At 47.0% G+C, this 132,838-nt stretch overlaps 3 protein-coding genes, 1 long non-coding RNA gene and 2 pseudogenes across 7 annotated transcripts in view; 4 read left to right on the top strand and 2 right to left on the bottom strand.

Moving 5' to 3' along the window:
- Window positions 1–33,976, bottom strand: part of NOL10 (nucleolar protein 10) — a 74,036-nt gene extending 40,060 nt beyond the window's left edge. The window contains exons 1-13 of the mRNA XM_039887853.1: window positions 33,809–33,976; window positions 31,859–31,904; window positions 29,853–29,951; window positions 26,794–26,871; window positions 25,571–25,608; window positions 24,569–24,705; window positions 23,805–23,870; window positions 22,451–22,511; window positions 19,486–19,571; window positions 17,110–17,188; window positions 15,745–15,894; window positions 13,193–13,259; window positions 6,051–6,103 (exon numbers count right to left, since the gene is read on the bottom strand). Of these exons, the coding sequence (XP_039743787.1) occupies window positions 6,051–6,103; window positions 13,193–13,259; window positions 15,745–15,894; window positions 17,110–17,188; window positions 19,486–19,571; window positions 22,451–22,511; window positions 23,805–23,870; window positions 24,569–24,705; window positions 25,571–25,608; window positions 26,794–26,871; window positions 29,853–29,951; window positions 31,859–31,904; window positions 33,809–33,874 (1,026 nt within the window). The 5' untranslated portion in view covers window positions 33,875–33,976. The remainder of the gene's footprint in view (window positions 1–6,050; window positions 6,104–13,192; window positions 13,260–15,744; window positions 15,895–17,109; window positions 17,189–19,485; window positions 19,572–22,450; window positions 22,512–23,804; window positions 23,871–24,568; window positions 24,706–25,570; window positions 25,609–26,793; window positions 26,872–29,852; window positions 29,952–31,858; window positions 31,905–33,808) is intronic.
- Window positions 9,613–9,735, top strand: LOC120622164 (uncharacterized; annotated as a pseudogene).
- A 19,101-nt stretch (window positions 33,977–53,077) lies between the features above and the next one.
- Window positions 53,078–94,839, top strand: ATP6V1C2 (ATPase H+ transporting V1 subunit C2). Of its 4 annotated transcripts, XM_039887851.1 has the most exons (13): window positions 54,322–54,915; window positions 56,668–56,735; window positions 73,942–74,027; window positions 77,779–77,873; window positions 81,417–81,508; window positions 83,739–83,837; window positions 84,419–84,487; window positions 86,426–86,518; window positions 86,598–86,691; window positions 89,079–89,216; window positions 90,053–90,150; window positions 93,389–93,521; window positions 93,804–94,839. In XM_039887851.1, the coding sequence occupies exons 1-13, from the start codon at window positions 54,787–54,789 to the stop codon at window positions 93,891–93,893; spliced, it is 1,284 nt and encodes a 427-aa protein (XP_039743785.1). In that variant the 5' UTR covers window positions 54,322–54,786; the 3' UTR covers window positions 93,894–94,839. The 4 variants fall into 4 exon arrangements, with proteins under 4 accessions (XP_039743784.1, XP_039743783.1, XP_039743785.1 ...); XM_039887850.1 differs by lacking the exons at window positions 93,389–93,521; window positions 93,804–94,839 and adding an exon at window positions 53,078–53,100 and having other exon boundaries at window positions 54,761–54,915; window positions 90,053–90,154; XM_039887849.1 differs by lacking the exons at window positions 93,389–93,521; window positions 93,804–94,839 and adding an exon at window positions 53,506–53,571 and having other exon boundaries at window positions 54,761–54,915; window positions 90,053–90,154.
- On the top strand, window positions 82,514–82,643 carry LOC120622632 (uncharacterized; annotated as a pseudogene).
- PDIA6 (protein disulfide isomerase family A member 6) lies at window positions 94,014–111,065 on the bottom strand. Its single transcript, XM_039887848.1, has 13 exons — window positions 110,924–111,065; window positions 106,956–107,097; window positions 103,948–104,005; window positions 103,401–103,527; window positions 102,503–102,609; window positions 101,181–101,311; window positions 100,567–100,681; window positions 99,918–100,058; window positions 99,059–99,143; window positions 98,868–98,940; window positions 97,798–97,956; window positions 95,626–95,722; window positions 94,014–95,010 (listed from the first exon to the last, which is right to left on the bottom strand). The coding sequence occupies exons 1-13, from the start codon at window positions 110,940–110,942 to the stop codon at window positions 94,942–94,944; spliced, it is 1,323 nt and encodes a 440-aa protein (XP_039743782.1). The 5' UTR covers window positions 110,943–111,065; the 3' UTR covers window positions 94,014–94,941.
- Window positions 111,066–131,902: 20,837 nt separating this feature from the next.
- Window positions 131,903–132,838, top strand: part of LOC120622122 (uncharacterized) — a 4,029-nt gene continuing 3,093 nt past the window's right edge. Inside the window, exon 1 of the long non-coding RNA XR_005658429.1 lies at window positions 131,903–132,194. This is a non-coding gene — a long non-coding RNA (uncharacterized LOC120622122). The remainder of the gene's footprint in view (window positions 132,195–132,838) is intronic.

Genomic DNA, 132,838 nt, shown 5'->3' with positions numbered 1-132,838 from the left:
CAGACAGACAGACAGAGAGAGACAGAGAGGGGCTCCTACACCTCAAATGTGGCCCGGGACACATGCCCACCATAGGTGGCGACATAATTGAAACTGCCCTCTCTCTCCGTCCACCCCTTCAACCCTCAACATCTTGAAGGACTTTTATTTAAATTGATGTAAGCTAAATGAACTTAATTATAAGGTTTCACTGTAAATCTAACCAGAAGTGACTACAGTATTCCTAAATGCAAAGAAAGTATACCAAAAATATTAGAAAGTCTGACTAGTAAGACTATAGTTGGTTTTTCATCTTTTTCTGATATTTAAATATTAAAAAAACTATATATTATTTCTATAGTTCCACACAAAAACCAAGTTTTTTATGATCTCCAAAGGTCATAACATTAATTAATATTAATTATTGATTAAGTGGGAATATTAATTAAGTGGGAAAAAGCAAGATATAAAACCACATAAACAATGCTTCTGATTAAAACGATGGAAAAATACAACAAAATGTTAATATGTTTACCTCTGGGTGATAGAAAGGTGATTGAGTTTTCTCTTACTCGTCTTTATTTGCCATTTTCTACAAAAGGTGTGCTTTGATGATAAAGTGGGGGGTTATGGACTTCGCTTTTAAAAATCAGATTTCTTATTTTAGCAACTAGATTTCATCGCGGCTTTCTGTTTCAATAGTTAACAGCAAAACCAGCGGTATTCAACAATTCCCACCCTATTCTGATCTGTAGCAGACTACACCACCCCGTATTGCATTTCTGAAGTCATTTTCCTGGCTCACACTTATGATTTTGTCACAACCTTTTCAGTGTATCTTTATTTTGCTCAGTAACACAACTCTTCTAAAGGCTACAAAAAGGTCTAAGCCCATGTAATGCTAAATACTCTGCCGCCAGACCCCTTGAATTTAGCTCATTGCGAGAAAGTGTAACAGCAATTATCAGATGAACATCTATCACGGACCAGGCACCACAATGACTGACTGAAAGAATCCATCGATTGCACATGACTGCCTGACAGCATCATTCCTCTTCTGTAGTTCAAGAAAGTAAGACTCTGGGAGGGTAAATAACTCATTCAAGGTCAAGAGATTTGTAAGTGGCAAAGCTGGTATTCAAACTCAGGTCAGACTAATTCCAAAATCTAAGCTCTTTCCACTGTGCAATGAGGAATGAAGAAATGCCTTCTAGATCTAGCTCTGCCACCGACTTGGCGTTCGACCTTGAACAAATAACTTGATTCCTCAGCTATAAATTAAGGGGTTGGACTACAAAGCCTCAAATTTCCCTTACTGCTATAATGTTTCAAAAGCTTCCACTGTTCCTTACAGCATGTTGAAAAACTCTTTAGTGTGAAAACATTTTAGCAACTCCTTGTTCAGTTTATGTTCCGTTTGGTAAATTCTTTGAATGCTGGCAGATTCCCCAGGGGACTGTTTTCTTTGCATCTGGCACTAGCACCCTAAACCAGGAGAATGTGTTGCTACTGGCACCATAAAATAGGAATTTCTAACAAAATTACTTCTGTCATTATGTCTAACAGCTCTCTGCTTAAATGAGCACTTTAGATGAACGTGTGATCATCACTTTTAGCATTCTACACAGACACTAATATATTCAAGGCCATTTCAGCATATACTAGTGGGCCAAAGAGCTCTCATATCTGGGAATTCACTGAATGTCAAATTAGTAGCCATAAATGAGTCTTCAGTGTTGGCTTTGAATTGAGAGCGCTGAACCCTGACTTCTAGACCACCACGGAACATGTTTGCTTTGAACTGAAACGGATCAACTGGACCAATCGTGGTCCAGATTCAAACCCAAATCTTAGGAGGGACCATAAACAGCACTTCTAGAAACTCCAGCTTAAAAGCACAGGTACACACAGGAATTAAAAAAATGGTATTGTTTCCAACCTTTAAAACAGGCGGTCCGTCCTATCCTAGATGTTAACTTTAGGACAAATTTCAAAAATGGCCCAACAAAAGCTAAATGTCCATACTTTCACATTCTCCTTTTACATTTTTCCAGGAAAGAGTTTAGCCTGTTAACAGGATCATCATTAAATCTTTTGGATGTGGCATTACTTTTAGAAATCTGCCAGCACTCTCAAACACAATGATTGCATCACGCCAAGATTATCTGATCTGACTGATTAGAATGTACTAGCAGAGCAAAGGAACTGATTCTTATCTTACTGCCTAAAAATTATATTCTGGCACATATCTTATAAAGCAGGCAAGCGATCAACTACCCGGTGAGTGGTTTCAGGAGCTTGCTGATACGCTGGGGCTTGGAACTCAGCACGCTCCCAGCGGAAACGCCAGGAACCACGCCGGCAGGGTTTGGGGCTGGGTGCCCACAGAGACTTGTCGTCCCTCTGGAGTCCACATAGTTGCCAATGGTGTTAATTATAAAGGACCGACTTAAGGTTAAATTACATGTCGGGCAAACCAAACTTGAGAAACAATTTCTGGCATTAGTTTCAGGAGCTGCAGTTGAATTAGGCCCTGGAATTCAAAAAGCAAACAAACAAACAAAATGGGATTCTGGTCTCTGGTCACTGAGAAAATGTGAAAAAGGCTGGAGAAAATCTACTTGGTCATAAAAGCCTACTTAGCTATGTGGATGTGTAAGTGGCAGAAAGCACGTAAATCAGGAATTGCATTTAATCTATAAAGAGTTCAAGTACTTAAGAAAGATGCTATCAGAAAGGCAAAAAATCAACAAGCTATAGGAACATTAGGTTGTCTTCATTTTTAGCATGGACCCAAAGGAGGGAAAAGAATTTTCATACTTGATTTATAAGCCATCAATACAAGTCACAGTCCAAATCGCCTATGTTTGCATGAATCACACATTAAACACATACTTTTCTGATTCTGCAGGCCTCAGATAAATCTTTGTACTAAATGTCAGCTTGGTAAGTTTGATCAAATCTTATGAAAAATGGCAGGCTTTCAGACCCCTGGGCCCCCTTTGCTTTGAAGGAGTGTTACACAGAGCAGGATCTCAGTAAAGACAGTGACACTATAAGACCTCACCCAGCACAAGGCAGCAGGGGACAAGGGGACAAGGTAGGTCAGGAAGGAACACTCAAGAATGAGTTCCAGTACAATGCTCAGCTGAGCAAGAGTAACTTAGGCTCTAACTGTCCCCACACGCAGTCACCTGGGAGTTGTGTCTGTGGATTTTTTTTAGTTTTCTGTTACATCTGAGTTAGAAAGTTGAAATGAAAGTCTTATAAGCTAAGCTAACGTTTGTCACGAAGGCAGTTTCCCATCATCTGGCTGGCACCCAGCCCCGCTCACATGTGCTAATTAAAGTCCCCATTACTTGAGAAACAGACCCAGAGAGTGGCAGGTGAATAATGAGTTTCCTACAGTTGTAAGATTCTATAAGAGAGATAACTAAAAATGTTTTAAGTCATTTTAATGCCTTAGAAGTAATATTTCTGTGGTTAACTGAAGAAATCAGGATACAAATTTGTATATAAAACATGACTTTGCCCATGAAACATCATAAGCATAATTGAAAGACAATACAACTAAATATTAACGGTGCTTAATATCAAGGGGAAAATGGGGGGGTCTTTATCCTCTTTTATTTTGTTAACACTTGGAAGAAATAGGAATATGCAGACGCTGTTTGCATAATCAAAAAAGCTGTGTGCTTGTTTCTTTAAAAGGTCACTGTACGACGCAGAACGTGATACCGAAGGGAAATTTTCTAACACTCCCCTCTCTCTCCCTGCACTCAGGAACTGACCTCCTCGCCGACACGCTTACCCAAGCAGAAGCTGGCTGTCATTTTTGGTTTTCTCCTCTTCCTCACTCCCCATATCTAATCGATGACCTGGCCTGTTTCACAACCTTAACAAACCCTCCAGCTCTATCCCCATCGCCACCAACGCAGCACAAGCCAGTAAGACGGCCTCGCGGCAAAAGTGTCCAGGACGGCCCCTGCCGCCTCCATGCCAAGGGGCTCTTCGGCCTGCAGGTCCTCATCCACTGACCAGACTCCCAAGGCGGCCCTCCACACTCTATCCCTAGACTGCTTTCACCTTCCCACTGGGAGCTGTGACACACTGTGACACAGGAAAGTGCTACAATTCAAGACATCAGCATCTCACGGGCAGATGCTGAAGATGAAAACACAGTAAGCACTGTGACGAGGAAGATGACAGGAGTCCTCTCCCAGGACGAGAAGTAAAGGCTGGGGGGCAGGCTGATTCATTCCGCCTCTCCTGACAACGTTCCCTGGCAGGGCTGGCACTGGAAGACGACCGTGTGATGCCGGATGCGGGAAGGCATTTCTCGTGATTCTGGACGAGTCTCCATCAATGAACACCGCCGAGACGTGCCATTTGGCCATTTGAGAATAACTCTCTGAAGTTACTGCCTGCCAGATCAGACTTCCCTCAAATCATCCCAGAACCCCAAAGCCTCCACCTACTAACGCGGGCGGCCTGGTCCAGGTATCACAGGTACCATCATCTCTCCAGGAGACAGCTCCAGCCTGTTCTCGTTGCTTCCAGATTAGATCCTATCGAATGCATTCTCCTTGTGGCAGAACCAAAGTAATCCTTCCAAAATGTAAATCCGATCACATCATTCCATCGCTTAAAACTTTTCCGGGATGGCTCGGCCTGTGTCCCCGCACCTGGCTCCTTAGCTCTGCACCTGGCTGTTGCCTCCTCAGCCTCAGCTCTCACCCCAACGCCTCTCGTTCTCACGCTCGGCCATGAGGATTCCTTTCTCCCCAATCTCTGCACACACTGTTCCCTCTACGGCCAAGTCCTTCTCCCGTTCTGCGCCCACCTCTTCGTCCACTACATAGAATCATTTTCCAGGTCCCTCCTTAGACATCAATCCCCCTGGAAGGTTCCTCTGAGCAAGCACCCTCCACACTTCCCTGCAGCCCCCAGCCCCATCCAGGGTAAAGGGTCTCGCCTCTGGAGGACCCCTTCTTACTCTGTCATTCTGCCATCGCACTCAACTGAAACTGCCTAGTTTCTTGTTTTACTCCCTAACGACGAACTCCTTGAGAAAAGGGGCGGTGTCCTATACGCCCTTATACTGCCAGCATGTAGCACTGTGCCTGGCACAGAGTTGATGCCATCAATAAACATCTATTGGACAAATGAAGACAAGGAAAGATGGATAAACTGAAAGGCAGACGAAAGCAGTATCTGTGAGGTCCAGGGAAAAGGAACAAATGACAACTTAGGAAAATGGAAAAGCTGCTCTGTGAATGGCCTTCATTCTACTTTAACCAACAGAAATATCTCGAAGTGCTTTGAACGACACATCAGTTTCCTGAAACCACGGAATGTCAACATCAACCAGAATACTATTTTTGACGGGTGAGAATACACACGATTGAGCTATTATTAAAAAAACCATCACAAATATAAAGAATCTTCGTAACCGGAGGCTGAAGTGTAGAGAGCTCATCACTCCAAAGTTCTGATCTTCAACACCCCTCACCCCTCACTCTCTTCCCCCCAAATCTCAGAAACAGGAGAGTCCACTGCCCATAAAGCAGCCTGCTGCCAGCTCCGTACTGTGTGCTTTTCTGTGGAGAGGACCCTGTTTCCTGAGGTTTCTTTCCTGCTGTAAACCAGCAGGTAAAGGTGGGGAAGCGTCTGGTATGTGTAAAGGGAGAATTCTTTAAGAAACAACAGCAACATAGACAGAACTGTAAAATGCACGCCAGCATTGCTCACGTCGATCAAAGACAGTTTGTTTTATACATAACTTATTTTTAAAAGAAACAAACTCCAGTGAAATGAAAAAAACAAATGTAAATTAGAGGAATAAAGGATAATTTCTAATGTCTATTTTAATGTGACATTAAGGAGTCTCCCATAAAGGAATGGTCAGGCATCGTTTTACTGGCTCCAGGAATCAAAGTGAACCTACGAGTCGGTCCACTCTGTGTCATTTACACAGCCACATGCAGACCCAACATCTCTCAACAGATCCAGTTTAAAAATAAATGATCTTTGCTTGTCCTGTTTCCATCGGAACCGCCTGTATTACTTACCGGAATATAATAGATGCCCATCTTGGGGGTCTCACCGGCAGTCAGAAGCATTCCTAAAGGTAGACACAACAAAAAGGTAAACACATGGGAAAAGAACAGGCCTCTTTCCTATTTGTCTTCGACTTTGAAATGCCTGAGGCGCTCAGAGCACAGTGTGCGGCAGTGGCCACCTGGATGTCAGGCCACGCGCTTCCGTCCCTCGCTCGTCCAGATGGAGCACCTTAAGTTTCAGAGAGATCACCTGGATCGGCTCAGCGAATAAACAGTTTCCACCATAAAGTGCTCAGGTCTACAGACAGTTTGCCATCATTTTTAAGGGGGAAAATATTAAGCTTCAGACACATAGACAAAATGTAGTTTCGATGCACTATTTATATGTATAATAATGAAGAGGATGATGACGATGAAATTAAGAAGAAAGGCTTTTTTTCTGCCAATGATCAAAGAACCGAGGTAAAGCAGTTCCTAATGTCTGAATCACAGCTTCACACCTGAATGGAAAACAAACGACTTCCGGGAAATGCTATGCGGAGCTACACCAGCCAAGACCTACATGGAATCTAACATGTTACTTCATGTTACTGTGCTGAAATAACTCACTCATAGACTCAACCAACAGAGTGGTTAATAATTTAGTCTTCTCGGGTCAGCATTTTAAGAAATCAAAAATTGAAGTGAGGGACAACTTTCTGGCATTCAATGAAGATTTCCTAGTAACCCCAGTAGCAACTGTAACCCGTGAATCGCTTACTCTTTGGTATAGAAGCAAAGTATTCGGGGGTCTCAGTTTGGTTCTGTTCTCTGCCACATTTGCAACCTCCTCCTCCCCCAGAGTCTCCTGAAGCAGCTCCAATCCTCACAGCCCCCTTCCAGAGTGATGCGGTTAAAATAAAACTGAAATCAGCCACTATGTGGGGGAGTCCTGTATAATTTACTAAGCACTTTCACATGTATTGTCTTGGCGAACATGTAACAACTCTCTGAAATGAGAACTATCATCACCCCTATTTTACAGATCAAAAAAACAAAGCTCAGAGGGACTGAGGTCGCATCATAAGCTAGAGAATTTTAGAGCTAAAGTTCAAACTCAGCAGTTCTTGTTTTTAAAGTTTTACAAATCGACCAAACTATATTCAATTTAAAGATCTATTTGTAAAATACAATAGAGGAATGCACGGGGTGGGGCGGGGGGACACTGGGATTATCAGACCACAATCGTCATGAAATACACCAACTGTCAAGGACAATGATTTGATTGTTTTAAAAAGTATTTTTTATTGCTTTTGTTAATGCAAAAGCTTGTAAAAGGATATTTCTGTTGTTATAGACATGAAATGCTGAGACAGACGAGGTCAACAAATGAGCAGAAAGCAGGCTGTGTCAGCAGAACCACGTCTCACACAGGACTCCAAAGTGGGAGCCAGGCACAGACCACACACATGCACCACGAAAACATCCAAAAGCACATCGTGAAGTCGAGAAAAGCAAGAATCGGAGACATTCCCATAGCCTGCAGCCCCTGTGGTTTTTCACCCGGGTGCCTTTTCTGGCCCTGGACACAAAGGTTCCCTGAGGTCGTGATGGGAGGACACGTGTGCTTCCCAAGTCTCACAAGCAGCACCGCCAACGCTTCTAGACCTGTGAGACACCATTAAAGGCGACGTTCTGACGACTGAAGAGACGTGTTACAACCACAAGGCTCCTGCTGAAGACGCCCCTTCCCTGGCTTTGAGGGCTCATCCCTGGACACCGACCACTCAGCAGTGAACATCCCCGAGGAAAGAGCCACGTCTGCCCAACACACCACACAAGGGCTCCGCTCTGATTACGTGACAGAATTCAGACGGGACGCAATGGGCTGCTTTTGACAACGGGGCAGGCTCTCGCCTGGCCATATACGGACAACGATACAAGCTGACTCACGAGCCAGCTGAAGTGGCAAGGTCAGGACTGAACCCAATCGTCAACGAGGAAAACGAGCCACCGCAGAGCCCGAGGAGTCCTGGACGTTCCTGACAGGGAGAGGCAGAACACGCCAACCACTGAGACGACGAGGTGGCTCCGCAGAAGTCCCCACTTCGTCGGCAGAACAGGGGAGTGAAGCACTGTGCCAGGCACCTGATGGCCACAGGTACGGGAGGAGCCTCAGGAAGGCAGACGGTCTGCCAAGGTCGCTACCCGGCTCCTAAGTGGAGCTGATGTTCTACTGACTCCAAAGCCCAAGGACTCTACAACTCCGGTGACTAAGATAAAGCGAAGACTTCCGGCATGATCAGATAACCATTAAAAAGCGCAAATGTAAACTCCATGTAGCAACTTGAAAAATGTTTTTAATACAATGTCAAACCAAAAGGCAAAAAACAATATACATATACTGTGAGGACAATTTAAAACATATGAACACACTCGATTAGTCCCAGAAGTTCTCCAATGAAAAGAGTATGTGAAATTACGTATGGCTTTTCCTTTACATTTTCCTCTGTATTGACGTTTACTATGGTTTCAACAATAAAAATATGAATTTTAAAAAACAAGGAAGGACATCAGCACCTAGACTCAAAAAAACACACCTCCGGCATGAAACCGGGTAGGGCACGCGATGTACTGTGCAGAGGACAGTGCAGGGAGACTTTGACAGAACAGCGCTCCCCCTGCCCCCCGAAACCTGCACTTGTCTACACTTATCCCAGGTGCTAAGGGCCTCCCTGAAGCCCACAGTTCGAAATCAGAATCAGTGCTCCGAGCCCGCACTACTGCGGGTGGCCCCGGGGCCGGTCTGAAGACGGACCAGCTGGCAGGTAAGTGCAGAGATTGAAAGGGAGGATTTAGTAACCGGTATTAGCAATTCGACACCGCAGTGAGATGTGTGGTCCTTTGTCTAGTAGTTCATTTTTATTATATTTCATAAAAGCATCATATTAATCTGCAATGGGTTGGAAATTTAAAAACAAATAAAAACCAAAACCCTGGTCTTTCACCAGATACACTCAAGAAATGCTGCACTAGAACACATGGCTTCAGTCGCCACCCTGAAAGCTGGGCACAGACTACCTGTGAGCCCTGACCGTGGGGGCGTGGAGGGGAGGAGGGGGAGGCAGGGACGCTTCTTCCTATGTGTTCAACTCTGACATAACTATGGAGCATGCGGTTTTACCACATGGGGCATCAAGGATGCATGCATATGACCTGAACAGCTCTGTTCTCTGTGCGGAGAGGGTGACACAGAATAAAAGGCCACTCACTTCCCGCGACACGATGCAGGCAGCCTCCATGCCTCTTCGGCATGTGAGGAAATGGAAGTTGGGTAATCTGCATAATGACGAAGCCTGAATTAGGTCTTTCTGAGTCAGAATCTTCTCAGTGGTTCCGGAACCAGTGACCCTGATTCCACAGAGCTGGGGCGGGGCATGGCCTTACGTGAGCTCAGCGAGCATGTGTGATGCTGATGCCACCCAAGTCCCAGAGCAGCGCGGCCTCTCGAGCGCCCGGACCCATGGACGCTGCCTGATGCAGAGCCAGCTGAATGGGCAACACGAGCGGGAGCTAAGAGGAGCCAGGAGGCGTCTACAGCCAGGCCACCCTGACACGTCCGATCCCATCTGATCTCGGAAGCTAAGCTAAGCAGGGTCGGGCCTGGTTAGTACTTGGATGGGAGACCACCTAGGAAGACCAGGTGCTGTAGGCGGTGGGGCCTGGGGGAGCCAGGAGGGCGGAAGCGCTTCCCGACATTCTGAGCAATCTTAGTGTTAGGAAAGCGCTACAAAACAGTAATCGTGATGCGACTTTAATCACTTCAGAGTGAGTAAGTGAGATGGTAAAGGAGGAGGAACGTTTTAGCTTTTCTAAAACATGATTACGCTCATGAAGATTAAGCACGACACATAAAGAGCAGCATTAAAGGGGGAGGGAGTGGTAAAGCACAGGGAAGACAGGAAGCAGTGGAGTCAACCACGCTCAGATCCGAACCCCAAGAAGCAGTTGGGGTGCTTGTCTTACTGTGCTTGCTAAATAAATTATTTGGCTAGTTTTCCATGTGGTTAATCTCTTGTAAGGCCTCTGGTCCAAAATGGCACTCTTCACATTTTTACCTCTCAGAAAAGTGTACTTCACAATGAAGAGACTTGGCGGTCACCCCAACACAGCGACCACACCCACCCTCCCTGGCACTGGGCCGACCTGAGGGGACGGGCGGAGACGGAGGACCCAGCAGCCCCGTGCATTGCTCTTGTCCGAAACTCTGAACCCACAGCGCACCAAGCCATTAGACCTACCTTCCACTTCAGAGAAAATGTAAGGGCTGGAGGAACAAGGGAAATGACATTTTAGACCACAAAAAACGATCACCCAAATCCAGGATGAGGGACAGTCCATGAGACTACTGACCTGATCTTGGAAAAGTCAGTGTCATGGAGAAGTTAAAATAAAAAAGACGAAGGGACTAATCTGGATCGAAAGAAACTAAAGATGCAGAACTAAATGTAATACAAACTGTACTAAATCTCAGTTTTTAAAAATGGGCTAAAAAAGGCATTTGAGACACAACTAGGGAAATCTGAAATGGACTGGGAATAGGAGAGAATTCGGGAATGACTTCTTCTGGCGAGGTGGGCTGGGCTGAGTCCGACGACCAGAACGGCAGCGTCGGCTCTGACGGGGGCAGAGCCCCACGCAGTGGAGGCGAAAGGGCGCCAGGCCCGTCGCTGCCTCCTGCTGCCCGGCAGCCTCAGCCCCCTAAACCGCTACAGTCCCCCTCGTCCAGAGCAGCGCCCGCCCATGAACGGTCATGTCAGCCACGTGTGTGATTTAAAGTCTTCTAGTAGCCACATTAAAAACAGGTAAAATTAATTTGAACATATTTTATTAACCCAGCTAGTCCAAAATATTTTCATTTCAATATAGAATCAGTATAAAAATATTAATGATCTATGTTACATTGTGAAATCTGGTGTGTATTTTATACTTAGAGCAAGTCTCAATTCAGAGGAATCACACTGCGAGTTCTCGATGGCCACACGTGGCTGGTGCCACCCAACGGGACAGCACAGGTGAAGAACTTCTTTCTCTTGTCCCTCTCTGCCGCCCCTCAAACCCTCCCTCAAACCAGCTACATCCATGCATCTCCTCTGCGCCAACTTCAATCCCACCTGGTCTACTCATCTTCAGACTCAGCCCAGACTCCACGTTAGACCACTAAGTACTGATGAGCATCCTCATCTGCAATTTATTCCTGACCTCATCAGAATCTGACTCACCCCCACTATTACAACGAAATCCTCTCAGCCATCAGAGATGACAGGCTAATCACAAAGATGCAGAGTTTCTCATGTTTCCTGGGAGAGCACTGGTTAGCTAGATGGAGCATGGGCTCCGGAACCAGGAACGGCTGGTTCTCACGAGGCTCTGCCACACGTCGACTAGGGGACCAACCCTGGCCAAATTACCCCACTTTCCTCACCTCCTAAGATGCAGGAAAGAAATACGGATGGACAGAAAGAAGAGGGGGAAAAAAGTGTGCACCACTAGACAGTCACAAAAAGATTACATGGTAAGTGAAAGTCGTCCCATCTGTTGCTCAGGCTGGCAGCACAGGAGCACTTAATAAATCTTAGCTCTTTCCTTCCCGCATCAACGGCGCTGATACTCGGTGCTCGCTGAGCGATGCCCGCGGAATCGCTCCTTCTTAGCTTCTACTCTGCTTCAGACACTCTGGTTGTTTTACTGCCATTCTGTTCCTCAGCTGGCTCTTCCTCCTCCTCATTCTTCCTCTCGGTGGCCTCAGGTCCTGCTCTCTCCTCTTTGCACACGTTCCCCATCTCACTCGCTCCCGCTTCTTCCGGGATAACCTCTATTTATAAGTTAACAACCTGGATCTACAGACCTGCTCATCTCGGGAGCGCACTTTCTACCGTGCACTGGACGCGGTTCCCAGAGCGAGGCCGTGGCTGGGGCAGCCTCACGACCACTGGGGACGCTCGTTACAATACCCATTTCTGGGCCCCCCTCTGCACGCTCCGAGTCAGCACTCCTGAAATGGGGCCAAGGAATCTGTACCTTTAAAAAGTTCCCCAGGTGATACTGACGAGCGGCCAGGTTTGAGACTCTCTGCTGGACACAGCCACTGTCTCATTCTCTCCTAATAGAACATTCTTTCTCTCCCAAATCTGCTCTCTCTCTCGTGACCCCAATCTCAGCTCACAATATTACTTCCTACTTGTTTTAGTGTAAAACAGACTTACCTCTAACGCGACGGACAGACTGCCTTCTAAAAGCAGTCTGAACAGGTCCAGACTACACAGAGCCTGACCGGAAGGCAGGTCGTTCCCGGTCCTCCACCACCTGTCCACCTCCCACTTCCCACCTCGTTCCTCCCAGGCCACCATGGCTCCCCACAGGCCCCAGACAAGCCCCACGCAGCATATTCTACCTTTGCTCTTACACTGCTCCTCGCCTGGATCACCTCATCTACCAATCAAATGTCACTCGTCACTGCATACTCAGTACACACAGAAATCTTCTCCACGAGCTCCTCTGGCTACTGTGGCTGCAAGCTCTCTACCACGCTGTCAATGTGCCGTCTGTATACACACAGCGGAACTTGCCTTGCTGGGCCTGTATCCCTCCGCCCAAATTATCTGTGCATGTCAGTCCTTAGAGATCAGCACTGCTTGAGAGCGGGAATTGTTCTCATTTTCTCTCCTACTCCAAAATTTTCCACAGATTTGCCTTACAGGTAAAATCTTAAAATCTACCATGTAATCTGCTGAACCATATAACACAGAATACACCAACAGCCATGGCTTCACGAGCCTGTGGACCATCGGGCAACCCTGGCCTTCTCCGAAGCCCTGGCCTCGAGTTCCACACACCGTTACTAAACACACAGAAGAGCTAACGAGCACATGAACACGGCATCTCACCTGACGCCTGACTATATGCTGTTACTTGTTTCTACAAAGAGCTCGGCTGGCTGAGGACTGTCACCGAGGGGGCCACTTTCTGAATCATCCATGCACTTCCTGCTCTTGATTCTCCAAGTAAATACAATATCCTGTCCAAGCCAAACCCTGTCCTAAGAAATAAAATGAGTTTAAAACCCAGTAAAGCATCGTCTCACTGCATGACCGTGGCTACGAACTGCATACCTGAGTTGGGATAGAGGCAGACGTCATTAATGTCATGTTCTGGCTCCAAGGAAGTAAAGATTTTCCCCTAAAAGAGTAAACAAAAAGGAATTATTAAAATAAAGGAAGACAGCTTTTGGCAATGCCACATAAAGAAAATATACTGGAGACATAACCACATACTGGTATGGTATGTAAAGAAATAAAATCGCTGAATTGACATCAGAGATTTTAAGTTTAAAAAATCTTAGAGAACTCATTTTATCAATTTATCAAATACTCTCACTTTAGAGACAAAGAAACTGAGGCCAAGAGAGGAGAGCTGACTTAACCAAGAAAATAAACACAAAGTTTTAAAGATAATATCTACACGGCAGGACAGGGTAAAATTTAAAATAAAGTTGTACGTCAACTTAAAAAATATTTCTCTAATCTGAAAAACATACCCCAGTTAAACTTGCACTCAAAGCAAGTAAAAGAGAGATGGCTGACGTGGTAAAATGATGACGATCCCTGCCATACTTCTATCTCAAGGTTTTGAGGGGGATCAAATAAGAAAATGGGTATAAAGTAACTTACAAAGCGAAATCTCATTCATACATCAAGTGTTAGCGATGTCGTTAACCCTAAAACATGTTTATTTTACGTGTGAGGGGAAGTGTACTCCTTTTTAGAAAACCGAGAAGAAAAGCGAGAGAGAAGATGGAAATGGAAAACGGTGACGAGAAAGATAAACAAGGGAAGAAGTGAGGCGAAACCAAGAAACGTGGGTGTGGGTCCCGAAGGCGGACGCAGTCGCGACGCGGCGGACGCAGTCGCGACGCTGCCGACGTCAAACTACGCAGCAGCTGCAGGAGGACTGCTTCGAGAACTGGCGACGAAACGCCTACCAGCTCCCGCATGCAGGAGCTAGGGGCTCACGGTCAGGGACGCCCGTGGCGGTGGCGGGCGGAGGGGGGAGGTAACAGTTAAAGTACAGGAAGGATGGTTATATGTTCGGTGGAAAACGGCAGCCCAGTTCTAATTCAAGACAGTGACATTCACACAGCTACCTCCCTTTCTTCTCAAATTCCCACTGAAAGCGGAAGGAAAGAGGGAAGAAAAAAGGAAGGGGACAAAGGGAACTACAATTGCATGGAATGAAAAGGAAAAGGTGCCACGGTGAGCGGAAAGCCACATTATGGAAAATCGTGCAGCAGTTAAACGGCCTGGGAGGTCACAACCAAACCAACGACCGCCGAGACCCTGAGGTAGGATGCGAGTCAGGTCAAGGACAACTTCTACTTTACCTGTATTTTGTGAATTTTTAAAAATGAAATGCATTTGTAGTATTAAAAATAAATACTGCTTTAAAGCAAATTAGTTTGGGTTCTCAGAAAAGAAGCAGAGAAAATTCCAGCCTAAGACACCATGAATCGTCCTGAGAAAACCCTCCCGAGTCAAGGCCAACACACGCAAGCGGCGTGGTCAGTTCCCTGGTGACCGGCCATCAGGGCAATTCTTCCAAAATGGAGACAAGCCGGAAGCCCCTTCTCCTCGTCCCTGGCAGAAACGGTCGCAGGAGCCACGCAGAGCTGGGGCCGGAGGTGCAGGACACACCTGACGACCGCGCTCCACAACCGATCCGGAGGGAACGAGAGTCAGCCGAGTGAGCTCAATACTTTGGGAGTGAACGAAATGAAAATTAAAAACAAAAGCGATGGTCAGAGCAGCCAGGGACTGACAAGCGGCTGAACCGTGACGGGGCTGCTGGCAGAGCCTCTGGCCTGAGCACAGGCAGCTCTCCGGAGTGAGACCGTCACCTGCCCTCTCGCCACCAACGCCGAGGCCACTGGACTCAGAGCCCTGTTCATCTCAAAATGAAGAGAAAAAAAAGCGACACTTTTTGTCTGAAGGTGCTAACTTCGCAATTAATTAAACGCTAAGAGCTCTTTAAAGCAATTGCTAAACTGAATGATTTTCTTCCCATTTAGTTGCTAAATGTTTTACTTCTCCAAAATACTTAGGTTTTAAAGCGAAAAGCAGAAGACAGATTAAACCAGCTATACAGAATTTTGTTACTTTCTAAATCATACCTGGAGCTGAGAGAACATCAAATATTCTTAAGAAAATAGTTTTTAATAAAAACACTATAAAAAATTATTGTCAAGGTGTCATTTCTAAAATCGAAGGTGGGGAAACGGTGTGAAATGGAGGTGTGTGGTGACGCTGACGTGGAGAGATGACTGGTGGTCGCTCCGAACTTTTCGAAGGCAGCGGGAGCGCCTCGAGATCTCGGGGGTTTCTTATGGATCAGGTTTTTCAAATAATGATTTACTCTCGACCTAACTGTCCAGGTAAAGACACATGCCGGTTCCAGCAAAGCAGGAACACTTCTAAACACGAAGTAAGCAATCTTGACGACTCTATGTAAACATGGATATTATCTATCCCGAAGAAACTGACTTCCAACTAAGCTCCCCAGTGAAGACTTAATCTCTTTCTCAAGAACTCATATTATTCAAAAAAGGCAAGAGAAAGGGAACGTTAGGAAAATATGCAAACAAACAATTTCAACAAAAGAAAATACGTACTGAGTTCTTATTCCACATTTTGATAATTCGTGAGTCCGCAGACAAAATCAAATCTAATGAATCCTGGAAATGAACTGACTTAATGGGCAGCCCATATTGGTGATCCTTTACTAGCAATGGTTTATCAGATCGAAGATCATATAATAAAACCTAAAAGAAAAAAACAAATTATTTCTGTGTAAATAAACAAAATATTTTACATTAAACAGCAACTTTTAGAACTTAGAGAAGTGGCTGCCACTTGTTTCATTACCTTTTTATGAACACAATGAACATCCTTACCCAGGTACGAAGATTCTAAAGTCAGCCAACAAAACTGCTCTAGAAATACCTGTAAATTACCTTAGGGGGCATGGTTTTATGAATTCACCCCTGAGAATAATGTTTAAGCACTTCGGATAAAAACTACTGAGCCAATCTAAAAAAGGAACAGAAAGTCTGTAACAACGTGTGTCATTTGTTTACTCAACAAATATATATACTGAGGGCCTGCCATGTACCAGGTGCTGTCACAGCAAGAGACAGAAACAAGAATGAAAGGCACAGAGACGATGGTTCTGGCAGATTCGAGGCAGACGGTAGCAGCAAAGCTAGGACTGCGGGCGGGTGGGGGTGGGAGGGTGGGTTAGCCCTGTTATTAGAGGCAAGGAACCTGGGGAAGCCAGAGCGTTGTTCCAGGTGACAGATCCTCCCTAGACCATGGTGACAGAGGCGGTGACTCTACCAGGAGCAGGGTCTCAGACCTGTTCCAGGGGAGAGCAAATTTACAAGCGTGTAGGCTCTGCCTTGAAGGAAAGAGAAAAGATGGACTTCGGCCTCTGAGGCTATTCCATTCACTCTCCTCAGGCCAGCATTTGTGGGGGCTGCGGCCCTGGCTGCGACCGCCCGAGATTTGGGTAATGGTGCTAAGGGAAACAGGTGCCCGGGGCAGACAGGTTTTAAGAATAATCATTAAACATATTTCTTGTCTATGGGAATTCTCAAAGCCTTCAATACATATTCAGATGCACTGTGACTTTCCCACAGCAAGAATCTGGCAGAATTCCAAGCTTCTGTGACCACAGAATTCTCTTCCACACACTCCAGAAAATGATGCTCTACACCAGTCGAGAGGACGCAGGACTTGTGCCCACAGCAGCTCTCCTCGGGAGCGTCCTGGACCAGCCACCCAGGCCAGATCAGGGTTCTTCCAGGTGCTGAGAGCGCACAGCCCTCCGAAGTACTCGCCCCACTCTGGCCCAAACGACGATGCCTCAGTGTCTGCTCCCACGGTAAATACGTGGGTGAGTTTCCCACGACACACACACACTGAAATGCTAACTTAAGTGTGAAGCTTCTGACCTAAACATATTTAATATACATTACCTGCCCTGTGGATGTTCCAACTGCCATGGTCAAGGCACCGTTAAATTTCAACGCAGAGATTGTTGGTAAGCTGTTTATCCTGTAAGGCAAGATACTCGTCTTCCGTATACATATGGCCAACCCTTCCAAATAACAAATTCATTAAGCTCCACTTCAATTCTAAAGGAGAAACTCGTATTTCTAGCCTTCTGCTTAAAAGGCAACTGTAGCCACACTTCCTTGATCAAAATAAAAAGTTTTATATATAATCTACCTTTAAAAATCTGTAAATAAACTTCTTCAAAAACTGCAAGAAATAATCTCAAAGTAGCTACAAACACCAAAAAAAAAGCTTTTGAAAATATAAAACCAATGAAAAAGAATCAGTATGACAATATCTTTTAATTAAGGCAGGATAAGTTATTTATAGAAACATTCCCTTTTCTGCTTAAAAGGAAACAATATTTTACATTCAGGCATGGGCAGACCCATTCCCCTTTTTAAACTCAGCTATGTCAAGGTAAAGTAAAAGACACGGGTCGAAATGGGGACCCCGGAATCTCCAAAAGTAACAAAGAATGATGAATGGTTATGGCCATGCATCTGGAATCTGCTTCTCATTTGGCAACCAAGACTCTCAGCACAGAAAGCAGCGATCTGTGGTGGAAAGGGTGCTAGACAGCAAGTCGGCAGCCGACGGATGGTCCTGATTTCAAAACTTACTATGTGTCCTCCGACCAGGTCCTAGAGCCCGGGCCATCGACTGCTAGCATCTTTGTGTCTCTTACACTACCTCAGGCCTCAGCCTGCAACTACGATGAAGCATCAGTGTAAAACCCCAAGGCCCTCATGCACATCACCTGCAGTCATTTACTCTTCAAAATGAACTCCCTAATCGATTTTCAGTGCAGTGATATGTTATTTTTCTTCGCTTATTCAAACTCTTTTGTTTCTTAATAAAATTTTTTTCATTTTCTTCATAGGTACTTAAGTTAATTCTCAGTATTTTACAATTTTTGTTATAAATAAGAACTGTTTCCATTGTATCTTTCCAATTGGATATTGCTGATAAATATCAAAGCCACTGATTTTGTACATTTACCTTGTAACGAACTTACTTAACTCTCATATTAGTTCCTATAGTTTTCCAATTGATTCTATTGGGTTTCTCGGGCAGATAATCATGTCATCCGCAAAAATGAGAGCCTGTCCTCCTCTTTCCAATATTTAGTTATTTCTTTCTCTTACTGTATTTGGCTCTGCCTTCCAGAACTCCACTCTGTCAAATAACAGGTGACACCTTATAATGTTTGTGTGGGAAAAAATTAAGCTAAACATAAAAAAATAAAATCACCTGAAACTAAATCAGCAAGAGAAACTACTTTTAACATTTTGGTACACATCCAGATTTCTTTCTCTATGACTATATGTACATCTTATTTTTTTTTAATGAAAATATGATAAAACTCTATTGCATGACTTGCTTTTCCACTTAACAGTATATCCAGAATAACTTTCCTTAGAAATAAGTATGCTTTTGCAACACAACTCTTAATGGCTATGTATGCCATTGGTCGGTATTTCCTCATCTGTAAAATAAATACAATAACAGTACGTACATCAAAGGCTGTTGTTCTGAACATTAAATAAGCTAATTTATGTAAAAAACTCAGAACACTACCTCGCAAATAGAAAATACTATCTGTTAGCTATTATTTCTACCAAACTGTATTTAATCAATATCCTCAGGCTCTTTCTGATTACAGCAAGTAACCCCAGGCCGGGGGTCTGACCAGGAGCGTGGGAGTTTGCATGCACATTAATACACACATAGAAAAACGCCTGAGAACATATGTACCAAAGCGGGCAATAGTAACCACTCTAGTGAGCGGGAAGGGCAGGAGGCTTATACCTCTTACCAATTCAGGCTTCCAGAGGTTTTCATCCCCCAAATGTGCACTACTTTTCTAACTGTTTTAAATGTAAGAAGTGGCAAACAGGAATAAGAAAATACCGAGACACTTGCATCCCTCCACCTGAGAATTCAAGCATCTCTTTTTGCTCGTTAACTGCAGTGGTGGACGCTTGGTTCCATCACTAGAGCCTACAAAACTGGAAATATAAATTCCTACAGTGTATGTGTTTTAATAAAATTCCACAGCAACTAAATAAGCACAGTATTCTTTGTAGTACTTTAGAAAGGAATCCCATCTAGCTTACGTACCTAGTGAGCTTCTACAGGAAAGGATTTTTACACAAAACAATCACAGAAACTACAACCTCAGATGTAAGTCTAAAGAATTTTATCTTGAAGCAACTGATTTTAATTTAAAATGGAAACATCTGTTTATATCAGAAGCTGATGAATATTTAAAGTGCAAATTAACTTCTACTTACTCTGAATCTGCTGTGACACTGCTTAATGCACAGTCTAAAAGGCCAACTCTACTTCGAGTTCGTGGGTCCCAGCACTCCACTCGACCCTAAATGAACAAAAAACAGTAATTTTAAATAATGGCTGTTACTAGAAAATTTTTAGACAAACACCAAAAAAAAAAAAAAAGCCTGATTAACACTGGATGAGATCTTCTAGGGAATAAGAATTTAACATTTTACAGTATACTCTTTTAAATTAAGTGTTTCCACTATGAGATGAGTTTCTTTTATAATAAAAAAAAAAAAAAAAAAGAAGAAAAAACGGTTTAGGAAAAAAGTCCAAAATGTGAAGGGTGACTCTTGACTGGACCCTGGTTTGGTTGGTGGGGTGGAGGGGAAACGAGTTGTGACAGACATTTTGGTATAACCAGAAAAATCTAAATAGTTAAATATTACTGTATCGGTGTTAAATATTTAATATATGAAACTGTTTCAATGTTAAATTTCTTAAAGATAACAGTATGATTTAATAGGGGAAGTCCGTGTTTCTAAGAAAAACAGAAGTATTTAAGGCTAAAGTGTCATGTCTGCAACTTAGTTTCAAATGGTTCAAAAAACATGCTATATACACACATTTTTTAAAAAAAAGAAAGCAAATATACAAAATGTATATAAGTGATCAGTGAACTAAGTTTTAAACTTTTCAGAAGGTGTAAATTTTTAAAAAATAAAAATCTGAAGGAAAATAAAACAAAAAAATGAAAAAAAACCCTGCAAACAATGGAGCAATGGCATAATCCATTTAACAGAACACTACACAGTCATTCAAAAGAATGACGTAGATACACATGTACTAGGCATATGTCCACAATCCGTTACATAAAAAAGCAGTTTATTAAAAAATGGGATGATCTCATTGTCTTTTAAAAAAATGTCTGTGCAAAGAAAACCTCTGCGAGAACACAGAACAAATTGCTAGCAGTGTTTACCTAAGGAAAAGGTTTGGAGTGGGGCGGAAGAGAACTACACTTCTCACTTTTTACCTTCTGTATTGTTTGATTTTGCAATGATAAAAAACCATAAACACACAAAGATTTTAAAAAACTTTACTATATTAACCAACTCAAAAGCAAGACCTCAAATATACTTGGAAGGCTAGATCTCACTAATCACTTCCTATTATTACAAATGTGTCTGTCACAAAGATAAATAAAAGAGATTTCTCATAGATCATATAGATGGTCAAACATTCCATGTCTTCTCAAAATGAGTTAATAGATCTTACGGACATAAAAAAGAAAAGTCACATTTAAAAATTTAAAAATGGGCATGCAGATAAATTCCAGAATAAATACAAAATGGTTTCACTAACCATATTGATTTTCTGTGACCAAAAAGGAATATCGCTATTGCTAAAGCCTACCCTCTAACATACTTCAAAACACACAAAAAGCGAGTCCTAAGTCTCTGATTTTAACATTATGCTAACTGCCACAGAAGAAATCAAAATCCGATGTATCATCCAAATTGATATAAAACTGAATTTTTAAAGTCTGGCCTGCCTATGGATATCAAATTTCAGACCTCCCAACAACCCAGGCATTTCAGCAGGGCCCGCCTTGAGGCTGGGCAGGGGTCTGAACCCCTCAGTCCTCAGGGCTGGCCTTGGAATAGCTGCTAGAACAGCCTGCTCTAAGACACAGCTGCCCTTCCAGAGCGCATCTCTGGGCACCCAGCCTAGGTTGCTCCGTAAAGACTCTATTTAAAAACCACTTTTTAAAGAAAACTATTTTAAAATTTCACCTTGATAATCTCAAAAAACATAATTAACAAGAGAATGCTTCACTGGCCTGATTTAGGCATAACAGTATTATAACACAGCAACATAGTTTTATATATTTCCATTAAATCAACATCACGTGTCCCATTTCAAATCTTAATCTCTTAACATAAAGATATTTTGAGTAAAAAGACCTAAATTTCATCCACGTGGGATTGGTTTAATAAACTAAAGGGCCTTCGAACAATGAAATCCTGTCCACCTGTTTGAAAACATTAGTTCAACATTATACAAGTAATCATAAGTACTAGTGTATACAGATGCACATTTATATGCCATATTATGTTAAAAAAAGCAAGTGGAGAACCATGGTATAATTTCATTTTTGTAAAAATCTTTAAATATATTTTACTAACATATATGCATATCCGCACACACACAGAAAAAACCCCGAAAGGATAAACCTGCAAACCATTACAGAGTTACCTCTGGGGTGCAGGATTTGGTGACTGAAAGGTACAGAGGACACATTTTTAATAATACGTTTCTGACATACTTGTCTTTTTTTTTTTTCTATGAGTAGTTAACAACACTGTAATTTAAAGTGCAAATCTAGAAAAATAGTTAACAAATCTGAAGGACACTGATTCAAGGTATAGTCGTTTAAAAGGAAAACGTTGTGTATTTATTGAATGCTACTATCCAGGATGTTCAGATCATAAGCCTACGCGCCTTTACAGCTTACAGTGTTTCCACACAGGTTGTTTCACGTGACTCTCACCAGCACCTCTATGAAGTTGGCGAGGTAAGTGTGTCTCCATTTCACTGACGAGGAAACAGCCACAGGGAAAGTAATTCAGTAACGAGCAGCAGAGAGCTGAGACTCCGACATGCTGCCTCCTGTTAAGAACATGGATGGCTGTCACGCTGCTCCCCAGGAGCTAGGATCCAGCAATGACTTGCATCAGGCTTCCCATGATTAATGTCGATGCGTGCCACATCAGACACTTTATGGGGCGCGGCTGCAGACACGGAAGAGCTGAGTCCTGTGTGCACCACTACCGACATGCCGCCAAAAAAACCAAGTTTCCTGTTGCTATGTGAGCACTCTGCTCCAATGAACCAAGCAACTGTCTTTAAATAAAACTCCATTCATTATCAACTATAAGACAACTATTTAAAAAGATAAAGTCAACGTATGCTTACCTCTATTGTTCCTGTGGCAAACAAGCCATGCACTGAATTTATGTCACACACATTATTCTCCCTAAACCAGTAAAGCAATGAGGAAGAAAGTATTAGCATCGACTTGAGGGGGAGGGATAATCTAAACTTTCTAAATAAGCAGTCAACCCAGTTCTGCAGAGAAAGAAGACATGCAGATTCTCGCTTAACTGTATATGAAAACCCCCAAGGCACAAAAGGGTTAACTGCTTGGTATATAGCCACCAGAGTTTCTGTTCCCCAGGGTGACACTCTGTCTGCCAGTGGATGCGACAAGGAAGGACTTCCTTCCGAATTTCTATTCCAGGTTCATTCTACTTCCTCAATATATCTTCTCCCAAGGCAAAAAGAACACAAGCTATAACACTGCCAACGCTAAGGCTTAACCAGGTGAGGCCTCACTTTCTTTTACTGTGATGTTCAGCACAGTGACCGGTTTACAAGACACTCAATTACAGCTGTTATTATAAACAGGAAATGATGTGGCTAAAAAGCAAATTTTTATTATTCAAAAATGCATCATGAAGTTAACATTTTTAAAAGAAAATAAGAGCACTTCATGCCAATGTGAAAACAAAGACCAAGAATTCACCTAGTTTTTATCACTACTTATTCTTTCAACCTTTAAAACCTTTTCAAAGAAATAAGAAAAATGCAACAAGTTCTTTATGTACATGGATGAGAAGTGTTTCACCTTCCACCCCTTACTAGCTGTGTGACCTTGGACAAACTACTTACCCTCTCTGAGTCTCAGCTGCCCTATCTGTAAAATGGAGATAATAATAGTACCTACTGTAAAAACTTGTTATAAGTTTAAAATGAGTCAATATATACATAAAATAATAATGCCTGGCATAGTAAGCGCTTTCACTATTACTGCTGTAATGTTATCACTCAACATTATTGTCATTATGACGTTCATTCCCAAAGGATTTTTCTTTAAATAAAAGTGTAGACTATAATGTATGATAAAAGGAAAACTTGAAAAAAAAATTTCTGCTAGCAAAAACATAAAAATTAAAAACTTTTAAATGGTCCTCCCAGTTAATTCAAAATTTCTCCACGGGAAAAAAAATATCACAAAACGAAATCATGAATGAAAATCTAAAGAACACTACAAAAATTAATGAAAAAGTGAACTTTAAAAATTAAAAATTTTAAGAAATCACCAGGTCTTTTAGAGAATTTTTTAAGAAAAAACCTGAACAATGCTCTTTTTATTAAGTAGCCCTGGGCATCGCTTAAATGCAATGCAGATGACTTGATGACAACTTGAGCATCTGGCTCCATCTCCTGGCCAAAATAAACACAGCAGCAATCTTTAAAAGATACTCACGCAGCATCAGTTTGTAGAGGATTTAGGTAGCGTCCTTGTTCCAAGTTTAATCTATAAACTTCAGAGCTGCAAAGTAATGCATAAAGTTAAAAATCTAGTTCAATTAAAAATAATTTTTAGAAATATATATACATATATCACTCATAAGGCATCACTTCCCTTTGTAAAACTAATATAAAAATGTACTCTGAACCTAAAAAATAATCACCTTATTTGTGACTTTGTTCATGTATAAAAGTTAAACCACTCATGTGCCAAGGAATTGGTATTGTCATTAGGTAGACTATTATATATAAATAACATGGATAGATCAAAAATGTATCTATATGTGTGTATGAGAAAAGACTAGAAGGAAATAAAATCAAATGCTAATAAGGGCTTCCTTTGGGTGGCATAATTATGTTTTTTTCCTTTAATCTTTTTTATATTTTCCCAATTTTCTAAAATTGATATGTATTATTTTTACAATCATATAAGAAGGTAGCATTTAAGAATAAAAAGTTTTTAAATGCCAAGTAATGAGGCTAAGAAACTGACTTTGCCACCGGTGTGACCTATTAGGCTACCCCATGGCTCTCTCTAGATTTAGAGCAATGTGCTAATATGAGTCAAGGACGCAAGTCCTAAAAGAACCAGTCGCTATGGAACCACATCCTTTGAGCAAGAGAAAGGCAGGGATCGTATGTCTTATTCTCTTAGTTGTTAAGAACAGAAGTTGTGTAGGGAGGTAGAATGAAAAAACAAAGGGCGATTAGACCCAATACCTTGCGCCAACAAAGTACAAGTCACAGGATGGATAATGGTAAGAGAAATCTCTCCCGAACTTCGGTATTCTGGTTTTGTAGTAAAACCCTGACTGTGAATGGAATTCAATGTATCTGTCATTATGTAAGAAGACAATCTGAAAATTAAACGAGAAAATTAGTTTGCCGGGTTTCTAGGTAAAGTGTTTATTAGGTCATCACTGAAACTGGCAAAATAAGAAAACCTCTGATCTTCTTTCTCTCTGTAAACACACACATGTAAATACACACTTTTCCATCACGATTAACAATTGTGATTAAGACTCGAACCTCTCCAGTGGTTACTTACCGCCTTCCTGCATCCTGGATAGTTTTTCGGCAAACCTTACTTCTAACTAAAAGACTTAAAATCAATGCCCTTCATTTATCTGGCACCAACACTTAACAACCTAGAGTTCTGTTCAGTAACCAATGAGTAATTGCCTATTTTACTTAAAAATACATTTTAATCATCTCACACAGGGATTGAAAAACTTGTGTAAACTGAACTTTAATGCATTACGAAGGTATCTTTAAACTCTGCAGATGGTATTTAAAAGCAAATTTATCGACATCTAGATCAAATACATTATAAAATTACATGTCGCAAAACACATGACAAATGGCTACCACAGGCAAAAGGATAAAATGTTCTCCATGGTTTCCAGAACTAAAGACAATATATAAAGCCAGCAGCTTAGAAAATTTTCCTTCAAGATGACATCTGACATCACTCTACAGATAAAGTTTTATATGTGATATGGAAAATTAATTTTGATATTAGACTGACCAATGGCTCTCAGTTGTATGTATTGTATCATATATGTGACAAACTAAAAATATGCTAATAGAAAATGACACATTTTATTTTACTAACATATATCCACTTTTAATTTAATGATAGGAACACCATAAAGTTATCATAAAAATAAATTCCATTCATTCATATCTTGAAGCTAGCTAGTACAAACTAATCAAACATACCTTTGAATAGTCATCAGACAAAGTTTCAAAAGTGACAACTGAAAAATAAGAAATAGTAGGAAAAAATACAATTATCAATCCACGTTTTTAATAAAAATGCAAACTCGATGCAAAGATACTAATTCGACACAAAATTATATAAAAATGCTGGGTTTTTCCTCTGTGATTTTTTTTTTTTTTGCCCCTATATAAAACAAGAACAAAGTTGCCATATTATGTTGCCCCCCAAAACACCAAATGGAAAATGAAAACCTTTATAATTTCTTAATACTGATCAGCTAGATTTCTGCAGAACTGAAACGAATTAAAAATAGATAAATTCACAAAACATAACAATGTCTAAATTTTGCCATGGTTTTTCTGAGACGTTCAAAATAAAAGACATTAAGGAACATTCAAAAATTGCTTTAAAAAGGTAATAGTAATTTTTTACTCATTCATAATATATTTTCTAAACAAAAATAGTGAAAATAGTTGTTATTAGCAGCACATCAAGTTTTTTTTTAAGGGTGAAACAACAGGCTACATATCCTATTGCTTTTTCCTCTCGATCTCAAACATGAAGTCACCTGATAAAAATATCTGAAGGTTCCCATTTCAACCTGCCCTCCATGGTAGGCAGAATTCTGAGAATGATCCCCACTGACCTTCCCTCTTGTATAGTTCCCTCCTCTGGAGAGTGTGGGTGGGGAATCTGTGACTGTGACGAGACACTGCTCCCATAATTATGTCACATTATATGGCAAAGGGGAGATTTATAATCACATGCGTTTTCTCTGGCTGGCAGAAGGAGAAGTCGGAAGGAGAACAAGGATCCAAAGACCTGTTGCTGGTTTGAGGGTGAAGGGGACCTGGTGATAGGGAATATAACAGCCTCTAGAAGCTGAGAGTGGCCCCAGGGTGACAGCCACCGGAAGTGGGACCGGGGTCCTACAACAGCAACAAACTGCATCCTGCAGACAACCTGAACGTCTGCAAGCAGATTCTCGCCCAGAGCCTCTCGTGAGTTCCACCTGGCTGACACCTTGATTTCAGCCCTGAGCAAGTACACAGAGCCTGGACGGACTTCACCTATGGAGCTGTGAGCTAATAAATGGATGTGTATGGTAATTTGTTACACAGCAAAGAAAAATAATACATAACCCATTACCGTTTTAACAAACAGAAAAGCAGCCAAATATAAAAAGCTATTTTCTTGAATTCAAATTTAACTCCTTACTTACCTTCTGAATCTAAACACCTTTCAAACTTCAAGGATAATTGATAGGTGTCATAGCATCGAACCCGAGGTTTATATGTTCCTACAAAAAAATTAATGTGTTGTAAAACCTAAAGGACATTACTTTTCATTGTCAATATCCTGCAGGTACATTGAGTATACTTTTTGTTCGAGGTAAGTAGGACTCACTAGAACCTAACAAAGGAGAAGAATCTAGAAGCAGCCCTCCCCAACATCTCAAGGAGAAAATGAACAAGGGATATAAACAAGCAATCTATACAAAATGAAATATAAGTAACTAATTTACCTCGCATTCTAACGAAGTACATTAAAACAAAATCGTTTTTGTTCATCAGAATGGTACAGATGAAAAGACGGTTAATGCGGTGTCAGTGAGGGTGTTAAAAAAAGTATGTTCGTACACTGTTGGCGACCAGTATAAACTGTTACAACGTCTTTGGAGAACAATCTGACAATATCTGTAAACTATGTGATGTTCATACATCTTGAATCTGGATTTCAACTTATGCAAATTTCTCCTAAAGAAACACATGCACAAGTGTACCAAAGACATGAAGAATGTTTGCTACTGTATTGTTTACAAACAGCCAAAAACTGAAAGCAAATAAAACGTCCACTGATAGGAAATGGTTAAATAAACAATGGTAAATCATCGTATAGCTCATAAAGAGGATGACAGACCGACCTGCAACTAACTACTGGCATGGAAAGCTGCGGAGAGCATTCCGCAGCGCACGTCGGTCCAGAGAGCACGGGTGAGCTGCAGGAGGGGGCACAAGGTCCCATTTTTGTGAAACTCAGCAATGATAATGTCAGGATTTTGTACAGAAAAAAGTTGGAGAAACAAGCACAGTGCTTATTTATCTCTATGAAGTGCAATTTTAGGGCTTTTCACATTCTTATGTATTTTTATAATGTTTGCATTTTATATTAGTTTATCATGTTTGCAATCAGGAAAAAAAAAAGACAGATTTTTAAAACCAATAAAGATATTTTAAAAAGAAAGAACTGAAGTAGTCCTATGTTTGCCGGCATGTACCAAAGCCCAAGATCTCATTTTAAAATAGTAGAGTATATAAATTTACACGCGTACACATCCTACGCAGTCATACGCCACTCAACGACGGGGCTCGGTTCCGGGGCTCGGTTCCGAGAAGTCGGAGGAGAGCTCATCGCTGCGTGACCGTGCCGCAGCGCATGCGCACACACCCCGGCCGACAACTGTGACCGCGCTTGCTGCACTTCATGCCACGGACAGCGAGCACAGACACGTGAGTGATGCGGTATGCCATGATGTTACAACGCTGGGACATCGCGAGTGACAGGAATTGTCGGCTCCATTATAATCATACGGGACCACAGTCTGTCACTGACCAAAACACCGTGATGCGGCACAGGACTAAATATAGTGTATACGTTACATGTTAGCATATATGTTACATGTTATATGTTAGTATATATGTTATATGTATACTACATATAATAGCATGTATATTATATAATATGTAATTATATATAAAAATATATTAATATATATAAAACTATATTTTATGTATATTCTAAACATAAAACTGGAAGCTAAGAAAAGTGGATAGTGTTAATACTGAGAACTGTTAACAGAATAAGATGCTGGCATGCAGATGTATAAAAGTTCTGTCAAATAAGAGAGTGGTTGGAGAAGAGATATAGATGGATAATGATAAGCCAGCAAATAAATGTGGGCAATACACGAGATGGAGATATATATGTGTGTGTGTGTGTGTGTGTGTGTGTGTGTGTGTGTGTGTGTGTGTGTAGTGGCAAAATTAAATTACTCAACCATTTTTTTGGTTGTGATTTTGGAATATATATATGTATGTGTGTGTGTATATATATATATGTGTGTGTGTGTATGTATGTGTGTGTGTGTATATATATATATATATTCCAAAATCACAACCAAAACTGGTTGAGTAATGCTATTCTAAATTATGATACACTGAATGTTCCTATATTCATGGCTTTTTAATACTGATGAATACTGCTAATATAAAATGTTAGTGACATATAAAATATTAAGTATATGATACGCAAAATCATACATTAAAAGTGACCTTTCTTGAAACTCTCATTCATTGTTGGTAGGAGTGTAACATGATCTGGCCACTGTGGAAAAATGTCTGGCAGCTTCTCATCAAACTAAACACCACACGCCCCGACCCTATTTCCTAGCGATGTCCTCGAAATAGACTTGTACGTAGCGCTTTATCAATAACAGCCAAAAAGTGAAAATAGGCCAGGTGTCCACCAAAGGGAGAGTGGATAAATTAACTGTGCATTCCGACAAGGAAATACTATTTGGTAATTAAGAAGAAAACACTGACACACCTAATAATGTGCGAGTCTCAAATACGAACCCTAGGGGAAATAAGTCTTACACAGAAAGAATGCATAGCATATGATGGCATTTACATAAAGTTCTAAAACAGGCTAAACTTGTTCTACAGTAAAAAAAGAAAAGTCAGAGCAGTGGCAGCCCATGCATGGGTGGGAGCAGGATCGACCATGAGGGGCATGAAGGAAGTTTCTGGGTACAAAGATTATTCCATATCTTGATAGGGGTTTGGGCTAGCCAGGTGTATGCACTTGTCAAAACGCATCAAATAGTAAAGTTTAAATCTGTGCATTTCACAATATGTAAATTTTCCTTTAAAAAAGCCATAAATAAGTACTGAACTCTAGTTAATGATTTACACGCTGAGGCATTTAGGGGTGGAGTATACTGATATCTATAAGTTGCTCTGAAATACATTCAAAACCAGGATGGACTGATGGATGGGCAGAGAGATGAACAGACAGATATGTGGTAAAGTGAATACAGCACACTATTGGAGAATCTAGGTAGTGGGTACATGGATGGTCGCTGTACAATTTTTTCAATATTTCTGTATGTATGAAATCTTTTTATAATAAAATGTTAGGGTAATTTCAAAAAGTGACCTTCCCCACCACAGCATATCCTGCTATGAAATATATATAAATCATCACCAAAAAGATGCTTACCGGTTGCTAAAATATATTGTCCATCTTTTGACACCTTAATAGTGGTACAAACAGTAGGCATTTCAAAATCCTGAATAAGTTCAATTCTCCTACGGACATCTACAAAGAGAAAAAATAAATAGCTGGTTTAATTATGATGTGCTAATTCCGTATGACAAGAAGACAGAGCATGCAGAGCTGTCACTAGAAACAGGTCACAATTCCCAATCAAGCCTTGGGAAGGCACACCAGCACAGCCCTATCCACTACACACAGGTTTTTTTCTTAGGACATTATTTTTCTAAGCCAAGTATCTTATTTTTACCTTTCCGAAAGGAAAAAGTACCATCATTAATTGAAAAGAAAAAAAAAAGTCCACAATAGTGCATCAAACGTCCAGTTTTAAGACGTGGATAAAGAGGGAACAGAATAAACACTAAACTGCTTCATTACTCAATCATGGCTAAAACACATATCTTACCATTTTTTTATCCTGAATAATAACAAGTTTAAACCTTCAAAATCTTAAGTATATATAAGAAACGGCCACCAGGCTGCCTCTGCAGATCTGCAGTTATGAGGGTCCAGGCTGGAGGAAGACTTCGAGATCTTTCTGGGTCAAAACTCTAACTCAGACTCTCACAAAAACTGGTTTCTTCCCACAAGAAAAGTGTGGAATTCTTGCTGGCTGCCGTCACAACAATGTGCCTATTATGAGAGCTGTTCATGACTCTATGGCACATTATTGCCTTGATTATTAAACACAAACACAAGATTTGGATCAAATGAGCAGAAGGGGCCCACTCAGTCTGGAAGACACATAATAGTTCTGAGATGGGCTGGGAGAAATAGTCGGTGAACTATTTTTTCCTCTAAATAATCTGAATCTGTTTTCTTACGCTCTAGAGTACCGGAGTAGAATGGCAGAATCCGAAGAAGACAGAATCCGTAAACAATACTAAAGCAGCAATTTTTTGTTTTCCTTTGATTTAAACTTTAATTTTCTAACTTCAGTAAGAATAAAGCCTACTCTTCTAAGATGCCTGCCTTGGGTTATTTATCGCTTATGCAGAAACTCCTTCAATATCTTTGGTCTTTGATTTTTAGAGAATAACTTAAATAAAATATATGAGAAGATAAGTCATCTTTCATATATGACAAGTTAAAATGGAGAAAATGTAACGAAAATTTGTCTAAAATAATTGAAATTAAAAACTGATCTTATATCCTTATCTTCTCTGCTGCCATAACTTAAAGAATAAAAAATCTTCTGCAATAATCTTTTATTGTTCATGCTCATATGTCCTGTACATAAAATTACTTCGTTCAGAAAGAAAATGTTCATTGTCTCTGTATCTCAAGACTGACAAACAGATTTAACAAATGAAAAGACTTCAATATGCTGGAGGGCGAAGCACTTGTGAAACTGTTAGGAGACAGTCCTCCTTGGGTCTCAGCACTGCTACACATCTTGCTGGGTATGGCAGGACTGCAGGGTCCTGGCCACTCCTTTACCTGACCATTTATCTATGCCAGGTGAGGTGCCGTGTCTCCTCTGGACAAGGGCAGGCTCGCTTCCGGCCCGCTATTACAGCATGGACTTCCCAGGTGTTCCTCAGCCGTGACACAAACCCGCTGCATGCACAGCATCCATGTGGGTCACGCTGAGCGTGCCCGTGGCACTTAAGCGCAAGGGGAACTGACAGAGAGACGCTGCCGTGGCTCAGACCAGCTGCTGTGCCGCCTGAGCGACGGCGTCCTGGTCTCCGACCCAGGAGTCTTACATCTCCTGCTATTACCCATGAAACAGTAACAGGCCGACTTGTTAGGTTGTAAGTAGGTAAAGCCAAATCCCACACCCACCAGAAACATATCGACCTTAAGATTTCTTAAGAAGAAAACGGACAAAAAGTTTATTTTCCACTGCATTTGTGTGAAACTTCACCTAAATATGATAACAATATATAAATGAAAGCTTTATAACATGGATCATGAATGTAGCCAAAGTGGGAAAAAATAACACTCACCGACATCTTTCTTCTGTAGTGCTCTCTTCTTCCGGTCAGAAAGCCACTAAAGAAAATGAAGAGACTTTATTTTAAAATGTATTTACTTGAATTGTTTTTTTGTTGGCAAAAATAACACATGCTCGCATTAAAAAAAATTTTAAAACCTTATAGGAATGTACAACCTAGAAACTGAAAATATTCTGTAATCCTAACCCCACTGTTAACATATCTTCGAGAACTTTTCAACTTTTGATCTTTTTTCTACCTTCCCTCTCCCCACCATTGGACTCAGTTGTTCAGATCCAAAACCCAAGCATTCTCTCAATTCCTTCCTTTTCTTCACCTTAACTTCTCCTCACCACCATACGATCCATTAGCAAGTCCCATCGGCCCACCTCCAAAACACCTCCCGAATCCCACCGTGTCTTAGCATCTCCTTTGCTTATTCTAGCCCAAGCCGCTGAAGTCTCTCAGCTGGCCTGACTCATCCCCCTCATACCCCGTCCCCTCCCCCAGTCACCCTCCCCAGCTACAGTAATTTGCCACACAGCAGCCCAGTTTAAAATCCAACAATAACTTCCAACAGCACTAAGAAGAAAACCCTAACTTCTTACCTGGGCTTAGGAGGCTGGGCTCTCCAGCCTCACCTGCCCCGCCCCCCTCACTCAGCATACCACAATCACACCTGTGCCTCGTCTGTTTCTCCAGCTTGCAAGCATATTCCCACGGTGAGACGTTTACGCTTTCCATTCAGCACTGAAAACTCTTCCCGTTACCTTCACACGACTGGCTCTTTTCCGTCACCCAAGTTTCTGCCCATATGTCACCTCTTGTCAAGAAGCCTTCCCTGAAGGCTTTATCCAAAACACTGCATCCGCAACAGCTCTCTTCCAGGCACTCATCACTCAAAGCACTTATTATCTGAAGTTTTCTTATTTGCTCACTTATTAACCTTTTTCCAACAGAGAAAGGTATCTGGCATGTTCACCATGTATCCCAAAACTCAGAGCAGAGCTGCCCTGCACACGGTCACTTCTCAACGAATGTGCAGAATGAACAAAATGAGAAAGAGCACATGTGAAGAACAGGTGAAGGACAAGGAGTTACTTAACCTTGAATTCTTGAGAAAGAATCTAATCATTGGCTCCAAATCTTTCAGGGGTAGACACATGGAAAAGAGCTATATTCATATTCATCCTGATCTCCAAGAGCAGGGCTCAGACCAACAGCATCATGCTATAACGTGGCAAGTTTTAAAACCGCCATCTAACAAGTAATCTCAAAATGGAAATGAGCTTCGGAAAAAAGCTTCCTCTCACTATAAGCGCGAACGGAGACTTGACCGCCAGTTATAAGAAATAAAAACCAAACTGCAGAACCTAAGTGCATGACGCTGGATAAGTCAGTCAGCCTTCCCCTCATCGGATCTGTTGCATATTTTAAACACGAGAAGATTAAGAATCACTGATTTCCCCAGCTCCTTCCAACTCTGATGTCCTAAGACTCAACGAAATCAAGTTAAGTTCAGCAAGTTTCAAAAATAGTGCCATCTACACCATAAATTCTGCAGATGCAAAGTCTGCATTTCCCTTTCTCACTACTGTATATCTAGCACTTGGCATATAATAGGTACTCAACGAACAGCTGATGGACCGGCATTAAAACGAGGGAGATATGTCTGGGAACAATCTGTCCAGGTTTTCCTCCTCGGTGTGGCAAGGTCTGTGAACATACATAGAAATCCAAAGGGACGCGTCCTCGGCCTTAGAGAACTTCACAAAAGTTCAAGCAAAGCTCATCGACCCTGATCACCCCTCGGCCCAGCCACTGGCGCGGTGACAACAGTGTCCTCCTCTACCAGCACCCGGACCTCCCCGAGTCGGGGGTAGATCCGGTCCTAGCTAAACAGGCCACGGACAGAGCCGAGGAGAGGGGAGGCTGCCCCGCGAAAACCGCGGAGTGACTCACCTCGGGAAGGGACTTGCCGCAGCTGAGACTGTAAATCTTCACCTCGTTGAGGCTGGAGACCTGCATGGTGGCGCGGCGGGGCCGGTGACCCCCGTTCCGGTGCGGGTGGCTCTCCCCGCGGTGCACGCGAGCATCAGCTCCCACCGCTCCGCGGCGCGCGGCGCCGGCGCAGGCTGATGACGCACTTCCGGGTCCCAGAACGCCCGGGGCCCGGAAGAGAAAGTAGCGGGATAAAGGAGAGGGGGCGACCCGGTCGGTGGAGGATGATCCTCTGGCTTGGTTGCAGGGCTGGTGGCGACCCCGATACGGGGAGGGGCAGGAGTCGCTCTCCCTCTGCTCAGTGTCCCCAGCGGCAGGAAGCCCTTAAGCGTCTCTGCTCAGGATGAAGTGTCGCGGCCCCCGGCGGGCTGGGCTGACCCGAGGCCTTGCGGGCTCGGCAGAGGGGACCCAGCCAGCGAAGGCGGCCGGTGTGCGAATTCAGAAGGGAAGTGATTCTTTTCTCTCCAGTGTTCTGCAACATTACATTACAAATAAATGCTCTTTAAAATTGGTGTGTTAAGAATTATTTTGGTCTGGATTTGTTTGACATTCGTCAACTAAGGAGGGTTATACATGAAAAAGCATACTTAAAAAAAGAAAATAGCAAAAGGAGTGGAGATCAGGGAAGGAGTGGATTCGAATCTGGTTTTTTTGAGACGGGCGTGTGACAGCAACGACAGACACAGACCCTCACGTACGCATCGTTTCACAGACTCTGTTCATCTTCCAGTTTCTTAGTGAACCGCTTTTACTGTTGCCCAGATCTGAGGACTTGAGAATTCTTGGCTTCGACAAAAATGAGGGGAAAGAGTAGGTTAACGGCAATCAAATGGGCCTTTTTGAAATTGGAACATAGTACTCATGGTGTAACAGAAGGGTCGTTTTGAGCACATGCTATATCAGCTCATGGCAGGTTGAGGACCTCTGGGTTAAACAATTTTGTTTCTATTTCACCTGTCCTTAAAGTCCCAGTCCAAATTCTACCTTCTTCCTGAGACGTACTTGGAGGAAACATGCAGGACTGCCATCCTCCTTGGGGAGGCAGTGTGGCACGGTAGAAAGATCATCCTCCTTGGGGAGGCAGTGTGGCACGGTAGAAAGATCATGGGCTTCAGAGGGATAATAGGCCTTTTAAGCAAGTCGTAAAAATGGAATATGCTTGTTTTCCAAAATAATGCAGGCTGACTTTCAAGAAACCTTTAATAATTTTATGCAAAAATACTCCTTTTATTATTTTTGAGAATATTGAAAAACCCATTGCCTGTAAAGCACAATATTATCTGTCACTCGTGTTATGTATTAGAAATAGGATATATGATATATCCTACCCCTAACCTTGATCATTAAGGGCCCTAGACCATTTCACTTTTATTCAACCCTGTTTCCCACTGGCCGTTAGATTTGTTTTCTGTATCATTAGCATTAGTTTCGTTATTCTGGTTTTGAATCTTAGCCTATGCTAACCTGGACTCCCCTTCTTATATCCAGATTCCACCAGCTCCTCAAAACTCGCCTTTTGAGTATTTTTTCTCATTCTATGCTTTCACTGTACTGTGTAAATACCTCTACGGCAATTATATCTTTATTGGTAAATAGCACACTTTCGGTTAATATTTCTTAGTAAAAATGAATCAATTAATTATCACTCCTCATCCTGACCCAAAGTCCTAATTCTTTGGTCCATACATTTTGGCCTTTGGTAATATTGAAAACGGCGTAGCTCTGTGCCAGGTGATTATTTTTTCAAACAAGTCCATTTATAAATCTTGTCTCTCTTACAAGAAATGTCATAGCTTAGAGTCAGAAACCACATGCGAGGGAACACAGTGTATCCTGTGAGATAAAGCAAGCTGTTCTTGGTCCTCGGAGCCAGAATGGCTCCCATCACATAGTCATGGCCTGGGGGCTTGACCTACTGTACTCCAGGGTTGCTTTCCACTGAGGACGGTGCAGTCTCTCCAGTGTTTCTAGGCTCACAAGCATTCAGTCCGTGGGATGTAGTGCTGTGTTAGATGACTAAGCTTGGAACCAAGAGCGCAGGCTCCAGGGGCATACTGCCTAGGTCCACATCCTAGCCACCCTGATCACACCTGGATAGAGCAAGGGAAGTTAATCTTTCTTTGCCTCTGGTTCCTCACTTGCCAAACACCCTTTGAAGGGCTGTAAAGATAAATGTAAAGATAAATGAGCACATGCCATAAATCACTGAGTCCAGGACATCTATTTTTAACATCCTTGAAATTGGGATGGGGCTTGTGTACCATGCATGTTTAATTGACAGTATTTTTCCCCTCTAGTGGTACAGGAGGTAATGGTGCATCTTAGAGTTAATGGACTTTTAGATTCAATAAAATACAGTACACATGAAGGACATAGAAAGGTGCCTGATAGAGTAAGCACTATGTAAGCATCAGATAGTATTATTTTCTCCCAGTAACCAAAACATTAAAAAATTGTTTAACCAAAAACAAAGAACAAAAAACCAAAACCAAACAAACAAAAAACCCAGTTCCGTTGTAGATTCCAAACAACCTGAAGTGTTCCATTATTAGTTGCCATTCCTGGAACCTTCAAGTAACGTTCAAAATTCCTCTCTCAGCTCTTTACTTCCATGGCCAATCCATCTCCAAATCCTTCTGATTCTACCTGTCAGATGCCAGATTCCTTCGCTTTGTTCCCACTGCCATAAGCGCTCAAACCCTCATCCTCTCCTACCTGGCCCATTGCCATCCTTTTCGTTTGGTTTTTCTGCCTCGAATCTATCTCCCCCAGGGAACAAAGTCATCTCTCTAATGGGCAAATCTGATCAGGTCACACTCCAACTCAAAACTGTAGTTCTCTCAAAACCTAAAAGAACACATCTGAACACATTTGTTGGCTCCTTCTGACTTTCCCAGTCACAGCAGCTGAGGCCGCCCCCCGCTTCTCTCCCATCCTCTGCCCCTCATTCCCTAGACTCTCGAAGCTTAAAAAATCCCAGCCCCTCTCTCTCCATGGTGGCGCCTCTGCACCTGCTCTTCTTTTAACCCCCGCCCTCTGCGTACCTTGGTAATTCCCGTTCATTCTTCTTCATCTCTAGGATGAAGTTCTCGTCATACATTGCATATAATCTCTGCAGTGTACCTTAAACTGGGGCTTCCAGTTGTATTCATAAAAAAAACCTTTAGGGTTTTTCCTATTTCAATGACGATCTTTTTAACAATTGACATAAGCGTATCTGGTTATCCAGTTGGCCATCTTCTGAAAAGCACTACCGTTCTGTATGAGCACCAAGTTTGCATTTTACAGTTCACCGGTGCCACCCATGTGCCACTACTTCCAACGTCTCCCCTCAGCGATTAGAAGGAGAGGGGGATGGTATGAAGAAATACGAGAGGGACAAGCGTGACCCAAGTGAAAGTCCAACGACGTCATGGCCTGCTGTGTGAAAGAGGTTTTGCAATTGATCAAATAGAAGACGGTGATGGGAAAAAGTAAATCAACTTGATCGTGTAAGGATAGAGAAGGCAAAAGGACTCATGCCATATGTCAGCACCCAGCTGATCGAGAAGGGAAGGTTTCTGCGGTGAGGCGCCCAATCGGAAGAAGGCACGAGGGGCCGACATGAGAATGAAATGACAGGCACCAACTTTATTGCCAGGAGCATGGGATTTATATATATCAGAAAACAATAGTGGCATTCTGCCACACATATGTGATACAATAAGCTGAATCATGCTTACGTGTGTTAGGCCCAGGTGCTCTACTACTCTAATGTAACATTTTAAATCCGGGTCCTATTCCTAGCCACAAGCCTGGATCATGGCCAGACCTGGGACCCACACTATAATAGTGCTATGTGTTCATTTAGCAAAGTAGCAACTGATATTCATCAAAACAATATCAATCGTATTAAATTAATTTGAATTATATTGGTTTGAAGTTCTAAAGTTTTGCTCGAAATTAATGTATAAATTTGTTTTGATGTATAGTAATGCAAGAGCTAAAAGCATGATAAACTTATAGCTAGGTTTACGTTTGTACGTCTTTAAGTAAAACACTAAAAAGAATTAAGACCTAATTTCAACATGGTGTCCGCGACTGGATCCTGGAAGAGATAGAGAACATTTGTGGAAAAATTGGTAAAATCTGAATAAGATCTGTAGTTTAGTTAAAATATTATGCCAATGTTTATTTCTTAGTTTTGATAAATATGCCATGGTTACGTAAAATGGTACAAATAGAGGGAGGAGGGTGAAATGCATATGAGAACTCTCAATATTTATAACTTCTTTATACATCTAAAATTGCTTTTAAATAAAAAATATTAAGAGTTAAGTCAACATTGAAAGTCCGAGATTTTTTTTCCCACTTACGTGTTTGAACATTATTCAAGGTTGAATATTATTGTCTTATACGGTAATGATTTATTTACTTATTCATGTCCCCAGAGATTCCCAAACCACAAGATACAACATCTGATCTCCGATGCCTCCAAAATCTCACCCCACATAGATGTTCCATAAATGTATATTGAGAGAATTAACGATAATCAAATCACCATAGTTCATTGTATGCACAGTAGGCATTCTGAATTAAATTTTTTATACAAGTTATCTTTTTAAATATTCGCCAAAACCTTACAAGGAAGGCAGTATTAATTTTTCAACATTGCAGATGAGAAAAAAGAGAAAAACAAGACTTAGGTTCACAAAAAAGAAACTTGCCCTAAGATGTCTAATGATTGTTCAATCTGTGTAAGTGATATGTGAGTTGTTGAAAATACTATTTTCTTAACTTTTCTATAGGTTTGACAGTTTAAAAAGAAAAACAAATCTGCCCCAGGTTGCTTGAGAGAGGCAGGGTGCAAATCCCATCCGTGTGACCGCAGGTCGCTTTCTTCTACTCCTCCCCGCCCCCCCATCCTCTTCCACCCCCTTCCCTCCATCCCCTTTGCCCTTTCCCTGTGGTTATTTATATCCCGTATCTTCCAGGGTTCTTCGTTGCCAACAGCAGTCACAGACGCTGGCCAATCTAAAAGGAAAAGGCATTTGCAGAAAGGCTGTTGAGAGGCTCACAGAATCCTCAGGGAAGCGAGGAAGCCAGCTCAGAAACCAAGCAGGTATAGGGAGGCTGGACCCCGTCTAAATCTACCCTGTGAGGACCCACTAACCCCAGACTCCACAGTTTGTTGCCCCTGCAAACTGGACATTCCTGCTGCCGTTGCAGCCGCCTCCGAGGGGACAGGGCGCTCTGCTTTTTTCTTCTTCACCTGACTTACTCCCATCTGAGCACCTGTTCTAGATCTGAAAGGTCAAACCCAGGTCACTGGCCCGTACCCAAGCTCCATGGGAGGCTGAGAGGAGAGGCCTGATGCGCTCGGCTTCTGTACCAAGCCTCGTTCTACAAACCTCAGAGGAGGGTTCAAATGCTGGGCAGGCGAAGATAACAAATGTCCACGCCACACGCGTCCCAGGCCTCCGGCCTGTGTGAATTCTCTTGATGCCTTTCTCCTGGGTGATTCTGTTGTAGATCCTCCCAGTTGAGCATACTGACCTGGGGGCCATGGGCCAGGACCTCATGGGTGGGCTTCAGGGAGTTCTAAAACCTCCACGACTGATGCAAAATATCTATACATGACATTTTCCTATGGAATAGACAGTTGTCATCAGATTCCTAAAGGGGTTGGGGCCTGAATAATGTTAGGATCAACCGCCTGGATTGTGGGTCTTGGAAATGAGCCCCGCCCAAGTCGGCCAGCGCTACACACGGACCAGGCAGTGCCCCCCACCCTGCAGCAGTCAGTCTTCCAGTGGCCCTGCTCGCCAGGCCTACGGAGCTTCTCTGTTCCTTCTAGAATTGGCTACCTCATTTTCTCTCCACGAAGCATTATGATAGGCTGTGGATAGATTTCCCACCTTCACCTAGAAAACCAGAACCTTTGATTCCCCTCATCCCTGGCCTTCCCCGCTTCCATAAATGGGATCATCATCCACCAAGTTGTTCACCCTGCAAATCGAATCCCCCAGAAAGTCTTATCTGCTTTATCTCAAAGAAGGTTTTCTAGATGTCTCCATTGCCACGGCCACCCTCTGGTCCGAACTACCGCCACCTAGTGCCTGGCTATCTGAAGAGCCTGTGGGTTGGTCTCCCAGCTTTTATTCTTCCCTTGCTGCAGCCAGTTCTCCCCTTCAGCCCCCAGAACAATCTTAAATATAGTGCACTAAAAAATAAAAATAAAAAAGTGCACTAGATGGTATCACTCCCCTGCTTAGTATCCGGCCACTCACATTTAAATCCCGACTCCTTCCTGATGCTGACTGCAGCCTACACAACCAGTCTTCAGCCTATCTCTCTGACCTTATCTGAGAGTGCTCAACTCCAGCCACACTGCTTTTCTTGCTTTTCTGGCCTCAGGGTCTTTGTGCTTGCTGTTCTCTCTGCCCAGAATGCTCTGGCCTCAGTTTTTTTTATGGCTGGCTACTTTGTACCATCCAGATCTCAGCTGAAATGTCACCCCCTTTAGGATGCCTTCTCTGACGACCCATGGAGGCCCCTACCCCACCCCAGCAGCCTTGATCACATCCATGTGCTACTTTGTCTTTATTGTGTTCATTACCTGAAATGGCTTCACTCTTTGGCACATCAGCTTTTTTATACTCTGATTCTTGCATGCTCGCCAGAATCTAAGCCCCGTGAGAACAGGGACCTTATCCATCTGACCGCTATGTATGGAATTACAGGCAACGCTGAGAATAAAAGGAACATAAGTAGTTGTTGAATGAATGAAAGAGGAAGATGCTACTCTAAGGGATCACCAAAAATTACGCTTCTGTCCTGCAGGCCCTTGCTGATCTCGTGGTCTTCTTGCCCGTCAGACATGTCTGTCTGCTGTATCTGAGTTTCCCTGGAGGACTGAAATGCCGGATGGCTAGCCAAGCCCTCCCCAGCCCAGCACACAAAGCCCATCCATCTCTCTGTTTCCCTTGATCATTGCTGAGGTTTGCCTATAACCTGTGGAGGAATTTTCCACCCTTCAAAACACCATTAACAGCTGGATTGGTCTTCTATTGCCGTATAGCGCATTACCATAGACAAGATAAATATTGACTCATAGTTCTGTAGGTCAGAAGTCTGGCAGGCCACGGCTGGGTTCTCTGGCTCAGGGTACAATGAGGTGGAAACAAAGCTGTCAGCCAGGCCGAGTTCTGGTGTGAAGGCTCTGAGGGGGAAAATCAGCTTCCAGGCTCATTTGTTGTCTGCAGAACTCAGTCTTCTGCACCTGTAAAAAAGACATCCCTTGTTTTCCTGTCGGCTGTCAGCTGGGGCCACTCTCAGCTCCCAGGGGCTGTTTTGTTCCGAGGTCCTTCCCATGTGGCCCCCAGAGGATGCTTGCCTTCTTTCAGGCCAGCCGGAGTGTGTCTCTCTGACTTCCTCTTCTGCATCCAGAAAGAAGAAGGTACAGGGAATATCAGAAAATGCAGCTGAAAAGGTAGAAAAGGGCCAGATCATGAACATGGTACAGTTCAAGTTAAGGCAATTAGACTTCGTCCTGGAGCTAATGGACTTCCGGCCAGAGGGGCAGGGGCAGATCCACATGAGCAGTCTCCGAGGCTCGTTTGCAGCTAGATTTGAGGGGTCCAGCTAGGTAAGCAGTGATTGCAATTATCTAGGTAAGTGAAAAGGGAGGCCTGCTTTAGCATAGTACTAGTAGGAACAAAGAGGTGAGACTGGATCCAGGAAATATTTAGGGGGGCGAAACCAGCCGGCCTTGATGATTGTCATTAGGGCTAAGGAAGAAAGCAAAGTTAAGGATGCCTCCCGGTTTCAGAGTCGGACAAGGTAGCAGATAGTGTAAGAGCAGAGTTTTTGTTTTTTTTGTTTTTTTGTTTTTTTGTTTTTTGAGGGGAGATGGGGAAGTAACTAAATAATTCAAGATGAGATTTATTCTTAAGATGCCATTCTCACCACATTAGAGTCCATGTCATACCAATAAAAATCCCAGCATGCTTTTTTTAGTTTTTATTTTTATTTTTTGGTAGACAGTGACAAACTGACCCTAAAATGTGTAGAAGTGCAAAGTGTTTTTGAGGAGAAAAAAACAAAGTTACAGGACTTATACTACCTGATTTCAAGATATATTATAAAGCTGCAGTAATCAAGATGGTGCAATTCAACACACAGATCATGGAAGAGAATAAAAAGCCCAGAAATAGACTCCAATTAATGTCATCATCTGATTTTCGACAAAGGTGACACAACAATACATTGAAGAAAGGAAATTCTTTTCAACAAACGATGCTGGAATTAGTGGATGTCCACATGGGAAAAAAATGAATCTCGAGTCCTACTTCACACCATACAAAAAGTATGCACTCTGCTTACTCACCCCTCCCTCCCCACTAAACCTCAATTTTTAAAAGTTACAGAGAGCACATAGTACTGTGAGAGTGGGTGATATCTCTCTGGGAAAATATATAAATGAGGCTTCTTAATCTGGAGTTCGAGACAGTAGGGGGCTGGCAACCTCCCTATTATATGAAAAAAAAAAATCATCTGTATGTATAATGTGCACTTATTTTTTTCCAGGAAGAGAGAGCAGCAATCATAGAGATCTGTGACCTTAAAAAAAAGTCATGAACCTCTGGTGTAAAGGTGGCCAAGAAAGGTCTCGGGGATACCAAAAATAGAGGGAGGTCCGAGAAAGGACTTGTGGGAAGGAGCCAGGAAGTAAATGATCGCGGGAGCGTATGAAGCCCTGGAGGTCCCAGGAAGGGGCGGTTCCAGAAGAGGATGTTAAACAAGGGGCTCTGCTGAGTCTGACTGCACCTGTCCCCTGGGCTCAAAAGTGAGACAGAAATGTCTCCAAGCCGGTGAGGGTAGAACCAGATTCAGGTGGCCTGAGGAGGGGATGTCCCACCTACACACACCTTTCCCGACTGAGCCACGCACTTTCCTGCCAGCAGACATGGCACTTCTGGATCTCACGGCCCCACGCGCTCCGCCCTCTGCTCCTCCGGCATCCGCGTCGTTCTAAGCTTTCCAGCCTGCCGCTTCTTCAGAGAGAACCCTATTCAAAGTGGATTTTCCTGGTTGCTCTCGGTCTCATCACCCCTTTCTTCATAGAACTGTAAAAAAAAAAAAAAAAAAAAAGAAAGAAAAAAGTGAATTTCTCATATTTATTACCTGTTTACCTGTGTGGGGAAAGGGAAAACATCCTTTCTCTCCTCTGGTTCCTTGGGCTGGCCGAATAACCAAATCGACAAGAGACAGGTTAACAAGAGAAAATCAAATTTAATTGTGTGTGTGTGTGGGAGCCCCACATACATAAGAGAGTCAGAGACCCCACATACACGAGAGGTTCAGAGACAGAAAGGGAACATGGTGTATAAGACATCCTGAGCTAAGGATGAGGCCAGGTGCCTTGAGGGCTTCAAAGGGTGATAAGAAGAGATGTTCCTAATTAGTGGTTTGCCCTGCCCTGTAGACAGGTAGAAAAAGATGATCTCTCACGATCTCTTACAATGGGCAAGGCTTCTTCCTCGAATTCCTCCAGATAGTTAAGGGGGAGGAGCAGAAGTTTCTCTTTAGCCTACAGGGTCTTTCTTGTCTTACTCTCGAAACAATCCGCATACCACTGAGGCACTTCTCGGGTGACTTGTTGTGAACTCTCACACGTGCATATGACCTACCTTCCACACCAGAACGTCAGCTTCCTGAGGTCGGTGGCCTTGCCTGTCGTGCCCCTGCCCCTGTCGTTACTCCAGCAGTGAGCACAGACATGAGCACACAGTAGGTCCTCTGCTGCCAAGTGAACGCATGTGTATGTTGCAGTAAGGACACAAAGACTGTGCCGGAGGCGTCCTTTCTGAGAAGTTTAGGAGGGAAAAGGAGGAATTGGGTAGTGACTAGGGACTTAGGACCCAAGGAGACGGTTTTAGGATAGAAGGCAGTTGGGCTTGCCGCAAGCTGCGGGATGGATGGGAAGAATGGCTCGCGAAGATACAGGAGAGCGAGGTGATAACTGAGGGGGAGGTGAGCGGTTTCGGTGGCGAGCCCAGGAGGTGACACTGGTCTTGCCGGGGAACCAGTCCCACCCTCCAAGGCAAAGGGCAGCAGGGGGGGTGAGGGACATGTAGGGGAAAGAATTCACAGGGAAACGAGGGTGTCCCTTCTGAAGTAGGAGCCAAGGTCATCTACAGAATGAGGACGGCCAAGGGCAGGAAAGGGACAGAACAGCGATACTAAACGAGCTAACGCAACTTGACGGTTGTGTCCGCTCACTGTCTCTCCCACCAGCAGGTAGGTCTCCTGAGAGCAGGAGCCTCGCCTGTCTTATTGACGACTCGGACCTCACACCTCGACCAGTCCTGGCCCCTGGTGGGTGCTCCATACACATTTGCTGAGTGCGTGAATGAGCCAGTGAGCGAAGGGAAGGGACCTCTGGAACAACAGAGCCATGCGCCAAAGCCAGCGCCGGTTAGCGCCTGTGGACCCTTTCTGTCCCTGCTTAGCTGCCGAGGTGTCAGTGGCGAAGACATTACGAGGCTGATCTAGGTTAGGGTTTTGCTGACACGAGGTGGGGACGATCTGTGGAAGGAGCACAGCACGGGAGAATCAAAGGAGCTGATGAGCGGGACGTTCAGACGGCAGACCCGGCGGGATAACGAGCCAGATCGGGAGGCGGCAGAGCAGGACAAAGCAGGGCGGGGCGCGTGTGCGCGTGTGCGCGTGTGCGTGTGTGTGTTTACCAGCAAGCCGAGGTGCAGTGGGCGTTAGGCACGGGGAGTGGGAAGGATGGCAGGCTCTGGTTAGAGAGTGGGATTTTGGTATTTAAGCTTTCAAAGGTGGAGCAGTTTCAGGTGATGACAAGGTGCAGGGTGTGGCCGCAGGAGTGGGCAGCTGAAAAGACAAGAGAGGGAGGCTCTTTGGAGCGGAGGAGATCCAGGAGCTCGGCAGCAGGGCGAATGTCGTCTGTGGGGACACTCCAGCGACCCCTTCTGGGGCTGGAGAGAAATACTGCAGCAAAGTCAGATGCCAGAGTCTTCACTGAGAGAGGGGAAGTTGGCCGGATGATGCCATTTCGCTCATTCGTCATTCATTCATTCATTCATTCATTCGTTCATTCATTCAGGAAGTACTTATGTTGGTTAACTTGATTCCACGGTGAGCTAGGCAGGCACAGGTCTTTCCCTGATGGGTCTTGTCACCTGTGAGGACCTATCAGCAAGGACGCAAGTCTCTGCTTTCTCCGTCCCTTCCCAGGGGGGCAGATGCCACCAGGTCAGCTGGGTGGCAGGAGTCTCAGAAGCAGGGCTTCTCCCCGGACATGGAGGCATCTGGCCTGGCACCAGCTGTTCCCATGGGTGTCCTCAGGGTACAACGGCCCCGTCAAGAAGCAAAGGGAAGCTGACCGCGACGAGTTTACTTGTTTTGGAAGATGGCTCTCTGAGGCTTCGGGATTGGGGAGGAGACGCAGAGGACTCTGGGACGGAAGAGTGAGGACAGTAGGGTGGGGAAAAGCATGGGTGACCGAGAAGCGCACAGGGTGGGATGAGTCAAAGAAGTGAAGTGTCCCCAAGGACTTCTCCACACTCACAGACTTGCGCTCGGAGTCATACCCGCCCCAGACCTGCAAGCTCCCCCCGAGAGATCTGACCCCTGAGTTCACTGACACCTCGCAAGCCGGGCTTGGCGCGTTGGTGGAAAGGAACCGCTTCCCTCTGCCGACAGTTTCCACAGGCTTCCATAAACTGAGGCGTGCCGGAAATTCACGCTGCTCTTCCACGGCCTTTGTGTGTGCTGAGAACCACTGTTCCTTTATAATGTTCTTCTTCAAATCCCCTCTGAGCGTGTCGCTCATTTTCCGAGTGGACACACCTTAGAAATAACGGCGTGCTAAAACAGGTGCCGTTTTAGTCCATTCTGTTTTATTTCACCTACCAGTGTGTCACTCCGCCAAATAAATCCGTGGGGAGGGAGAAGATGGTCGTACATGAAGTTTCTGAAAGGGATCTCATGTGCCCCCTGGGGAACCACCGACACTCTCCTCCTGGGGTGCTGGGGCGAAGGGGCGTGGGCTCTCCCCTCCCCTGGCAGCAGGCTCTCAGGTAGAGGGAAAGGCGGAGGATGACGGGATTGGCTACGTCCTCCACCATTGTCACTTTGCTCTCCTGCCTCTTCTGCGACTTCTTTGCTCTGGCCTGCTGGCTAAGCTCAAGGCCCCTCTATCAGGTCAGGTCGAATAACCCATAAGCACAAGCCTTTCGTAAGGACCTGCGCTCACATCGGGGGCACAGCAATGATTCAGAAACAGGATCAGGATGACCTGGACCATCAGCAGTGCTGGCCTCAGGCTGAAGGCCAGGGAGGGGATGAACAGCTGGGCTGGAAGGTAGAGGACAAGGCTCAGCCACGTCAGCCACCTACACAGTGGCTTACTCCCCCGAAATGTTGGCTGCACGGTGTTGAGATCCAAACAGAGGTGAAGTGTTCAGAGAATCCGACATTCTTGACCTCCGAGGTTGTTGAGCACAGCGTGGTTCTCAGAATCTTAGTATCAGCAGTGTTTAGCAGCTGTGACACACCAAGGACATATTATTTATGACAACGAATAACACATATTTACCAAATAATTAAACGCCTGATTGATATATGTATTCAATGCCACAATATTTACCAAGGTAAGTATGAGAATTCACTTCCTAAACAAACATTTCCTGGCACACTACCCTGCACCGGGCACTGTGCTGGGTACGGTGTGGGTGAATCAGAGACGTGTGAGGCGTGCTCGCTCCGGAAGCACACCTACAGAGAAGTGATGCCCGCCCTCTGAGTGATGCACAGTCCGGCGACGGGGACGGACGGGTACCCCAGAATCACAGCATCGCTCACTGAAAGCTGTGATGGGGGTGATGGCAGATGCCGGGGTGGGAATTCAAACAAGAATCTGGAAAGGTTTCACAGGCACGTCACACTCGAGCTGACATTTTTAAAATTTATTTTAGTAGATGGTATTTGTGGTAGCTTTCTTTCTTTTTTTTTTTAAACAGCTTTATTGAGATAAACCTCACGTACCATACGATTCGTCAATTAAACAGTACCACTCATTGTGTTTTTAGTATATTCACAGCTGTACAATCATCACCACAATAAATTTTACATTTTTATCACCCCCAAATGAACTCCACATCCATTAGTAGTCACTTTTCATTTTCTTTCAACTCTCCCCACCCCATTCTCTGCTCTCCCTACATCTCTAGGCTACTACTAATCTGCTTTCTACCTCAATGGATTGGTCTATTCTAGATATTTCACATAAAGAGAATCGCACAATGTATGGCCTGCAGTGATTGGCTTCTTTCGGTTAGCATAATGTTTTCAGGGTCCACCCACGTTGAAGCATATATCAGTGCCCCATTCCTTCCTTTTGCCAGACAATATTCCATTTTATGGCTATGCCACATTTTATTTATCCGTGTATCGGCCGATGGACATTCTGGTTGTTTCCATTTTGGAGCTGGGATGAATAGCGCTGTTTAACCTTCATGTCCAAGTTTTTGCATGGAGGTAAGTTTTCATTCCTTTGGTGTATGAGTAGGAGCGGAATTGCTGGGCCATCTGATCATGCTGTTTAACATTTAAGGAATTGCTACACTGCCTTCCAGAGTGGCTCCACCTTTTTCATAGTCCCACAGGCCGTGTGTGTTTCAACTCACCTATCCTTATCGGTATATCCTTAGCCATTTTCGTGGATGTGAAGCACCATCCCATTGTTTCCATTTGTGTTGCTCTAATGACTAATGACGCTGAGCCCCTTTCATACGCTTGCTTGCCATCTGTCTATCTTCTTTAGAGAATGTCTGTTTAGATCCATTGCCGATTTTTAATTGGGTTATTTTTCTTTTTATTATCGAGTTGTCAGAATTCTTTATAAATTCTAGATACGAGTCCCTTAACAGATATGTGCTTTGCGAATATTTTCTCCTATTCTCTGGGTTGTCCCTCTACTTTCTTAATGGTGTCCTTAGAAGCACAAAAAGTTTTTTTTTTTTTTTGAGGAAATTCCATTTACCTATTTTTCTTTTGTTGCTTGTGATTTTGGCATCATATCCACGAAAATTTTTCCTACCCCGAGATCACGAAACCTCAATGTTTTCTTCTGATAATTTTGTAATTTCGGGCCTTTCGTTTAGGTTTACAATCCATGACAAGTTAATTTTCCGTGTACGGTGACGTGAGCTTGCAGAAGTTCTCTTTCGATTGTTTTAGTTTTCTCAGAGAATTAGCAAAGTCCTCTGCTGAGGGTGGAGATGAGCGAAGAGGAACTGGACGCACCAAGAAAGAAAGAAGAAAGTTTGAAATAGTTGTCTGGGAGAGGGAATTGATCAGAAAAACTATAGTAAATTACTGGACGGCATGAAGGGCTCAACTTAGGTTCCTCGTCAGAAGTCAAGTGGCATTAGAGGGGAGGAAACACTCTCCACCTTATCTGTGCCTCTGGCTGGGGCTGAGAGTTAAACAGCCATGAGACAGGTTGCTAGAAGGAAAGCACGTACTTTGTATCACACTTTTGCCTGTACGTGGGAGACTTCACAAGAGCACACAGACCCGAAGAAATGACCAGAGTGTGTTCACACCATTACTAATTTGTCCAATTCCCTTTTGCTGGGCATGTAGGTTGTCTCCAATTTTCAGTCTTATAAACATGACTTAAGGATGATGCATGTCACTTGTGTTTCACGTACATGCCCAATACTTATATACACAGGGCTCCATCTTCATGGCCTTTACGAACCATGTAAAACTTCTAAAACAGAATAGATTAAAGAGGAACAAAAAAAAATTCTCACTCAGCTTCCCCAGGCACTCGCCAGCACTGAAATTCCTTGCTTGAGATGATCCAAAAAAATATTCACTGAGCATCTGCTCGGCATGAAGAACCTAAGAGCGAAGAAAGCACATGTAGTCTTTTTGCCTTCCTGAAGCCTGTGGCCTAGAGTAAAAGGACGCACACGCCAGGATCAGATGCTTTGGGACATTTTGCATCTTTATCTCATTCCATTTTCATCAGAACTCTCCAACTAGATGCTGACATCCCCATTTTATAGATGAGGAGACGAGGGAACAGAGAGATTTGGTACCTGGAAAGGGTATGACTAGAACATGATTCCATAGTATAGCGGTTAGCACGTCTGCTTTACACGCAGAAGGTCCTGGGTTCGCGCCCCAGTGGAGCCACAGTCCAGGGTCTATGGCCATGCCACCCTGAACAAGCCCAATGTCTGATCTCAGGAGCTAAGCAGAGTCGGGCCTGGTTAGTACTTGGATGGGAGACCGCATAGGAAGACCAGGTGCTGTAGGCGTAAGTAATAAAAAATAATAAAAATATAAAAAAGGAAAGGGTGTGACTAATAAATGACAAGACTGGTCCTTAAGTTCAGATTCTCTCGACTCCAAAGCCAAAACTCAAGATCCCCAAGACCCAAGACCCCTGTGGGGGCTCTTTGCTGTACCCCAAAGACTTCCTGCAGCCCTCGCTTCACTCTGCTTCCTATGAGCTCAACTACATCAGAGACATGTTTGAAGTGACTGAATGCATGAGTGACAAATGGGCCACGTGTTTACCCCAGGGCGGAATCAGTATCTGCCAAAAGGACTCTGCCAGAAGAACCTTGTGAAGGGGAAAAGGAACTTGGAAACGAGAAACAAAAGGAGGGAGAGAAACAGAGAGAAGTCGAGCTTTCCAGGTGGCTAATCCTCGCGCACGCCTTGACTGGGTACTTAGTATGACCCGGTCGCTCCGCCATGTCATTTAATCCCCAGAAAAGCCTTATGAGACAGCTTCTATTGTTCCCCCATCTTACAGCCACTGATGTCAGGTAACTTCTTCGGGTCCCTCAGCTGATGAGTGGAACTGCCAGGAACTTAGCTACCGACAGAGAGCTCGCGATTAGTTCTTCGGACAGGGACAGGGCGGGAGAGGAGTGTGTCAGACCTTGTGCAACGCGCACTCAGAAGCAGAATGCAGTTCAAGTGCCTGCCATTAACTGGGCTCTAGATGGGATCACTTCATCTCCTGGGGCCTGTTTCCTCATCTGAGAAATGAGGGTCATGGCATTTCTCGAATGCTTTGTCCTTTTATGCCTGTATCACACCCTGCTGGGTGTTTCGCGGTCACACCTCAGCGAGTTGAGATGGCTCAGATTTCTGGGTAGCATAATTGCTTTGCTGTATCACTAGTCCGAAAACTCTGATTTATTTTTGCCTACCCCACGCGACCTTGCAGATACTGAAACACACACACACACACACACACGCGCGCGCGCGCGCACGCACCAAACACTTCTTAAATGAAGAAATAAACAGAAGAGACTTCTCCCTCGTGGTATCCACCTGGGCAAATAAATCATGAGACTTTTCCGGACTTTGTTTCTCCAACAAAAAAGTGAAAGCCATCACGATGGCTGTCCTTAGATTGCAAGGGTATCGGCTGAATGAGAAAACGTAGACGAAAGTACGTCGGGCCCTCGAAGAAAGATGCTGATGATAGCGAGGTGTTATTACAACGTGCCACACTCACAGTGAAAAACCCTAAAGACCATCTCAGAAAGGAGAGGGAGTGAGAAGTGAAGGGTCTCAGAGCCTGTCCTAGGTTCCCCAGCCATTCGCTCTTGTCTTCAGAATGAGCCTGGAAAATGGGCACGATTGGTCTCCTTTATTTTTTCAGACGAACAATCTGCAGCTCGGCGAGAGGAAGCAGCTTATCCAATGGTCTACCTCCAAAGCCTAATCCGTTTCTACAACACCAAAGTGACTCTCGAGGGACGAGTCCGCTTATGTTTTTCTCCTCTAGAGAGCTGTCCCTCTAGAAAAACTTCCCTGGGTTCTTCTCGGCAAAGCCTAGAAAAATTCACCTGAGCCAGGTGTAGGCGGAGTGACGTGTCTGTGCTAATTTGGATGGAGCATCTTCTGTGGGCTGTTTCCACGGAGAAATAGTTAAAGAGATCCAAAAGGACGTTCTCGGGAGAGGCCGGAGAACAACAAACCAGCTAGGCCGGCCCGGTTCTTCTGGTTCCCAAACCTGACCGGACGGTTCGATCTTGCACAGATGTCAGCTGGCTCGATGCGGAACCAGTGCCAACTGCAGAGACATCTCAGGCCTATCGAGCCACGGCCAAAATCACAATAAGCTGGAGATGATTCAAGGATGACGGCACTTCCTCCTTGGCCTTTATTTGCAGGAAGAGATGGTATTCTTTACGACCCGGGTTCTTTCAGTCTGTGTCTATGAAGCACTTTTCATAACCTGGGGGTATTTTAAAAGCAATGATCAAGGCGAATAAACTTGTAGCCATTTAGCTGCAGATTTTAGAGACTTTAGGAGGGTGGAGGAAGTAGTGGGGGTTGAAAATAGGTTGATAAATGCTACTTTGGGCTGATACATGGGAGGGAACTGCTGTCCTTCAAGCATGGAAATGCTGTTTGATATCCTCCTTGTATCAAGGGATGAGGCTCCGCAACTTTCGGTTGATTTCTCCCTAATTCTCTGTGTTAAAGGCTGATCTCACTTTATAGGGAAGCTTGAGAGAATAACACAAGCCACCTCAAAACTGACAAGTACATAAGTGGGTGCCTTTGACAATTGCAAGTCAAAAAACCCTTGGGCAATTGAGTGTGGTTCTCCCTTCTCCCTTCCTCTCTCTCTCTCTTTCTCTCTCTCTTTCCTTGAAGATATAAGTTGTCCAACAAGATCTCTTTATTTGCCTTTGAAATCAAATGCCTCTGACTCAAGCTCTGAGCTGTGGTAAATTGCTGGTGACATTGGGTTAAACTTCACTGATAAGATAGATTTGATAAATTTTTTGATCTTTAAAAAGCAATCAACAGATGCCAAACATTATGTATAAGATATTTGCAATCTCGCTCATGCCAAAAAGTCCATATGACTGTATGAATATGCATTAAAAAGTAACAAAGAGAATTTGAATGTTAATGGTGGTTATTTTCAGATTATGCAAACACAGGTGATATTTTTACTTCTTTATACTCTTCTATGTTTTCCAAATTCCTTATAAGGAGCATAGAATTACCTTTACAAGCAGAAAAAAAAGGCATTTGAAAAAAAAGTTACTCCTACAGCGGTAGTCATCAATAATTATGAATTCCAATATTTAATGAGAAGTTTAAGATGTGAAAGACTAGAAAGTAGTTCTGAACGCTGAAGGCTAGAAGAACATTGACTGACATGGAAACCTAGGGCTCCCTCTCAGGGTCACGACCCAGTCCTGCAGGCCCACTGGGAGCAGTGGGACAGATACAAGACTTGGGTCAGAGGCTGGAGTTCCACTCACAGCTCTGCCATTACCCAGTTCTGTGACACCAGCAGCTCTGGAAACTTCTGTGGGCATCCCTACGCTCATCGGTGAATGAGGTCTGCTCCCTGCTCCAGGGTTCTGTTTTCCCCGGCTGGAAAGAATGGCCTTCCTGGGGAAAGCCCACAACTGGAGACTCCACATCAATGTCCAAGTGGGCCACTCCTTCTCTGGAATTGCCACTTACCTTCCCTGTCCCACTGGGTTTCCTCATCCCTGGGTTTCAGGTGCCCTCCCTTAGGAAGATGTTGCAAGGACTGACTAATGCACACAAGTGTCCCAATAAGGAGGAGGCAGAGCACAGATGCTGCGAGTTTCAAACTGCCAATCCCAAATCCACAATAGGACTGCACTGTGCTCGGTTATGACCTTAAAAGCCACCTTCTCATCCCAGCGTATGGGGTTACACCTTACTCTTTCCAAAGATCTGAGCGTGTTCACAATAATAGGCTGCCGGTCTTAGGTTCATACGATAAGGGGGAGGGACCATACCTTCTTTAACACCTTCTCAAGGAATAATTCTGAGACTTTTTTTTTTTTTATCTTTCCCAGAAAGCACTGAAAACATTGTCCACTGAGAAGGAGGCACTAACGTTTCCTGCTTTACTCCAGGGAAAATGAATTCTCAGAGTTTTCTTTTCTTTAACGTTTGCACGTGAATTTCTGGGGTTTGTTTCAAACAGCACGGATCGTGAACTCACATCGCGGTATTAGACAGCAGGTTTTAAGTCCCTCCCAGATCCAGGGTCATTTGGAAGCGAGTAAGGTGAGGTGGGCGCCTCGCGCCGTGGGGAGTTTCCCGGGCAACGAGGCAAGTTCACGCCCACGTCCACAGGAAGGTCTGTTCCTCTGCTCAGGTGCGTTCCAACACCTGTGAGGCTGCCGCGTCGCTTTCCACAGGTCAGTCCTGTCTCTCTTGCCCTGGGACCCCCGTCCCCCGTCCCTGGGGGGTGGAGGTGGGGGTGGGGACACGCGAGGCGGCGGCAGCCGAGGGCTAAGTGCCCGGGTCCTGAGAGCTTGGTCTCTCGCGCTCCTCTCGGTGGTCTTCATGTCCCGCCTGCTCTGCGACGCTGTGGGGCCGGCGACCCACTCGGAGACCCGGCCCCAGGCTGCTCGCGGGGAGGCGTTTGGCGGTCTTGGCCAAGACCGGAGGGGCGGCGTCGGCTTTCCGCTGTCCTCCGGGCCGGCCCGGGGCCCCCCAGCGCGCGGACGATGGGAAGCGGGCGGCCCGGTATGCAAATGCGCGGCGGGCGGGGGCCCCCCGCCAGCTCGGATAAAAGCTCGGGGCGGGGCGCCGCGCGGGAGCCGCTGCCCGCCGGGAGCCCCGTGCGCCCCGGCCCCACGCCCGCCCGCGCGGCTCGCCGGCTCCGGGTAAGGATGCGGCGATCGGGGGCCGCGGAGCGGCGGGGGGCGCCGCGAGCCCCGACACCCGGGCCCAGCTCCGGCCGCCCGCGTCTTCGCCCCCGGCCCGCGCTTGCCTCGTGGGAACTAGGGAACCGGCGCCTCCGCTGCCCCGTCCGCGGGGCCAGGCAGGTGGCATCTCCCCAGGCTGTGCGCAGGGGCAGTTTGTCCCCAGGTCACAAGGCAGAAAGGAACTTTTCGGGGTGCGCGGGCTTAGGAGCTGAGATTATCTTGGAGCGGAGTGAGATGGGTGTCAAAAAAAAAAAAAAAAGAAAAAGAAGCTTCCGCGACGGGTCCGTGGCTAGTCTGTTTTATTTTTGTTTTTGTTTTCTCTAGCCGGGGAGCTGTGGGGAGGCAATGGGAAGGGAGAAACGGGCCGAGGGGAGAAACGTGTGGGTGTCTACACGTTTGAATGGTCAGAACTAATGAACTTTAGAGGCCACAGGCGCTGGACAGAAACTACCTGCCTGGCCAGCAAGTCACCCAGTCTGCAGAGTGGACACCTAATCTTGCGGGAAAATGACTACAGTAGTCCCTCCCCCCGCCACCACTCTTTTTTTCCCCCTTCTTATTTTATAAGAAGATGAGTCCTTCTGAGGTCTGTTTTTAAAGCTAGCACCCACCTCAAGGCTGGTAAGTTAAGATCTGGGGTTTGCCCAGGCAGCCTATCGTGAGAACGCCTCCTTGTCTCATTCCTGCGTCCACTGCATCCTGCATCCCAGAAGATGCATGGTGGAAGGGAGGGAAATATGGCTCCGGCAGGAGCCCAAGCCCAGCGCACTGGGTACCGCCGGGTCAGGTGTGGGTCTTTCACTGGAGAGGGGAGAGTGGAAGGAAAAGGAAGCATGTCCCCTCCCCCCCTCTCCTCCTGAAAACCACTCAGAACCACTCAGGGGAGGACCTGCCGGAGTCTTTGTGAAGACCTGAGGGCTTTCTGGGTGGAGATAAGAGTATTGGAGGTCAGCTTCATGCAAATGGGTGTCCTTGGAACTGTGAAATCTGAACTAGAAGGTCAAAGGGACAAAGAATGGGAAATGAGGAAAAGTGACAGATCCTGAAGAGGATTAATTCCGAGGAAAGGGAGTGGTGAAGAAGTAGAGATATTTGACACTTCTCTCCTCCTGTTTCTGTTTGTGTGTGTGGCTGCGGTTCTGGTCAGTAACTGGATAAAAGAAGACTGGAAACATGTCAGAGTTTTGGTTAATTTCTGCCCCTGGCGATAAGGAGAATTTGCAAGCTCTGGAGAGGATGAACACAGTCACCTCCAAGTCCAACCTGTCTTATAACACCAAATTCGCGATTCCTGACTTCAAGGTAAAGTTCCTGGGGAGGAGGAGGGAGATGATGGATTGGGTGGGGTGAGAGGGTGTCTTCTGGGGAGCCAAGGAGGAAAGAACAGAGCAAAGGCAGCGACACTGACAAGCAGCTTGGGAGTGAGTGTGGACGGGGGCAGTCACTGGTCTGAATGGGACTTCACATCATAGCCCAAATTAACTGTGGTGCCTATGGACTTAGAGCCACAGGATGGAATGAATAGGGAGAGAGGAATGTGGGGAGCAGTGTCTTCAAAAAATGGGAACAGCATCTTACACACTTGGGTTCTTGCGAGTTTCTCCTGGATGCTTCCTGTTTTGTCTTCAGCATCTAAGACCAACAATATAGTTTAAATGCAGGCTTGGAGAGCTTCAGCCTTGATTGTCCTCTTGCACTGGGGGTAGGGCAGGAAATCCAAGATCCTTCTGGTTCTGATCGAGAGGAAGGAAGGAGATTAGTGAAAACTGGTGGCAGAAAGAGATTTGACGCGCGTGAGTGTTTAAGAGCTATCGCAGTGGAGAACAAAGTTAAGAAACAAACACGAAAGAGGAGAGAGAGAGGTACAATCTTCTACTCCCACCAGAGTGGACTTTCAGCAGCGCTTCCTAAGATTGTAGGTTTCCAAGGAGACGCGGCATTGTAGATGATGGAGAAATAGCACTAGCTATTCACCCAGAGGTGCCTCTTCTAGCAAAGTGCAGTGTAAACCTTTTCTAAACCTCAGTTTGCCCCTGTGCCGAAAGAGCCACACCTTCCGCTGCCATAGTTGTTGGTGATGCTGCTACATTTTTCGAGCCGCATGCTGGCACTTTAAACGCATCACCTCGAATCTTTGCAAGTCCCACATTATAGATCGGGACAGTCTGAGAAAGGAGACCAGGGCTGTAGAGCCAGTAAGTGGCAGCTCTGGGTTCTGAATCCGTATCTTGCTGATTTTTCAAACCCGCCACTGTCCAGGACAGACGCCGTGACAGTAATTCAGCACACTCTCATCATTTACTCTGTGTGAGGCACTGAGCTAGTCTGGAGGGTACACAGATAAAAAAGACAGGACCTTTGCCCAAAGTTGCTTAAAATCAAGTTGCTTGAAAAGCAGCAACGTCACTTACTAGAGATACTCAGGCTTCATAATTTCTTCATTACTTTTTAATGCCTGATTTGTGGTTGGTAACATGACAACATGGTTTCCCTTCTTCTGTGAATAAACCTTGAAATACAGTTTGTGCTCTGTAATAATCCCCACACAGATCGTTGTAAGTAATCAGAGAAGAAGAGGGCTTCCACTTCTTCTGGAGGTGGGAGGAAAAGCAGCCCCCTGCCCCAGCAAGATCATCGTTCATAACCTCAGAGATGAGCAGGGAAAGGGGTTGGTTGGATTCTCTTGGAAGAGAAAGGCTTTTAGAAATAACTTCTTTAACTTGCTTTCTGGTATAGCTCTTTCTCGGCTGTGGGGATTAATCCATGACTAGCAGACCACCATTCTAAGAGGAAAATGAGCTGAGGGCAGACCACGACACGGTAGTCCCCTCTTCCTAAGACAAATGTGACAGTCTGTCTTGTTGGCACACATATAAACAACCCCAAATCTTCAGGTTTCCCTGAAGAGCTCTTCCCAGCTTCCAGTTTGGCTGTTGACCAAGGTCAACTAACTCAAGATGGAAGTTACAGAATTCTTCACGCTGTCTGTCACTGAAAAGGCACCCACACGTCTCTGCCATGAAACAGGAGCCTCTAACTTTATGATCTTTCTAGGTGGGGACCTTGGATTCCCTTGTTGGCCTCTCCGATGAGTTGGGGAAACTCGATACCTTTGCTGAAAGGTAAAATATTTCTTATTTACTACACACAAGTGAGAATTCGACATTGTTGTCAGAGGACACAGTGCTCTTGCTTTGGCTGAGCCCATACTTGTCCTAACCTGGTCCTAGAAGTCACTGGAAAGAGCCAGGGAGGGTCCATGTGAGGGCGCCTGGTCAACAGCAGCTTGCGGGGTCCTTACATAATTTTGTTGCTGGAGGCAGCGTTTTTCAAAAGGAAGAGGACGAATGTACATAAGGTGCTGGAACACTTAGAAAAAGAGTCAATGCAATCCACCCCCCAACCCCAGGCTTTTTGTTTGCATTTGTTTTTGTAGTAACGTGTGCACATAGTAAAAAATTTAAAGTACAAAAAGAAAGTTCTCCAGTGAAAATTGTTTTCCTCTTTCTTCTTCCTTCATTTCTTCTCTTTCAAGGCAATGTTATTATAATTTTCCAGGAGACCCAGAGACAGCCAGTACTTGTACAAGTAAATGTGAATATAGCCTTAAAAATAGTTTTATACGAATGATAGCATGCGTTCTGCAGCTTGCTTTTGCCACTTAATCACATATGTTAGAGATAGTTTCATGTCACTCCATGACTGCACGTTCTTTGTACTAGCTGCATTACCTTGAATAGATGTTGCCTTAATTTGTTTAAATTTCCTTATTGATGGACATTAAATTTCGTGTAGACTTTTGCTGTTATGAAGACTCTAAAACGACTATCCTTTCCTGTACTTCTTTGTACACAAGTAGAAGTAGGATAATTTAAAGTCGAAATGCTGGATCAAAGTGTATTTGTATGTCACATGTTATCCATCTGTCCACATTGGCCTCTGAGAAGCTGTTCCTGTTTTTACTCCCACCCAAAGTATATGAGGATATTTTAGAGTCTGCAAATCATTTTAAAAAAATTATTCCAAATCCGGTACAAAACCCTTGAAAATATTTATAGATCATAGAAAAGCATGGAAAAGAAAATACAGAGCATCCGTAATTTCGCCACCCAGAGATAACCACCGTTGTTATATTTTCAGGATGTACAACTGATTTTCCTACACATATTATTCATGCATATATGTATTAATAAAGGTGACATCATGTTATACATATTACTTAACTTGCTTTTCCCTTCGGGTCTTGTTCTTTCTATCTCACCATTAACTATTCCACTGTAATATTATGTTACATAGATTAGCCATGATTTATTAGGTAGTTTTTAAATAATAGTGATCCTTTGTTCCGGTGAAGATAAGAACCTGTTGTTTAACAGATGATTTTTAAAAAATGCAGATGGGATAGACGAGGAGACAGTCTTCACGAGCCGGGTCATACACACACCGAGATGACCCAGGGTTTGACTCCTTGACCTCACTGCCTTTGTAGAGGGTTTCTTTCAGATTTTCAGGGCCTGTGGACATGTGCTATTTTTTTCTTGTCAGGGGAATGGCGATATGGCTGCTACTGCCTTTTTTAAAGCATTTTTATGGAAAATGTATAATTAGGAGTTCTAGTGGTCACGCTTTGAGGATTTCTAACCTGCAGTTGGGTGACATGGGCCGGGAACTAGAATTTCTGCGTGCGGTCGCTGTTCCCATTCCGTGGCCGAAGACTTCCTTTGTAACATCTCGCTCTCTGCGGGACGTTGGCCTAACCACGTAGAGGCCAGTCCTCGACACCAGGCAGTTTGCAGCTCACGGTCTTTGAGAAAGAAAACGAACCTCTGGCTTTTTCATCTGTAAAATGGGGTACCGGTGATCATCTCTGTGCTTTCAGGGAAGAACGAAGGGGAGTAAAACCCTGCTCTGTCAAGTGTTGTCAAAACCCAGGACATATTCTGTGAAAAATTAATCTCTAAGAAAAAGTGGCTTGATTTCTAAATAGCAACTCCTTTCTCGGGCCGCTGTGCACCACGGGGAGGCGGGTCTGACAGATACCGTGGAAGCCCCCTGCCCTGGGCTGGCTGGCCGTCACCTTCGGTTTTCTCAGTAGCCCTGACAAACCACACGGCATGAGGCTGTGCAGCGAGGTGCAGCAATGTTGGCTTAAGAAGCGTGAATCGTTCCTAGGCCTGCTGCAGAAACGACAGCTGCTCAGCATTTTACCTTTCCAGACCTTTCTTTCTTCCAACTTTCTTCCCTAGTACGAGTCCGTTAACCTCTTTCTTATTCACTGAAGCCCCCTCCACCTCTAAAATTCTGTGGTCCTGGATTATTACTGCCACTTTTTATTTATTTGTTTGTTTGTTTTCAGTAAGCATTAGGATTTTGTTCTGTACCGATTCTTGCACAAGTTGCTTATGATGGTGGGATAGCATCTGTTTTAGAAATAATATGAAAATGTGTGAGTAAGCAAAGTTAAGGCTGTGATTACAAAACAGATAGGAATTAAAGTGTTTTTTTTTTTTAAAAAAAATAGGCTAGGTTTGTGGTAAGAATGAAAATCACTGTGTATTGTTTCATTTGGCCCTGTATGTAGTCTCAAGAACCTTCTTATCGAGGGGGTGGGAAGAAAAGTGGTATGGGGTGAGAACCCCACAATTCTTATTTGTTTCTGGCTAGTCCAGGAATTCACCCTGGAGTTTGGAGTCAAATAATGTGATATACTAATAATATAAGGAGACTAGTCTCAGGGTTTTGAACTGCCCTAGCTGATTCTCTGAAAAGTACTCAAGTGTTATTAGATAAATAAATGCTAGCTGGCTATGTAACCTGGGCAGCATAAACCTGTCAGCACTGCTTCTGGGCAGGAGAACAGAGAAGGGACAAGAGTTTTCAAGGTGTATTGTTTCCATATCCTTTTATTATTTATTTACTCAGGGCACTAGAGTGTTTTTCCATGTAGCTGGAAGGCGGGGTTTGCTCAGTGGAGCCTTCCTATTATTTTTGATTTATTCCTCTATGCCGCCTTTGTTAGTTTACTCTGAATTACACTGTAATTCATGAACATTTGAGAAACCATATGATTTTATCTTTTAAAATGCCATCCCTCCCTCTTTTTCCTATGTGTTGAGTCCTTCACAGTATCTTAGCCAGTTTGGTGGTGCCGGTCGAAATATTACATTTCCCAGGTGCTCGGGCATTCAGGGCTTCTCTGGTCCATCGGTGACTGTCACTTGTGCTGGAGTACATTACCTGGCTTGTGGAATAGCTGATGGCTTTTCTTTACCCACGTGGTTCCACGCAGTTGACCGAGGGTTGGCTGACCGAAGATAACACATCTGAGTGTGGATGTCTGCTTAGGAGCACAGATCCTAAGAGAATTCTAGAGAGAAGCAAAGAATAACTTTAAAAAATTTTCCAAACTTCTCTTCTCTGTCACTGCAAGAATATCCGATGGAGATTATATGCACGACATTTCTTTGATTCATTAGACAAATATCAATCGACTGCCTGTGTGTGTATGCTGCGTGGTTTCTAGATTCTTCAAAGCTGCTTCACAATCCTACTGTGCGTGTTGGATGTGCTCCCACTTTAAAGACTGTTTCAAACCTTCCTACTCCCCCTTTACCCCTATTATCATCTGCTCGTCCTGGTCAGCTCCCCCCGACTCTCCTCCCACCCCCACCTTCAGATCTTCTGATTTTTTTCTCTCTGCACACAACCCCTCCTTCATGGCACTCACCACCCTGGACTGTCTCCCCGACAAAACTGTAAGTTCCACAAGGCCAGTCTTTTGCACATTAGGTCCCCAGAAACTATACCATTGTAGACCCTCAACGACCAGCAGAATGAATGAAAAGAAGGAAGATTCCTAGAATATCAGAGCTGCACGGCCTCTAGAGATCCGATCCAATCTCTCCGTGTTCAGAAGGAGGAAACACGCCAAGAAAGATGCTCCTAGAAAGAGCTAGCTGGGCTGGGCGCGGCTGAGGGGAAGTACATCCTTGATCCAGATTCACCAACGTGCCTGTTAAGGGTCTGTCTAGGTCTGTCTGCATTTGTCTGTCTGCGCCTGCCCTGCCCCTAACTGGTCCCCACCAGAACCCAGCAGGACTCGGTGTCCTGGGCTTTATATGAACTAACCAAAAAAGGACCTTTTCTTCCTCCCTTTCACCCTCCCAGCCTGCATGATCAATCATTATTATTTGTGATGACACTTAATAATATTTTTAAATGCAGACATTTAAAAATGTCTTACTCATTGCTCAGATAATTACTGTTGACATTTTTTAAAAGTAATATATTTCCACATTAAAAAATGTCAAATGGTATAAAAAGGTACAAAAAGAAAATAATTCTACCTGAACCCCAATTCCTCTCCCCATAGGTAACTATTGTTAGGGTGTCGTATGGTTCCTTCTCTGGTATGACAAAACAAAACAAGACAAAGCAAAACAAACCAAATAAAACAAAAGACACACATACACTCACATATATTCATGAACCAGTTCAAATATTTATAAATCCTGAACACCTTATTTTGAGCTCTCTACTAAGCACAAACAGAATTTTTTTTTTTAGATATATCCCAAACATCTAGAGCAGAACCTGGCACGTGGTTGGTGCAAAGATCTTACTGATAATTCATTTGAGGTTACACTGAAATTAGGGGGCATTGATATTCTTATACTTTTGAGTGTTTTAATGAGCACAGTTCACCTTTCAATTGAATGAATTTTTTTTTCTTTATTCCTCTAGTAGAGCTTTAATGTTTTATTCAATAAGGGTCCTGCACAATATCTTATTCATTTTCCCCCAGTATTACATTTTTTATTTTCTTGCTATTATAAATGAGATCTTTTCTCTAAATGCTTATCGTTTGTAAATAGGGATTTTCATGTATTAACTTTATGAGCTGCCAACTTATTGAATTTCCTTATCGTTTCTAATGGTTTTTCAGCTTATTTTCTAAGGTTTTCTAGGCATGTGATTGTACTGTCTGCAAGTAATAATTTCTCCCTATTTTCTCTTATTTCCTCCCCCCCTTGCTTTATTGTATCAGCTAATATTTGAAAAAAAAATGTTTAATTTGTCAGTGATGGTAGTGGACATCTTCGTCTTGTTCCTACTTTTAATTTGAATAATTCTAGTGTCTCACCACTAAATATCATTTTGACTCTTGTTTCAAAATATACATTATTGTGCTAAGGAAATATCTGTTTCTCTTTTACTAGGAGTTTATCTAGAATGAGTGTTGCATTTTTTTTTTTTCTGGATTCCTTTTGTGGCATATAATAAATTGGCCTTATGTTTTATTTTTCCTTTGACCTTAATATGATGTATTTATTAATAAATATCATTATAGAAACATCCTCACATTCCAAGGAGAAGCCCTACTTGGAATGTTGAACTCTATTTGCTAATATTTTAAGATTTTGCATTAGTACGTACGAATAATGCTATCGACATCATAGTGTTATCACCGTGACATAATAATAGTTAATATTTATTGAGTGCTCCCTCAGTGACCTCCCAGAGATGTGCATTAACGATAAAGCTAAGGTTAGAGACCAGGGAGCCTGGCTCTCGAGTCCTCAGTCTTAACCACCATAGTTTGATTGGCTTATTGTGTGACAGCACAAAATTAGAAAGCCATAATAGTGTAAGAAAGATGGCGGCTTTGTATAAGGATTTGGAGGTTCTTTTCCTTTCTCCCCTCCTCCCCACACTGGTTAACGTGGTGTCCATCAGCCACATGGGGCTTCTGACCACTTGACGTGGCTGGTTTGAATCAAGATGTGTAAAATATAAAACACCTATCAGATTTTGAACACTTAGTACCCACCCCTCCAAAAAAAGTAAAACATCTCATTAATACATTTTTTATGTTGGTTTTCTATTGAAATAATATTTTGGATATTGAGTTACACGAACTACAAATTTAATTTCGCTGTTTTTACTTTTTTAAATGTGGCCACTAGAGAATTTTAAATGATGTATGCGGCTCAGATATATTACTATTGGACAGCACTAGACAGTACTTCCCAACCGCACACGTGAATCTCGCTGCGGATCTTGATAAAATGCAGATTCTGACTCTGGTTCTGGGCTGAGCCTAGCATTCTGCACTCCTTCCAAGCTTCCCAGGGATACTGGTGTTGCTGGTCAGCAGACCACACCTGGGTAGCATCTCCAAACACTTTCAATTAGTGGCTCTCAAATTGCAGTGTGCATCAGACTCATCTGGAAGGTTGTGTTAAAACAGATTACTGGGCTCCGCCTCCAGAATTTTTGATTCCACAGGTCTCAGAAGGGGCCCGAGAATTTGCATTTCTATAGGTTCCCAGGTGCTGGTCCCGGCACCATGATTGAGCATAGCTGCTTTAATTGGTAATGGAGTGGTCTGTTCCCAGAAGGTTTAAAATACGTCATTGTGCCCTATTGGGACTTGCTGTATTTTTAGACGTTCTAGTCACAAAACGTGCCGGTATCATTGGTCTCTTAGTTTTCTCTTTGGGGGAAGAGGAGTATCAATGTTGGTAATTTTCATTTTCCTAGAAAATAATTTATTTCATCAGCTTCTCCAACTTATTTGCCTGGAGCCTACCAACCTGTTTTTTTCGTGAGTTTTATAATCGTCTCTGTTAATTTATCATTTTTTGCTGTTTCATTTTCTTTGATTAAGCTACCCAATCAATTTTACTCTCTGTTTATGAGAAGCAGCTTTTTCCTCAAGTTTTAAAAATCAGTTATCACTGTTCTGATTTCTAATTTTTAAATTTCTGCATTTTTCCTAATTTCTTTCCTCTTACTTTACCTAGGTTTAATTTCTTGCTCTTCTCTGTAAAACGTACTGAAGTATATGCTTAATTAACTAATTAATTAATTTTTGTTTTCTTCTGTAATGCTCAGGGCAATGAAATTTTTTGTTTTATTTAACTTCTGACGAGTGGAATTTTCATGACCATTCATTCTAGATGTTCTGTAAGTTTTTGAATTTTTTTTTTTAGTTCCGGATGGTTGAGTTTTTTTGGTGGTGGTTTCCGTTTTTGTTTTTCATTTCTAATTCTATTGCTTTGTTGTTGGCGGATGGAGTAAGTGCTGTTTTTACCTTGGGAATGGGAGGTTTTCGTTGTGACCTGATCTAGTGCTGCTCTTTCTAAGGGATCGAAGTACCTGGGATGGGTCTGCTCTCCCAGTTTCACTGTACAGAGTCGATAGGCGAGTCTCCTAGAGCGACGTTATCGATGATTTTCATATCTGCTATGTCCGCGCCGTTGTGCTTGGTACCCTTTGCTGTTACTACCGGATATGTCAATCTCTATGACTTGATGTTTACTAGTGCCCATTTTTACTGTGTTCTGGCTTGAGTTCCGCACCACCCAATGACTGTCACTTCCCTGTTTTGGTAACTGCCGTTTATTGATCACACGCTGAGCGCCAGGCCCTGGGTTTGATGCTTCCCGTTTCTCCATTTCCTCCTCATGTCTTTACCACAGCCTTGTGCACCGAGCGAATATTCACACGTGATAGATGAGAATACTCAGGTTTACAGGGTTAAGTCACCTCCACAAGGTCACATAGCTGATGCACGTCAAGCCTTAACCTGGTCAACCTGCTTCTCTCACTTCCGTGGTCACAGGCCCTTGACAGATGGCAGTTAGCTGCTCCCTGCCCTGCCCTGCCTTCACCCCTTCCTCCAGGCCCTGCTTTGCTTTAGGTGGCTTAGTACCTGACAGGCCCCCTCCCCCCTCCAAACTCAGAGCAGCTCTTACCAAACCGGAAGTCCAGCCGTCAGGGAAGGAAAGAATGTCGGCTGGCCGCTTCTGCGGAGCACGCGTGCGTGAGGGCCAGCCTGAGGCGACTTTGTGAAATTCACAAAACAATTTCTCGGAGATTAAATTTAGTACAAGGCGCGTCCATCATAGACCTCGGCCAACTCCTGGGATCCCCGGCTCCACTGCTCTCCAGCTCTCAGCCCCGTCACGTTCACTCTGCACTCCGTGTTGGCTTGTCACACCTTAAGTAGATGGCAGCCACTTAGACTGTCATTCTTTTCAAGAGCTTAAGGGACGACTTTAAATGGTCCTTTTTTGCGTGGCTTCATGTCCTAAATTAACATCATTCTCAGCAGACAGCTTACATGGATACGTTCTCCTTTTACCTCGGTCTTTCCCATTTCAGCAAAGGCTCCCTGGGCCCACATGCCCGGTGCTCGAGCAGACCATCTGGGCCCCTCCTTCCCGTGCACTTGAGACTCCAGGAAGGGCGGAGCCCTGTGGGCTCCGCCTCTAAAACCTGTTCCGCATCTGCCAACTTCTCAGTGCTTCACCTTCATCCAAGCCGCCTTATCGACTTCCTGTGCTTTGGCAACAAACCCCTACCCCATCTCCTGCTCCCCTCCTACCAGCTTTCCACAAAGCTGCCAAAGTTCTTTACAGAAATATGAAATCACATGACTTTCTTGCTCGAAACCCTCCCGTGGCTTCTGATCACCCTCAATATAAAGGCCATGCTCTTGACCTGGTGTCCATACCCCTCACCCGTCGGGCCCCCGTTGTCCTCCTTCGCGTCCGCTGGCCTGCTCGCCCCCATCACCCCGACTGCGTCTTGGGCTGTGCACAACCTTAGCCCCTAAACGCCCTGCCCCCACCCCACTCTTGCAGGTTGGGCTCCTTCTTGTCATCCCAATCTCCATTTAAATGTCGCCTCCTCTAGAGACCTCCAGGCTAGCCAGCTTAGTCTCTCCAGGGCACCCGGTTTTGATTCTCTGCGTTCCACATACCGATATTTAATAGTTCCCTTATTTGTCTCTGTCTACGTCAAGTGTAAGTCCCAAGGACACGGGAAAGGTATTCTATGCCCAGCTCCTGGAGTGGGGCCTGGCTCACAGTGGGTGCTGAAGAAGTGGGTGCCGAATGCATGTCCATCATCTCCCAGTGGTGGGGCTCCTCTCTGAGCACCTGGATGATGGGGAACTTTAAAAAAAATGGTACAGGTCCTTGGGTACCATGTCCGGGGACACTGATTGGGAGTTGACATTCTCGGGGTGATTCTGGGGTTGAGACTTTGAGACACATTGCTATCATTCAATAAGCACTTTACACAGCCATATGCCATTTAATCCTAAAATACTTCTAAGCAGTCAATCTCAAGGCCAGCGATTCTAAATGCCCATTAAAAAGCTTATCAGAAAGTCTTCCTTTTAACCGGTAGTGCTTCACATGCAACAGACTGTGGAGCACTATAAAAGGCTGTACAAAGAGAAGTCTCCCCAACATTGTCCCCACATCTGAGCCCCCCTTTGGCCCCCACTTAGAAAACCACTTTTATGAGTTGCTTGGATAAATTTCTGGTGCTTCTGTATGCAAACACAAGACAATTCCAGGATATATTTTTATTTTTCCCCCTTTTAAACATAAAGCAGGAAGCCACAGGAGCTATGGAGCATCTTGCTTCTTGTTCACTTAACAATACATCCTCAGAGATTTCTCCCATCGGTGCATAGAGAGCTTTCTGGCTTTTTATGCTACCTAGCATCCCACGTGGGGGAGGACTAAGCAGCCCAAGGATGGACACTCAGCCTACGTACTTTCGTGAGGCAGGGGACTGTTCCCAGCCGTGATGCACGTGTCATCGTGCACCTCCGTCGTTGCTGTGGACGTATAAGTATGCAGGCGTATTTGCAGGATGAATTCTCAGAAGCAAACTGCCAGGTCCAGAGGTCATATGCCTTTGTAATTTTGATAGGCGTTGCCAGATTTTTCTGGGTTGACCGTTTTGCATTTCTGCCAGCAGTGAAGGGGAGTCTCCATTTTCCTAGAACTTTTCTAATGAAGCGTGCTGCCAAATGGGGGAATTTTGCAAACCAATAGGTAGGAAGTGCTCCCACTGTGTACTGCAGGTTTTCTTTTCCTCAAAGCTTTATTTAAACATAAATGGGAGCATCTGAGATCTTGTTCCCTGGCATGTGTCATCAGTCCGGCTCCAACTCTTACAAAAATTTTAAAAAATATGTAAATGACATGCAATAAACGGCAACATTTAAAGGGTACAATCTGATTAATGAGTTTTGACATGTATACGTGAAACATCACCATAGTCGAAACAATCAACATACCCATTACCCGCCCCCCAGAGTTCCCACGTGCTCTTCTGTAGTCAGTTTCCTCCTGCACCTCCCTCAACTCTGATCTGCTTTCTGTCTCTATCAGAGTGTTTGTATTCTTAGAATTTTTATATAAATGGCATAACATAGTATGTACTCTTTTTTGTCTGGTTTTTCTTTTTTGCATCATCATTTGAGATTTGTCCGTGTTGTGGCGTGTATACTGACAGTCATTTTTTTACCCAATAGTATCCCATTTCATGGGTAAGCCACAGTTTGCTCATCCATTCAGCTACCAGGGACAGTTAGGTGGTTTGTAGTTTGGGGCTATGAAAAATAAAGCTGTTATGAATACTCATGTACAATCTTTATATTGACACGTTTTCATTTCTCTTGGGTAAATACCTACCTGTTGAGGCAGCTGAGGTCCTGAGTACCCAAAGTGTCAGATCACACAGCCCCTGGGACCCTCAAACCTTTGGATTGCTTTGTGATCTCATGGGATGGATGTAGCTTACAGTAGGGCAATATTGGGACCCTCTAAAGCATAAGGTCCCAGGGCCTAGCTCCCTTGCCATGGACTACGCTTGACATCACAGCTGCATTGAGTGCTGACTGTTTTGTAGACACGGGGAACACTGGGTTGTTGTTGTTTTTGTTTTTTTTTAAATAAGAAATGTCCATTCTTTGAAAAGTTCACATTCTCGGAGATAAGGTAGATGAGCAAAGAGACAAGACAATCAATCCTGGGTGACATGTGAGTGAAGCAGGAACATTGAACTGATGTCCTGTTTCATCTTAAGGTCCTTGTCTAGCCAGCCAGTCAGTCAGCCAGCATTTTCTGGCAGCCGTGCATTTCCCATATTTTTGCAGGAGCTGGTGATAGCGCAGTGAATACATTTTCATAGGTCTGTCTGTTGAGTGGCGTACCCAGATGAGGGAACCCCACTTCCGACAGTGTGATAACTGAGGTGGTGGAGGGAGGGTCCCAGCGAAAGCCCCGCGGGGGCAGCAGCTCCGGTCTGTCCACCCAGTCTCCCCAGAGCACTGCCTGGTGTGCAGTGGACACTCAGTGTGTTTTTGTTGAGTGCAAGAAGCAACACGTGTCGAGCGGGGGTGTTATCCAGCACTGTCGTATTGGATATCAGGGGCGACTTGCCTCGAGTAGGGGGCACTTGGGCAGTTACGAAGGGTGAGTAGCACCCAGGTAGCTCAGGATATTCCAGGTGGCTCCAGACGGCTGCCGCAGGACGGTAAGGGTGGGGTGAGGGGTGGAGAAAGAGGAAGCTGGGCAGACCGGGGTGTTCCTTGTAAACTCCACTAAGGAGCTTGAACATCAATATTTGAACATCTTGGGAAACCACTGACATAGTTTCAACAGTACAATGGCATGCTAAGATGTGTATTTTTTAGAGATCCCTCTGGCTGTGGTGGGAGGGATGGACAGGAAGAGGCCGGACTGGGAGAGGCAGGGAAAGCAGAGAAGAGGCCATTGAAAGAAGCCTGGAGAAAGACGGTGTGACCTGTCTGGGACAGTGACCGGGGCAGGGCTGGGACAAGTGCGTAGTTACCATTTTACGTGATCGCTATAAAATGTGGGGGTGATGGAGAAGAGGGAGCAGAGCCAAGGAACTGTGAAGAAGGGAATGACGTCCAGCGTAAAGGGCCAGACTAGTCCTTGACATTCTCCCCCAGGCCGGGTCTCCACCCTCAAGGCCGAGAAAGGCCACGACATGTTTCTTTTTCAATGGAGATCTAATTCACACATCGTCATTCACCCCTTTGACATGGACAATTCATTGGTCTCCAATATGTTTACAAAGTAACGCAACTGTCACCACCATCTAATTCTAGAAAGTTGTCATCGTCTCAACAGGAAGCCCCCAGAATGGTTAGCAGTCACCTCCCACTACCCACCCCCCAGCCCTTGGTCACTGGCCACTCGCCCCGTGGTTTCGCCTGTTCTGGACATTGCAGATGGAAGGCCAGGACACTTTAAGATCAACCAGGAAAAGCAACGCAGTCCTCGCGGAGTTGCCATGAAGTGTGTGTGGATGGAGCTCGAGAGGGCCTGACCACGTGTGACGTCCCGGCCACCTCTGCGGTGTGGAGGACATGTTTGCCTGGGCAGTCTTTTGCTTTCTTCTAACTTACAAAAACTGTCTTAGCACAAGCAGACAAGGAGTTTAGATGAGGAACGGTCTTATGAAAAAATACTGTTACTGCGTCCCATTTATTACTCTAAATTTCAGGCAGGAGATATCGAGGCCTTGTTTTAACCTTGGTCAGCTACCAAGGAGCCTTGTGACCTCGGGCAAGTGACCACCTCTCCTTGGTCTCCAAAGGCCCTTTCATCTGTCACCCATGCGATGATTCTGGCGGGCAGGTGCTTTTATAGTCACACTTTCTAGGCAAGACTCTAAAGTAATGTTAAGAGTTTTTTTTATCTAGGGGAGGGGGAATTCTTTCATTTTATTTTTTAAGGTAATAAAACACCTACCTCACTGTATTATAATGAATATCTCCATTACCATCTTGCATAAATCTCTCTGGCTTTCTGGTGTTTTCCTAAAGTTGTATTTCTTCCAGCGGATTTCCTGGTTGTTCAAAGGGTACGGGCACATTTAAAGCCGTTTGTACATACTGCTGAATTGTTTTCCAGAGAGTTTGCGAGAAGTGCCTTTTCATCACACCCTGGTCAGTTTGTGCTTTGAAAACACTTTTTATTTACCTGGCAGAGTGAAAATGGTGTGCGATTGTTTCGATGTGTGTTTCTTGGATTACCAGCAAGAGTAAGCATATTTTCAGGTGCTTAGCAGCCTTTCTATTTCCATTTCTGCGTATCGCCTGTTCTGGCCTTTGTGCATTTACCCCCTGGAATGGGCTGCAGGTTGCCCAACCCTGGGCCCCGTTTGCTTTGTGTGCGCTGGGCCCGACTCCACGTGAGAGGGGCCTTTCTTTTGACGGGCATGGGGACGGGCTGCGTGCTAGGTTGGCTTTCTGGCCGACTCTCCAACACATGTGCACTGTTCCTTTTCCTTTGTAATCTGGATGTTCAGGGGACTGCCACTTAGTCCCTAAGACTGCAGGACTCTAGAGCATTTGAGCAACACTGTGGAACAGGGAGCCTGCTCTGTCCCTGCCCCGCTTTGGGGCACATTTTCTCTCAGGGCAGGCTGGCTTTGGAAGAGGATCAAGAATTACTATGCCACGATCTGGGTGAATAGAACCGTATGATGCCAACTTGGCTACAGCGAATTCTGTTTTTGTGTGATGGATAATTTTGCCGAGTGGCTCTACTCATAACATGCAGAGGGGAGCCCTTGGAAAAGTGGAAATAGCCACTTCTTGCGACTTCCAGTTTCTGAGAAGCAAACCCACATTCAGAGCGGGGTGTCTGAGGTTGGGATTGCTCTCCGGTCACATATCCCTGATGATTTTGCTGCAAGGCCCGTGGAGTTGATTTCATTGTCCCTCGGTGCAGGAGGCAGCAGAGACAAAGGAGTTGGGTGAGGTGCCTGGGGCTCCCTGAGTCACTAACTGTGTGGATGCTTCTGGGCCTCAGCTGGTCTCAGGGTTCCCGTGTGGCTGCAGAGGGAGCCGGGCCTGTTGTGGCCCCTCCATGGCGCCACTGAGAACAGTTAGCACTGAGGAGCATGCTTGGGGTGTCGGTTATCTAGGAGGGACACCTGGTGTGCTGAGAGCAGCCGGTGTGGTAGGCAGAGGCTTGCTTTAGAGGCGAGGTCCATGGTCAGAACCAGCTGATGTCGCAGCCACCAGTGGAGAGATCTTGGTCAAGTCTCTTAGCCTCTCTGAGCTTCGGTTTTCTTGGTTCTTTGAGGCTTCCTCTCATTAGTCATGAGAATTTGGGTACATTTCTATGCAAAGTGCCTTTCTGAGGGCTGAGGACTGCTCACTAGATAAACACTATTGTTATTCTTGCTTCCAAACCCTACGGAAACTCCAGCTGCCACCTGTTGTTGGCCCTCTCCTCCCAGGCCTGGGGTGATTTCTGAAAACCGGACCAACTTCAGCCTGCTTTTGCTTGCAGTATTGAGAGGGCCCGGGAAGAGGGGAGCCCTCCCTTTCGCGTTGCAGAGATTTGCACTCAGGACCTTGCAACCTGATAGCCACACTTTTCTCAAGAGAATTGTGGGAGACCCAGCTGCCCCCAACTTCCTCAGCTCCTCCCCTGGGGCTCCCCATTTGACTGCCAAGGTAAAGGAGGTTAATCTGAAAGAAACTGTACCAGGCTGAGCCCAGGTAGGACGCTCTTGCCTTATCCTTTATCTTAGTTATTATTTTGTTTATTTGTAATACCATTATTAAGTTTTTGTTGTTGTCGTCGTTGTTGTTGTTATTAAAACATGCTGGTTATTTTAAAATCCAAATCCCACCTCTGCTATCCCTCCTTTCCCCAGCTCCTGGAAACCACCATTGTGCTTTCTGTTTCTAGGAATCCGACTCTAGGTACCGCATATAAGTGGAATCATACTGTCAGCGTAAGAAATGTCCAAAACTGTAGGGAATTTTTGTAAGTTTATTTGAGCCAAACTGATGACATATGCCGGGGGGCAAGGTCTCAAATGTCTGGAGAATAACAGTTTTGAAGTTTCTTCTATGCATTTAAAATTAAGGAGGGAACTAAGAAGCTAAAAAGTTATATGCCTGGGGCATAACTACCCACGTGACCTGCCCAGTTAGGAATTTATGATCAGATCACCCGTGAGGTTACTTTCCATAGAACCTGTGTTAGTTTGTTTGTTTGTTTGTTTTTGTCCACAGTCAGTATTTTTCTTCTCAGGACAAGTTTATTTCAGTTAGCATAATGACTTCAGGATTCATCCATGTTGTAGCCTGTGTCAGAATGTCCTTCCTTTTTAGGGCTGCGTAATATTCCCGTTAATGATTTACCACATTTAGTTTTTCCATTCATCCATTATTGGACACTTGGATTGCTTCTACCTTTTGGCTATTGTAAATAATGCTACTGTGTATGTTCATCTTTATTCATTATTTATCTTATTAGATTTTATTTATTTTGTTCCTTTTATTATTTTACTTACAAAAGTAATATGTCTTAATTCAAACATGATGTTATAGAAATACACGGAGGGGGAAAGTCCCCATTCTTGTACCTGGGATGAAGGTGACCAGTGTCAACAGTCTGGTGTCTTTTCTCTCAGGATTTTCATTTATGTATATAAAGATGTATAATTTTTAAGTGGGATTATATGCTGTACATGCTTAGACATTTTTTAACGTTTTATTCTGACTTAACGCGAGTTGGAGAAAAGTCACAAGACGTAAAAGAATTCCCATAGTCCCTTTACCACGTCGGCTTTAACTTCTCTCTCACTCTTTTCAAGTCTCTTGAAATGGGCTGCAGGTGTAACGTCCCTTTCCTGCTAAAGGTTTTAATGTGTATCATCTAAAAACAGGGACGTTTTCTTATATAACCTAGTACGATGATGGAAATCAGAAATACAGTATTATTCCATCTACTGATTTTACTTGGCTATGACCAGTTATCTGAACAGTGTCCATTACACATAACAAAGAAAATCTCCTATTTTCTCAGATGGTAGACACTCACATAGCTTCCTATTTCTTTTTTTTTACAATCAATCGTCATGTCTCTTTAAACTAGAACAGCTACACAGGCTTTCTTCGACTTTTAGGACATGGTGTTTTGGGGGGTACAGGTCAGTTATTGTGTACAATGCTTCTTAATCTGAAGTCGTCCGATGTCTCCTCGTGACTAGATTCGGGTTACCCCCTTTTGGCGGGGACACCACAGAAGCGAGGCCGTGTTCTTCTCGGAGTGCCATATCAGGAGACACACGCCACGCCGTTCATCTCCATGACTCCGGCAATGTTAAATTAGCCACTGCAAAAAAATTGATTTTCATGAGGTAGAATTTACATCGGGTGAAATATACACAGCTTTCATGGACGGGTTGATGAATTTTGTTGGGTGCATCAGTATACCTAACACCCCAATCAGGGTTACATACTGTTTTCAATTTGCTTTTTTAGTTAAAAGTGTAATTTCTACATCTTCCCATACGGGTTAGTCTAAGTTTTTGTCAAGTGTTTTAGAGGAACTTGTCGGAGTTCACTTTAGACTAACATTGGAGAACTTGGCCCTTGGAGTCATGTGGGTTTGGGTGTCAACTTCTGCTCTGACACTTGTCACCCTGTAGAGGGTGATTCTTAGCTCTTTAAGTCTTAATTTTTTCATTTTTAAAATGGGAAGACTAAGAACTCTTATAAGTAAATTTTTTTAAAAAAGATTAGCCAGTAGAGACACTGGCAAAGGAGAGGAACACACAATTCACAGAAGAAAACAGCCATTTGTGGAGTCAGTAAACCTATGAAAAGATGTCCAGCCTCACTGATAATGAAAAAGATGCAAATCACAGTGACGATGAGGTAAATTTGCAACCATCAAATTGGCAGAAATTAAAGTCTCACTACAGCTGATGGTGGCGAGGGTTTAGGGAAGAGGGCTCTCTCACTGTTGGTGGGAGTGTACGTTGGCTGTGTATTTTTGGAGGGTAGTTTGGCGTACTTGCTAAAATTGTAAATGTTTATACCTCTTATTCAAGTCATTGCTCTGTAGTAACTTATTCTACATATGCACCTGCACAAGTGGGCAAAGGACGTGTATCATCGCAGCATCCTATCAAAGCGGAAGCAACCCAAATGTCCAACGATCGGGAGCTGGGTGTGCTACTTTCCTTTCTCATACTTTCTGAAGCCTTCAGGATTCTTTCCAGAGACTTAAAAAGGTTTAATTTCCTAATTATAAAAGCAATACCTGATTATAGAAAGAAAATAAAGCAGGAAGAACATTGTCATGCTTTCTATAAACGTTCACATCTTGTTTGTTTTCCATGTAACGTTATAATACGTGCCTTGTTCTATGATATTAGAAATTCTTTGTGAATCTTATTTTCAGCGGCTGCCTAATAACTCCTCGGCTGGATATACCATTATTTACTTAAACAATCTCCTATTGTTGAACCTTTTTCTGTTTGTCCTATTTCCTTAAGATAGTTTCCCAGAAGTAGAAATACTGGTTTGGAGGCCACTAGCATTTTAAGTCTTTCCCTCCATCTTGCCAAATTATTCCCCCAAACACGGCACCCATGGCTTGTCCCTCCAGCAGAGCTCGAGAATCTTCTGATGGAATGCCCTACTCTAACCAGCCTTTTGTTCTGCTCCCAAAGCCTCATAAAGAAAATGGCCCAGAGCGTGGTGGAAGTCATGGAAGACGCCAAGGGCAAGGTTCAGGAGAACCTCCTGGCCAACGGAGGTGAGTCACTCAAGCGTTCTCATCCCAGTGCCTTCTCGGCTCATGCCAGCCCAGTCGGTGGCCCTAGCTGTGGCCACAGGTAACGACCGAAGTCATGTGCACCCCTCCCCTCACCCTGGAGGCTCCGAGTGGACAGAGGCCTCCACCCTGCTTTTAGCCCAGCAGCACCTGTGTTTGGCAGACATGCCCCTTTGCCAGTTCCTCGCCCCACTGTCTGATTTCTAAAGCATCCAGCATTTCTACCCTGTAGCTCAAATCCTCTATGAAACTTGAAGTGGAAATGGGTTCAGAGCGGAATAATGGTCGTTTGGTCCTTCCCATCCCCTCTATCCTGCACAGGAAGTTCCATCCTGCTCCCTACCTTCACCCCGTCCCCACCGCCTCCCCCCCCACAAAAAAAATTGCACCGCAGACGCCTTCCCGGACTGAGGCGTGCCTCGCACTAAAGTCGTAAGTTGTGCCCAGAGTTAGACCAAAAATGTTTGGGTCCATTAATTGTGTCATCTAATTTGACTGCACTCCAAGTGTGCAAGACAGAAAGTTAGCGACTTTGGAAACTCCAGAATTAGGTGTTTAAATAAATATTTAAAACTTTATGCATGCGTGTGTACTGAAAATGAGCGTATAGATTCTGTATTTAACATTGATACCATTCGTTACATAGAAATTCACATTTCCCCGACTCCTGGCAACCTTAACGAGCTTTTTATTCGCTCGTTTAAACTGATGCACGGAAATCCTCACGCTCCCAAGTCTGAACCTGGCTTTGTGTGTGAACGAGGTTGAGTAATGCCACCTTATTACCTTGCAGGTTTGAAGGAAAAAATGACATGTTTAAAGAGTAGGTCATGCGCTGTTTGCTGTGTGGTGTTCAGTGTGGGGCCTGCATGTCCCTGGGAATGTGGAATCTTGGTCTGGTTCTAGGGGTACAGTGATCAGGTTATGACAGATGCCCTAAGTAGCAACCTCACAGCTTGGTCACTCTATCCGTATGACACTGGTAGCAACCGTTTTTTCCCTTTCCCGTCTGCCCCGTGCCTCCTCTGCCTCTCCAGCTGCTCTGCATGCCTCTTCGAGTGGGGATGCTTTGACTCTGGGGTTCCAAGTGGACTTCTGCATCTTTGCCTCACAGTCTACTTCATGCCTTAATGGCTGTCCCCAGCGTCCTCCTGCCTGCCTGCTCTTGAAGGCTGGCTGTTTTGTTAAATGCCAGGCTTAGCTTTGTGTGGCGTTAGCAGGGCTTACGCATGCCAGGAACCTGCTTCCCTCGAGCCTCCTGAGGGAGCCCCTGCACCCACACAAGCTATTTCTGGTTTCTGCATTAGAAGGAACCACTTCTTTGGGGTTCTTCTCTCGGCTCAAACTGGTAGAGTTAAAGCCAGCAGATCCCTTTAGGATGAATACGAATCTTTGCAGATCGAAAGTTACCCAAATGCCTTCCCAAATGCAATCTGTTTGTTACACTATTTCTTTCTGATGCTGACTAAAAAAATTATTTTGTTAAAAAAAATGGTTGATTTTATTTCCAGCAGGTAACTCATAGGGCCCCAGACTGCAGAGGTGACTTACGGTAGAGAGCTGCTTTTCTACATTAAAACCTGGTCTTTAGGGCGTGAGGGTTCCAGCTCACATTGAAATAGTCATCAAGTGCTGACATTCTACTCAACATTCACGTTACTTCATATTAGATGTCATTATTTCGTCATGTCCATCCTCGGTCCAGATGGCACCAACTCTCAGAGATGCTGCCTCTTCTCAGGAGGGGGAAATTCAGCTTTATTTGTTTATTTAGTCTGTTTCATTATCTCTAGGCCTCCTGTTAGTCGGGTCCCCTGTGCCTTCCAGGACTAGAACTTCCAAAGCTGGTTCTATACACCAGGCCTGTGTAAACCACAGTCAAGGATGCTACGGCATAGTAAAGGCTCTGAAAAGTACCGCAGCCAAGCAACCTTAACAAACTTAGTTTGATTCAGGCTTTTTGGGTATTGTCTGGATGGGGAAACCTTTTCCTTCTGCAGAGCAGGGAACTGGTGATTGACAGAACTAATTGGAGGAACTCAGTGTAGCCCTGGCACGTGGGGTTTTAGTCTAATCTCTTCTAGAACATACCTGGGAATTCAGGTTGTGTGGCCGGCCAGCAGCACCAGCTTTGAGCGGTCGGACCTGGTCCTGCTGCATAATGCGCTTTGTGACCTTGACAGGTCACCTCTCTGAGTCTTGGTTTTCTCACCTGTCAGTGGACTCCGTCCCTTTACAGGCTCTTGCGTTACCTGGGCACTTTTTGTTAATTGTTTGCTCTTTGCCACTGGCTGAGCTTTGGGCGTGGAAGGGCAGAGATATGTTTGATTTCTGCAGAAGCTGAGCAAACACACTGTTGTCTGGCCTGGGCCCTCACATGTGCCCAGGGGTTGTAGACACCAGAAGGCCTGCCTGACTGCCCAGGCAGCAGGCTGCGGCCGCGGCGGTCACAGGCCCGCGTTCTCCTGCCCGCCGAGGAGGCCTGGTTTGGGTTCTCGGGTGTGATCACCGTTGCTGCAGAGCCGCCCCTGTGTACGGCGTGCTTTGATGCAGAGTGGGCCCCTCTGGGTCATGGCCTGACGTCACAGGCCATCTGCCCAGGCTCCGCACTGCTGCCTAGGAGACCGGGCTTCGCTGACCTCAGCCAGGGGCAGGGAGGAGAGGCCAGTTCTTTCCCAAGTGGGCACAGGGACAGCTGAGGCACTGGATGTGCTGAAGGCCCAGGGGGGCTGCGACTTGCTAAGGCGGAGGACCCCGTGAGACCACGTTCTCACCGAGAGCAATGTGCGTGGCCGGGGCAAGGCCGCCCCTGGGCATGTGACCCGGGGCAGTGGTCAGTGCCTGGAGCTGGAGCTGGTGCTCCCAGCATGCCAGGGGAGGAGGAGGAGGCGGCCACAGTTATGAGAGGGGCTTCTGTCGGGAAGTCTGTACTGCATCCTTCTTCATTCATCAGACACGCGTGCTCGGCCACCGAGCACCAAGCAATTTCGACACACACGTCTGTTTTAAAGAAGGCATTTTAAACATTAGCAAACTATCGGAGTTTGCGAATGTGATTTTTAGTATCTGGCACGAATGTGCAGATTCACAGATTCAGGCATTAACTTAGTATGAATGTAGATTTTGGTTTGCCACACTACGGTGGGGGAATGACTTTGCCACAAGGATCCAGACCTGGGATCCTTGGCTAGTGCTTGGGTGGAGGAGGCAGGAAGATGGGTCGTCCTGTGAGTGAGTGGCAACTGTGACTGGCTGCATGGTCTTCGGGGTTGGCTGGGGGCTCTCTGGCGTGCCTTCAAGACACCTTGACTCTGAAGATAACCCAGTGGGGGCCTGTAGCCAGAGCAACTGGCAAAGGCAGGGAACTAGCCTGGGGCCCTCGGAATATCCCTGGCTTTGCTCTCGCCTCCTGGGGAAAAAAGAAACCTCCCCCAAACACAGGTCTCTGGGGCAGCCACCTCAGCGAGAGTCTGGGCACAGTGTCCCGCCTGCGACAGTGTCCCTGTGGCCAGTGGTGTGTTTTTTGGAGGGACTCAGGGTACTGTCGACAGTTGGCCAGTTGGCTCAGCATCGTGTTCCCACGGGGAACGTTTGCTGCCTCCGGGCCCCGAGTCCGTGCTCTCCAGCTGCTCCCCTGCTGTGAGTGGGGTGCTTGGCTTGGGTTTCAGAAACCGCGATCTCGTGAGACGTGGAGAGCCCGCTCATCTGTGGAAATCTGTTTGTATTCCTCCAGCTGATTTAACGTCCTTTGTGACCCACTTCGAATGGGACATGGCCAAATACCCTGCGAAGCAGCCGCTGGTGGGCGTGGTGGACACTCTAGCTAAGGTAAGAGAAGGACCTGCTCTCGGAGGACGCTCACACTCCTGAGGCCGGGGACATCAGACTGCCTGCTGTGGATCGACATGGCGTTTGGACCCTGAAGAAGTAGAGAGGGCCTTTCCAGGAGGCCAGAGGCCGGAGGCCGGGTTCTCGCCCTGCAGGTTCCCCTCTCCATCGGCCTCCTGCCGGCCCTGCCTGGGCCCCAGTGGGTTTTCGAGGCATGGCCTTCCATGCCCTGGGCAAGGTCAGAGGCCGTCGGGTGTGAGGGCAGCCCTGGAGACAGGAAAGGTGACCACCTGCTCACCTCCCCTAGCCCTGTCATCTGGCCAGGTGGCTGCGTCTCAGCGGACAGTCCCTGGACAGACGGGCTGTCTGCGCCGCCAGTGTCTGCCCTGCACCCTGAGCCCATTCACCGCGACCCTCTGTGCCTCTTTTCTTTTCACAAGGTGCTAACGGAGGGTCGGCCCACCCTGGCCCACTCTTAGAATCTGAAACCCAGCCCACCCCCAGGGTGCTGATTCACTGGGCAAACTCTGCTTCAGTGGAGTTTGGCTTAGGAGCCCAAACTCTTGGGAGGTATCCCGGGGAGGTCCTACCCCTGGCCTGAGGTGCCTGTGACAATAAGGAGGCTGGTCAGCACTGCCCCCGTGGCTCCACCCACTGGGTAAGCAGTGGCCTCTAGCTTTTGCTTCGTGAATCAAAGCACTACAGCACAGGTCTTTGGGGACACTGTGGCGGGTCTCCCAGCCATGCCGACTCCTGTTTTTCTCACTGAGGGTGGGTGCTGACAGTGTACGACTGCCTGTCCCCACCACCGCCGCCCCGATCCACCAAGCCCCTGATATGTCAGGTCTCCTCCTAGCTCAGGTGTCTGGGAGAGAGTCTCAGCCAGGCCAGGAACAAAGCCCTCCTGTTGTCTGTTCTGAGTGGCAGAGCCACCTGGGTGTGGCCGGGCGGGCCAAGAGAGGGAGATGACCGCTGGGACCCATCCCGTGCAGCCGGCCCATCTCCTCACCTCAGGCTGCTGCCCGGCCTGTGTCTGGGAACACAGGTGGGGCCAGGAGGCTCGGAGACCTGGGTGCGGCTCCTTGGGTACCATTTGCGTCACAGTGGTCCCAGCCCCACCTGGGACAATTGGGCAATGATTCTGGAAGGCCCTTTGAGGAGGGGCTGCCTGGAGCGCCCGGGCCAGGCGTGGCTTCCAGGAGGGCGTTGTGTGCCTTCGCCACCAACCTGGAGGCATGTGGTAGTTTGTGGGCCTGGCTGCACCCCGCCCTGCGGTATGATGCCGGGTTCGAGCTAGGTGGGGTCAGCACCATTCTCTGAGTACCCTGGGACAGTGCTCCCCAGCATGGTGGTCCTGGGGTCTCCAGACCTGTGACAAGGGCCCCAGAGTGTACGAGGCCATTGGCTGATGGGTGAAGGACAGAACCTGGCTTCTCTCTAGTCCAGGGGATCCACAGAGTGCCTTCAGCAGAAAAGCAGGTGGGAGGCACGGGGGTGGTGGGAGGGCATGGGTGGCACTTCTGGCTGTCTGGAGCCACACTGGGCTTTTGTTTCTTTTACTTCTCGTGTCACCCCTGCGAGGTAGGTGTCACCTTCCTCCGATTTCAGATGGAGGCTGGCTGAGGTTAGGTGGCCTGCCCCAGGGCCTGCAGGGGTGAGGTGTTACATGGGGTGGGGGGGCGCGGGATGCAGGTCTTGTGTGCGAGGCTCCCTGCCCAAGGGGCCTCCTCTGTGAGGCCAGCCCGGCAGAGGCTCCGGGTGTTGGCGCCCCCAGCCCGTCCTGCACAATGGACTCACATGTGGTGGCTGCAGCCCTGGCTCAGGCCTGTTCACCCAGTGGGAGGTCTGAATCTGTTCCTAGACACATCACAGTCAAAAGGACTGCCCTCGCTGGGAGAGGCCACTCCAGCTCTGACTGGAGGAAATCAGAAAAATAAGGTCACTGTGGGATGTTTTTGCTTGTTTGATTTTTTTTCTTTAAAAAAAAAAAATCTTATTTTCAAAATCGAGATCTGTGGATTGTACCCATGTCAGTCCCCTGGTTGCGATATTTGTACCGTTGTCACGTAAGATGTTACTGATGGGGACACCGGAACACGGCATCGCTGTGTACCATTCTTATAATTTTCTGTGAATCTACAGTCATTTGAAAGTAAGAAGTTTTTTTAAATTGTAACAAAAAATTATAAATTTTACCAAAAAATCGAATATATCAAAATGTAAAGATAGAAACATGAAAGGCCTCCCATTACAGCAGCACCCCCCATTTTTGCTCCTTTTAACTGCCCTTAAAGGTAACCCGTGATTAAAAGTTTAAAGTAGATCCTTCCATCTATATAAAAACTATATATATTTCAACTCAAAATTGTCCATATTGTAAAGATTGCCTCGTTTTTTCACGTAACGATTCTGGAGATGTCTCCACGTCAGCACGTGCTGATCTGTTGTGTTTGTTGACATGAATATCGCCCCCCGCCCCCCGTGGCTGATTGCAAGTCACCAGTGAAGTGTCACTGACCGTGGGCCGAGGAGAGAGACGTGGGAGGCGACGGTCAGTCTCTCCCAGGAGCCGTGGAAACGGGCCCCGCACCCCACATGTGCCAGCGCGTGGGAACCCAACTCGTGCGCAGTGATCCGTAACGGGGGGCGGGGGTCCCACTTTGTGGACCAGTTCTGACTCTGTGGACTGTGCTGTCGCAGTGTGGGCCCTGGAGGGCAAGGGCTGGTGGGCTGCTTTTAATTCCTGACAGCGCCCAGCACAGAAGATGGCCTCACTGTGGCCTCACAGATGGCCTCGTCTGCTCCAGTGACCTCAGAACACTTGTTTGTAGCAGTTGTCTTAAGAACTACTGTGTTTTGGGGGCGTCTGGCGAATTGGGTGCTGGCAGGCATTTTTCTTTCCCTGTTTCAGGCCCCTGGGGAGACAGTATCCTCCTGGCTGGGCTGAAGTGGCACCTGAGGCAGAAGAGCTGGGCCTCGGGCCACGGCTTGTCACATTCCCTGCCCACCGCCGGAGGGGGTCTGAGATCCCGAACCTTCTAGAACAAAGGGATCTCCTTAATATCAGGCTGGTGACCTGCCTCCAAGCTAAAAGGAGCCTTCTCACTGCGGGGGAGCAGGAAGGGGCTGCCGTGGGACGCAGCTAAGTCTGGAGACCTGCACCCTGTCGGGGCTGAGCCATAGTGAGTCCCCGCAGGAGCCAGCATGGGGGTCAGCCCGAGCTGACCTCTGGCACAGCCCGAGAGCAAATGGTGTGGAGGGCTGTGGGTGCCGTGACGGTATGAGGAGGGCTCTAAATGCCATGAATATTCAGCTCCTGGAGTGATCCCAGAAAAACCATTCGTGCCTCGAGCCTCACCCCGTCCTGCCTCCCAGGCCCTCACTGTAGGGCCCAATATGGAGTGTCCAGGAGAGTGGAGGGGAGAAAATTGGGCCATCCTGGCACGTGGGCAGCTAATGTTTCCTCCATAAAGGCACCAGGAGCCCTTTGTGGCAATTCGGAAAAGTTCCACCAACTCTGGACACTTTTACTTTCCCCAATAGCAACTGGCGCAGATCGAGACTGACCTGAAGTCCCGCACGGCCGCCTTCAACACCCTGAAGACGAACCTGGAGAACCTGGAGAAGAAATCCATGTGAGTGGCCCGTTCCCGCCCTGCCTGCGGCCTCCGAGCCTGGCTGCGGCAGGGTGCTGGCCGGGCCTATGCGTGTGCCGTCCGGATCCCGGCCCACGTCTGCATCAGCAAGAGCGAGAGGGAGACAGATGGGAGGGCAGACAGGCGGACAGGCGGACGCAGAGGCTCCTGCCTCTCCGGGAGCTATGCTGGGAGAGAAGGACCTGGAGCAGATCGGCGGGGGAGGGGGGCAACGCCCAAGCAGGGGTTGGTGGTACCTCCCTGCCCCAGCCCGGGGAGGGACTGGAAGATGCTGGAAGAGGCACCTGTCTCTCTCCCAGCCTCTCCCAGGTTGCTGGGAGCACCGGAGTGCCCAGGATCCTCCCACTGTGGGGGTCCAGGGGCTCCTGCTCACACAAGCAGCGGGAGCTGGGCTGTCAGAGCCTGACCCTGGTGATGACCAGCGGAGGAAAGTGGGCTCTACGGAGAGGCCCTGAGCGGAGTAGCCTCAGGGACTCAGGAGCACCACATGGGAGAGAGAGCAGACTGCTTGGTCCAGCAGACACGACCCGTCACCATGGTGTTGGGGGTGTAGGAGTAAAGCAGTGTCATGAGGCGGTGGCCATCTTGTGAGGTAGTGAGCTCCCTGTTGTTGGAAGCATGTTAGAAGCCAGATGAGCTTCTGCTGGGGAGGCTGGAAGGCGCTTATGAACAGGGCCGAGTTGGCATGGAGGACCCTTCCAGTACCCCCTAGATCCGATTCTGCTGGCGATTCCCAAAAGATACTCCAGAGAAGGGACATGGCCTGGGGGAGCTCGGAACCAGCTGTCCCCTCGGATGGCCATCCCTCTGATTGGCTCATTGCCGTGAGCAAAGAAAAAGTCACCAGGGAGGTCCCTTCAGTGTCCACTCCTCTCTCATAACGGTTACTGGGCCAGCTGGCTTCTCGTGAAAAAGGCACATAGCACATTCATGAGAAATGTACAGCCAACCGTGGTTGCCTGACTTTGTATCCAAACTAAATGTGTCTATGGCCATGTCGCCCTGAACACGCCCAATCCTGTCTGATCTTGGGAAGCTAAGCAAGGATGGGCCTGGTTAGTACTTGGATGGGAGACCACCAAGTACCACCTAAGAAGACCAGGTGCTGTAGGTGTAAAAAAAAAAAATTAAATGGGCACCAACTGAATTTTGCCCCCTTGGTCCCTTAGCCCTACCAGGAAGAGGTGAGGATGGGGGAAGGGCAGGGTGCCAATGACAGAGAGCCCTAAATGTTGACCTTGGCAGAGATCCATCGCGGCATTGACCATGGGCCATGGGAGGCACATGCATGTTGCCTTTGGTGAGGGACCCTAAGGGACTTACCAGTGATAACCCAGGAGGGTGAGAACGCAGGCTCCCTGGGCAGGCTGGGGAGCCTCTGTGGGATAGTGTGTTACCCAGAGCTTTGGCTTCGGCTAAGCGCTTGAGAAGTATTTATTCAGGAAGCACCGTGTGCTAATAATTTAGCTAACATCACAGCCTAAGTGCTAATGGTACAGACAGTCGTTAGCTATATCTTGGCCCATCTCCTGATAGAGCAGCCTTGGTTCATGTGCTAAAAATACCATGGCCTCAATGCAGACCGGGTTCCACGGGGCACGTAGAAAGCTATTTCAGGTGAGTGTCCCTGGCCGCCGCGCCTGTAAGGCGTGTAAAGTGAACTGGAGCTCCCTCTGGGGTTGTCTGCCCAGGACAGCCCACTTGGCTCCGCAGGCCAGCCCCTGTGTTGACACTTGAGTAACTTAAGCTGCCTGCCACCAGTGGCCCCCTCCCAACAGCAGTGGCTTGTGCCCAGGGGCACTGCAGGTGTCTGAGGTGTTGGATTCAGCAGCCCCTCAGGTGACGGGTGACAGCACCTGAGTCCCTGCCAGCTGCAGCAGTTCTGGCCACCCAGACACAGAGCTGGGGGCACACGGAACCCCAGGCCCCCGCCCTCCCCAGGGGACACCCTGAATCCCCCACAGTTCCTACCCGCCGCCCCGTCCCCATGTGTTGTGGGTGTGTTGTGGGCGTGCCGGGGTCTGTGCCCCCCTGTGTGTCGTGGGTGTGCCAGAGGCCCCCCACCGTGTGTGGGGGGGCGCCGGGTCATAGGCCTATGTGTCGGTGCTGTGGTCCGTGCCCTGCCCCCTCGTGTGTTGGTGTGCCGGGGTCTGTGGCCCCCCGTGTGTCTTTCTGCTGACCGCACCCCCTTTGTCCCACGTGGATTCAGGGGCAACCTCTTCACGCGGACACTGTGTGATATTGTGAGCAAAGAAGACTTTGTGCTGGATTCTGAGTATCTGATCACACTTCTGGTCATCGTCCCCAAGTAAGTGGGCCAGGAAGGTGGGCGGTTTGGGGTCTCGGCCTGTGTGGGTGATCGTGGAAGGAAACTGGCGCTGCCCGATGGAGAGGAAGGAGCCCCCACGGCCCGGATCCCGGCCCTGGGTGGTGGCCGTGCGGCGGCCGCAGGCGTGAGGCACGGTGCCTGTGCTGGTGGCGGCAGCGGCTGAAGCAGCCGTGTTTTGAGCGCCTGCTCAGTGCCGGATGCCACGGACAGGCCCGTTTCACTCACAAGCCTTGGGCGTGGGGGTGGCCGTGGTCACTGTCTATCCCAAGGCCACCGAGGGCCAGGATTAGCAAGCTCCCAGTAGGTGTCGCTGGCTGAGTCCTTCACACAGCCTCCTCCGTGGTGCTAGGGCCTCGCGGGTTTGGTTTGCTGGATGGGGCTGGGCAGTGGGTTCCCAGTGCCCATGGCTGGGCCTCAGGGAAGGTTTGGGGCTCTCTCTAGTGCCAGTGCTGCTCACCTGCGTCCTTCAGGAAAAGGGGTATGCAACTTACTTCCTAAACACGCAGGTCACCCCACAGCCTTTTCTGCAGAACTCACTGAACCATTCTGTGTTGTCACAGACCAAGCTACACAGAGTGGCAAAAAACCTACGAATCCCTCTCGGACATGGTAGTCCCTCGGTCGACCAAGTAAGTGAGACCCCAGCTTGACCCCAGAGCCCTGGGAAGCACGTGTGGGTGCTCCGGGGCACCAAACCACCAAACACTGTGCCCGCAGGAGCCCCTCGGCCTGGGGTTCCTCCACGGCCATACACGCAGTTACATGCCGGACTCCGTCCACCTGTCAGGACTCCGCCTCCGGGAAGCCCTCCCTGACTACCCTCCTTGGCTGCACTCCACTCTGCTTCCCCACCTGAGAGTCAAGGAAGGGCCTGGCCATGGTGGCTGCCGAGTGGGGCAGGGGCGGGAAACAGTCTCTGCATGTGGCCTGCTGGGGCCAAAGCGGGAGCGGCTAGCGAGGGCCGGAAAAGTGCCAGAGGGGAAAAGGGATACAGTCACACCATGAACACCACACAGCTGGGGAAACCAGCGGTTGGGAGTTGCGTGCAGCAGCCGGGGAGGACTCACTATATGATGCTGAGTGGAAAAAGACAAGGTGCAGACAGGACACACAGCAGGAAGCCATTTATTTAAGGTTTAAAAATGGACGAAACTAAACCCCGTGTGACTTGGGCCTCTGCAGGTGCAGAGTAGAATTATCGGGGTGTTTGGGGATGAGAAATGCCAAGCTCGGCACAGGGGCGACCTCGGGGCAGAGAGCAGAATGCAATTAGGAAGACATGGGTTTCTGCCGAGTGAAGACTGTTTGATGTCTGAGCTGGGTGGCAATACCTAGGAACTGGTCACTCTTTATGCCTTTTCATATGTCTGAAATAGCCTTGTAATTTTAAAAGCTTTGCCCGTGAGGCTTGGGCAGCCATGCCCACTCATCTGCCTCCCAGCACACAGAGCTCGGCCTGCGGGCGGCCCTGCCCACTGCCATCCCAGCCCGGAGGCCTCTGGCCTGGGGCGTCGGCTGCAGGGCTGGCTCTCCCAGGCTCATGACTCACAGGAGATAGCGATCGGGAGCTAAGCTGAGGGGTGCAGGGAACAGGACAGTCACAGCCTGAGGTCACATGAAGGAATGGGCCAGGAGGGGGCACAGACTGGCGGAGGAGCTGGCCCTTGACGCTGGCCTGACTGGCAAGAGCGCACGCTGCTGTCCAGCGCTGCCCCTCTGTGGCCAGGTGCCGGGGACTCCACCGGGGGGAGGCTTGGCCTCTCAGACCAGAACCTCCGGACCTTGCACTGTCAGTAGGCACCTGAGGGTCGGCAGGGGTGACTCTGGAAAGGTCTCTGGAGCCCAGGGTCAGCCCCCTACGAGTGTGGGCTCTGAGAAACAGGAAAGGTGACCCACCCAGCATGCCACCACACCCTGCCTGGGCCCGAGGGCTCCCATGATTGGGTTCTCTGGCCAGCAGGACTCAGAGATGCTTGAACCACTGGCCCCCAACAACCCGATGTCCTTGGGGACAGTGGCCACCGTGGTTTTACTTTGAGGCGTACCGGGAGGCTGTGTCTAATTGGAATACAGCGACACTGGATGTGAAATGGCCTCTGGGAGATGGTTTCCACTGCACTGCTTCATTGTGACCGTAGCGTGTCAGGCCCAGGGGCCCCTGGGTGCACATGGGGTGGCAGACACCCAGGAGTGGCATTTCATAAATAGGAGCCAAAGCCCAGATCACCGTGCATAGCTAGACTGCAACCCCTTCCTCCCCTCAAGGCCCTGCGCTTACATGGCCTACAGGCCACTGAGCCTTAGCTTGGAGGGTGAGTGAGGGACAGGACAGGAGGGGGAATGGCAGGCAGCCAAGCCACAGGGCCAGGAGTCAGCAAGTCATCGGGGACAGCCTGAGTTTCCCCACCCTCAATGCCGTCGGGGCCCCTATGCCAAGGCCACCAGGCTGAGGGTGACAGGAGCCACCTCTGCAGTGACCTACCTCCTGAGGGAGAGGACGGGCCGTGCCAGCCGGCTCCAGCATGAGGCCTGGGAATGAGTCCCCATGTGACACTTCTCTCCAACAGGCTGATTGCTGAGGACAAGGAGGGCGGCCTCTTCACAGTGACCCTGTTTCGAAAAGTGATTGACGATTTCAAAACCAAAGCCAAAGAGAACAAGTAAGGCCTCGGCGGCTTCCCCGGGGCCTCCGCTCCCACTGAGCCTCGTAGCGAAAGCCTGTCGTTCTCTCGTTTCAAGGTTCACTGTCCGTGAATTTTACTATGATGAAACAGAAATTAAAAGGGAAAGGGAAGAGATGACCAGATTGCTGTCCGATAAGAAGCAACAATATGTGAGTACGCGGTGCAGGCTGGCGGAATTTCAGGCAAGACGTTCAGCGGCCCCTCCCGCTCCCTCCAAAGGCCTCCGTTGTCCCCAGTCCCCTGGGAGCTGCTGAGGAACATGTGCTCTCCTGGGGCTGCCAGAGCAGGGTCAGGGGACAGGCGACAGGCACAAGTAATTGTGGAGGCGGCGTCTAAACCGTGGCCTTGGCATTGGGTGCCTTCTGTGCTAGATCCCACCAAGGCCCGGCATCGCCTTTCCTGGAGGGGATCGTAACTTCATTTCTCGGATGAGAAGTTGAGGCTCTGAGAGGTTAGCGAGCCTTGGCCCGGGGAAGGGGACCCTGCTCGATGCCCCTGAGGTCCAGCGAAGCAGGCAGTGCCACCGACTCGTTGAGTGAGGCCTGCGCTCACCCTGCTGTGCTCAGCGGTGTGGTTCCCAGGCGTGATGTGGCCGCCTCCATCACCAGCACCTGGATCCACCTCCCTTATGTTTTTAGTAAAGAGTGGGTGCTTATCCTTGAGACTTCTGACGACAGCCACTCAGAAACTTTTCATGTGTGAGGGCAGGTGAGCTCAGGAGGGAAAAACCAGACTTTCTTTTTTTGGAATGTTAAAAAAGCGTGGCCTTGGGAAAGTCATTGCCGCTCTGTAAAACACAGGCGCTCCAGCCACGGGGCCTCCAGGGGCAGGGTGGGGCTAAGCCGGTGGCTGAGCGAGTGGGATGCTTTCAGTCCACTCGCCGGGGACGTCCCGGGAGCACCGAGCTCTAGTGCAGAGAGGAGGACGGGAATGAGGAGCATGTGCTCCAGGCCTCTGGGAGGCAAGTCCCTGCTTGAGTGAAGAACTTCCTCCCTCCCTGGCGGCCAAGTGTTTGCCCGGAGCCTCCCCGACATCGGCGGGGGGCTTTGCACCCCGGGCCTGACCTGTCTGTGTCAACAGCCTTTTTAGAGGGACTGCAGGCAAGTCGCCCCTCAGGAGAGAGCACCAGCCATGGGGCCCCTAAGATGGGGTTCCCAGCCCCATTGGACTGGCCTGTCCCCTTTGAGAGAAAATGGGAACTGATCACATGAACGTGCCCGTGGGGGACTTTAACCCTCCTCCCCTCAAGCATAAGCGCATGCGCACACACGTGTGTGTGTGGACATGTGTGCACACCAAACGGACTCACTCACTTCTCAGACCTGAGACGAAGGGCCGAGCCTGAGTCCTGGGTCCTGAGGCCTCAGACCCACCTGCCCAGGTGGGAAAGGGGTCACCAGCCAGAGTTGAAACCCAAAGGCTTCCTCTCGGTCCGAGGCCCTGACCCTGGGAATGCTCCCGCAGGCTCTGTAGTCGACACTTTTCCCAGATGCCTTAGTCCTGGCGAATGCTTCCTGCAGTGCGTCTGGATGGAAACCAGATAATAGCAGCTTCCACAGGGGCCGGGCTGCAGGCCCTGCCCAGCGGACAGGTGGTCAGGTTGGGCATTTGGCACCTGCCTATGTGCTGGCACAGACCCCCGAGTATCAAGGCGACACACGAGCCCTACGCCTGCCGCCTGGGTCTCAGGTTGCCAGCTGGTGATTTTTTACACGGTGTGGACTTCTGCACCCCTACACTGCCCCGGGGAGTCGTGCCAGGGTATCTCTGTGGGGCGTGGGGGTAAATGGCGTTTTGAAGGAGACACTAACTCAGAAGCATTTAGTCCCTTCGAGGCTCTCGCTGTGTGCCAGTGAGCAGGGGACAGCTGGGGGCAGCTGCGCCCCAGCGTCTTTAGAATCTCTTACCCCCCAGCCTGTTTGGAGGTGGGTACGGCAGCATCCTGCATCCTTCTGGCGGCTTGTCAACCAGAGGGGCCGGGCCGGGCCCCAGGTGTCGTCACTTTCCTTTGAGAGCGCAGGGTAGGAGTTTCCTGAGCTTTCTACTTGTTTGAGAGACTGAGGATAAAGGGTGACGTGTCCTAGCAGCGTGACCGACCGGTGTTTTGCAAGTAGCATGCTTGAGAGCATCCCGATTTCCAAGGAGGCCACCGTGGGCTGGGCTTGGTGGAGACACCTCGACCGAGCCAGACAGACAGACAGCTCCACGGGCACCTCCCAGAGCTGCCCCTGTCCTTGTCTGCTGATGCGGGCAGGCCCTGACCCAGGCCAACCAGAGGCAGAGATGTGGGAACTGACCTCTTTGCTAGCAATTGATTGGCTCTTTCCATGGAATGTGGAACCAAACAAAGGCTTTTAATACCCCTCGGGGACCGACATTAACCCGTCACATCTCCAGTCCAGCCAGCACCCAAGTCGGAGGTTGGGCCAGCGTTCTCGAGCTTGCCTTCCCGTGCTTTTCAGGCGATGAGATTTATTTCTGTGTATTCGTGATGCATGTTTCCTGAAAGATTAATAAATCATTTCTGTGCCTTTAGCAAACTTCCTGTGTTGCTCTTAAAAAGGGATCATCCACCTTCCCGGACCACAAGGTTAAGGTAACCCCGCTAGGTAACCCTGATAGGCCAGCTGCGGGGCACACCGACAGAGAGAGAGAGAGTGAGGGCGAGGGTGAGGTAAGCAACGCCCCTGGGAGCCCTGGGGTGCCCCGGCTCGCATGTCCTCGCCAGCACAGGCATCTTCTGAGAAAACAAATCCTTGCATTTCCTGTTACCTAACACGGCTTCGATTCGAGGAGTCCCGGACAATCCCTTCTTCCTAATCTGTGGGGCCTTCTTTGGGGCTGCCACCCCCAGCAGTGGATGGTGCTTGGGGGCCAGGGTGCCTCTGCCCCGCCTGGAGGTGGCTGGAGCTGGTGACGGGGCAGGCCCTGGCTGGGGGAGGGTGGCTGGGCAGCTCCGCTGTCCTGCCCAGGCTGGACCCACCCCTGACCTGTGCGAACAGTTGAAGGTCTCAGGTGGGAGCTCAGAGTCTTTGCTCCAAGACTCTGAGATCCCTCAGATGACCACACCTGCATTAGTGACAGCTGCCACGGCCCTGAGGGGCTGTGGGCATGCGAGGAGCCCCCAGGGAGCGGCAGCAGGTGGATGACCTGCAGCCTGGGCCAGAGCCTTCCAAGAAGGTGGGCCTCTTGGCAGTACAGTGTCCGACGGAAGCCTGTCAGCCACATGCTGAAAGCCCTTAGGTCAGGGGCTGCCCAGTCCCCTGCGGCCCAGCCCGAGATGGCCCCACGCATGTGCCAGGTGGCTGCCCGCTGAGCTTCCCTGGCACCAGGCGCTGTGGAGAACGCGGCCCTCGGCCTTGCCTGGGCCCCGTCCGACCAGCTCGCTGCTTCTGCCGGCCCCTGGCATTTCTCCTCAGCTCAGGGCTCGCTCTGTCAAGCCTGTGTCTTTTCTTGGAGTGGCATTGGGTGGAGCAGCCCGGAGGGGTCACGGCTCTCCTGTCTCCGCAGGGCCCCCTGCTGCGCTGGCTCAAGGTGAACTTCAGCGAAGCCTTTATTGCCTGGATCCACATCAAGGCGCTGAGGGTGTTTGTGGAGTCCGTGCTCCGGTAGGTGGAGGAGGTGTCCGAGCTGGGCTGTCCTGCAGGGGGGCGGCCGGGAGGAGCCAGCTCCGGGGACACCTAGGCTCCCCACTTCCGGCCCTTCCAGCCTCAGGACGTCGTCCCCTGCTCCTCCTGGCTCTTGGCACCCCATTAGGGTTTCCTGAGTCCAATGAACCTTCCCTCCGCTTTGAGGCCCCCTGCTGTCCGGTACTCTCTGGGGCTCTCCGGTGCTCTGTCCCTTTCCTGCTGGACTTGGGGCAAGTGTCCCCTGTTCTCCCCAGCTGGCTCTTCTGCGCACCTCTCCCCACAGCCCACCAGGGCCCCGGGACTCCTGGAAGAAACACCAGCACTGTCTCGGCCTTGACCTCTGAGGCCCAAACCCCAAGGCAGCACAAAAAGTAAAACCCAAACCAGATCAAACCACCAAAACTTATTTATTTTTTTTTTTTTTTTTTTTTTTTATAAAAGCAAAATAGGTTCACTGTGGAAATTTGGGAAACTATAGGTAAGCACAAAGGATGAATAAAAATCACCTGAAATTTTAACACCAAGAGGAAAATGCTACTAACATGCTTGTGTGTATTCCTTCGGATTTTTGGTTTTTTGGCTTTTTAAATTTACAGATATGAATAATTTTTACTAAATTTTCATGAAAATGGAATCAAACAGGAAGAGCTTTTCGAAGCCTGCTTCCGTGCCGCGCTTCGAGCGCGTGCTGTGTCGCGAACACGTGGCTGGCCGCCCGCTTCTTCCGGATGCTCCCCAGCCCGCGGGCCCTCTCCGGTGGTCTCCCTGGCCCCTGCCCCGCCCCCACCGCAAGGTGCCCCAGGATCCCCCGCAGCCACCCACCTGGCCGCCAGCTGTCCCTGTCCCCGCTTGCTCCCCGCGTGTCATCCTCCCACCACAGACTTCTCCCGGCTCATCTTCCCTCCCAGCCCCTCCCTCAGGGCCAGCTTGGACGCCTCTGCGGCCCCGTCCTCACATCCCGCCCCCGCCTCGCCCTTTGACAGGCCGGCCGAGGCTGCCTTTGCTCTTCCTCCTCCGCGTCTCCCGCCTCAGCTTGCCTGGCTGTCGCCATGACCTCCTACTTGGTTTCTGCCTCCAGTTAATCCCCCGCATGGTTGCCAGGGCGGTTTTGTCCGAAGATCAGATCTGACCGTGGCTCCTCACCCTCTCCGCCCCCCATCTCAGAGGCTGGGAATGCGCAGGATTGTGGTGCTGGGTTGAAAGGCGTATTCCAGCCTGGAGTGTTTTAACCCTCCATGGTGTAGACGGGCCCTAGGCCGCCCCTGCTTGCCTCGAAAATCAGTGTTGTGAATACCGCTGTAACACATACACACTGTAAAAAATTCAGGCTTGGAAGTAAGTATGTGCTGTGGGAGCCGCTCCTCACCGTCCCGCTGCCCGCGGAGAATCGCCGTGAACGGTGAATGGTTTCAAGTCTTCTTATCCCGCAAATGGCACCATTTATACCTAATATTCCGAACTTGCTTTCTTCACCAGCTTTGTGTTATAGCCTCACCAGTATGCGTAGAGCTATTTGATCCTTTTAAAAGGCCTCTTCGCATTCCATCCTATGGCAAGCTCATAATCTAAGAACGTAGATATTGAACATGCGCATTACAGCAGACAGGCACCGTTACCCTGTCCTACCTCCCGGAGGGCTTTGCCCCAGTTCGTGCTTGTTGCTCTGTCTTCCTTCTCTCAATGCTGACCTTTTTCCTACACTGGGAGCTGCAGGGGAGGACTCGCCTCTCTACCTGTGTTACCTGGCCCAGACAGAGTAGATGTCTGTGGATAGAATAAGATCGAAGTGAAGTGGACCCCACCCTCAGCTGAGGAGGCGCTAGTTCATCCTCGGGGTGGTGAGCCAGGGGCTTCCATCAGCTGAGATGAAATGCAGATGGGCCTCGCTGGGTGGTGGGCTGTCGAGAGATTGGGGAAGGCCGCCAGGGAGCTAACTATCCTGGATCTTGGGCCAGGTCTTTCGTGGGGAACAGAGATGACTGGTGTGTGTGGCTGAGGTCACCTAGGGAGTGCCACATGGAGGGAAGGTACCAAAGGGGCCTCTTAGCCCCAACGTCTCAGGAGTGGAGGCAGAGCCGTGAGGGAGTCGGGCAGGAGGGCGCGTTTGACAAGTCAAGGGAGGGGAAGGTCAAGGTTCTAGATGTCCCTGGTCGTTGGTGAGTGAAGCTCGAGCGTGTTGGCAAAGATCGGGTGACCTAGGACACTGGATACTGAAGTTTGGCATGAAAGCTCTAGGGAGTTAGGAAGAGGAGGGGACAGTAGCAGAGAAAGGTGGAACCGCAGCAGGGAGAGGGTGGCTCCAGGTCCTCAGTGCGTGGGGTGCAGGCCGAGGCAGGGCTGGCGCCCGGTTACAGTGGAAGCAATGCCAGCAGCCCTCTTTCCCCTTTCTGCAGATCAAACAGATCTCAGTATTTCAGTGAACGCTTTGCACCATTAGCGGCCAGAGACGAGGACTGAGAACGTTTGGGAGCCAGCCAGGGGATACTTTATGGACACTGAATGGGAAATAAAAACTAAGATGAACAGATCTTGCCCCTATGAATCACTTGCATGTCAGGCAAGTCCAAGCGTGTTAGCTTAAGGACTGCTTTCACACACCTGGCTTGGGAAATACTGAAGACGCACAGGTGATTAGACAGACGTCTGAGCACCTGCTGATAGACTATTTAAAAAAAAAAAAACACTGACAGTCACAAAATGTTTATTATTTATATAGTATTCGGTTATAATTGGACAACACCACAGGAGTAGCTGCCGGCAAGTGATTTTAAATGTACTCAGGAATACGAAGTCCATTTAAAATCTTTTCTGTCTGTCCAAAAACTCAGCAAAAGAACAAGCTTGATAAATCGTATATATTTTGCTGCTCTTTTAGTGGAGAAAAATCAGCTAAGTCGGGTTTTAGACAAATGCTTTGGGTCGGAACAATCAGTCCACTTGCCTCCATTCACCCTGGGCACTCACACCTAATGAGGCTGGGGATGACCCCCTCAGCCTCTTGTCGAGAACTATCAGTCACAAGTGGGCTAGCATATTCTAGATTTTTCTCTCCAGAAAGATCCAATAATTTGTTTTACCCAACCCTAGACCTTTTGCTCAACAGTTTTCTCAAGCTACGCTGGCTGAAGGTTTTCATTCTTATTAGAACGAACTCTGTGTTTCTTGCCCAGTCATTTTACCCATTTGTGTAACTTATTTTCGCATTTTGTCTGAGAAGGTACGGACTCCCAGTGAATTTTCAGGCCGTGCTCCTCCAGCCTCATAAGAAGTCAGCCACCAAGCGGTTAAGAGAGGTTCTGAACTCTGTCTTCCGACATCTGGATGAAGTGGCAGCTGCGAGTGTGCTGGACGTAGGTCTAGGGCCCAGAACTAGGTGCTTTCTAGAGTCAGGTCTGCCTCTCCACGTGGGAAATACTGTCACCAAATGGTACTTGCCGGACTGTTGTGAAGCCTACATTTCACAAATATGAACGTAGAAGAAGTCGTGGGTGTGTGTTGTGTGGGGGCCGGGGGCCGGGGGGCTGTGCAGGGCAGATGATACGGTCAGTGCCTAGACGGCTTCCTCAGAAATATAAAGGCCAAACCGGAAGCTGGTTTACGCACTTGGAACATTACCATGTCTTCTTTTGTAGGCATCGGTGGAGATCCCTGGGTTGCAACTCAATAACCAAGACTATTTTCCTTACGTCTACTTCCACATCGACCTCAGTCTTCTGGACTGAAATGACGCGCGGGCACCACCTGGCCTCGTGTCCGTGCAGACGACAGACGCTCCCTTCCCTCAGCAGAACAGTTTCGGTGTCCTCCAGAACTTAGCTTTTTAGAAAAACTGCCCACGAAAGTTAGTTACAGTTGTATTTATTTTTTGTAAGTTACAATAAAGAAATGCTCTCAAATCCTTTGAATCGTGTCTTCACGTATATTCTAACATAATTCAGAACTTCATTTCCTGAATGTTTTACATAAATGGGAACTACATGTAAATTGGTGACCTGCTGCTGTATCTCACGTCTTAATGGACATTTTGTGAAGACTAGTAATAACATTAAAAACCTTGAGCTAACTGTATAACCAGCTATACTCCCTAGTAGTCACTGGTAATGGCCCAAAGAAAAAATATTGGGCATAAAATGCAGTTCTCAATCGATAACCCCCTGCTTTTTCATCCTTCTATATAAACTCGCTTTACATTTTATATTTACAGATAGAACTTGGCCTTGCAGGACGCATGTAAAATCTGTGTTGTGGCAGGCATCCGGACGGTGTCATCTGAATCACAAGTTTATAGAAAGGAAAGACATCGGGGTCATCCTTTCATAATATTAATTTACTGGCTAAACATCAGGCTGAATTTACGATGTGGACACTAATTTCATACATTTGTTGACATTGTCCAAAATATTTATTCTTTAATGGAAAAGAGCCATTAGTATTCAAATGAAAGAAATCACATAAAAAACTTACATAAGAAACAGCCTCCACGCACACTCAGGCAGCAGTCAGAGGGAGGAAGTATTTCAATAGCCCATCAGTTTTTTCAAAATGTTACTTGACAGAATACAACCCAATTCGCTGGCTACAATTCATAGAATTTTTCACTGTTTTCTCGAGATGCAAAAGTTCACTGTTGCAGTGTTTTCAAATGACCAATCAAGTGCTACTTCTCGATTAAAAAGGCCACTGGAAGATTCATCTGATTGTAAAGAACGTTCCGTCACTGCTGGAAAATCCGCTCCCAAGAAAGGAAAACTGAAGCCTATGCGGAGCCTCTCACAACTCATCTCTCTCTAAGTCGTCCAGCTCCACGTCACTGAGGTCAATGTCGTCTTCCACGGGAAGCTGCAAAGCAGAAGCCACTGTCAGGCTGTGCGGGGCTACCGCAGAGCCACAGGTGGGGCGGCCTGCGAGTTCAGCCACCTCACCTTTCGGGGGAGCAATCGCATGCCTAGATGTCCCCTGGATGACAAAACCAGTTTTTGCCCAATCCAGGCCTATTACGTAGGTGTCTAAAAAGCTGAGAACTTATATGAAACATGGTCCTACTGACGGCTATTTACCCTGGCCTTTCCAGGAGGATATAGCAGAAGTGTACTGGGATAAATGCTTATTTCAAAGCCACATCTGACATTTCCATAGGGGAAGTAAATGAATCTGGGGTAATAATCAGGAAAGTAACTTCACTCTTGACATTGATCTTGGTCGCCTCTGTCAAGAACACCAAACACCACGGAGCGCTTACTAACGCGGAGGATGGGATGGAAGGTCTTGAGATAAAGAACCTCCCGGAAGGCCTATGCGGTTACGGTATTTCTGGCATCACGCCAAGGCTTGAGCCCGCTGGAAAGGATCTGCTTTATAAGTAGCAAAGATGCACAAGGCAAGGGAAGGTAAAAAGGATGGACGGGAGTTTCAGTGACACGTCCCGTGCACACGGCCTCGGTCCTGGACACTCACCTCACCATCTTTGCCATCCCAAGGCTCTCTGGTGCTGATGGCGGGGAATGCGCCCCCTCCTACAGGCGCCGTAGATCCACGCCCAAAAGAGAGCTCCCTTGGGAATAAGAGCGAAACAAGCACACGCATTACAACGGACTGCTGGTGCAGATGAGGACACAACTTGGAAAAGAATGACTTGCCCGCTACGTTTACGTAGAGCCATTTCTCACAGCTTGCTCTGGAAAAACACCTCATGGATAGAATTATCTTTTCAATCAGGGACAACACAACCAGGCAGGAAATTCCTCAGGCCTCGGCATCACACCAAGACAGTTACTACCAAAAATTTGAATAAAAGCAAATGTACTTTGCTAAAATACAAATTAATTATGTGAAAAAGACTTTCTGAAAGATGGTATGGTAAAACTAAAATTCCATTCCTTTTCTCGGGTTCTCATGGCGAACAGAAGCACTTAAAACGGCCCTCTCAATGATCTGCAGATGACAGTGACACTTCTGTCGCGTCTCAAGCTCTGAGGCAGACAAGAGTTGTTCTGTGGAAGGGCATGTTGGCTCTTGCCTTTGGCAGGTACTGACAGAAAACATTTCACTGGAAAGATGCAGAGGCAGGCCCCAGCCTGAGAACAAGGCTTCTTTAGAGGCGCCTCCAAGACCCCTGGTGAAAGGGGCTTGGAATCCGAGTAAAAGGAAAAAACCCAAACAAGGTATCAAATTTCCTGTATGCGTTGGCCAACGATTATCTGCACTGTGGGAAAACTGGCAATTGCTATTTTGCATTTTTGACAATATATATCCGTGGTTCTTAAACGGGGGCGATTTTAGCTTCCAGGGGACGTTTCTCAATGTCTGGGGACATTTTTGATTGTCACGACTGTGTGTGGCGGGGGTGGTGGTGGCGGTCTACTGGCATTTAGGGATAGGGGCCAGGGATGCTGCTAACCACCCTACAGTGCACAGGACAGAGAAAGAACTATCTGACCGAAAGGTCAAGAGTGCCGAGGCGGAGAAGCTTTCTCCCCTGGTGACCAGGGGGCTTGCTGCTGCCTCTGAGACAGCGAGTTTGAGAATCAGTGGCCTGTGTAATCTCAAGGGCAAAAGTTACTGCCTCAAGTTTACAACATACTAGTGTTTTCTGTACCTTTTCCATGAAGCATTTACCTCCTCTGAACTAAAATAAAAACCAGCTGGAAAAGGAAAAGTGGTTGAAAATAAACGTGAATAAAATTAAAGCTGGGGTTTAACTGAATTCGTCATTTCCAGTAAGTGAGCCCAAAGGCGTATTCTCATTGTTCCTTATGACTCTCACACATGTCCTAAGGTTTTCAATATTGGAATTTGCGGCTGCAAAGGATGAAGTACATTTAAGGAATCTCCCCATCGATGTGCCGCGTCCTGTTCCACAGTAAGCTTCCCGAGGGCAGAGAATTTTTTCCTAAATGGAATTGATCCAGAGATGAAAATTCAACCATTCATTCATAGAATATTTCCCAGGAGCTCACTGTCAGCCAGACTCTACAGTAGTGACTGGAGATAAAGTTCTGTGTAAAAGATTCACCGTGTGGAACTCGGTTGTGGGAAAGAGGCATTAATCAAATTACCACACATCTGAGAAAAAGTGCAAGGTCAATCAATGCCTTGCATCTGCCTAAAATGACTGTCAGTTTTCGGATGAGGCAAAGAGCAGGGCAGCACAGAGAGCGCTGTACATTGGTTTTGAGTCTGAGAACCTATCACGTTGTTGCCCAGTGGCGGTCACTTAAGTACGTCCGCTTTCAAAGAACTACATCCTGAGGCCACTGCCCAGAAATGAAAATCAAATCATGTGAGGTCAAGGATACAAAGCATGCTTGGGTGGGAACGGGTGACACGGGGCTGCTTCGCGCCCGTGAGACCTTTACAAGAATCAGGACGAGCCCAATGCCAAGTGCACAGAATGACAAGATAACCCGAGAAGAGGAAAGCATTAGCATCACTCACTATGTAGACTATGTCCACGAAAGAGAAAAAGGCACAGGAAGATGACTGAAAAGCTCAAAGTAATAAACATGTAATTTTCCAGAATGTCAAATACAAAAATAATTCCTTTTATTGCCCGGTCTATACAAACCTAGTTTCGAACCAAAAGCACAACAGAACCAAACAAAACAACATAAAAGAGCAAAAAATTACCTGAGAAACTCATTAATGCCTTGCTCACTGAACGATCCCTTGAGAAGAGCGAATTTCATCTTGCGTGCGTTGATGGCTGCCATGGCCGGGTATCCGAACCCCCCAATCCCCAGCGCGTTCTCAAGTTCAGACTGGGCTCCAGCTTCTGTCCATAGCCACCTAGGGAAGCAGACTGGTTTCAGGGCAAAGATTCCTTTCAAATTGGAATCCAGCTAGCAGATCTTAAAGAACGAAAGATTACACTTGAAATATTTTATGGAATGAAATGGGTCTAGGAATAAAAAACAAAAGGTTAAGTTTTAAAAAATAACATTCTAGACGTGCTCTTAAGTAACTAAAGCGCCTCTCTCTATTCCCTAAACCCTGACTCCGGAAGCCTCCCAAATGGACTGTTTGCCCTGCAGTCGCCAAAATATTGTCCGCTAAACCTCAGGAATTTTCTCTGTTCACTTAGATGATCATTTAGGTTATTATGCATCTTCTTTAAAAAATGTAGTAACTTTTTTTTTAAAAGTTATGGGTATGTCATTATCCGATACATATAAAAATGCACAACCAAATTTCTTAACTTCTGCACAGGGGAAAATGAAAAACTTCGCAACGCAGCCTCCCATAGGCACACGATAATCTGAACTAACAGAGGAGATGCCAAGTCACTGTGAGCACAGCGGGAGTGCGAGGTACCCAGGACCGCAATGAACACTGAGGATGAGAAGCAGAAAGATAAATGGCCCTCACTTAGAAGAGGGTAAAGGACCAGGCCTCGAGTTCTTCCTTCCCCGTCTAGCCTTCAAGGCCGCAGGAGAACTCGGCTGTTACTCAGTAAATTTTTGCTTGCTAGCCTGGAACCCCAAGCGGCATTTACATAGAATTTCTGTGAGAAAGAACATGCTGTGCAAATAAGTGCCCTATAAATAAGACACCTGCATTATTTTTCTTCCTATCCTAAATAAAAAACATGCCAAAGCGACAAAGGGACACATCCTAGAGAACACACAGGGAGCCGGACGCTCTGAAGAAGCACTACTTTCCTACCCAAACAATGCTGAGGTAGTAAGTTCAAACCTTACCCCCACATTTTCTTTTTGTATTTGTCTGCCAATTTCAGAAGAACATCCAAATAAGAATTTCGGCCTGCAGCTCCTGATTTAAAAACAAAAATTTTTAAAGATTAAAAATAAAGGAATCTGTAACGCTGATTTAGAAAGTGTTCTCAGAACAGGCAGCACAGGACAACGCACGCAGTTTCTGTCCAGCGTACCAGTATCGAGAATATGCGGCAGCACGGCCACCACGCAGAGCTGATGCTCCTCACACGTCTTCTTGGCGATGTCCTCGCTGATGATCTGTGGGACCCAGAAGACAAGGGATGGTTGGAAGGCCGCGTGACAAAAGACCGGAGGTAAGCTTGAAAACAAAGACTAGAACCATCGCTTTCACTAAAGAGCAGAGCAATGCAAAAGATAGATAAGACTTTTCTCAAGGAACACTTCCGTGTATGCTTTTTGTATAAACACTGCGAAGAATGCTCTGTGACAGGTTTCTGTTACTTATTTCTAAGCATCTCTCTGTGGTGGTGGAGGCGCCTACTTATATACTGTCTGAGACGAGAACACTGGGCACAGCCTGGTTCTGACACATGGACGTGTTTATGTACATTATATATTTATATAGATTTGAGGCTCTCTGTGCCTCAGTTTCTTCATATGTAAAATGGAGATTAAAAATAGTATTTATCTTTAAGTGTTCCCGTGAGAATTAAATGAGAAAAATCTACATAAACAATGCCTGTTACGTGGTTAGATGCTCAATAAATGTTAGCTATTATTTTGAGAACAAGAAATGAAAAGATCCACTCAGAAGCTTAGGCACAATTGTGTTCACGGTGTAATTATTTTGGTGCTAAAAGTTATGAAAAGCAGCAATTTATCAGACAGGTTTTGCCCATTTGAAAGTACAAAAACACTTTAAAGAGCATTTTAAAAGAAGGAAAGAGCTCGACTGGGAAAGAAGAGGGTCATTACTGCTTTAACACCCCCACTATCAGCGCAAAGCTCTCCTTCCTACGGATGACTGACAAATGACTGACGGATGGCCGATGGATGACCGACGTGGTTTACCTCGTGCAGCTCAGGAGGGGGCGCGTTATCAGAAAACAAATCGAGGGCCCGGGAAACGATGTCGGACCTTGTCCGCCCCCCGTCATAGTCCACAGGAGACTCGCCTTTCTGAAATATCTTGATAGTAGGAAATCCCCTAATCTATTAAAAAAAAATCAAATTAACGTTTAATATGAAGTAAGGTAACCTTCACGGTTTCTAAAGCCACCTTCTAGGGAATTCAGTGGCACGAAAATACTCCCAGCCTGCGTCGACGGCTGAGGCACGACACACGGAGAGGTGTCAGTCAGGGGGCTTTACGGGGCTGGATGTCAGGCGTGGCCGAATCTAAGCCAAACCCTGGATATATACTTACTGTATCTGCTGTAGAACAAATGGACCAACCTCAAAAGCCCTATGGACAACTTGCAAAAACTTGGGCAAGCTAAGGGTTCACAGTAAGCACAGAGTACGGGGAGAAAACAAACAGTCCTGACTTCCGGGCTTATTAGTTGTGAGTTTTAACAATAAAGTGACTTAATATCTTCATTACACAAAGGCCAACCGTTCCCCCGCCTCCCTCACAGGAAGGCCTGGCACACTGGATGAAGTCAGAGCCGGAAGGAAATCTGCGTATCTCACAAGGAGTGGGCCTCGCGGACAGACTCACCCCGTATCGGCTGGAGAGAACCTGGTTCGCCGTGGCGTCCACAGCTGCCAGCTTCACTTTTCCTTTCGTTTGCTCTTTGACCTCAGTAGCTGCAGCGGCCCATTCTGGCTCTAGGCTACAGAAAAATATTTGCAGTCAGCCCGAAAACCTGGACCGACGTGTGCGCTTCTGCCCGACTCAGTCACATCATACCTGGACAGCATTCCTACGCATCTTTACGCTACCCTTCGCGTTTGCTTCCCCGTCCTTGTCACTGCCCCCAAATTTGCTAGCTCCCTGTTAATCTTTGAAAATATGACAGAGAAAACTCTCGGCACTAATGCCAATGTTTAACAGTCACTTAGAGTCAGAGCTTTTTGGGAGGAGACTTCGGTGACATCTATGATCTGGTTCAGCTCTTCCAGAGGGAGCTCCACACACTTACATGTGGAATCTAAACACACACGAATGACCGAGCTCCTAGATACGGAGAACGGACTGGCGGCTGCAAGGGGCTGGGGTGAGGTAGTGGGTGAAGAAGGTCAAAAACACAAAACCCCAAAAAGCTCAAAGCAAGCTGGATGAATGTATTCAAAGCACCATAACTGCAAAACTACCTGGTAAAAAGCACTTACTTTTTGCAGTGTCCACACCAAGGAGCATAAAACTCAACCATCCAAACATCATCGCTGTCGAGGACGTTCTTATCGAAGCTGTCATCGGTCAGCTCAATCACATCTTTCTTACTTGAGCTTTCAGTTCTACCCTGTGATTGTGACATTGGATATTAAACTACACGTGGCCGGACAGAACTTGATTCCCAGTCTAACTGCACATACAAACAGTTGCTTCTACATTTTAACGAAGCTTTTGAATTTTTAAATGAAAACTACTTTACTCAATTTGGGACCATTGTGTAATATAATTATTTTTGCTTGGTAAATAGTATTTACTTTCAAATACCAGTACATTCGGTATAAGATATACCTGAAGTCTGTCACTTGCTATTTTTAAGAGAAACTTCAACATGGCTCAAAGAATCACCTTAATGACACTATTCTAACTCACACTCAGGCACAGCTGCTGGTTTATTCCAGGATGTTATATGGAACTAGTTACTATCTTTCCATAAAGTCTCTACCATTCAAGAACGCTAAAATAGCAGTTAACCCTTTTCTTTTTTCAAATAATTTTCTTCAGTACTAACCCTAAGAAAAGTCAATATTGCTGTACCGTTTTCTGTTGCCTTGGCCAAAAGCTATGGAGGCAGAAGAGACAACTGTGCTCATTAAATGTCTGAGTTTGAAGTAAAAGGCAAGAGCGTGAAATCTTGGCTAAGTCCTAAGTCTGCATAAAGAAGACAGTTTTTCTGGTCTCCTAAAAGTGAAGAGCTATTTTATCTATTTCATCAGTAAGAATTTAACGCCTTTTCATAAGAACGTAAGCATATCATGGTTAAACTTCACATTTCAGACGAGGCCATCTAATATACCAATCCACAGCACAGAAACTTTTTTCTCTTCTTCCCCATGCATTTATGCGGAATTTTCCATAGATTTTCGGCTAACACAGATATAGGCCACGAGGTCATCTTGTCATCGATCTGGAGGACAGCTGGCCTGTCTCTCTCCCCACACTTTGGAGCTGCATGGGAGAGTGACCTGGAGCTCGTTTCCGCTGCAGTCCAAACTGCCTTATTTCAGACCGGGGCCGAGGAAGGCCCTCCGGTGCCTGGTCCCTGGTCTGCCATGTGCCAAGATCCCCGGGACTGAATGGCTACGGTGACAGTGATCTGAGGCGGCCAAATGGGCAGGCTGGAGAGCTGACTCTCTCGGGGGTCAGCAGACCCAACCTTCCTATTATTTTTTAATAGAAAGTTCACCATTTAAAATATTTTATAAAAACATATCTTCCACCAGGGGTCCACGCTCAGGCTTCAAAATTTTCACAAACTTACTTGTCTTCCAGAACTGTAGCCGCCACCCCTCCCGGCAAGGCGGTCCTTTACGAGCTGGCGCACAGCGCTGAGAGCAGCATCTACAATGGCCTCACTGGTCCTGGCACCTACAGGAAGACAAAGGATGATCAGCTGGACGGTGGTGGGCGGAGCTGACTTTCACATTTCTGTCAGCTTCCTCCGATGTTCCACCAGGTTAGACGCCACCTGTACTGAGGACAGAGCCGCCTTCTCCCCAGAAAGCACTTCTCACCTGGAGAACCAATCCCACGTCTTCCATTTTAGGTTATTAGTGTGAACGAGAACTTCCTAAGCACCTACAAATACCACCGACTAATGAGAGTAATTAAAAAGTGCTTCACCAGATAACAGGTATACACATGAATAAGAATCTTATTATCTAGTTCAGAAAGCAGAGGAAATTTCTAAGTACAAAGTAGCAAATGAGAAAAGAGAAGAAACTATTTCTATGAGATAAAGAAAAGACTGTGGAAAAAGTAGGATACGAGGTGTCTGAGGCCAAGTAACTGGAAAGCAGTCCGGGCCTCTTATTTCTATATTGCTAAAACACTGTTACTTCGAGTGCCTAAGCTCTATAGCTGAACTTACCCCTAACGTAATAAAATACAAACCCCATATTAAGACCAGGTAATGACGACAGTCTCTGGAAATTTACCAAAACCTATCTTCTCAAGAAAAATCAAGAGGCTATTAACTGACTCACAGGTATAAGGATTATATAGGACATGAGGTAATCTTCAGGGTTTAAATGCAAAACTCTAATAAAATTTCTTCTGAGGTTCTGGAAATTCTGGAACAGGACCCCACTCTCTCCTCTTCTTCCCCTACCTGTGCAAATGAAAGCTCCAGCCAGGGGAGGGCAGCACAAAGTCCTTACCCTGATAATCTTCTGGCTTGTTTTTGTTGGACCCGAAAATCTTGATGGTGGGGAACCCCTGCACCCCATACTGCCCTCCGAGGGACTGATGTTTATCCGCATCAACTGCACCCACTTTCACAACATCCTGCGGGAACGGAGAAGAAATGTTTTTCTTTCAACTGCAGCAGATTCCGCAAGGACCCGTCACCTGATTTCTGTCGCCTCAGAGACAAGGTAATACGGGGCAGGGGCAGGTTTAAGGGCAGAATGAGTGCGGGCTTTACTGTGGGGCCGTTCTCAAGGGGAATGACGGGTAAAAGAGGCTGGCCCATGGAGGGAACGCTGCAGCTCCCAGAATCAGCACGACGAACAGTAATTATGTCATTTATCTGATGGACAGAATTGACAAAAACGAATAACATAAAAATTATAATGTGTATTATGCCTTTGCTCCTCACACGGTTTTGGCACCAAAACAAGAGTTTTGAACTTCAATATGCAAATATGCTTTCTACTGTACATTAAAGCTATTTGCATACTCAATGTGGACATCTTAGAAACTTACTTTTAATGCCGTTGCTACTTTCTTCCATTCTGGTGTCAACCTTTGGCAGTGGCCACACCTTTTAGGGGATAAAAACACAAATAAGGCAACAGTTAACATCCTTAGTCACCAATTCAAAATCACCCAATAGTCTACCGAGTGACAAGTGCAGGGTGGGGGCTTACAGGGATTAAAAGCACTAAAAAAACATGATCAGTGACCACGAGCTCACCATTTTATGACTCTACTGCAATCCCTGTTCATCTTGTCCCTTAAACACGTTGCCAAGTTACTGCTCAGTTACAGTCCAAGAGTTTAAACAAACTCCATCGCTCCGACCTCTAACCGTGAGCAGGGACTTTAGCGTGTAGCTGGGCAAGTGTGCCGCGCCGTATGGTTAGAGTTTTAAGGCTGGGCAAATGCAGGTTCTTGGGCCCCAAGAAACCAGAGCTTCTAGAAGGAGTTCAGGAACCTGTATTTTAAGTTCTGCTAGTGATTCTTAAACCTAGTAAGGCTTGCTATTTCCTGATCTAGCCCAACCTTTTCACTTTACGGATGAGGCATCTGTGTTAGAGCCCACATTTCCATGCGCTGTGGCTCCGGCAGCCGCTTGTGGAGCTGAAAACGCACTCGTAATCCCAAACCAGTAAACCTGACGAGTGGGAAAGCGACGGACACCAAAGGTGGTGGGAAAGAACAAGAGCGAGACGGAGAGAGACAGGACCATGAGGAAAACCAGCCTCCTCTTGTAGGGTGTGGCGTTCGAAAGTGTTGTCAACTATAACACACTTAGTGCTTTTAAAACACGACACACACACAAGCCTGTTCTGTTCGTACCGTTACGAAGAGCTAGACCGGTCACTGCCAGTGTTACGACACCCACCATTTGAAGACGCCATAGTTTATCCACAGGTGATTTGGTTTTGTCTTTTTTAAACAAAGCAAATTCTCTTCTAATTAGGCCTCTGAAGACCTCATGAGGAACGGCCACGTGCCGGCAGCGTGACGAGCACTCCTCACACGGACGTCGTGTGAGCAGCACGCCAACCCTGGAGGCGGCCTTGCTAGCTTCATTTTACAGGTGACGAAACCGAGGCTAAGAGGTCAGGAAAGCTGCTCAACATCACGCAGTCACCTGTGAGAGCTTTCACACTCCGGGTCCCACATTCTCCATCACTATGGAACATCGCCTTAATCCAGTACTTAAAAAGTCTGGATCTTTCGAGGAAATGCCTGAAATGCTGCTTCTACATACTCGCACATAGTATGCTTTGGTGTTTAGGTGAGCTACTTACAAGTTCAGGAGTCGAAATCTGACAGGAATTTGTGCCTCTTTGTTTACTGTATGGAAGGGCTTGAATCAGAGATTGACTATACATTCCCTTCAATTTCAATGTTAAGCAATGTAAAGACAGATCAAAATGCTACATAAATGTAAATACAGACTACCCCCAACCCGAGGCTCCTCCACCTGAGATGAAGACCACCAAAGCGTTGTGGATAAAAATTTAGGGGCTCTGTGACCTTTGATGGCAAATCTTCCCTCTATTTTTACCAACTTGTAATCGAAATTTAGGATTTCCTTCAATTATGGACATTAGCAACACACCACAGCTGGTTAGTACTCGTGACTCTATCATTAAAAACATCACAGCCATTTCCCCGTCACCGCTGTGGCGTGGCACGTGCCTTCTGCGCACCGCACACGCTCGCTGCCCCCCGGGAAGCCTGCACGCAGCTGCCACGTCTGCTGCGGGATCTCGTCTTACTGTCCTAGCAAAGGAGGACTTCGTCGTCAAGATTTATTTGAATGTTTTAATTGTCATTTTAATATCTGAGGTTTCCTTTGTGATCCGGTATGCTTTACTTCATACATTTAAACCCTTATTCCGGGAAGGGATCCATGGCCTTCACCGAGCGGCCAAAGTCCAAGCACAAAAAGAGGCTAGAAGCGCCTGCTCTAGTGAGACACCCTCACGCCCAGAACACCATGAAGCCAAACGTATACCGGTCGGATCCCACCTTCTCGACCACGCTGTCTGGTTTAGTTTTGGAATAAGGCATGTTTTCCTATCTTGTAGCTCCCAGAAACAAGGTCATAAATAACAACAAAAAAAATATCAAACTTGTAAAAATTGTATACAAAAGCATTCAACAATATAACTGTTTATACAATTACTATTTGTATGTTTACTGATATGAATAAACTAACCCATAGAGAATTCTCATTTGGATTTAAAAACCAAAAAACAAATGGGTTTTTTTAAAAAAGATAATAAAGGCATTAAGATGAACAGTATTCGCTACATGGCAACCATAAGAAGGTTTTATCTTAATTTGCTACACTGAACGTTAAGTGAAATATTCCATGAGGACTGGTATTGTATTTCCAAAACGCAGTTTCATGGTCTTCCAAAGGCACATCTCAAAATGCGCCCGCTCAGGTAAGAATTTGACCGAGTCTCCTACGTGCGCTTCGAAGGCACAGCACCGTCCGCATCTGAAAGGACCACTCTGGGTCTCGAATCACCACGCAGTTCATCTGCACAGATGCACAGCTGCTGGTGCTTGGGTCCCCTCTCAGGGCACGTGCGACCTCATTTACAGCAGTGACAGTGTCAGGTACATTCTGCACTGTTTGCATTGAAGATGGTTGCTTTCCATTTCTGGAAGCAACCATCTTCAAAAAAACAGAAGAGAGTCAATGACTGGTTCTTCCCTCTCCTTTGCCCAATATTCTTTCTTTATAAACTCATTTTCCATTCCGTCCCCATCCTATTTACATCATCTTAAAATTATAAGAATTTCCCCCCTTTTTTATTGCAACAATTAGCTACTTCATTTTTTTCCCAACTGACTCAGTCTCCACGGCCTACAACAGATACTTTATGGAATCCCCCGTTTCCCTCTCTATTTCTTAAAACAAGCAGTGAACTAGGTCAACGACATGGTCGAATAAAATCACGTTTTTATATAGCATTTTTTCTTATAAAGTACCATAAATAACCAATAACAATTTTACTACTTACCATGGAGCATAGAATTCTACAAGCCACAAACTGCCACTTTGAATAACTTCCTGGTTGAAATTGGATGGAGTTAATTCGATTACGTCATCACTGGAAGAATACAGACCATTCGCTGCTAAAAAGAAGGTACAGCTCACCAGACCTGGAGGGACAACCAAAAGCACACGATTAACGGCAGAGTCCACGGTGACAGGAAACCCAGGTGGCTGGTCTTCCTCCACTGACCAAGGCCCTTCATAGAGGAGGATGGCTTGGGTCAGGTGTCTCTTAACCCCGTGTCTCTGCCCTCCCTGCTGCCATCGGAGCCCTTGGAACTTCACTCCCACTGGTGCAGAGCCGAGCAAGGGGACAGACAATCCACACTCTAATCTCCTGAGCTGCACTTGAAAAAGATCTAATTATTACTCTTAGTGCTTTTCATATATTGATATCTTCACTCCCTACAACCGCCCCATGAGGCAGTACTGTTATTGCCATTTTATGGGTATGGACACTGAAAACTGGGAGGTTACATCTAGCTCTGTGACCTTGGGTAATTCCCACAGTATTTATTTCTTGTTATTCAGTTGCAATATCAGCACATCATATTTATTAAAGCTTTTTTTTGAAGGGAAAAAGAATTCTTTGTCCCCCCTACTTGGCTGGGATTCTCTCAAGGGCAATGATTGTTTTAAAAAATATTTTTATTTCTAACACTGTCAAGGGCAGGCACATCATCAGGCACTCATAATGTTGCTGGAAGAGCTTACAAAGAATTTTCACGCGAATGCATTCTAAAGGGAAGACTTTATTGTATTACCAATGGCATAGTTTAGCCACACTGTGGACCAAGTGTATTTCTGTCAGCCACTCTGGGAACTTAAATGCAGTTTATAACAATTATATAGAAAAAGAAGTTCTAACTGCCTTATGAATATTTTCCATATTCATAAGAATCCAAGAGTCTTTTGAATTGGCAATATTACCAAAATATCACCTCCTTTGAAATTTATATATAATTTCTTTTACTTTTCTAATTGCATTGTCTCATTCCTCTAGAATAATGCTAAATAATGAAATGTTCTTGACACTATCAGAAATATCTTCCCACTTGCATGATGCTGGCTTTTGGGTTGAAACATGAACTTTATGATATTAAAGAAATTTCTATTATTGTCTTTTCGGCATCTGTAAATATGATCGTATTTCTTTCTTTTAATTTGTTGATAAAATAAAACAAATTCTAAGTGAGAACGATCTGTATTCCAAGGTAGTGTGTGTACATGCCATCTTAGTCACATTTTCATATGCTAACTTTGTAAACAGAATTTGGAAGATTTCAAATGAATCTTCTTTTAAAGAGCTCAATGGTAAATTCGTCCGGAAGCAGCGCACACCAATGTTAATCGTTCTACTGCTAAATATTCTACCCGAGACTTACACAGTGCTTTCAATTTTCAAATCACTTTCAAATACATTGGATCCCTGGGTTTTCCACAGCGTTACCAAAGATCAGGAATCACCCCCGTTTTGTAAATAGGGAATCACAGGCAGAATAAGGCCCAATCACGGCCTTGTATATAAAGCGGCAGAGCCGCCAAAAGTCCCACTGGAACAAACTACTCATATTTTGGTGAATATTCTTTCTATATCTCCATGCAACAGAGATCTAAAGCTTTATATATGTAACCATTTTTAATGGCTATATCATGTAGCCAATCCACTACTGACAGAATCTGAGTGTTTCCCACTTTTCACCATTAACAGGCTAATGCTGGAAATCTGTATCACTCCCCATCCCCTCAACTGAATATAACTTGACAGAAATTCCTACGAGGGGTTCTGGCTAACGTTTTGATATATTTATGTGTCCAACTACCTCCAGAAATTGACATCTTAACGAAGAATAACATGTCTACAACACTGTGTACGAGGCATTGCTCTAAACATTTAATATACGTAAACTCATTTAAAAGCTCTATGTGTACGGACCATCGTGCCCATTTTTAGGCCAGAAAATGGAGACACAGAGGGTAACTTGCCTAATGCCACACAATTAGAGCTAGAACACAGCCGTTGGTTACGTAGCCGAATTCTTAAGCACAGGTCTGGCGCCTGCAGAAGTGTAACCCCAGGAGGGTCGCAGGAAGATCGCAGCAGCAGCACTGGGTCCCTTCCCTTCTCTTGCCAACTGGAATGGCAATAGGGTGTCCTCTTCAGCCTCGAGTCGCCAAAGGGATGGACCGTGACTTTCACCTCAGGAAAGAGCTTCCTTTCCATACAAAGGTGGTCACAACTACTGACACCTGGTATAACAGGGACTTGGGCCACTCCTTTTTCTAGTAATGCTGGACTTCTGTTTTTAATTTTGCCTGGTTCTCACAAGAGCCTCCCCACCTTATAAATGGCCATCCGAAGGAAATGTCTTGATGATAAAGGTTTGAGACCCAAATTCCTTAAAAGGCAGTATGGCCTAATAGGGTTAGGAGATCAAGTATAATACTCAGAAAAATAGATTAAAAGATATACAAATTCCAACAGCAAAAAAATAACTCCCCCGCAAAAACCCTCAAGAAAACAAAACTCCCTGGCCCACTTAAGATGATAACGTAGGTCAGTGCTGACCAATGATGTTCTGTCTCTAGAATTCACATGGCCATTCCACTCACTGATAATAGCAATGATGGGAAAGGAACAACCGAGGGTCTAGAGTCCATGTGAGCAGATGGTTTTGCCATCTGTGGCTTGCCATGATTCCTTCACAGTAGGTAAGGATGGTATAAACCCACATCAGCAGCATCTCGGCCCCACACCTGCTAGCAAGATTATATCGTCCCATCGCGGTCATCTAGAAACCAAGAGGGCTCCCAAAAAGCCTGACCGCATTGATTAAAATGAGTTAAGTGAGAGAAATCATACTCTTTCAGAGCTCACTCTGAATTCACTTGTGGGCAACTTTTACAGAGACTAAAATCTTTCCCCCCATACACAGTAATACATTGGCCTGTTAATATACCTCTCTCTACAGTAATACAGCAAATATTTACATCTTGGTTACCGTCTTTGGACATGTATTAATTCATTAACCATCAGAACAACCCTATGGTCAACAGCCCAGAGCGGTTAAGTAACCTGCTAGTAAATGCGGGGGAGGGGGACTGGGACTCACACCCCACAGTCGGGATCCACAGTCCGGGTAAGGGCTGTGAGAGCACTTTGTGGGGCCCAGAGGACGTCATCTTCAACTTCGCTCTCTGTAGTCTCTAAAACAGACATTTATCTAATTCGCGAAAGCCTGGGTTTAGTTTTTAAAAGTTCGATCCCACTTAAAGTGCTCTTGCATCGTAAGACCAGCTTTTGAAAGGCACTGTTCCCTTCCTGAGGCGACGCCCAGGCCTTATTTCAGGACTGGGTTTTGATATTTGTTTTTCTTAGGGGTTCCTTAAAACAGGTGGTAAGGACAAGATGCAGCGTGAGGGGCCCGCGACTCCCTCGTACGCGCGTGAGGCCCAGAACAAGGCGCCCCCTTTCAAGCTGCATTCCGACACCCCACCTCCGCCGGGGATCGCGGCCGGCTGGTCTCGGCGTCTCAGACGCAGCTCTCGGCCTCGGCTGTCGCCCCCCCCTGCGCCCCGAGTCCGAGCCCCGCCTCGGGCTCTCCCTGCTCCCCCTACTCCGCGTGCTCGCGCACACGCTCACCCGGGGTGCGCTGCGGCAGCTCCCGCCCAGAGCGCCCCAACCTCCCCCACGCACCCCGAGTCCGGCAGGGCTCCCTCCGCCCAAAGGCCGGCGCGGCCAAGGGCAGCCCCCGTCCCCGAGACGCCCCCTGCCGCCTCTGGCCTCCACGGGCTTCCCCTACCGCGTCCCCGCGTGGGCCGGGCCCGCGACCCCCACCCCAGAGCCGGCCCGTCCGCTCCCCGGGCTGCAGACCGCCGTGGGGGCTAGCGGCCTTCCAGGCGTCCCCGCAGGATGAGGAGGGCCGCGCCTACCGAACACGAGGCGAGCCATGCCGACAGCCCCGGCCTGCGCGTAGTCCTGCCGCCGCCTCAGCTCCGCCGCGCCGCGCCGCGCCGCGCCCCCGCCGCCCCACGTCCCTCCTTCGCACGGCGAGGCCGGCGCCAGGCGGCGCGGCGGGGGCGGGCCGGAAGGCCCTCGCCAAGCCGTGGCCACGGCTCAGTGGTTCCCGAAGGCGTCGCTCATTCCCGTAGCCAATGGGAGGCGGCCGGGTAGAGGTTACCGGTTCGGTTTTTTTCTGATGGGGCGGGGCGAGCGGCGGAAGGAGGGACTTGCTGGGGGTGGGGCTTGCCAGCCTTCCCTTCCCTAGTGGCCCTCTCGCCACCCCGACCAAAGCTTCCCGGGCTCTCGGTGCATTTCCTTAGAGTCCAGTATTTGGTTTTCCTTATTTCTCCGGGCCTTATTCTCTCTTTAACCCCACCTTGCGTCTAACGACCCTCTTTCCAGCCCTCATTCATCCTTTGCCAACCCCCACCCCTCATTCTCTTTGTCTCCTGGGAGGATAACTTTCTTTGGGCCCCCAGTGAGTTTAGGGCCTTATTAAATGACATTAATTTTTCTTGTTCCTAGATGAGTATTCAGTCAACAAACACTGGCTAAGCACATACTATATGTGACATAATTCACTAAGTATTTATTTTGTTGAATTACTTTAAAAGTTCCCACATCCAGGGCACATGACTGCGCAAAGCCTTTCATAGAGAGGACCCAGTTCTCTGTAGAATCCAGGGGGGCTTCGGCTTCAGGGTTTCCTTCCTTGCCCTGGGCGGAGCCTTAGCAATGCTTTCTATTGGTCACGTGTCTTGTAAAATTTGCAAAAGAAAAAGTATAAGCTAAGACTACGGTATCTCTGCTTTTCCCTCCTATGTTTGGAGTGGACTTGAGCATTTTGTTTTTGTATTAGTAACATACTGGTAATAGTTTATTTCTCTGTAATGATTTACACTTAAAACAGCCCCGATTCTGGCAAAAGCACTTATGAGTACAGTGGGGTCCAATAGTAGTAGTGACTGGCAGGGCTTCCTGGAGCCAGTGGCACTAGAGCTTGGGCTGGAAGATTTGTCAGACAAACAGGAGAAAGTCATTCCAAGCAGAGGGAGCAAAGGGAGTAAAAAAAGCACCGTGAAGAGGAAGCTGGCGGCCAATGACAGATTTTGGGGTGGGAGGCGGCACTGTCTGTGTGTTCTCTTCTTGATGGACACTTGGGTAGTTTTCACATCACATAGATGGATTGGTACAGTGTGATGTTTCAAAGAGCACACACACCTTGCTGTTGGTGCTGCAGGCTATTTTCAAGGTGCTGCCAGGTGTGTGACGGATGTATTTGAATCTCAACTCCAACAAACACACTCACAACCACAAACTACTTAGTAGCCTGAGGTCATTTAATGAGTGCTATTCAGTATAAAAGAATTATGTTAAGTTATGACAAAAAGAATTGACTGGCCTCCGGAAGTGGGTATGTTGGTGCTTCTCTGAACATTGAAGCCTCCTGTGTCCTAGATACTGCGGGGAGAACACAAGAAATATAGAAAACACAGTTTCAGTCACAAAAGGTAGGTTTATCAGTATACTTTGCTATAATGGAGAATATTCTGGCTCTTCTTACAGGCCTTGAATTTGAAAGCTGAAGCATAAAAGTGGCTTTGGCTACAGATGCAAACGAAGGAAGGGGTCACCGTTCAGTCGCTCATTTCTAATTTCACTTATTCATTTGACAAGTATTTACTTATTTCTGGCTTGATGCTGGTCCTGGGGTACTAAGATGATTAAGAGATGTTCCCTGCCCATAGCAGCTCACTGTCCAAAGTGGGAAGCAGGTCAATAAAAAGATATAATGAGGGTATGTAGAGAAAGTTCTGTGAGATCATAGAGTAAGCAAGAAACTCACTCTGCTTGAGGGAGTTCGCTGTCGAAGAGCGTTCCTGGGATGGCGGGAGGCAGAAGGGGGATGTTCTAGGCAAGGACGGTTCGTGAGCAAAGGTACCGAAGTGGAGAAGGACACGACGCACGAGGAACCCTGAGCAACCCCTCTGCAGCGGGTTGGTTGGGACCAGTCTCACCAGCTACACTGAGCACATTGACGCCGACCTCAGCTGGTCACTTTTCTTCTACCAATATGAGTTTAAAGAACAAAAGATTAAAACACTTTACATGACTAAATTTCTTGAATTCTAGAACTTTGGGCCCATATTTAGTTTGGCTCTTTGTGTACTTGGTAAATGAGAATGGAGCATTCCAGAGTTGGATGATTTGAGACAATTTCAGAGAGTCCCGTTGGCCTTGGCTGGGCCGATCGAACACCAGCTCCAGGCCATTGTTCTTGGAAAAAACAAAACAAAACAGGACAACAGTAATATTTTCTGAAGTATGGCAGGCTCCTCGTCCTGTTCTGCCCTCAAAGGCTAGACCACCAAGCAGAAAAGAATAAACCAAGTGATTAAGGAGGAGGAAAGGACGGTCCAGAAACCTTGATTTTTTTCTAGGACAATGAACAGAATTAGTAACTCAAATTCCCAGCACGTTTCACATAGATAATAATGACAACAACAATATAAATAAATCAATCAACAAACAAACAAACACATAAATAAATAAATAAATAAATAAATAAATAAATAAATAAATAAATAAAATGACTTCGTATGTGCTTCCTCCAGAATTATTTAAAGTGAGGTTGGTGGTGGGAGTGTTGAAGAATAAACCAGAAGTGTCTTTTCCCTGTATTTCCTTGTAATTTTCAGCCCCATCGCCAAGCGGAATTACTGTGACTCAGCTGCTTGTCTCTCATTGTCCCTCGCCCTCGACTTCCTCTAGTACCCTTCTTCTATTCTGAAAGGAGAGGAAGACGGCGGGGCAGGCCTGGAAGAAGTACCTCTGGGGAACATTCTCAAGTTCGTTACATTTGCTCAGAAGTGAATGAAGTGGAAGCCCTGAAGAAGGAACTGGAATATCATCTGAATTTGCTGACACCAGGGGAAAAAGCCAGAGGAAAACGAGAGAGCTGTTCGAGGCAGAGGGCATGGCCGGAGCAAAGACACGGAGGCGGGACAGGGCATGGCCTTATCGCTCGGCTGCCGAATCTTTTTCTTAAAATTGTGCATATATGTTATTGTCACAGTTACTAAACGTTAGTTGCTTCCTATGTGTCAAACATGGTGCTTAACTCAACACCTTCATTAACTTATGAAATCTGCACAAAAAGCGCCTGACTCTCCCTGTCCTTGTCATCCTTTATGGCTCTGCTCGAATTTCAAGTCCTCAGAGGTCTCCCCTGACCATACCTTCTAAAGTTGGTACCCCTTCCCTGGCCCCCAAGATTTTCTATCAAAGCTCCTCGCTTTTTTCTTTCTTAGCAATCGTATTAGTTTTTTGTGGCTGCAACAAATTACTGCAAATTTAGTGGCTTAAAACAATGCAAATTTATTACCTCCTAGTCCTGTAGGTGAGAAGTCCAACAGAGGTCTCCCTGGGCTGCCATCAAGGCGTCTCAGGGCTGCGTTCCTTTCTAGAGGGTCTAGGGGAGAACCTGTCCCCTTGGCTTTTCCAGCTCCTGGAGGTGCCTGCTTTCCTTACCCTGCGGTCCCTCCCTCCATCTTCAAAGCCAATCGTGTCAGGCTGAGCCCTCAGAGATGTCACATCTCTTGGTTCTCTCTCTCCTGTCTCCCTCTTCCACTTTTAAGGACCCTCGTAATTATAGGGACAAGCCAGGTAATCCAGAAGATCTCCCTATTCTAATGTCAATGGACCTTAGTTCCATCTATCAACTGAATGCCCCTTTGCCATGTAACGGAGAATATTCATCAGTTTTGGGCCTGGGACATAGACATCTTCGGGGCCCATTATCCTGCCTTCCATAGCGATCATCACAATTTAGAGTTATTTATTTGTTGACTTCCTTCTGTCTGATTTGTGAAGTCCATGAGAGCAGCCTCTGTGTTTGCTGCCTCCTGCATGTTGCAGTGGTCCAGGCTGATGCCCTCCGTAGGCACCCAGTGAATATGTTGTGCGGGGTGAGGGAGTGAACGACCCTACGAGGCAGGTATTATCAGGTCTATTTTATTATGTCTTTTATTTTTTATTTTTTTCGGGCTTCTTTTATACATAAGAAGAGGTTCATGGGGTGAAAAAAACTCACCCAAGCTCTCAGAGCCATGGATCTTAGAGCCTATAAAAGTCAGAGTGGGCTAAGTTAGGCTGGAGTAACAAACAACCCTCATTTCAATGGCTTACGACAATAAAGGTTCATTTTTCCCATGTTCCCTGTCTGTCATGAATTGTCTACAGCTCTGCTGTACATCAGCTTCCCTCTGGGACCTAGGTGACGGAGGAGCTTCTACCAGGAACGTCGCTGTTCTCACGGCAGAGGGGAAGGGGTCTCCGGCACAACCCCCTGGCTTTATATCCGCTGCTGGGAAGTGACACCCCTCACTCACTCCCACCCACACTTATTGGACCCAAGCAGGACACACGAGTTCAACTAGTGGGGACCGTATTAGTCTGCTAAGGCTGCTGCCTTAACAAAATACCACACGCTGGGCTGCTTGAACGACGGAAATGCAATCTCTCACAGTTCTGGAGGCTGGAACTCCAAGATCAAGGTGACGGCAGGGCTGGTTTCTCCTGAGGCCTTTGTCCTTGGTTTGTCAACTGCCACTTTCTCGCTGTGTCCTCATGTGGCCTTTTCTCAGTGTGTCCACACGACTGGTATCTCTTTCTCTTCTATAAGGACACCAGTCCTATTGGATTAGGGCCCCATCCAAATGACCTCCTTTAACCTTAATCACCTCCTTAACGGCCCCATCGCCAAATACAGCGACAGGGGGGTCAGTCACATTAGGGGCTCAAACACTACGTTTATTCCCTCCATAGAACTTATCACAATTTGTAACGAACTCGATTATTTACATTTTTGTGTACATATTGTCTGTCTCCTTCACTGGAATAGAAGCTCCAAGAAGAAGGAGCCAAGGCATTTTGTGCACTGACCAACTCTCAATCTTGAACAGTGTCTTGCACATACTTAATAAATACTTGCTATTGACTGAAATTTTTATGAAATGTAGACTTTCTAAAGAATAATAGGAAAAAAATTTGTATATTTTCTTGTAATTCTTTAGATCTAGAATAAAAAATAATGTTTCTGAAAAGCCAATCTCTTTTATTTTTACTTTAAAATTTTTACTGCAATTAAAAAATTAACGGACTTTATTTTTGAGATCAGTTTAAGGGAGTAAAGTACAGAGTTCCCATATACCGCAGCTCCCCCTCCATCAACTTCCTCAAGCAGAATGGTACATTTGTCAAAACCGGACCTACACTGACATATTGTCAACCAAAGCCCGTTGTTTTCATTGGGGTTCGCTCTTTGCATTGTGCATTCTACGGGTGTGGACGAATATATAATGATATGTGTCCACCCTTACTGTAGCACACGAAATAATTTCATTGCTCTAAAAATCCTCCGTGCTTCGCTTATAAAAATGTATCAGAAATTCGCTGGGCCAGGAGGAGTCACAGCAGGTGACGGGAGCTGGTACGAGTAAGCTGCAGTTAGCCAAGCATCCATCGCCCTTTAAGAAGTCCAGGCCACAGCTGTGGGCTTGAGTGCCCAGTCCTGGCAGTGGAGCCCGCCCAGCAGTGCCAGGAGGCCGTCTCCCCACCTCCCTACACAAGGACACAGGTGGCACACTGGGAGGAGGCAGATAGGCAAAATGCTGCCTCTGCTCTTGATTGTTGCCCTGGAGGGCCATGTCGAGCCTGACTAGGACTTGCTCTCTCTGTTTCCATGCCTCCCCCCGCCCCCCGCCACCAGCAGCCCACTCTGGACCCACGTCTGATCTCCCTGAAGACAGGGGCTGTGAGTAAAACGCCTATGTGAAAATCTGCGGAACAAGCACACTCCTAGGACACCCCTCCTTCAGTAGGGAGCACGAAGGGAAATTGATCTCTGGCTCTGGCTCTGTGGGGGCCAAGGTGTTGGCCTCCCCAAGAGCATGTGTCACCAGAGGTTTCGGAAACTGGGGGCTTATCCTGGACCACCCTGCTCCTCTCTCCTGGGGCTGTGTCCCCAGGCAGTTTCCGTGACTGTGTCCACCTCAGCAGTCTCCACACAGAAATGACCGACTCGGCCAGTTAAAGCCCTTTCCTGACTGCCCTGTTCCCACCTTAAGGACTCTCTAGCTCACATTTGTAGATTCATGGCTTGCCAACCAACTAATGTGCTGCCTTATCTCCGTAGCTGTGTAGGAATAACAACACTGTATAAAACTGCTTGTTATGTTACAATCAGAGCTCAGCCTTTGCATAGGAATCTGCTGAGCCGGTGCCAGCATCAATAAGCACTACTTTCTGCTTAGAACCTGGTGTCCCATCTCTCCGAGAATCCTATAACAGTGCCGATCACGCCAAGGTCTTGGGTTCTACGAGGCGAAACGACCTGTAAATAGATAAGACCAGTGGTCTGGAAATTCCTTCTCCCTTGCAGACCCCCACCCGAAGCTCCCTCTCCCATCCTGAGTCACGAAGCACACGTGAAACCTCAGACAAAGGAATCACGCGCCCCTTGCATGGACGCTGCAAGGGTATATAAGCTGTAAGAAATCTCACCAAGGGGAGACCGTGCTTTGGGGCTGTTGAATGCCCCACACTCTCCGCCAGCAATAAATTCTCCTTCCTCTAACAAAGTCTGAGCATCCAGTTTCCTCCGTCAGGTGTCGCTTCTTTTCTAACTGAATTAAATCTCTCCCGGGGTCTTCTTGGCCACCCGGTACCCAGAGCTACATCTCATGGGCACCCTCCGGGCAGCCCCATGGCTCCTGCAGCCTCTGGAACGTCCATGTTTCATGTCACTCCTCCCTCTCCTGGCTGAGTAGTTTGACTCCGTCCTGTTCCTGCAAATTCTCATTCCCACACCTGCCGTGCCTGATACTGCCTGTAACTGTGCCAAAAGCCATAATACCAAGGATGTTGACTTTCTGCTCTCCAAACAAGACGTCTTGTAGCTACCAGAATCCGCCCTCATTAGCGATTTCTGTTTTCTTTTTACACGATCAATCACCAAATCCTGTCAAATTTGAAACCTAAATAACATTTCTCCTCTCCATCCACACGGATCTTGGCCTCGCTCGGGTTTCAGCATCTCGTCTGAACTATTCCAAGAGCCTCCTTGCTTCACCTCCTTTTGGTTCTCTTCTATTCCGTCCTTCCTCAGAACTCTCCAGAACTTTCCAGCGTTTTCTAGAGGTTGAGAGAGGACCAGGTCCCTTTCTTGTTTTATTTTTTGACATACTAAAAACCAAAGACATATCAAAGCAGAATTACAAGGTTATGATGGATTTTACATGTTTACTTTGAACAGAATTAATGCTTTACTTTTAAAAATTTAATGCCAGCCGCTAGTCATAAGGAAATCGTAAAATTTTTAAAAAGAATTAATATAGTTCATTTCAAATGGTGTGATCTGATAATGGGGCACAAGTTCAAAGTAGTTCCACGAATATCACATTTTTTCTGCCCTGTCAGTATGTCCTTGTGACTACACATTGGATCTCAACTGGGGATAAGCTCTAAGGCCGGACGTTGGATTCCTCTGAGACTCAGAAGCCGGCCGATGGTCCTTCTGGCCTCCAACAGTGGTTCCAGGGGTTGCACTGTGAAGTCCCAAACCACTCTGGGTGCCTTTTCTTGAAGGAAACCTTCACTCTTTGGCTGTCTCTGCCTAGAATGCTTGTCCCCCATCCTGCCCTTGGCTGACCCCCCATTTGCCCTCTAAGTCTAAGACCAGAGTTATCCCTTCCAGGGGCTTGGCCACACCTGCCCCCAGGGAGGGCGAGGGACTGCACCTCCTCCAGGCTCCACCTGCATCCCGTGCCTCCGACGAGGGGCAGAATGGTTCGTCTGGGGCTGCCTCCTCCAAGGCTGAAGGAACCTGATCTGGCCCCGTCTACATTCCCAGTTCCTAGCAGGGGCCTGGGGAAATGAATGTGTAAACCTTCCATTAAATAAACGTATAAGTGAATGAAATGCCACAGAGCTCTATGCCTATCAGTTCTCTGTTTGTTTTGGGCTGGATAATTTTGTTTGAGTTGGTGGGACTTGGTAAATTTGCAAGACTGCCTCGGACAAGTTCCGGTCCAAGGCCAAAGGCCTCAGTCAATCTCTCCTGGGGGGCGTGGTTACATCGCTCCCACGTAATCAGAAGGACCGCCAGGTGGCGCCAAGTCCCCGCGCTGGACAGTCACAACCACCTTTTCCTTTTCAGGACCCAGAGAGAGAGCATGTTCCAAGAGACTGCAGATTATTCTAGAGTATTTTCTAGAAGGAGTATCCCTGAGTTCCCTCTCAACACCCAAATCCAGCTCATAGACACAAAGAAATTCTGTAAAAGATATGTAACCTAGTTAAAGGGATAAAATTAAGACAAGGAAAAATTCAGAATGTTGCCTCAATTTAGAAGTTCCGTCTTAGCTGCATTGCCCTTTCTGGTCACTGGTCACCCCCTGCCCCAAGGGAGGGAGTGGCTGTGATCCTGAACACACAGGGAGTCAGCCTTCGCGGAACAGACCGGAACCCAGGTCCACCGCCAAGGGTTACCTGTGTCGGCTGGCTGTTTAAGAGACAAATGGGTGTGTTGGGTGGACAAGGGGAGTGGTCCCCAGGCCTCATCAGCCCTCAGGGGACTCGTTCCCTGATCTCTGCTACAAAAATGGCTGCAGTCTGCCCAGAACCTTTCTGAGCCCCTTTTCAGAAGTCTCCTGAATGCCAGCGTCCTTGGTTCAGGCCTTGTAAGCCCCTCAAATCCTCACGCTGATGACAGACTGGAGCTTCCACAGAGCAGGCCAGGGGACTCAAGCACATGTGGGTTCTCAGGCAAAGCACCTGGCACCAACAGGCTCTCTAAGGACCTTCATGAAGGAAGTGGATATGGAAATTGAGGCTGGAAAGATTCGGTGACGCCCCAGGGCTAGAAGCTACGAAGCGTCTGGAAGCAGAGCTCTGGGCACCGGGATCCTGGGGCGGCATCCCGCATCTCGTGGTCGGTCAAAAAGCTGGGGCTCTTGTCGTGGAATATACTTCCTTCCCACCCCTCACCCCCACCAGAGCTTCTCTGTAGTTCACTCATTGTCTGATGATGCCACAGAGAAACAGAATTGCAAAATTAATTCCCTTCCCTACCCCAGTCCCCCAAACTTCTGAGGAAGATTTAAACCTGGCCTTACGATTTTTCCAAAATCTGTTGCAAAATCCCAAACAGCTTATACAGTGAGCACGATGTAGATCAGAAGAAAAATCCCCAGTGAATTTTTATCGTTTCTCTGGCGGTGGCAGCTGCATAATTTCCAAAGGAGGCAGCAACTCTCTCTCCATTCAAGCTCCTCTTCTGAGCAGAGATTAAAATGGCGAAAATCTTGAGCTGGATCAAAGGGAAGCTCTGTTTCTATGTGGGCCACAGAAGCTGTCAGCAGCAGTGTGCTTTGGAGAGAAGATTCTCAGTGGAAAGGGAACATTCTGGAACCTTCTAGATTTGTGTGCCTCCTCCCCTGAGAGGCTTCCCTCCCTCCCTGGGGCCAGTCTGTGTTTCTGCCCCATGCATCCACTCACCCCTCCAGACTGGGATTCTGAGGGGTGGGGTCTCACTGGGCTTGGACTGAGTAGAGGCTCAGTAAATGGTTGGTTGGATGAAGGACCCAGGCTCCTGTGGCCTAGCAGAGTCCCGGTCCTTCCTCGTTATAAACACAGAGAGGTAAGTCTCTTCCTTTCTGTGGGCATTTTGTGCCTGGCACACAGTAGGCATTCAGAAAATGTTTGTCGAGTGAGTGAATTTTATAGCGTGTGCTTATGGTAAGCATGATCGTCTGGGTGGGGACAACGACGAATTGTCAATACTTCTGTGTTTACTGAGCCTTGTTCCGGCCAGCCTCCACTTCACACGTGACCCAAATCATCTCAGGTAAGCCTCACGAGTAGTCTGTGAGCTGCGAAGGGCTATTTTTATTTTAGACATGAGACGGTGGAGAGGTTTTGGGACACAGGGCTGGAAGGTCACGGAAGTGGGCGACACAGCCGAGTTTGTGGGACTCCAGGGCCTGTGTTGCTGTTCATACTGACCCGCACAAGACCGTTTCCGCCCTCTCTCTCTGGCCTCATTCTTGAGCTAATTTCCTTCAATCCTCCTTTCTCAGCCCACGGCTCAGTCTGGCCGATGGAAGCTGCCTGGCCGGGAGCTGGCACTGCCTGCGATGTCCACCAGGTGTCGCTGCAGGCAAGGCCGGGGTTCGCCGCGTGGCCGTGGAGGCGTGGTGGCAGGTGGGGGACAGGAAGCAGGGCTCCTACATGCATCGAAATCCACCTCTGGGAGCAAAACCGAGAACATGTTTTCGTAAACGAGTCTTGGCCCACGAGGAGTTGGAGCGGAGCGCTGGGCCGGGTTCCGCCTCCAAGTTTCACCTTGCCCCGGCCTCGGCCCCCAGCGGGAGCAGTGACCACAGCCCCGCGGCCGGGTCGCTGGTGCCTGAGATGACCCGCTAGCCCAGGTGCCCACTGAGGTGTACGTGTTACCTGAGCTTTGACCTGTCTTCTCCCCTTTTGGCTGGTTCTCTGCACTAGGACTTCTTAGAGTTCTACAATAAATGACAGCAGTCACTTGTCGATAGGGACAATGACAACAGTAGCTGAAAACAGAATCTTGCTTCGGGCCTCACCAGGTCTAGTTCTCACACTGAGGTAGGGCAAGGTCAAGAAGTGGCACTCTAAAACCTGGCATTCGGAAAGGGGGCTCCCTTCTTAGAAGCGATCCTGAGGCTTTTCCCGTGTCGGGAACAGGGTGTCCCTTTGGGGTCCGTTGCCATAGAGAGGTGAGACTGACTTGGGGCACCCACAGTGATGGCAGAGGGGACCTTTGGAGGTTGGCCCTGCCGTTCGGCCTGTGCATTTTTGGATTGAGAACGGAAATCCACAGCAGGGAATTGTGGGTCAAACGTGTTGCCCCCAATTCACACATCAAGTCCTGACCCCCAGTACCTATGAATATGAATTTATTTGGAAATCGGGTCCTTGCAGGTGTAATGAGTTAAGGTGAGGTCGTACCAGAGGAGGTGGACTCACCCCCGATCCAGTATGACCAGTGTCCTTATAAAAAGGGACCTACTGTGTGCCAGCACTGTACTGAGGTCTCGCGTGCATTATTTGATCCTCACAACAACCCTACGAAGTAGGCGCTATCGTCGCCCCATTTTACAGACGAGGAAACCGAGGCTCAGGGATGTTAGCTCCTCAGCAGAGCAGTCCTGGCAGCTTCTGGCGGCTCATTTTCGGGGCTCGTCCAGAGCGTGATAGGCCTCTCTTCTCTATTGGTCTTGGGGGTCCGGCCTGGTGTTTGCTACTGCGCTTTTTTGCTTATGTGTCCTCTCTGCCTTTCCCCAAAGGGCTCGAGGTAGTGTGCCAAAATATGAATGAGATGAAAATTTTAAAATTAGAGCAAAGAAAATACAGGTAGAGTGGAAAGAAAATGCCTGCGGGAAAGTTAATGTGTGCATATTCAGTTATGAAGTCGGGGCAGAGATTCTTAAGAGCAAAAAATAGAGAAACCAGATCGATTCAAGTTTTTACTATACCAGGTAAAATAAACCTACTAGTCCTATCCGCATTCGCAGTCAGAGATCTCAGAAAACTAAATGATTGCATGAAAAACATGAAAAAAGGAGAACTCAGAGGACTGAACTAACTGGTCCAAGGTTGCACAGCTAAGAGGTGGCAGACCCCGGACTCAAAGCCAAGTGCTCCTGACTCTGCCGCTGGGCTCAGATTTAGCCCGTGACTTTCGTCTTCCATTTCCGACAAGATACAATTCCTGTCCTCAAGAACAGGAGAGAAATCAGCCACACGGAAGGTTCCTTGTGCGCCGGGGGCTTCTGGCTCTGTGCAGCGTTTCAGAGCAGCATAGTGACGGGATTGGCGTGGTCGCAGCTGAGTCTTGAAGGGCAAGTGGCTGGCTGTGCCTGGGGCTGGGCCGGTGTGCCAAGCATTCCCAGTAGAGGGGGCAGCAGGAGCAAAGGCCTGGGGGCTAAAGATAGCTGGTGTCCAGAGGGGCTGTAAATAGTTCAGTGTTTCTGGAATTTAAAGAGCCCTAAAGCCCACATCCCCTATCTCAGTTAATAAGGTCACCTTCATCCCTCAATTCTCAGGGTAGAGAAGCGGCAGTCGTCCCCCGTTACCTGGTCAGGCCGACTTTATCTCCTAGTATTTCTCCAAATCATCACCACGGGAACCCCGTACATGAGATGGACCCTTGCGTCTCTCTCCTGGACCGCTGCTCTCGTCACCTGTTCACTCTCCCTGGCTCCAGCTGGCTAACCCACCATGGCGCATCACCTGGGACTCGCATGCCTGCTGCAGTTGACACCCACGTGCACGGGGGTCTGTGCATAGAGTGGATTCCCCTCCATGGAGGACGATTTGGCGTTATCGATCAAAATTACAAACGCAGAAGCCCTTTGACGCAGCAATTTCACGTCCGGATACTCATCCTATGCATGCGCCCCGATCAATCGCGGCACCCTTTGCGACGGAAGCGACCGCGGCGCCTGTCCACGGGAAAAAGGCCGCGAACAGCACACTGGACCACAACGTTCTGAAGCCAACGACAAGGCTGAGGCTGCGCTCTGCATACTGGTCAGTGTGACTCACAGGCTCAGAAATCAAGAGCAAGGGCTGCACGGTCGCATCACGTGCTATCACCGTGCTCAAAGGGGGACGTGGACACAGATGCTCTTACTGTCAGACTCTGGAGGAAAGCGCTGAAGCTGGGGACGGTGACTGCCCGCTGGGAGAGCAACTCAGGGTCAGGGCGAGGCGGGACGTTCCTGTCACCGTGCTTTTTGCACGGTCCGATTTCTTTACGTTAAACATGTTTTACCTTTTCCAATAAAAATAACATTCAACCTGTCTTGCATATTGCAGCCAACAACCTTTCTAAAGTGCAGATGTGATCATGTCACGCCCCGACTTTAAACCCTTTAGGACAGGGTGTCTGGGGTGGTCAGGTCACCGCTTATGCTTGTGGTAGAACAATTAACACCTGTTCATTATTTTTAGTACCTGCTCATTCTCAGAAATGTCCTGGGGTAGACCATAAATCATATCCTCACTCCATCGGTGACCCTAAGGATACAGTCCATCCTCCTGAACATGAATCCCAAGCCTGCTGCCTTGTCTGGCTCGACTCCCCAGGTCCATCATACGTGGCCCCCGCCCAGCAGTGCCGGGAGGATCCGTCTCCCCGCCTCCCTGCACGAGGACACAGGTGGCACACTGTGGCGGGCCATCCAGGTGGAGACATCCGGAAGGAAGGTAAATACACTGGCCTGAGGCTGGGAAGAAACTTTGGTGGACCCCCACTCATGTGGGAGGTGAGCTGATGGGGTGGCCTGGGCCGGTGTGCCTGGGGAGACGGTGTCAGAGGGAAGAGACAAGCCTGGGGCCTGAGACGCAGGCCTGCAGGAGGCCCCCCCCCCTTTTAGCATAGGCCCTGCACCTGCCGGTCTTGGGAGCTGGGGCCCCCCTGAGCTTGCTGCTGGCTCTCTCCTTGCCTTACCTTGTCCCAGCCCTGGAGGAGGAGCCTGGGGATCAGCCATATTTAAGGGGCAGGCCCAAGGAATGTTCTGGAGGCCATGGAGGTAAACTCTTGAGTTTGTGAGTGACAGGTCTAGGAAGGAACTAGAAAGCGTCCATTCGATAGAACGATTAGGAGGTCATAGGCACCCTTAGCGGAGCTGTTTTAATAAAGCAAGAGACTAAGATTCTATGAAACAATAATAGAAATCAGGGTGTTTACGCGTTGGTGGTATCCTAGCAACCGCGTCTTCTCAACAGGGGTAAATGAACACGGTGTTCTAGATGTCTGCAGGGCTTGTCAGCTAATTTCTTACTTGGAGGTGCTCAGGAGATTGGTAAAAACTACTCCCTTTCCTCTAAACATCCAGGTAGTCAGTACCAGGCGTTTATTACTGCGATAGAATTTAAATGCTTTGTGGGGGGTGGGGGAGGGGGAGTTGCCTCCAGAATTTGGAGTCAACTGGAAGGAAACGAGATGAGAACGGGTTCCCAGCAGGGAAAATGAGCTGCAAATTGTACTTCAGCCTTTTAAATCAAACATCACTAAATGTTGTTAAGACTTCACCATGGGGTCATACGCTCGGATCCTCCCGCATCCCTGGTGACTGATTTGACCCGCAGCTCATTTCAGCAGCTTTTAATGATGCTTAGAAAACAAGGGAGGGCATTAGACCTCCAAGGCTGCCATTCCTCTGTTGGGTGCTCCCTCCTGGGTCCTTGTGTGCCTCAGGGAGAGCCCTTAGCCCACCCCATGTATGATTTTGTTCTATTAACACCAGCTCCCTGGAGATATAGGGTGAGCTGGTCTCTGAGACAAGGGAGGGGGGCTGCCTCGGGCCCCTCTTTGTGGAGCTCCCTTCTCTGGTAAGTACTGCAGGGCTACTGTGTGCCAGGCTCACGAGGTGCCGGGCTGACTTAGGTCCAGTCTCTTCCTCTGAGGTCCCAAGGCTGAGCGGAGGAGATAACTTAGCAAACAGCTTCCTTGGGGGCAGGGCGACAAACTAGAAGCCAGTTTGTGGGGCATCTAACCCAGTGCTGAGCAATCAGCAGAGACTCCCTGGAGGAGGTGATGTCTGAGTCAGGTCTTGTAGCACAAGAAAGAGCCAGCCTGGCGGAAACTGTACAACGATGTTTCTGACCATTGAAGCAACTTCTGCCAACAAGCAGGCATAGGCTAGCATGGCATGGTCACGGAACCGCAGGAACCGTGTTTTGGCAATGCTGGGGCTCAAAAGGCAGTGCCTCTGGCATTGCACCTGGCACAGGGTAGACCTGGCAATTGCCGTGCAACAAAGAACAACACGACAGGGACCAGGTCCTTCTTCAGGGAAGTCGGGGCGGGGGTTCCTGGGCAAATCAGTGTGAGTTGTAATGGCATCATCCCGTCGCCGGCAGCCCCCTTGTCCCTGGTGATGACTTCTGTAGCCTCTGAAACGAGGCGCTGGGTGAAAGCATTGAAAGAGATGGAGCCGGCTCAGCCCTGCGGGGCTGGAGAACTTTAGGAAGATTTCGACCTTGTTCTCTGAGATCCTTGCAGATGGAAGCGGGGTGACCGGGCCGCCCCACAGCTTCTCTTGAGTTTTATATAAATTAATACCAAATGGCCTTGGGTGGGACCAAGCCCCAGTCTCTTGTCACTACTTCCTCTGTTACTGTCGTTATGGCTTTGGCTTGTCCTGGGCATGGCGGGAGCGCGCTACTGTGCTTCCCGAAGGCACGCACGTCACAGGAGCTAACTTGTGTCATCCTCACAGCCACTTTTATGAGGTCAGAGCGGGAGAGAGGACCTCGCTGCTGCCAGTTCCTTCCTGGAAGAGTGACACCTCCAGACACGTGGCTGGGGCTCAGGACGCCCAGAAACGGTGTTCCTCTGGCTCGTAGTAAAGTCCTTCTCAGAAACTGGAGACGATCGGCATGTTCTGCAAACAGCCAGGGACATCGCTGACCCTGCCTGGACGTCTCCCTGTCTTAGTTTCCTGTTTGGGGCTCATGGACAACTGAGTCGGTCATAACCACAGTAACCAACAGGCAACTAACTCCAACTCCAGTTGCTAATCGCTGAGTGAGCATTGCCCTGCTGGAGGCTCTTTCTGAACTTGTTCAGAGGAGCCTGGGCAGGTGCTGTGCCAGGCAGAAGTCCCGCTGCATGGGGGCTGTGCCTGTGGCCCCGGGGGCCTCGTGGGAGGTGCTATGGGAGAAACACCTGTGCCCGTCAGGAGCCTTGGGCTCGGGTCCCAGCCTGCTGCCTCGCCTGTGTGATCTTGGGCAAGTTGCTTCCCATAGATGTCATACACTTCCCTTGGGAGAGAGGGACGGCAAGCTTTGGCTGCCCTGGATTCTAGTGAGAATAAGAGTTAAAGCGTGTGCAACGTATTTTGTAAATAATGTGCAAACATCAGGGGTTCCTGCCCTAACTTTTCAGTCTCACGGGGGAGGGGGAAGGTGCGGGGGCATGTCGTTGTGGGTGGTGGAGTGAGGGAAGCTGGATGCGGTATCTTTTGGCTTTTAAAAATCTTTTCTTTATGGTAATTTTCAAATACCAATAAAAATAGACAGAAGAGTATAATGATTTTCCACGTGTTCACCACCATCTAACAGCCTTCCGCTACCTCGTTTCATCCTTGCCCTTTAAAAAAGTCAACTTTATTGAGGCATAATTTATATACCAATAATGCGTCTGAATGTAACTTTTGAGTAAGGTAGACAAGTTTAGGTCTTCTTGTACATTACCGCAATCAGATATTTAACATTTCGTCACTTCCCAAAGTTCCCTAGTTGCCCCTTCCCCGTCGACAGCCCATCCCCACGGTCCAGGCCCCGAGGCAGAGCCTCCAGGGCACAGGTGTCTTCTGGGGTCACAGAAGGGTCTTGTTCTCCGTACGTCTGGGCAGTGCCTTGTCCCCTCCGAGACGCCGCAGACCTTTCGGGAGGTGATGCTCCCCTCTACCTCGACAGCAATAAACTCGGCTTCGTTTGTTCGTTGGGCTCCACAGGCAACGCTTGGGAGCCCGCCTTCCACACCAGGCGCCACTTAAGCCAGGCTTTGGTTCCCCAGGCCTTTTCGATCTCCTTATGCCTGCTGTTTTGTTCTCCTGCTCTGGAATTTCTCCAGGTCGATTTTTAGGGGAGGGCACAGCCACAGTCACAGGGTGCCACCTCCACGTGGCTTTCCTTCCACTTGCATAAATCAGTTGCATCAAAGGGAACTTGGATTGTTCCCGGGCAGATTGCCCAGGACAGCATGGCGGCCTCTGATGCGCACTGCCAGCTTCTGGGTTTGGCGAATCGAAACCCACACTAACATTTTACACTTTCCCGTGACTGACCCTGAAATACAATTAATCTTCATGGGCATTTCAGTCTCAGTCAAGACGGAAATTTGTTAAATCACGTGGCTAAAAAACAATGGTGATCTAATAATGGAGTCTAATGCCAGCTTAATTATTCCTGCTCTTCGTGACTATTTTTAAAATATAGTCTGTTGGCAGTGAATAATTATATACTGGGAGATATTTCAGTGGTTTAAACATTTCTTATTTTCTAATTCTAGGTATCTGGTTAGTGTAATGGGCATTTTTATTCATGTATGATAAAAAATCCAGGTATTTACAAAAATTAAGTATGGTATTGAACTCAGCTTATAATTACTGACTTCGATAGCACTAGCAACACCCTCCGTGAAAGCTCCTGTCTTAACTTAGTTGCCTCTGACACTGGGGAAGTCACAAAGCAGTGACAAAAGCACATGTGGGATTGGAAGCCAGACAGACCCACGTTCACGTCGCACTGTGCCACTCGCTAGGCGTGATGCCAAGCAAGGCTTTGACCTTCCTGATTTTCGGATTCCTCAGATGTAACGAAAATCTTTGTATCTCCTAGGATTGTCAGGAAGACGTTTGCTATGGTTGTTTGCTTGACTAAAGGGACTGTCTTTTCAGCTTTTCAAACTTACGTATCAAACTCTACACCTCCAAGGGCTTGGATGTCTTTCCTTGCCCAGCTTATCCCATGATGTACAAAGCCGAACAGATTCTTCAAAACAGAAGGAAGGGCGTTTGTTCATAAAACAATTGCCATGCTGGGGAAAGGTTGGTGAAATTGAATAAGTTCTCGTCCCTAAAAAGAGAGAATGTATCCTTAGCCCAGCAGGAAGAGCACAGGCTGAGTGTAACTGCGTATTAACGTGGGAGGGGTCCGTGTGGCTCTGGACAAAGGCGGAGCTTGCTGGAAAAGCTTAGAACTTCAGGTGGAAGGATGCATTGCCCGAGGGAAAGAGCTCTGACCTAGGGTGCCACCCTGCGGTTCTGTCCCAAGGAGCAGAGGGCAGGGCAGGCTGCCACTCCCCCGACACTGCTGCTTCTCAGGCTCTGAGCTCTCTCAGCACCCACCCCATTATCCTTAGGCTTCTCCTGTAATGCTCTCCTGCAGCATAACATGGGCTTGTGGGGTCCAAGTTCACGGTCTCTGAAGAGCAAGTACACGGGATGCTTCAGCTGGGTGTTGGAACCCCTGCTCGTGTTTATTTTTCGTCTTGTTCTAACATTCTACTTTTGGTTTACTTGTTACAGTGTGTACATAACGTGGTAGTTTAATCATATTCGCCACTTGTAAAATTTGTAAAAGATAAAGGTGTGTTTATTTGAGGATACATAGTCTAAATATAAAAAGAAACCAATGGAACAGAACATAGGTCCAGAAACAGACCGAGCAAACACAGAGACTTGATTTATGACAAAACCAGGCAGTGTAGATCAGTGCGGAAATGTACTTTCATGCATGGTGCCGAGATAAAAAAAAATAACCATATAGGAAAAAAAAGAGATAGAATTCTTTCTCATGCCATTTACAAATATCAATTCCAGGCAGATCAAAGACCCAGATATGAAAGCCAAAATTATAATACTTTAAGAAGATAACATTTATTTGTATTACCTGTAGTTAGGTAAGAAGTTCTTAAACAAGATACAAAGAAATACAGATCATAAAGGCGAAAAAGGATACATCTGTTAACGGTGACATTAAGAATTTTTGTCATTAAATTCATGAATCTGTCCATTGCTGGTGGGAATGTAAATTGGCACGAGTGCTTCAGAAAACAGTTTGGCATTACCTAGTAAAGCCGAAGAAGCCTATACCTCGGGACCTTCAGAGTCGCACTCCTGGGTATATATTCTAGAGAAAGTCTTATCAAGAATGCTCATAGCAGCTTTGTTTCTAGCGGCATCAAGTTAGAAATGGCCCAAGCGCTCCTTGGCAGGAGGAGGGGTAAATAAGCTCCCGGGATATTTACAAAATGGAATGCTCTACAGAAGGGAAAACTAATGCACTACAAATGCGTCTATAGGGAAGGATGAATTTCAGGCGTAGATGGCGGGGAGCGAAAAAAAGCAGCAGGGGAAGAATGAGGCTATGCCGTTTCATTTACCAAAGTTCAAAAATACGCAAAACTAAATACACTTTCAGGGTTACAAACATGCTAAAACTATGCCTCACAGCGACAGAGGAGGCTGCTGTGGGGAGGGGTGTGTGAGGGGGAGGACCCCCCAAGACTGAGGCACCAGCAGTCCCAGTTCTTAAGCTGGGTGGGGGGTAGGTAGGTGTTTGTAGCGCTGGTCGTCTCTGCATTCCAGACACTGGTTATAAATATCCTTCCGTATTTATATCTACTAAGATCTTCTGTACCTACTCAATAAAAACAGTGGTCTGAACACTCTGGGTTTACAGGGAGCATAGTGGTTGCATCTTCACACCCAGCTCTGTCTGCATCCGACAGCTGCTCAGAGAGCTTGTAGCTGCTAAGCAGGAGTCTACAGTCCTGACTCCTGCGTGCAGTGCTGGGTGCGTTCTGGGCAGCGGGAGGAGGATGTGCCTAGGGCCACGACCAGGAGGAAGCAGGAAGCGGGCTCCCCGAGAAGGCACCCTGCACTTTCCACAGGGACCTCAGAAGCGGGGAGTCGTCTGTGTCCCTTCTAGAGCCCGTCTGGACCATTTTGTCTAAGAGTAGTTTAGCCGGGCCAATGCCAGGCCCCGCTCCCTGTAAACCCAGAGTCATAATAAATAAATCACCAGACACCGAGCTCTGTGAGGAGGCGATAAGAATGGAACACAGAAAGTCGATGCGCCATCACTCTGCCTTACCTATGGTTGTCAAGGTTACCAGAGCCTCGTGTTTCTTAGTAACCGCTCCTCCCAAAATAGCCTCCATTGGTGCCAGCCAGCGAAGTGCATCCTGTATCACGATCATCTCTCACGCCGCCGTGAGGAGCAGACCAGGAGGCCCGTTTACGTGGAATAAGGTTACGCAGCACGCACGACGGTCCCTCGCGCCTTTACTGTAGCTGGGCGAAGGGTTATAGCCTCCATTTTTCAGATGAGAAAACATGACAGTGGAGCTTTCCCCCTGTCTGGAAGTGGGGCTAACTCTGCCGCTAGAGCTGGCCCTGGGGAATGAGGGGCAGTCCCTCGGACGAGGGACGAGCCGGGAGAGAGGAATGCTTGACCTGGCAGGAGGGACCCCATTTCACTCGCGGTGGGAAGAGGAGAGGACCAACGGCAGGGACCAGATGGCCTCGCTTTCTGAGGAGGGGGCGGGGGCTGGGTTGGGACAATCCTCCTGTGACCTGCTGCAGCCGAAGGACCCCCACTGACAGCTTTTCGATAAAACCACCTTAACCTCCAAGTCCACAAGTGTTTAGAACTCGCGAATGCTCGTGTCCGCCGCTGCCTGTTTTTCTAGCTCTTCTTGATTTTTTTTTTGCTTGATTCCCAAGCATGGATCAGAGTTAATGAAGCAGTTCTATGATTAAACCACTTAGAAATTTAGAAGACAATGTACTTGGGTTTGAATGGGATAATTAGATATCGGGGGGGGGGAACATTTGTGAGAGAATTACATACAAACCCCGTGTATCCCCCATTTGCTCCACATCCCTAAAAAAATAAAAGGATCACTCAAAGCACTCAGGAACGAGCTCCTGCATGCATTTTGGTTAAAAGCGAAAGCATTTCTATTTCCAGTGGAACGCTCTACGAAACACTTCAAAATGTGGGTCTGAAACTCTAGCTCTAGTTCAACATCACTGGAGGAGGCTCGAATCATTTTTCACTTTTGACGATGCGTGTGATGCAGCCAAAAGCCACGAGAACTTGTTCTGGCAGGACGCACACCTGCTAGGACACTGGGTGCCGTTCTGTCCTTTGCGGTGAATCATCAGATATATTTTCAGTTAGGTTTTTGTTGGTGAAGTGGAGGCTTTAGGGTACAGTGAAGATGTGGGGGGGAAGGGGACTCAGCCAGGCAGAGTCTGGAGAGAGCCCAAGGGGGCCTTGTGGTGTAAACTTGGGCTCCTGCCTGTGGGTGGATGCCAGGGTCAAGATTCCTTCCTCTTCCTTCTCCTCCTCCTCCTGCCTGTGGACTCGCAGTGAGCAACCTTGACCCTGGCATCCACCCACATTTATGCGACTCAGTCTTTGACAAGGTTCACGGCAGGCATCACTCCAGTGGGTCCCAATCCATCTCGGAAACAGGTGCAGATAGTTTTCTTCATAGAGCACACACGTCGCTCGTGCACTCAGAGCCAGGGTGAATCTGAGTTGTACCCAGCTCTGAATTTGTCCAGACTCTGCACCAAGGTAGATGCTTGTGTGTGTGTGTGTGTGTGTGTGTGTGTGTGTGTGTGTGAACGAGGCACTGGGCATGGGGCCAGGCGGCAACGCGGGAGGGTGGAAAGGCACTGGGTTTGGAGCCAGGAAGGCCTGAGTTCTCAGCCTTGGCTTGGTCACCTTCCAGTTACTTGATCTTAGGCAAGCGAAAGAGCCTCTCTGAGCCTTATTTTCCTTTTCTGTAAATGGAGTCAGTTATACTGCCTTCTTTGTGAGGGTGACGTGAGGCTTATATGATACGTGGAACGTGGGAGCACTTTGTAAATGAGGAAGCTTGCCGAAAATGCCCCAACTTGCGTTTACCAGCAGACCTGCTGTGTCTCAAGGAAGGTGTGATCAGAGCGTTGGAGGACCCCGAGGTCATGTCATGGGTTCATGTGACAGAACCGCTGGCTTAACCTGGAGACAAACGCGCCTCCCATCCCGGGGTCTGCTTTGCGTGGCATACATTGATGGAGATGTGACCACGTGTAGTGTGCTTCAAGGGGGCTTTGCCCAGCCCCCTCTGAGTCTCAGCCCCTCGCCCGCTGACTGCCGGACAGCATGGAGTTGGCTGGTGGTCTGTAGGTGAACGAGAAAGAGGAAGATGCGCCTCTCTCTTCCCCCTCTTCTCT

This window comes from Pteropus medius, unplaced genomic scaffold (genome assembly GCF_902729225.1).
Source record: "Pteropus medius unplaced genomic scaffold, Ma_sr-lr_union100, whole genome shotgun sequence".
In the NCBI taxonomy this organism is placed as follows: domain Eukaryota; kingdom Metazoa; phylum Chordata; class Mammalia; order Chiroptera; family Pteropodidae; genus Pteropus; species Pteropus medius.
Note: the sequence above shows the minus strand (reverse complement) of the source record. Positions and strands in the feature narration are given on the sequence as shown.

Excerpts from the sequence above, each read along its gene's own strand:
- ATP6V1C2 (XM_039887851.1), top strand. The coding sequence starts at position 54,787 with ATGTCAGAGTTTTGGTTAATTTCTGCCCCTGGCGATAAGGAGAATTTG. Across the intron at positions 54,916-56,667 it reads TCGCGATTCCTGACTTCAAG|GTGGGGACCTTGGATTCCCT; the intron begins GTAAAGTTCCTG and ends TGATCTTTCTAG. Across the intron at positions 90,151-93,388 it reads TTTGTGGAGTCCGTGCTCCG|GTACGGACTCCCAGTGAATT; the intron begins GTAGGTGGAGGA and ends TTGTCTGAGAAG.
- PDIA6 (XM_039887848.1), bottom strand. Across the intron at positions 101,312-102,502 it reads GCTACAGTTCTGGAAGACAA|GGTAGAACTGAAAGCTCAAG; the intron begins GTAAGTTTGTGA and ends TCACAATCACAG. Across the intron at positions 95,011-95,625 it reads GGGATGGCAAAGATGGTGAG|CTTCCCGTGGAAGACGACAT; the intron begins GTGAGTGTCCAG and ends TCTGCTTTGCAG.